At 40.6% G+C, this 144,179-nt stretch overlaps 1 protein-coding gene and 2 long non-coding RNA genes across 6 annotated transcripts; 2 read left to right on the top strand and 1 right to left on the bottom strand.

Annotated features, from left to right (window-relative positions):
* Positions 1-14,409: 14,409 nt before the first annotated feature.
* LOC113193859 (uncharacterized) lies at positions 14,410-18,798 on the bottom strand. 2 transcript variants are annotated; one of them, XR_003302194.2, is made up of 5 exons: positions 17,942-18,798; positions 17,428-17,470; positions 17,041-17,190; positions 15,478-15,595; positions 14,410-14,695 (listed from the first exon to the last, which is right to left on the bottom strand). It is a non-coding gene; the product is annotated as an uncharacterized LOC113193859 (long non-coding RNA). The 2 variants fall into 2 exon arrangements; XR_003302195.2 differs by having other exon boundaries at positions 14,410-14,692.
* Positions 18,799-82,058: 63,260 nt separating this feature from the next.
* Zcchc2 (zinc finger CCHC-type containing 2) lies at positions 82,059-135,311 on the top strand. Of its 3 annotated transcripts, XR_003302192.1 has the most exons (15): positions 82,059-83,003; positions 96,611-96,722; positions 99,325-99,401; positions 101,498-101,569; positions 106,235-106,347; positions 112,789-112,883; positions 115,215-115,298; positions 117,316-117,373; positions 119,698-119,833; positions 121,339-121,403; positions 122,028-122,122; positions 126,483-126,611; positions 130,831-132,324; positions 133,253-133,393; positions 134,121-135,311. XR_003302192.1 is itself a non-coding variant. In XM_026404634.1 (14 exons), exons 1-14 carry the CDS (start codon positions 82,059-82,061, stop codon positions 133,318-133,320), a joined length of 3,540 nt encoding a protein of 1,179 aa, XP_026260419.1. In that variant the 3' UTR covers positions 133,321-135,311. The 3 variants fall into 3 exon arrangements, 2 of the variants coding, with proteins under 2 accessions (XP_026260419.1, XP_026260418.1); XM_026404634.1 differs by having other exon boundaries at positions 119,701-119,833; positions 133,253-135,311; XM_026404633.1 differs by having other exon boundaries at positions 133,253-135,311.
* Positions 135,312-136,607: 1,296 nt separating this feature from the next.
* Positions 136,608-139,370, top strand: LOC113193861 (uncharacterized). The gene is made up of 3 exons (XR_003302197.1): positions 136,608-136,719; positions 137,718-137,954; positions 138,609-139,370. It is a non-coding gene; the product is annotated as an uncharacterized LOC113193861 (long non-coding RNA).
* The last annotated feature ends 4,809 nt before the right edge of the window (positions 139,371-144,179 follow it).

Raw genomic sequence — 144,179 nt, 5'->3', positions numbered from 1 at the left:
AACAAAAAAATAACAAGGGTTGGCGAGGAAGTGGAGAAATTGGAACCCCTGTGCAGGGCTGGTGGGAAAGTAGAACAGTGCAGTTGTTGTGGGAAACAATGTGGTGGTTCCTCAAAAAATTAACATAGAATTATCATATGATTCAGTGACTCCACTTCTGGGTGCAGACCAGAATGGAAGCAGAGACCAAAAGATGCATTTGTACACCCATGCCCAATGCAGCATCAGACCCAGTAGCCAAGAGGTAGAAGCAACCCAAGGGTCCATTGATGGATGAATGGACTAAGTGTGGCATATACAAGCAACATAATATTACTCAGCCTTAAAAAGAAGTGAAATTCTGATGCAGAAATAACCCAACAAACAACAAATATTGGTTGATTCCATTTACATGAGGTACCTAGAGTAGTTAACTTCATGGAGACACTACATAGTTGGGAATAGACACAGATTTGCCAAGATAACAGCAGTGGTTATTGCCAGGGACTGGGGCGAGTGGAGAATGGGAAGCTATTGTTTAATGGGTACAGAATTTCAGTTTGGGCAGGTTAGACAGTTCTGGAAATGAATGGGGGTAATGGTTATATATAAAAATGTGAATAGACTTTATGTCACTAAACTGTAGGCTTAAAAATTATCTAAAAAGTAAAATACGTATATTTTGTCACAATTTTGTTTTAATTACATGAAAATCAACTGGTGAACACTGGAAATTGTTCATGTAGGACACACAATCCTGAAGCCCATCGAGGGGCCACCTGTAGCCAAGCTGGACGTTAGATCTGTGGCCCTTCCCCAAGATTCCCACACATCCTCGAGGGCAAGAGCTCTCCGGGTGCTGCTTCAAGGTGCACCTCCTGCTGACCTAGCTCCTCTCAGCTGGGCCCACCTCTCAGTGCTGCGCTCCTGTCTACCCAGACATGGAGCCCAGGTGGCTTCTGCTCCCCTTCAGCCCCCAAACCCAGCTCCCTGCAGAGAATAGAGTGTCGCCTGCCTTGCTTCAGGTTGTGGCAGTTTCGTAGTCAAGAGAGTGGACTGCTGGCTCAGACTGTGTGTTGAGTCCCCCGGGGGGAAAGGCTTTGTGATCCTTGGCAAGTTACTTAAACTTCCTCTGTGCTTCCGTTTCTCACCCTCAAAATGAGGACGTGAATAGAACTTCTTTCCTAAAGGCCATTGTGAGGGATCCGTGAGGGAAATGACCACTGTGGAAGAGAAATTCCAGACCACTACTGTGATCCCTTAGGAACACAAGTCATGAATACCACCAGGGCCCCCCTGCCGGGCCGTCTCATGGGACAGATTTCTCCACAGCCTCTGTTACCTTGCTGCATCGGTGTCCATTCCGTACCCAGGCAATTCTTTCCAAGGCCAGGCTTTTTCATTTTCTGGACTTTTGACAGTTCTGTTGCCTTTCAGAGCAATGGCACGGTGGCTCTCTGGCTCCAGACTCTGCCCCCCAGCCTGCCTCTGCATAAGGCCATTCCCTTCAGTGGCCACGACATTTCAGTCTCTGCTCTCCTCCCCCCCCCCGCCCCCAGACTCTCTAAGTGGACCTGAGCAGCATAGAGGTTATATCCCCCATGGAAATGGGTGATGCCACTGTCACCATGAGCAAAGGTGCGACTTATGCAGTCCAGGGGGAGAAATAAAGAGTGTCCATGCGCTTCTTGCCTTTTCAATGCTTTATTCACTCAAGTGACTCAATACAATTTCACTCTATAGGTTCTTAATCAAGAAAATGACAATTCTTAATGCTAGGCACTGCAATAGACATCATCAATCCACAGTGAACAATGCTGATTAATTCTACACCCTGCAAATACTCTTAATCATGACAGGCTCATGACAGACAGTCCCTCTGCATGCTAAGCTCAAGTGTCAGATCAGAAGTCTCAAGCCTTAGGCTCCAAGTCCAGCAGATGCACACTCACTCAGACCGTGGTGATCAGATCAGGAACCAAGGCAGGCTTCTCCTGGGGTGGAGCTGATGGCTGGCTGAGGAGGCAGTCCTAGGGAGAAGTCCTTTTCTCACCAGAGTCAAGAGGCTGCTGTAGAGTTTGAGAGCGGTGAGAACAACGCAGAAGATCAGGCAGAGGAGAAGAGTTGGGCTCTCAGTCCAGGTCCTCATCAGGCTCTCAGGCTTGTGTGCATCAGTGTCGGCTGGCTGGATGTCCGTTCATTTGCTCCATCATTTATACTAGGGGCTTCTGACCATCCCTTCAATCTCTGTCAGCTGCTACTGGATCTCTCGTGACGTCTTCCATTCTGAGGTCCAGCCATCTGGTCTGGCGATCTCCACTCTGAACTCTCACCTTTTGTGTTTATCAGGGTGACAGAGACTTCGCTCTGAGTTTCATCGGGGTTGTGGAAAGTGACTTGCTCTATCAGGCTGTGCCTGATGACCATATTGGAGGGCTCCGTGGGTGTGCCTGGTGGGGACTGCAGTTTTATTTCAAAATAGAGTTACTTAGGCTAATGCCCTTCTTAGGTTAGGGCCATCCTTACGGCCACCACCCTTCCAATGGAGTAGTCAGGTCAATAATCAAATGTCCACTCTGTCTTACAAACGAGCCTGGCCTGTTCCCTGTTTGATCTGCTCTGTGTCACCTCAGATTTTCTGCTCACCCAGGGATGCCCACCAACCCGCCCCTCCCAGCTTTTTCCCCTGTCAGTCACTGGCTGAAGGCCATCTGTAGAGTTCAAGGGTGAAAACTGGATATCCTGGCAGCCCTCACGAGCAAAGCCACGTGCCTCATTCTGAGGAGGGAAACTCAAGTTGGGGGAGGATGAAACATGACAGGAGCCCGGGGCTCTCTCAGATGGCCCCCTGGACACTGACTGAAATTAGAGGGGCCAAACCACCGGAGGCTAGTCTTTGTGGTTTTCCCCTAAACTGGAAAAGAGAGAGACATAGGGGCTTTGAAGAGGAAAACACGTGTTTTTCTATAAAGTATGAAATCATGATGGGCAAGTGGAGACATCATGGTATTTTCTGCAGACTGACCACATCTCATTTCCAAAAAGGTATGAATTTGTTCTTCATATTCAAGAGAAGAATGTGTCCTGTTACTACATTTTTTTTTCTAATTCAAACATAGTTCTGAAACTCTGCTTGACAAGGGTACTGAGAAACTCACTATCAGTCGGTTCTTTGGGTGCCCCTCTGCTTCCCTCAGGTACTCTAAGAATCTAGTTAGAGGGGCTGGGGTTGTAGCTCAGTGGCAGAGCTCTTGACTAGCAGGTGTGAGACACTGGGTTTGATCCTTAGCACCACATAAAATAAAAATAAATAAATAAAATAGATCTACTGTTTGGAGGGGGAAAAAGGCTATTTAGAAAATTTGGAGGAAGGTCTGTGGCTTTCTGCCCTCCTGGGTGATGCTGCAGATCCTCATATACTTGCTGACTTCTTAACAGATAGGATATAGGACTTAGGTTCATCAAAGGTGGACAGACATTCTTTCTGAGCCAAGCTTGGATGGAGCTATAGCCCTAAGGCTTGGGGATTGGCCTTCTGATTATCCTGTGAGAAGCCCTGTTACCTACAGGGTACTCCCTGGCATGGGATGGGAGGGGAAGTCCACCCGACTTGGGCTTGGGACGTCTATCCACTCTACCCACTGCTCACTTCCAAGCCCCTAGACCTCTGAGTAATGGCCCCCAATAATGCCCACACCCTAATCCCCGGAAGCTAGGAATGCACCTTGTGACAACGGGAGTTTGTAGATGTGATTCAATTAAGAAACTCAAAGCGGTTGCCCTGGATTGTCCGGGTGGTTTGGACCTCAGAGAAGATGGCCATGGAATGATAGAAGCAGGGAGCAGAGCGAGGAGGGTGGGAGGGGTTCCAGCCAAGGGAGGTCAGTGGCCTCTAGGAACAGGGAAAAGTGAGGACACATTCTCCCCAGGGGCTCCAGAGGGAACCAGCCCTGCCAATTTCAGACTTTTGACCTCCGGGACTATAAGGTAATAAGCTTGTTTTTAGTGTCAAGTTTGTGGTGATTTGTTATAGTTACAAGAAACTCGTATGGCTCCTTTCCCCCATAAGTCACTGAGCTCTTTGGGTTGGGGCCATCCTTACGGCCACCACCCTTCCAATGGAGAGGCTTTTCTTCTTCTTCTTTTTGCACTCAGGATTTAACCCAGAGATGCTTTACCACTGAACGACATACCCAGCCCTTTTTTATTTTTTATTTTGCAACAGGGTCTCACTAAGTTGCTGAGGGCCTCACTAAATTGCTGAGGCTGGCCTCGAACTTGCAATTCTCCTGCCTCAGTCTCCCGAGCCACTGACCTAAACTTTTGAAAAAAAATCAGTCAAAAAAAGATGAGAGAAACCCAGCCCTGCAAAGACCCCAAGTGTGCTTTGAGGACAGGAGAACAAATAGCTTTATTACTTTCAGGATGTGTTTGCAGCAGGAAGTAAGACAGAGATGATGTCTCAGTTATGGTATTCTGCCTCTCTGGGACACTTGTAGTCCTAGTCATTAGGGGCTCCTGGAAACCTCCTGGCACTGGAAAGATACAACACTGCCCCATGAAGCATGGGGTCACACAGGTCTGTCACCAATGCTTGAACGGCCCTCCATAGCTGGGTTACCTGGGCTAGCATATAACCTGCTGCCCAATGAGTCAGGATGAGGAGATCTGTTGACCCTCTAAGAAGGATTTCTTGCACAGTGGCAGGACTTAGTGGAGACTCACCCAGCACAGGAGGACTAGTTCAAGGGTGCTGGGCAGAAAAGGAGAGAACACTGTCCAGAGGCAGACTGAGCCTCAGTGCTCACAGGGGATGAGGTATGCATGGATCCCATCCACAGGGCTACTGGTTGTTGCACAGACAAATACAAGGTTCTCCCTCACGTTCTTATGCTGCAAAAAGTAGGATGTTAGCAGGTAAGAATTTACTTATTTGGAGGCAAACCTAAGTCCTATATCCTATCTGTTAATTGTGCTTTGTTTTGTCTTCCCAAAGAAACATTTTGTAATTCTAAGGGATATGAAAACAGTCCATCTTCTTTACAGGTAATCTTCTGGTTAAAGGTGGGTCTAGCAGGTTCATATGGCTATTGTAACAGATGACCACAAACTTAGTGGCCTAAGACACACATTGATGACCTTACGGTTCTGGAGGTCAGAAGTCAGCCACACTCTATCTGTAGGCTCGGGGTGGAGGAGGGGAGGAGTCTGTTCTCTTGCTCTTTTCAGCTTCTAGAGGCTGCCCACATTCCTTAGCTCATGGCCCCTTCATCTAGCTCCAAAGCCAGTGTCACTTTATTCCAACCTCTGCCTCTGTCACATGTCCTGCTCTGGCTCTGACTCTCCTGCTTCCCTCTTCTACTTCTAAGGACATGTTTTAATACATTGAGGTAACCCAGATAATCCAGGATAATATTCCCTGTGGGAGGCCATCCTGGCACGTGATTTGAGTTACCTCCCAGGTTGGGGGAGAGGCGCTTAGACGCAACTGTGTCAGAGCCTTCCCCACCCTGTCCCAGGTACGAGGGCTTGTCCGTGTAGAGGTGTGCCTGGCCGCTGACCCCAAGACCCAATAGCTGGCCCTGACCTTGGGATGCTGCCCCCCTCAACCTTCATTGGATGGGATTTTCCCTTGAATTTTTTGTTCCCCAATAAAAGCTCACTCTCTGGCGTGCTCTCCCTTTCTGGCTAGCCTCTTTTGTAAACCTCGCCACCGCATCAGGTGCCTGGAGGCGGGAGCTAGGAGAAGCCGTCTCCGGAGCTGGGAATTAAAGGTAATGACAGTATGTCTCTTTAATTTTAAAACTCACTAGTAAATTTCTATGCATCGAACCTTCTTTTATGAAGCTCACGCTGGTCGCGCGGCAGAATTCCCATCCTAAGACATTTAATTACATTTGTAAAGTCCCTTTGCCAGGTGGGATTATGTATTAATAGGTTCCAGGAATTGGGTAATTGCTATAGTTGGGATGTGTTAAAGGCTTGATCCCCAGAATGGGGCATTAGAAAGTGGAACCCCTAAGAAGTAGGTCTAAGGGGATGTTCTTAGGTCACTTGGGACATCCCCTCAAAGGGATTAAGAGACCTGATCCTATTCTCTTTCTCTCTTTTGCTTTCTGGCCACCAGGGGAATAGTTTGCTATACTATAAGCTTCCTGCTTTTGCTACCTGGCACACCCACCTGAAGCCCAAAGTAATGTGTCCATCCAGTCTAAAACTAGAACCTCCAAAACTGCTAGCCAAAATAAAACCTTTCTTGAATTAATTATCTCAGGTATTCTGCTATAGTAACACAAAACCCACTGACACAGCCAAGGACATCTGTAGGGAGCCATTATTTTGCCTACCACAGCAAGCAAATTTATTAAGATGTTTTAAAACCTAGCTCTAAAAAATTGGCTGTGGAAACTTCTTGAGGGGTTGGCATGTAGTGATGAGAGAAGGTTTTGCTTCTTTCTCTCATCAGGTTCCAAGATTCTACTCTCTGTGTCCATTTGATCACTCAAGAGTCTCTCCTTTTCAATAGATGGTCAGTCCTTAGACTCAGCTGCTGGAGTTCACCCTGTTGCAAGGTCTCTAAGACTCCCTACCAAGGGCCTCTAGGGCCCTGGATGAACAAGTCCTTGACTGTCTTTCCACTCTAACTCCCAAGAATCTGAGGATCGGTTGACTGGCCCCATACCAAAAATAAAACGCTTTTATTTTTAGCCAATCAGAAACATACATGGTTTCCAGAAAGTGGGGCCAAGAATTTCCTTTCTTTTTCTCCAGCATGCTCTCATACAGAGATCTCCATAGTCTCCTGATCTCTCTGCACTCTCTCCTGCTCATCTTTATTTTTTTCACCCTTTCCTCAGAATCCTGGCTCCTTCCTGGCAGCAGCCCTCAGGGTGACGAGGACCATTCTTCCTGCATTGCAATCCAGGAAGTCCAAGCTAGGTCCCTGTTGCTGTACTTAGCACAAGTCACAAGACTTCCAGGTTCCTCAAAGCAGGATGTGCACAGGACAAGCAGGTCTTTCTTGCTAATATTGGCCATTAATATGGATGATATTTAAACTGTCTGTTGTCCTTCCAAGGCTTTGTCTTCACTGGGAAAGGGGAAGAAAGGAAGGCGGTAAGAGGGATAGGAAAACCCCATCCTCCCATAAGAGGTCAAGTGGATAAGAATAGTTGAGAGAATGAATGCATGCACAGAGGATGGAGCCAATGTCTCTACGCTCCTGCTATCTCCTATCTCACAAAAGACTATGGCTTGAAGAATTGACCTGCACTGCTAGGATCGACCAGCATCCCTGTCTGCATGCCTCTCTTTCCTGTGTCCAGTTCACATTTTTGCCCTGATTTTTGATTCTTAATCTCCTGAGAGATAAGTTTAACAACTGGAACAATCTGTCTTTTCTTTTGGAATACTGGAAAATGTGAAATTCCCAAAACATCAAGCTGGAAGGCTATTTCATAATTGATGTCCCAGCCATCTCGGCATAATTTCTCAACTGTAGTTGTCAAGGACTCTACAGCTGCTTCTGCCAAAATCTTTGCATTATCTTACCAGTCACATTTCTGAATATTAATTTAAATTCATATGGCATATTGGCATCTTCCTGGGTAAGATGATGTGTAATAACTATAAGTTATTGAAGCTGGCAGGCACTATAATGTCAAATTCATGCCAGGAATACCCTGTGATCTTTCGGAGAAATTCTAGGTCCTTGAGCAAAACTTCTTTAAAAAGTCTCTTCTTAAAAAAGAAAATACTCCCCAAAATACCATCAATGGAGCTCCTTTAGGAATTGCCTGGGCTATAACTATACCTCTATTGTTTAAGGAAAATATATTTCAAGGAGGATTTAATCAAGTAGTCACAAGTAGAGAACAAGGTTGGTTCCCCCATAAAACTACTTGGAGAAGATAATTTCTATATACTGAGATGCTTTGATAGAGAACACCAGCCTAGGTTGAAACAGGGGGAAAAAAACCCATTGAGATCATTTCCTACTAGGACTAAGAATTTTCCACTCTGGACTGAAAACAGTCTGGGTGAGGCTTCCTCACCCACCATTTATTTGAATATCAAGCTATGAAGACATTGAAATCAATGATGTTGAGTATGGTGATGAAGGTGTGTCAAGTCAACTTTGGCATATGACTACCTGTAATCCTTGATGTTACGACATCCTTATCATAAATGACAGCCTCATTAATAACCAAGCTCTTATCCATGTCTGCCTAATGACCAGCCAGCAGCAATCAGCCCCGTCTGCACCACATACCACGAGCAAAATGCCTCCTTCACAGCTCTCTTTAGTTTTGTAAAATTTTCTTCTCACTTTGACAGTTTTTCATTCATTACTATGACTGAGAAAAGGAAATATGATGTATAAAATATGAAATCTACAAAAATGTCAGGAAAGTCTCCATTTATGAAATGAAGCATGATATTTCATTGTGTTGGAAAATGATATCAATAGGCTCAAATGCCTGATAAGACCAGACACAGAGGCAGCTCATGTGGCATCAGGAGGACTTAATCTCTAATGATAAAGGAGGGAGTCAACTCAGCTAGGTATGTGTGGACAACTGGAGATATTACCAAGGATGGTGTGCACACTTCTCCATCTGAGATGGTGGAAATGCTCTGAGTCTGTGCTGTCCACATGGTAGCCAATGGCCACCCTATGGCTATTTAGCGCTGGAAATGTGGCGAATGCCACCAAGCAGATGAATTTTAAATTTTGTTTTAACTTAAATAGGTACAACCCAGATCAAGATCACAATGTCCTCATAGGAGAGAGGTATCCACATTTAGGATGATAAGGTCTGTCATGGTTTGGAAAGGTATCCCCCTAAAATCCATGTGGTAAAGACTTGTCCCCAAGCCCAGCGTGCTGTTGGGTTATGGTGGAACCTCTAAGGGGTGGGGCTTATGGGAGGTCTTCATGTCCCTGGGGTGTCCCCTTGAAGGGGATTGTGGTGACACTAGCCTCCTCCTCATTCTTACCTGGCCATGAGGCAAGTGGCTTTATTCCATCATTCACTCCTGCCACCAGAAGCCCAAAGCCACAGGTACTTGATCTTGGATTGGAACCTCTAGAATTGTGAGCCAAAATAAATTCTGTCTCTATCAGTTGATTATCCCAGGCTGTGGAGATGGAAAGCTGACTAACAAGGTCTGGGAAAACTGGGGGTCACATTACACTTCAGGAAACTTAAATATCTGTATAAGGCTGAAGCAGGCTTGCACAGTCTGGTCTGCATATAGGCCACAGGTCACCTTACCTGTGCACCCTATCCATCTCAGAGTGATCCCGGGCACAGTACACAGTGCGCTCAGTTATGCAGGCTGACTCTGCATTCTCAGACTCCAGCCTAGCACGGCCTGGGCCATGAACTTCTCTGAACTCAGGTTGAGGAACTAGAGTAAGGTTCAGCTCAGACATCTTTTATTTTAAAAAAAAGTATTTGTTCTTTTTAATTATAAATGCATGGTAGTAGAATGTATTTTGACATATACATACAGGGGGTATAACTTTCCATTTATGCAGTTATATATGTTGGGGAGTTACACTGGTTGTGTATTCACATGTAAACCTGAGAAAGTTACGTCCGATTCATTCTACTGTCTTTCCCATTTCCATCCCCCTCCCTTCCCTTTATTCCCCTTTGTGAACTTCTATTCTCCCCTCAAACCTCCACCCATGCTTATAGTGAGTTGGCATCCGCATACCAGAGAGAACATTTGATTTTGGATTTGGGGGATTGGCTTAATTCATTTAGCATATAGTCTCCATTTCCTTCCACTTACTGGCAAATGCCATAATTTCGTTCTTCTTTGTGGCTGAGTAATCTTCTGCTGTGTATATGTCCCCCATTTTCTTTATCCATTCATCTGTTGAAGTGTACCTAGGGTGGTTCCATAGCTTAGCTACTGTGAAATTAGCTGCTGTAAACACTGATGTGGCTGTGTCACTGTAGTATGCTGATTTTAAGTCCTTTGGATATGTACTGAAGAGTGGGATAACTGGGTCAAATGGTGGTTCCATTCTTAGTTTTCTGAGGACTCCCCATATTGCTTTCCAGAGTGGTTGTACCAATTGGCAGTCCCACCAGCAATTGTACCTTTCCCCCCACATTCTCATCAACATTTATGGTTACTTGTATTCTTGATAATTGTCATTCTGGAGTGAGATGGAATCTCAGTGTAGTTTTAATTTGCATTTCTCTCATTGCTAGAGATTTTGAACATTTTTTCATATATTTGTTGATCAATTGTATTCCTTCTGTGAAGGGCCTGTTCAGTTCCTTAGCCCATTTATTGTTTGGGTTATTTGTTTTATATATATATAAATCCTGGAGATTATATATATATCCTGGAGATTAATGCTCTGAGGTGCAAGTGGCAAAGATTCTCTCCCATTCTGTAGGCTCTCTCTTTACACTGTTGTTTCCTTTTCCTTTGCTGTGAAGACAGCTCAGACATCTTTAGAAGTTAGCTGGGAAGTCTCTGAAGTAGCAAAAAAGGCTTATTTCTCCACCTGGTGATGGGAGTCAGGAATGGGTATACAGGAAGGAGGCTCCCAGTTCAAATTGTTCCTTTAAGCAGTGAGCACAATTTTTAAAAATATTTTTATTTTTTAGTTATAGGTGGATACAGTGTCTTTATTTTGCTTTACGTGGTGCTGAGAATCGAACCCAGTGCCTCACGCATGCTAGGCGTGTGCTCTACCTCTGAGCCACGACCCCAGCCCCAATTTTTTAACATAAAGAAAATAGTTGGTGGAAGCCCACTGCTATCACAAATTATTTTGCCTCTGAATTAGTAAAAGAAACACTATTTTCTTTCAATGCATGTAAAAGAGTTTAGAAGAAGTGGCAAAAAAAAAAGATGGTTTGATTGTTGCCTGATTTAATGAAACAGTTTTTAATACTTAACAGTGTTATTAATGAAAAGCCTTGTATATATGCATTTCTTGTTTTTGAGAGCACATCTTTGGAAAAGATTCCTAGAAGTGAAACTGCTAGGTATAAAGGTAATGTTTGTAATTTTACTAGTTATTTCCAGTTATCCTCTACAAGGATTGGACCATTTAGCATTTCCACCAGCAACAAGTATGTCATTCCACTTTTGGATTTTGCCTCTCTGAGAAGTGAGAAATAGCATCTCAGTGAAGTTTCAGTTTTCATTCTTTTCCTACAATCCATATGCTAAGAATTTAATTCCAAAGAAACAAGACTCCTTTGGACAGTAACACCTTTAGGATTGTAAAAGAAGAAAACTTACTCCTTGGCTACACTCTATATTGAATAAAGAAATTTATCTTACAGATGGACATGAATTGTTAAGTTCTCATTCAGTAGCTCAGTCATGGAGAGGTTATGGAAACAGAAGAGCCACGATTCACAGAACAAGGAGCCTCAGAGAGCTCTTTCAAGCAGCATATGCCATTGCACATCTGCAAAGGCATTCACCTCCAACAAACAGGCAATGGGTGCTGTTTTAGTTAGCTTTGCGTCACTGTGTCCAAAATGCCTGACAAGAACAACTTAAAGGAGGCAAAGTTTATTTGGGGCCCACCGTTTCAGAGGTCTCAGTCCAACTCCATTGCTCTGGGCCCAGGATGAGGCAGAACATCATGAGGGAAGGGCCCTGTGCAAGAAAGCTGCTCAGCTCACCAGTGGGGTCAGGAAGTGGGCAGAGAAGGGCTGCAGCAAAGATGCGAAGAAAGATGCGTCCCTCCAGGACACGTCCCCAGTGACCCAATTGCTCCAGCCATGCATACAGTTACCTCCCAGTCATTCCATTCAAACTAGGATGGACTGATTAGGTTACAGCTCTCACAGTTAATCATTTCTGAATATTCCTGCATTAACACAAAGCGCTTTTGGGGGGATACCTCCTATCCAAACCATGACAGAAGTTTTTTGAGAAGATTGAAGATTACTTTGGAATTGGAGGATTTTGGTGCAATAATGAAAAATCAAACTTGATAGTGAAAGATTAACTAGATGAAGGACGCCACACTTTCAGTCAAAACATTGTGGAACTCTTTTTCTTAGTAAAGAAGTTCATCTCCTGCTGCCAGGGTGTTTGCATGTCATTTGAATTACCTGTCTGAATTTTAACACTGACTAAATGCTTGCAAAAGCATAGGCTTGTCATTTATTTTTTATTTTTTTTATCAATTTTGGCATTTTAATGCTAGAAAGTGGATATTTGAAATGAGGAATTACGGAAATATTCAGTGCATACGTTTACAGAGGAGGCATTATTGAGGCTAGGTTGCTCTAGTTTTTAATCGACTGCTGGCTAGCATGCTACCAACTTATCAAGCATTCAACTACATCTAGTGATGGTCCTCTGTGGGCTAAGAACCTGCTAAAAGCTGGGGATACAAAGATGATTAATCCAGGGTTCCTTCCTTAGAGGAATGTACCATGCAGTGGAGCAGACTGGCAAGTAAATGTGTAAATTAATAGAACCTCTGATATGGAACCAACCAGAACGCTCTATAATTACTTGCATGTATCTTCATTAGTAGTTCAACTTTTAAAAAAATAACAGATTTATTGAGAAAAAATTCACATGCCATATAATCCACCCATTGAAAGCACACGATTCAATGATTTTTGTACATTCATATAGCTGAACAGCTATCACCACTTTCAGTTTTAGAACTTTTCATCATCCCCAAAAGAAGGTCTAAGTCTATTAACAGTCCCCCTGTTTGCCTTGAACCCACTTAGGCAACCATGAATCTTTTTTTTTCCTCCGCATTTTTTATTGGTGCATTATAGTTGTACATAATGGTGGGACTTGTTGTTATGTATTTGCATGTGCACACAACAGAACACTGTAATTTAGTCCATACCCTCCTCATCACTTACCCCCTCCCTCCCTCCTCCCATACCTGGTCACTTTTCTCTGTTCCACTCTCCCTTTGCTTTTCATGTGATCACCCCCAACTTTACTTTTGCTTTTTTCTCTCTAGCCTCCATATGTGAGAGAAAACATATGACCCTTGACCTTCTGGGTTTGGCTTATTTCCCTTAACATAAAGGTCTCAACTTCCATCTATTATTCCTTCAAATGGCACTATTTCTTCTTTCTTGATAGCTGAATAAAACTCCACTGTATGTATTTACCACATTTTCTTTATGCATTCATCTATAACCACTCATCTTTCTGGGCTCTGTAACTTTATCTGTTCAAAGCCTTTCATATAAAGAAATGAAAACGAAATCACACAATGTGTAGTCTTTTGTGACTGTCTCCTCCCAGTTAGCATAATGTTATAAAGGTTCATAATGTTGTAGGGTGTATCATCATTTAATTCCCTTTTATGCCAAATCATATTCCATTGTGTGGATATGCCACATTCTGTGTTTTTGTTCTTTCATTAGGTGATATTTATATTTGGAGAAATGCACAGATCTTAAAGGTAGCCATACACATTTTATTTATCTCTTCAGTTATAGATATTTGAGTTATTTCCCTTTTTGACTGTTAAGAATAATGCTGCTGTGAATATTCATGTACAAGATTTTGAGAGACCTTTTGGTGGAATTGCGGGGGTTCACCTCTGAGGAACAGGTTCACTTGGGGAAACAACACATCTTTGCATGCCCAGAGCCAAGTACACCAATAGAAATTCAGTCAGTTAACAGCTTCTTGCTCAAAACTGCCATCAACTCAGTGTTCCTGGAACTAGGAGGGGCCTTTGTTGTCAGCTGGCCTGTACCCCAGGTCAGGGGTCATCCAGCCCATGGCTGTAATGTGGTCCTATCAAATTCATGTTTTCCATCTTATTTACATGGAACCGTGAGCATCTTGGCCAACATCCATGTGCATGATCTCTGTGAACTCCCCCCGATCTGTGAATCCAGTGACAGTCCCTCAAAAGGAGAAAGTGTGGTTACTTTGGCATGGCCTATTCTCACAGCTCATGCCTATGGCTGAGAAGTTGACTGCTTCATGACAGATTCTAATCTTCAGCCAGGAATAAACACTAACTTGTCTATGCTTCCCGGATGCCACCTTTCCCTCGTTTTCTTAAAAAATTACATCAGAGCCTTTTGGGATCTTTTGTTTCTCTCTTTGCCCACGTTCCCATCCCTGGAGTCTGGCTCATCTGAGCTTGCAGGCCTGTCTGCTTTACTATCTCAGCGTTTATCAGGAGGTTAAAGCTGCAGGGCTCCTGGCCCTCTGGGTTTCACGCTCTCTAAGCTTCTTTTTCTTATACACTTCCCAGTAGGAAGATCATTCCCCAGATAGAGAAACAAAGGAGTTACTGAGCAGTTCTGAGCAGGTCTGTGTTCTTTCCCACAGGTGTTTACACTATCCTCTCCCTGGAGCCCGGAGTCTTCTTCCTTGTTTCCTGGCTGATGGATCAGTAGAACCCTCTGGGTTGGCCCCAGCATTTTTCACAAGCCCTGATCATTGTTGTCTCTAGAGCTTCCTCTGGTGGTTCTTAAAGGCCCTCTTGTGTGGCTGTGTGCAGAGACGTGTAGCTGGCTGTGGGATCATTTAATTTACCTATGGCTACTATCTGGGTATCATTTCTTCTTAGTGAAGGACTCCCCCTTGTTTCTCTTTTTCGGGTGGCCTCAGGGGTTTTCTGCTGCCCTCCTTCTTGGCTGCCACCACCTACTTTTCTTTTTTCTTCTCCCACTCGGGCTCTGCAGGAAGGAACCCAGCTGCACATATCTTTCTTGCTCTGCTAAATAAGGTAAGATATTCTGTTGAAGTCATTTGAGGCAATTTGTCCCCCGTAAAGGCAGGAAAATCGGGGGTTAAAAAATAATGGGGACAACGATAAGAAATCTTTAACACTCATCATAATCATCCCTGAAACCTGGTTCACATTAGTTCTGGATCTTGTCTTTCTCAGTCACCCCACTAGTGGGGTCCACAAGTCGTTCTTCCTGATCTCCCTTCTCTGTATGCATTGATGGGGACACTCAGGTATTTTCCCATCCTCCCTCTTCCTATTCTTATCGGTACCTTCCTGCATTGTATGCAGATGACAATATGAGGACATCTGGACCACAAATCAGAAATCCTCTCCAAATCCATAACTTTCTTTGTTCCCACTGTAGTTACTTTAATCCATGTGTCCCTCCTCCCATCCTGTGTGCATGTATCTCATTTGAGAGCTGGGCCAGCAGCCACACTGATATCTCAATGCCAGCCCTCTTCAGGGCCATTCAGAGTTCCATTCATACTCCAAAAAGCACACAGCCAACTATTGCTATTCACAGTAGTTATAGTCTATAAAGTCTCCATGGACACTGAGTTGATGGATACTGAGCCATTTCTCCTGGGGGAAATACAGGGCTATGCTCCTATGAGCTGTTGGTTACATTTTCTTTCATCCACTGGTTGTTTCATTTATGTTTTCTGTTCAGACTCCTTAATATATGGTGCTGATTCATTAGTGTTGAACTCATGGCCCATGGCAGTAAAACTCATGTCTCAACCAAGTTTACCTGGCATACGTACCTTCTTCAAAGACCCAACACAGCCTTCTTGCACTTAGAAATAGAGGCAGCACTTCAGGTCAAGTATGGAGGTGATCTTAAGTAGCAAAATCACCCACAGAAAGCACCAAAATGTAATACTAAAAGAGAAGCCAGAGCATCGTCTCATTTGACTTAGCTGGAAACATGTATAATATTGGGTAATTCAAATTTTTGTCACTCTGGGCACATTTCAAGTGACACCAAACAGCCACACATATTGATTTTGAGATTGCAAATATATTTTCTCAAATAGGAGAATTTGCAAATATGGAATTTGCAAGTAATGAGGATCTGCCAGACACACACACACACACACACACACACAAATACACACACACACAAAAAAACCCGAGGGCACAGGCCACAATGTGAGCCAAAGGCTGTGATATTTGGTTCACCAGTGTATACACCATACTTAGCAAAGGGCCTGACATTGGAGGCCCTCAATAAATATTTGTTAGATAAGTAAATGAATCACTGAAAGTCCAATAAGGTCAATTATACATTCACAGAGCAAGTATCTCCATCTACTCTAGTTACATAGTCCATACAGATTAAATATAATCTTATAAAAGCTACAAAGGCCATTTTTAAGATACCCATCACATCTTCATGTTCATGAAATAATTTTTATTACGATTATTAGATTTGTGTGGTTCTTCATGGGTCAAAAACCACATTCATGTAGTTCCAAACCTATAGCATTTATTGTAGGTAAGCAGATTGTTGATTCAATCATCTAAAATCACGGTAAATTTTTTTAAAACCTTTAATAAAGCCTAGAGAACACTATGATAAATAGGTTAGTTCATATCCCAGTTCTATATGTTTTTCTCACTGCTAATATGATTCTGGTTCTATAGTCATATGGACCTTGGGGGTCCCAAAGAGGGGAGATAGGTCATTGTCTTTTGGAGAGAAAATAGGCATATCTCCACCTAGTGGTCAAAGGTAAAATAAGGGAGTGTTGGAATGGGTTTGGACCATTAGGTTCTGGTCTATGCAAAGGTGTATGAGGGGAAAAAAGAACTAGATTGATCAAGAAAAATCCACTAGGTTTCCAAGGAAAACAATAAGTGTAGGCAGGCAAACATGATCTCTGGGATCATAAACTTAACTTTTGAATTTCAGCTCCACCACTAATGAGCTATGTGATTTGGGGTAAGATGCCAAGTATCAGCTTATTCATAAGTAAAATATGAATAATAATACACCATATGTTCATTTTAAGAATTATATGGGCTGGAGATGTGGCTCAGCGGTAGCGCGCTCGCCTGGCATGCGTGCGGCCCGGGTTCGATCCTCAGCACCACATACCAACAAAGATGTTGTGTCTGCTGAGAACTAAAAAATAAATATTAAAAATTCTCTCTCTCTCTCTCTCTCTCTCTCTCTCTCTCTCTCTCTCTCCCCCCTCTCTCACTCTCTCTAAAAAAAAAAAAAAGAATTATAAAAGAATACATATAAACCAATTAGCATAGTCACTGGCACTTAGAAGGCAGCTGGTAAATGAGAAGTGAGGATCTAACCCAGGGGTGCTTACCACTGAGCTGTGCCTCCAGTTCTCTTCAATTGGTTTTGAGCCAGGGTCTCACTAAGTTGTTGAGGCTGACCTTGAACTTGTGATCCTTCTGCCTCAGCTGGCTGAATCACTGCATCACAGACCTCGCTGACATGCATTCTGTGTGTGTGCCTGTTTGAAAGGGGGTAAAGTATTTCCTCAAGGACAGCAGTTAAGTTTTGCATACATGCCCATGTTTTCAGTAACAAAACAACACGGTTTGCAAAAACGCACAAGGAATCACAATGTTATAGGCTTTAGTACAACAGGACCTATTAAATCATCTATTGAATAAAAAGTGTATTAAATAAAGAGAAGCCCTGAATAAAATGACTCAGAGGAAAGGTCACACATCTCACGTTGACTCACCATTTCAGTGGTAAGCAGGTCCGGGTTGTTTCCTCCATGCCCACTAAAAAATAAAAGGCAATGAGCTAGTGCACAAACTGGAAGGTGTTCTAGATAACCGGTTCTCCTTGCCTCCCTAAGGAAAAGCCTTATCTTTTCTTAAAAAGATATTTCTCATCCTGTCAAAATAATATTCGGTATAAGGCATCCTGGTCTCGTCTGAGGTCTGTATGAATGGAAATGTGAAAATTCCACATCATAACTGGTGTTGAACTTTCTACCCACTGTTGTCCCTTCCTACTTCTTAGGGTTGAGTGTGTCCCCCAAAAGATATGTAAGTCTTGACCTCCGGTTCCTGGGAATGTGCCCTTCTTTGGGAAGAGAATCTTTCCTGATGTATCAAGATGTTGGTTAAGATGAGGTCTGGCTGGAGTAGGGTGACCCCTAATCCAACGTGACTGGTGTCCTATGAGAAGGGTAGAAGACACACACACACACACACAGGGAAGTCAACGTCATGTGAAGACAGACATACCTGTGCCATGCGGAGAGCGTCACGTGACCACAGAGATGGGAGGGAGGTGATAAAGCGCGGAGCACCAGTGATCGCGAGTAGCACGGAATGGAAGAGCGAGGCGTGAAAGGGGTTCTCTCCAGGAAGAACACAGCCCTGCTGACCCCCTGATTTCAGACTCTGGCCTCCAGAGCGCGAGACGGTGAATTTCTGCTGCGTCAAGCTCCCAGCTTGCGGCACTTCGCTGCGCTGCGCCAGCCCCAGGAAATGAACAGCCTTCCACGCGCCTGGCTGGGGGTGGATGTTGATCTGAGCAGGGTTTAATTCCCTGAAATTCTAACCTTTTAAAATTATAGCAAGCTACCTCTAAACACGAGGGGATTCCAATCATTCGTGTTCAGACTACACTGAGCCATAGTTGCTGCGGAAGACGTGCACAAGGTCAGGATCTCTGCAGCGCTGGCCCCACCTGGGCTGGGCAGAGTGGGGATTTTCCTCTGGTGGCTCCTGAAGCCTGGAACTGCCAGGTCATCTGCCGGCTTCTGTTTCCGTGTGGAGAACGTTCATTTAATCTGCAGATGCCTGAGCTTACACAGAAACTTCCAGACACCTGACACCTCTCTTCCCTCCTCCTCTGCCTTTTGCCAGCTGCCAGAAACTCTGCTTCTCTGTCCCCTCCCCTCTCTCCAGTGAAGAGTACGCGAAAGGCAGAGTATTGGGCTTTGAAATATTCTTGCTCCATTTGCATAAGCCCTGTTTAAATCCATGGCATGTCAACTCCGAATACTTGGGCTTAGGAAATGCTCAATCATCCTCTTGACTGAGTGCCTACAATCCATGGCAGATGCCAGCCCCTTCCGCAAAGGGCTTCCCTGGGCATCAAAATGCTTGTATTTAACGACAAAGCCACTAGGTGGAGCTCCGTTTAAAGTTGGACCCAAGGTCCTGATACTTCCCTTTGAGTATCAGGTAATCACAATCCCAGAACGAGGTGAGAAGCTCCAGGACAGATTGAGAAAATGGGTCCTTATCCTTAATGTCTGTCTTAATCTTCAGATTAGACAGAGCCTCCAGCCGCTTCCGTCATTAATAGTCTCATCTGTGATCAAGTACCCTCTACTCCCTCTTCAAGCTCACCCTATCCTAGGCATCATAATGATGGTGGAATGTGATGGACATTATTATCCAAAGTACATGTATGAAGACATCAATGGGTGTGACTCTGCTTTGTGTACAACCAGAGATATGAAAAATTGTACTGTATATGCATATATGAATTGTAATGCATTCCGCTGTCATCTATAAATGAAAAAATTAATAAAACATGTTTAAAAAAATGGGCAACCAGCAAAAGAAATGGTTCTCTGGAGGCTCTCAGGCTTAATGAAAGAGGTGATTTCCATCAGGGTGGGCCAGGCGCCTGATGAAGGCACCCTAGACACCTCACTGTGGCTGCCACCTGGCACTGGCTACACTGAGAGAACACTCTGTGCCCTTGAACAGCCTTCCGGAACACTCAGGGGACAGCCAGCTGAGAAGGACAGGAAGTGTTGACACCAAGACAGGACAAAGTGCATTTCCAGTTGAACCTGAAATGCTCAAGTCAGAGGAAAGGACCTAAGCCAGCTTCTCCTGTCAGAATCACTGTCAGTGACGAGCCAGGGAGTGCCAGGCCCAAACCAAAGGAGACTGAACAGTCAGGAATCTAAGGAGCTCTCTCAGGCTGCCCTGTTCCTTAAAAGAGACTTCCCCTTCATCTTGTCTACGGAAAAGTTGGCTTTTTCTCAGTGACAGCATTGCTATTGAAGACCAGCATCAAGAGCTTCCTCAGCTCCACCCCAGGTGCTATGATGAGCCTTGAAAACCACACAAACCTGGCAAAGGGCATGGCACATGGCAGGTCCTCAATTAATAGCCCTCTTTCCTCTTGCTGCTACTCTAAGATTGGAGGACTTCCACTAAGATGTTGCAAAATTTTCACACGTGTCACTGAAGCAAAGCTGCCAGATACCTTGGTATGGTTTTGTGCTGTATGTACAGTGGAACAAATCCTCTCATCTCCACCTCCACCATCTTCAAAGCAGAGTGTTGTTGTATGAATGATGGAGAAGGGAGCATGGGGGTCCCTGCTGCTCCAAATTTCCTGCTGAATGGCTCTAGGAAAAGAGCCCCCAAAGACAAAGTCAGATGTGCTGCATTTCCAGACCCACCTTGGCCATCAGCCCTTCAAAGGTGGGCTGCATTTTCGGAGCCATTCAAAGAGCCCTGGAAACAGATGAATCTGATGTCAAGCACTTTCAGTTTCCTTTTCTGTATCCCTTTCTTTCCTCTCTCATCAACACTGCAGCCCATTTTCCCTCTGTTTTTCTGTCCCAACTCCATCTCAGGCTAGGTGTGATGACGCCCACTGGTAGTCCAGGTGACTCCAGAGGCTGTGGCCGGAGGATCACAGGTACCAGACCAGCCTGGAAAATTTAGTGAGATTCTGTCTTAAAATAAAAACTAAAAAGGGCTGAGGATGTGACTCAATGGTAGAGTGTTCCTGGGTTCAATCCTCGGTACCAAAAAGGAAAAGAAAAGAAAATCTTGATCTCAGGGGAAAAATTTATCAGCAAATTGAAGGCCAGGAACACAGCCTCATTTTCTGTCTACCCAGCTTATTCCTCATTTATTCATCACCAAGAAGATGGTGGAAGTGTTTTAGAATCTTTGGGTACCCCTGAAACTTAGACCATATAACAGGGAATTCTTTTTTAAGGTTTGCAGTATTGGCAGCCTGAGAGTTCTTCTCCGAGTTTCAACACTATTCAGTCCTGTTTGTCTGCTGCACAGGGATCCTCAGGTACCCCCTTAAGTTGCCCTGAAACATGACTCTACTCTTCATTCCATCAACCCTAAAAGCTAATAGTATTGATATTCAGAATCATGGCTCACCCAGGAAATGCTACCCCCTTGGACATCCACCTTAAAAGTGATCCATTTAATTCTCAAAGACATCTGTGATGAAGAGAAAATAACCAGTGAGGCTTCTAAAATTGTGTGGTCAGGAGAGAGAGGTACATTGGTAGGAAGGTTGGGACCACTGTTAACTGCTTTGTACCTTCTGGAAGTCCAGAGTTTCAAGACAAAGACATTCTGTTTGGTCTTTCAACATCATGAAAGATGTTGAGTTTTGTTCCAGAGAGTAACTGACCAGAAACATAGTGTGATAGAAGTTCAGATACAAAGTTATATACACAGCATCCCCAAAAGTAAAGACAACTTGAAAAATCCTAAAATAATTCCCTCATATTCTCATGGTTGCTCCTGTATCAGAGGCCCTGGTGATGAGTTTTGCTAGTTGCAGAGACGGTCACCTTGCACATGGTAACAACTGTGTTTTGCCTTATTTCATGCACCATGCTTTTTCTTTTAAGCCCTAGGGCTGAATGTTCTCTCAGACGTGTGAATGCTAATGTACAGTAAAGAGGGGGGAATAGATGTTCATTGAATGAGACAAAGGGGAATAAAAGGAAGGGAGAGGGGATGGGAATAGGAAAGACAGTAGAATGAATCAGACATAACATTCCTATGCTCATATGTGAATACATGACCAGTGAAACTCCACATCATGTACAACCCCAAGGATGGGAAGTTATGCTCCAAGTATGTATGTCAAACTACATTCCACTGTCATGTATATATAAAAAGATTAAAAAAATTTAAGTATAGAAAAAGGTGACCCATACAACGAGGCAAAAAAAATTTTTTTAAGATTCCTCTTCTGTTTACAAATGAAAATATTGAGGTGCAGAGAGTAAATTGCCTAAGATTATTCAATTAGTAAGCAACAGAACTAGGATTAACAAAATTAGACCCATTTTACCTCCAGACCCATGCCTACTCCAGTATATCATGCAGCATTCAGGATAAGGAGCCAGGGCAAGAGAGCATGGAAGGCAAAGGGGAAGAAACTTAAATTCCTGGGAGAAAAGCTGGAAGAGACCGGGAAGAAGGTTGCAAAGATGAATCACCTGTCTTAGCAGAGCTAGTCTTGGGTTGAAATAAATCTAGAAGTGGAAGTTCACCTTTCTACCCGAAGGTAACTATAGTTATCAAGGTAACTCTACCCAATGAGATTCAGCAAACTCCTTTTGTTAGCCAAGAAAAGAATCGGATAGTAAATATCTGCCCTTTGATAAAGGTAACCATGGAAATATGAGTATCAATGTTGGTGTGAAATTATATATCGTTATTATTCTTTTGATAGAAGCCAATGTCCCCTTCAGTTGGCAGAACTCCCCAGAATGCTGTGTTTGCTCTAGCATTGAACCTCGTGTAATTAACACCTAGACTGAAATGTTTTTAATGACTCCCTGCCCTGAGCAAAATTACTTTTGGTAAATAATCACAAAATTAAACAAATGATAATAATGGCAGGGAAGGAAATGCAGACTGTGAAATTTTTCTTGTGTTAAACTTCGTGTGTGTAATCCTGGCAGATAAAGAAGGAAATGGTATGTTACCCAAATGAACAAAAAAAGTAAATAGTTTAAAACCACACTCATATGTTTTCTGAGAAAAGGAGGAAAATTTCTACCTATGTGTTGGTGATAAATAGAAAGTTTTAGCTTTTGGCTTTGAGACTTCTGCAGATTTTCTTAATGATTTTATAAATGTTGCTTTTATATGCGTATTCATATTCTGGCAGTACAGCCATATTTACCAAACTATTTTCACTTATCACTGATGGAAGAATATTTTTCATTAATTTTAACTTCTGAAGTTTTCTTTCCCCTGTAGCAAGACACATACAAAGAGTTAAGAAAAATCTTAAGCATGAAGATAAATGTGGCAGAGAGCCATTACAGTTCATGTCACAACAAATTCCGGAAACAGCAATACAATTCATGCCTTTGTTTCTCCGGGATCTATCCTAGCAGCTTTCAAATATCTTCACATTGGAAGGCTTTCCCTCCCTCCCCCTAAAAACCCCATCACCAGGAAACTTATGGTAGATTTTTCTTTTGTAAAAAAATCAGAGAAAGCAGCTGAATGACAGCAAAACAGAACTTGAATCATTGCATTCTTGTTCTGTTCCTGGTAAAATCGATTGAGGTTTCAAATGCTGTTCCTCAGATTTCTTCTATGAAAGACTGGCCCCTTGGTCATTTCTCCTAACATTTCCTCTTCGTTTGTTGGTTCTCTTTTTAATGTAACTTGCTATTTCCCCACTTTTCCCCATCTTCAGCAGAAGTCACAGCTCCCTCTACAATTTCTTTGAGCTAATCTTCAACAAACAATTCTATTTCATTTTATCTTTTTATTGGTGTGTACGTGTGTGTGTGTGTGTGTGAGAGAGAGAGAGAGAGAGAGCGAGAGAGAGAGAGAGAGAGAATGAATATGTTGCTGGGAATTGAACCCAGGGCCTCACACATGCTCTACCACTGAGCTACACCCCCAACCCAAAGGAACAATTTTAAACTTTGGTGTACCTGTTTGGATTAGACAGCTTTCCTTTACTATAACAAAATACCCAAGGAAAGCAACTCACAAGGAGGAAAGGTTTATTTTGGCTCATGTTTTCAGAGGTTTTAGTCTTTAGTCAGTTGGCTCCCTTGCCTTTAGACCAATGAAGGCACACCAAATCACAGAAGGAGCACTAATTAGAACACAGCTGCTCTCATGGCAGCCAGGAAGTGAAAGAGAGGTGAATGCTCTGGTCAAGAGCACACCCCCAGTGTCCTCCTGCTAGGCCCCACCTCTGAAAGGTGGAGGTTTCCTCCCAATAGCACCACAGGCTGGTGACCACGCCTTTTTACATGGGCTTTGGGGGAACATTTGTCCAAACCATAATACAGTTCAGGACATATTCTGGCAGTCGGAGGTATTTTTGTATGACTACATAGAACGTGGAAATTGAAGTCACCCAAGTTCCATTCCTCCGTCTCTACAGTTGCTTCTGCCGTTTACTTCCCGTCCACTGTTTGGAACAAGTGCACGTAGCTGAGTCCTTGTGCGCTGACAGCACAGTTAACTTCCAGGTGGAACACAATGTTCATTAAAGAATAAACAAAAATGTGCTAATTTAGGCATCTATATATACTAGGAAACTCAACAGTAGCCACAGTTGTTTAGAACTTAGACCCACAAAGATCTCTTCAGGGAGAAGCATTGTGTCACTACCATTATCCAGAATTGCCAGAGCAGCCAGGTGTGGTGACCCACGCCTGTAATCCCAGCGCCTCAGGAAGCTGAGGCAGGAGGATCGCAAATTCAAAACCAGCCTCTGCAGCTTAGTGAGGCTCTAAGCAACTTAGTGAGACCCTGTCTCAAAATTAAAAAAAAAGGGTTGGGGATGTGGCTCTGTGATTAAGTAGCCCTGGGATCCATCCTTGGTACCCCTTCCTCTCCCCCGCAAAAATAGAATAGCCAGTGCTTGGTAAGACTGAGAAGCAGACCGATGTCTAGATGGTCTTACTAATGTGAAATCCGCCGCAGACGTTGTCCCGTTGTCCTGCACCAGGGCGGGTGGCTCCCAAGGCCCACCCTTGCGGTACCATTGACCCACTCACTTTTAACCCATTACAGACTTGGACTCCCTGGCCCCATGCCATGACTGAGATCTCAGCAACACCCCTCTGCTCCCACAACCCCGAAAGTTCTTGTCGTCTTGCTGATTTCATTATGTGGATTCGGTAGGTTTAGAAATCCCACAGGTTTGCTTCCTCCTGCTCCAGGTGTAGCCTCTTGGCTGAGGAGGGACCAGCGGTGTCCTGCTCCCTCAGCCTTCTGGCCTCTCTCCTGCTTCCTTCTGGGGCTTCCCTGGGCCCCACGTAGACTGTCTTCTCTGTCATCTGAAAAGTCAGAGTTCTTGTCTCTGTTCTGTCCCAGTTTCGGATTAGGATCCTGGCCAAAAAAAAAAAAAAAAAAAAAAAAAATGACCTTCTTTCTAAAGAAATGAGCAAAAGTTGAGCCGAGTCATTTCTGAGGCCCCTTTTACTGTCCTCAGGGGCAGCCTGGGTGCTGGAATGACCGTGGCCGTGCCGCCTGGGTTCCAGCAGATGGTGCCAGGGAAGTGCAAGGTTGGCTCCCTCCCTGGGACTCCCCGGGGACACTGCTGACTTTTCAGATGGTCCTGTTTCCTTGTTTGGCCTCTTGGGACTGGCAGGCCCTGGAGACTTCCAGATGTCTCTCTTACTGTAGAGCCGGAGTTTCCTGCAATGTCCTCCTCAGGCCAACCATTCCTACTCCTGGCACCGCCCTCAGAATGGGCAGGAATCACTTCTCAGAGATAACCCAAGCTCTTCCCGGGCCACACTTGCTCCAACAGAGCCTCACTCTGGTCTGTGATGGAAGAGAGGGACAGAATCCATATTCCCATCTTGGAGGTGGAGAAACTGAGGTGGTGAAGGGTTGGAAGAAGCTACCCATGGTGGTACAGCTGTTCTCTGGGGCAGAGTCAAGACTAGAACCCCCTCTCTCCCAACTCCCTGTTGATTCATGCACCCCAACTCCAACTTGCTGAGCTCAGGCCTGGCCCGGCCCCAGGAATCCTGGTTACACAACTGATATCAAGTACGTACTCAGCTAGAGAGTATAAATAGATCCAGTGCCTTGCCTCTAAGAATTTATGATTCAAAAATCACAAGATTTGTACATTGAGCAACCAGATGTCTTTAGAAATATGGAGAAGGAGTAATAGCCTAGAAATAGTTCATTTCTCTGACTTTTTTTGTTTGTATATTTTTATACCAGGACATGAAAATCTGTTACCTGTGTCTGGCAACAGCATATTTAGGAAATGGTCCTTAAAAAGCTATATACCAGGGATGACAAATTTGAGGCACGTGTCCCTGTAGATGTTTGTGGCACCTTGTGACTCTGTGCTGGCTCTCTGCCCACTTAGCCCAGATGCAGCCTCAGAACCTTTCCTAACACAGCACTCTGCTCAGTCCCATTGAACCAAACTCAATTCGCCATCTGACTATACGTTTTAGACGTATTATTCCAGGAAATGTGAAATGAGGAACTCTGGGTTGTTTGCCCGTTCGGCCAGCTGCCACTCTCTGGGGAACTTTCTCTTTTTACCACCTGTGCCCCACCCCATTCCCAAACAAGGGTGAGGAGGAACAAACTATAAGAAAGAGGCGAAATGTGCTTTGAAACGTAAGTCACACACCTGAGACCAGTAAGACACGTGCAGAAGCCGCAGCAGTTTACTAGGGAAATAATTGAACTTGCAAGGTACCCCTTCCTGCACCCCCTTGCAGAGTTCCTGGGACCGACTTTCTTTGTAAAAGCCTCGCCCCCAGCTAGCTGAGTCTCCATGCCCCATCCCCATACTGATTGCAGCTTGAGAAATCACCTCATCACTTCCCTGGAGACATCTGCCCTTTCTCAGAGGACTGAGTCTGGAAGATCAAGTCAAATCACTTAAAAAATGATTCCTGGGGAACTTTCAGCCAAGCACTGTGTAGGGAGAGAGAGATCTGGAGCCCCAGTCCCACTCTACCCTTTTCTGGGACATCCACCCTTCATACCGTTTCAGGTTAGTCCCACTGTCGACCTCACATCATCCTAAAATGAGGGACCCAAAAGGAGCTTTGAGCGCTGTACTTGCTTGAATAATGTCTCCCCAAAACTTCATGTTCCTCTGGAACCTCAGAATCTGAGCTTAGTTGGAAATCGTGTCCTTACATGAGTTTCAAGTTAAGGATGGACCTGAGATCAATTTGCTTAGGGTAGGTCCTCAATCCCATGAGGATGCCCCTATGAGACAGAAGGACATAAAGACAGAGCAGAAGCTCGTGTGACAATGGAGACAGAGATTGGAGTGATGTAGTTACAAACCAAGAATGTGAGCCCCCCTCCCCCCCCAGCACCAGGAAGACACAAGGAAGGACGTTCCCCTAGGCTCCAGAGGGAGCATGACATGCCACATCTCTGGCCTCCGGATCTGTGAGAGATACATTTCTGTCATTTCAGGTCACCCAGTTTGTGCTCATTTGTTACAATTTCCAAATAATATATCTGGTCCCAAAGCTTTACTCAGGCTCTGCTCTTGGAAAAGAGAGAATCCACACCAAGACAGTGTGTATATGAGGCAGCAGTGGGATCTAAGCACCTAACCCCTCTGTTGTAGCTCACATGAGGCTGAGTCAATTCCCCAGGAAGTCTGCCTTTGAGCATCCATGGTTCTGCTCTGTGAGCTCAAGCAACCTAACAAAAACATAGGTTTGCTGGACTACTAGGTGCTGCAAATTGCTCTCTTTTATAAGCAATGGCTGCCATGAGAAGAGGGGTGGGGAGAATGGTAGAATAACCAATCTCCTTTTTACTCCCGGGAGAAGCAGATCTTTTAGAGGTTTATTCACCAGGTACTTTCACACCTATGGCTATTGGTGGTGAGGATTCTGTTAATCAGGGTACTTTGTCTCAGAAAGTTTCTTTAATCATAAATAGCTCAGAAGAAAATATAAAGGTATTTTCTTTCTTCCTGATGTTTGATATATTTTTCAAGGTAATATCTGTTACTATTTTTTGAGAGCTGCTGAATGCAACCCATATTTTGTCTTCAGGGAGAAGAATCTTCCTTCCTTGTCCTTAATTTACAGTCATTACTGAAAATAACAGAAAGGCATCAGCAGCTTGTGCTGTGTGTTTTCATAAATTGAAATAACCCACTGGTAAATGTGCCTTTATCCCCTTTGGAAAAGAAGAACACCTCTTCTAAGAAAGAAGTATCCTTGTTAATGATGATTTAAATTTCCATGTCATTGCTTATTGACATTTGGTGGCCAGGGGAGAAGGCACTTTCTGAGGACTGATAGATTTTAGAATAATCACCTGGTGTTTTGCACATCCCAGCTGGCAGGCACTAGTGTCTGCAGAGATAAGGAATGGCGCGATCACCAGAAGCTAACCAGAAAGATGGACGACAGCCCAAGTGTCTGGCACCAGCATCCTCAGGGGGGCTGTTTCCTCCCCCATCTTCCCAGGACCAAGCCCACGTGCACTTCATGCATTTGCTTCTGGGTTCTTAGTACCTCTCTAGGAGTGACTCAGAGCCACGACTGAGCCAGGGAATGTGAGCAGGCTCTCAAGGTAGCCTTGTAGATCCTTGTAGAATAACATGCAGATGGGGGAAGGCAGGGCCAGAGTCGGAAAGGAAGGCAGCGGGGCCTCTGGCTACAGGCTGCCAAGAACAGCATTACTGCAGCTCAGGGTGCCACACAAGGGGTCCACTGGCCCACACAGACTGAGGCCTTACTTCTGCTCCCATCTCCCTCCTGGAAGGTTCCACTACCCATCCCATCAGCAGAAGTAGCTAAACGGAAGCCCAGCATGTGGCTGAGTTGCTGCTTCCTGCTAACACGGGTTTGAAGAAGGGCCATATTGTATTCTCATGATACACGTCAACTTGTGCCTTATTTCCATGACTCTGGGACCATGTTTTGATCAACGGGAGTGATTTATGAATACATTCCAAATCGAGGTTAGCGTGCCCCAGGCCATTACATTTCCCAGGATACTCTGGAAATTCAGTCATTCCAGAAGGCTGATAGATTCCTAAGTCAGAAGAGACCCAGGGGGCTGTCTGGGAAAGAGCCACAATGAGAAATGGGGACAGTGCGCGCAGGAGCTCCAGAGGGAGGGGTCAGTGACCCAGACAGGGTCTAGATCCAGCTCCTCCCCTAACAACTCTCAGCTGGGGACACATCCGTGCCCCGTGATCACCCAGGTCTTGTCTATTCTCAACATTTCCTAGTTGGGTTGTCCTCAGACCACCTGACAGATGCCTGTAAGAGGGAAGTGACAGATGGAAGCCTCCTCTCCCCAAATAGAAAGCTCAAAACACAGCCCCTTTTCCTGTGTTAGGAGAAAATGAACCAATCAGGAATAAGGGATGACAGTCCGGGTCAGGAGAGGACCTAGAAGGAGCACCTTCAGGATGGCTTTAAGGAAGATGTGACCTTGCGGATTTCCTCTCCATACGTTGTCATGGAACTTACAGAAACAAACTAATATTCACGTTGTCTGCTCTATGACTGCGTCAACTGCAGCTGGGAAGGGGCGGGCGAGAAAAATACTACCCTCGGCTTCCAATTATGCTGTGATAACAGCTTAAATTTTATTGAGTAAATAATTATCTCTGTGGGTTTAATAAAAAACAAAACACAGCATAACACCCATTAGTCATCTGTCTGAGGTAAGACTCGAATATATAGTTAACACATGCGTTTTTTTGTTCGGGCGCCCTGATTCAGAGCAAGGCATGAGTTATTCATACCTCCAGGGGGTAAATGACTAGTTCTTTTGGTAAATTGGGTTTTTGTTTTATTTCCTCTTAGAATCTTTGGCTTGGGTTTTTAATTTACTTTGAACCAAAGGCAAGAATGGAATAGGGTATGCAGGTTTCTCATTGTGACCTAAGTGAGAATCGGGGTGTTGAAGACGGGATTGCACATTCAGCTGCCTGGCACGAGAAGACAGACAGACAGCAGAGCTCTGCACACACCGAGGAATCTTTAGAAGATCAGTTGGGAAGCCCTCCTGTGACATCTGGACTGGTTCAAAGCTCTGTAGACAGTGTTAGATGAAACCTTGGGATGGAATTGAGAGGTATGTGATATTTTCCCTTTTGATTATAAGAAGTCCAATCAAAGTCTTGTGTGAGGGCCATTTATCAATTCAGCTGTCTCCCGCCCAGTGATACCAATTCTAATTAGAAAAGGAAAGGCTGGGATACCTCCATGATTGGGGTACAAGATGTCCTTTTGGATCAAGTCCCTGTGGATCAAGATGGGACAACTTCCAGGTGCAGCCCCTGTTCCAGAGCCCCCATGAGACACCTGAATTCAGTCGCCAATGCAGACATATTTGTTAACTTTCTTCCCTGGCCCTGTCCTCTTCCCTCACCCCACAAATGATGCTAACACAAACTGCCCCCCAACCCGATCCCCAGCTCTGCTTCCAGAAAGCTGACCTCAGGGTGCTTGTCAGAAGACAGGATTCCTCGGGTCCACCCACCAGAGGAATTCAGTAGGCCTGAGGGAGGCTTTGGAAGCTGCATTGTCATCAAACACCAAAAGTGATTCTGATCCAGAGGAGCCAAGCCATGCCCTTGGGGAAGAACCTGATCCATGAATCAGGGGTCAGTCTACTAAGGAGCAGAGTCTGCACCAGCCTTCACAGGGGGCTGCAGGTGTGTGGGGTGGATGCTGACTTCAACTCTTGGTTTCCTTGTCATGCCCTTGAATCTTGAAGACAGTGGAATTTTCTTGAGTGACCTTCAGTCCCAATAGTGCCTTGAAGTGCTTTGTGCAAGAGGTCGTGATGGTCTGGGCAAAGTGTTGCAGCCTCTGGCTAGAATCCTGCACTTTGGGATGGAGGCCAGATTCTCTCATTGGTTAGAGAGGTGCTCTGCCAGGAGGGTGGTATCCAACTAACCCCAACCTGCAGCCTCATGTGAGCACTGGTGGAGGCAGAGGAATCCACGAGAACAGGGTGGTAGCCAAGAGAAGCTTGGTTATCAAAGCCAAAGCTGTGATTCATGACAGGGACTATTTGTACATAATTACTAAAATATTGACTGCACATTCAGCAGTGTGCTAAATTAAAGACAAACCAAATCTGGTGACAACTCCAAAAGATTGCAAATATTCGCCATTCAGCCCTTTTCTGAAATAATTTGGTGAAGCGTTATAGAATGTGGTCCAACTTATTGAGCACTGCATGCAACGACTGTGGCTCAGCCGTTGTCCTTCTGGAGCTCCTGATGGAAGGAATGAGACAGTGACCGTAATACAATGTCAGGTATGATGTCCAGATAGCAGCAGGGATGGAGGTAAAGCTAAACCTGATGGAAGGACTCAGGGAAATCCTCAAAGATGAGGAACTGGAGGGAGGAGAGGTCCAGACGCAAAGGAGCCCCAGGAAAGCCTGGATAAGAGAAGCATTAGGAATCACACACACGCTACATTTTACAGTTAAATTCAAAGTTAAGTTCATAAGCATGCCTTTGTGTGACTGCAGCCCAGTGTCATCAAACAAATATTTCCTTTTAGGGATGGAGGCCTGATTCTCCCGTTGATAAGAGAATAAATAAAGGGATAAATCAAATGATCTTTTCAGTTGCTTTCAATTTGCTGTTTTACCCACCCACTGAGTTGGGATCTTAAAAAGTTTTCTACAATTCTATTTTTCATTTTCAAATTTATATTTTTTCCTTTTTTTTTTTTTTTTTTTTGGTACTGAGGACTGAACTCAGGGGCACTCAGTCATTGAGCCACATCCCCAGCTTTATTTTCTATTTTATCTAGAGACAGGGTCTCACTGAGCTGCTAAACAACTTGCCATTGCTGAGGTTGGCTTTGAACTCTCGATTCTCCTGTCTCAGCCTCCCAAACTGCTGGGATTATACATGGCGTCACCGTGCCTGGCTTATTTTTTCCTTTTTTTGAAATCATTCTGGTTATTTTTAATAGTCCTAATTACTTTTACGATTCCTTTTTCAAGCTCTTTTTTCCCCTTTTTTATTTATTTTTTTTAATACTGGGAATTGAACCCAGGGGTGCTTAACCACTGAGCCACATCCCCAACCCTTTTTATTTTTTATTTTTGAGACCAGAGTCTTGCTAAGTTGCTTAGGGTCTTATTAAGTTTCTAAGGCTGGCTTTGAACTTGCAATCCTCCTGCCTCAGCCTCCCAAATCGCTGGGATTACAGGTCTGCACCACTTGCTGGCCCTTTTTCAAGCTTGAAACATTCTATCCATTGCTGCTTTATATTTCCAGTCTGACAGTTTACCTGCCGGGAGGAAGGGGGTTTAACTCTGTTGTTCATTGTTTCTGCTGATTCTCACTCATGGTGGCCTCTTTGCCTGTGTTGCTCCTGATCTTTGGGAAGGAACCTTTTTTGTGCACTTTTCACTTATCTTACTTTATGGGAATCCTGAAGGCCTAAGTGAGGCTGCTTTTATGTGGAGAGGATTTGCATTTGTTCTGCTGAGGACAGCAGGCACCATCCCAGCCTAAAGCAGGGGTCTCCATTTTTGCCCCTCCCCTTTTGTGGCCTTCCCTGGCTTAGGCTAATCAACCAAGGCTGAGCTGGCATCCGGCTCAAGGCAGCTCCGTCTTTCTATTTGCTTATTTCTCAATGTTCCCATTGGGGTTTCATCTCACTTTGTTTTCTTTGTGCTTAATGTGAACCCAACAACTCTGGGGGAGAAAGCATTTTCTGTAAGAGTCCATAGACTGCTAGACTTCCTTCTTCTTCCACTGACTTCCACCTAACTGTTTGCTCTCTGTTGGGGTTAGGCAGGGTGCTGAACCCTCTTTGTTATCTCTCAAACACAGTGCTTTGTAAATAGGAAGTATCCATTATATAACTACTGGTTTGCTGGTTAATATTTAAACATTACAGCAGGCAGTCCAGCGCCCCTCGTAGCAATGCCCTTGCACATCAATGTTCTAGTCCCGTGTGGTGTGGCCTTTCCTAATTATTTGAGCTCATATTATTCTGAGAGCTTCCTCCCTTCACTCACAAGTGATTAATGCAATGTTGTTGGTACAGCTTCGCCCACCACCACCTCCAAGCCTGTTGCCAACTGTGGTTTGCAGAGGCTGGGCCCGCATCCCGGAGGCCTGTTTGTTTGTCCTGGTATTCATTACTATTTGGCTCCCCTCCCATCTGCTGCCAGTGCAGAGTTATTTATATCAACTCAGAGAAGGCTTGGGGAGCTTCGCTGTGATAACTCACATCCTGGGATGCCTTTCAGCCCAGAGGACTTCTCACGTGGCATCCTTTCAGGAAACCCTTCCCGTGGACCCCGGGGGAACTCCTGGCTTCCCCGGGAAGTGGCAGCTGCAGGTCCATCTGCTCGGCTGATAAGGTCTTTGCATTCACATTAAGAGCCCTGGCCCACAAAACATGCCGTGGAAGTCGCTCAAAGAGGCCGCGCCACAGCTGAGTCACAGTGAAGAGCATCGAATCTGTGATCCTGGGGAATGGCAAGTACCTAGCAGGAGCTGAGCGGGGCACTGAGTCACGCTACTCAGCCCCAGGGGGTGACTTGCTGTCTGTTAACCTTCTAGAAAAAGGGACACTCTGAACATTATACAATGTATCCACATATGAAGACATCACAAGGGACCCATAAATAGATAACAATTTTATGTGCTAATTTTTGAAAACAAAATAAACTAATAAAAAGACCAGCATTTCCTACCCAAACTTATTTAATCTGGGCATTTTCTTTTAGGCAAAAAGAAGTCGGGGGGGGGGGGGGGGGGAGGCTACTGCTTAGAAGTCAGCCATCTTCCCTCCGCCAGGCCCAGTCCATGAGTTCCGCAGTCCTAAGGGCAGTGTGGCATCCCACTCCAGATAATTTGCTGTCATCGATGTCACATTGGGGCTATGATAATTCTCAGTTCTCATTTTTTCAACCAATAGAATTCCTTACAGCCAGCGTTTTGCTCTTGGACATAGGGTAGAGCTCAAATGAAGACTTTCCGAAGTTCTGGCAGCAATCTAACCCAATTAACAAATTAACACGAGGCCACGGGCACAGCTCCCTAAAGAAATTAGTCCAGCCCCAGAAGTCAGGCTGGGGGGAGGGGAGTGTCAATAACCATTTTCAGTGAAATTGAACAAATTACCAAGAATCTCATTCTCTTGTTGGTGCTTACAGTAAGTGACATCCAACATATGACTTTGGGAAAAGGGCCAAAGAGAAAATTTGTGACCTGGCGAAATTTTGTGCTGAACATAAAATTTCAAGTCTGATTTATCTGCATGTCAGTCACCCTAGGGAAGCCACTACAAGGAGTGCTCCCCCCACCCCCCCTTCTCTGGCCTCTGGACAGGCGTTTCTGCCAGGGGAATATCAACATTGCACCACTAAAGCCGTGTTGAAATTGAGCTGGTGGAGGGAGGTAGCAAGTGTGGGCGGTAAGTTTCAAAACTCTAGTTTTGAAACACCCACAGTGCCTGGGCCTAGGTTCTCTGGCTGGTGAAATAATGGGTGCTGTTTGTACACCCATGAAGGTTGTTTACTCCTCCTGCCGCAAGAGCATTTCAAGTCCCAGAAGAGCAAAACTCAGGCTGCTTTTGGCATTGCCGCTTTTTCTTCTAAATGTGGCACTTGCCATAGTGCATCGTCATGGGTTCCTTTCCCTTCACTCTGAAAGATCCCCCCCCCTCTCTGAAGGTCAGTCTGAATCAATATGACAATTTGGACTTTCAGCTTAGGACAAGCAGATGTTAGCTGTCTCATCCCTTTCTTTCTGAAGAAAAGTAAATAGAGGGTGGGTTGCAGGCATTCCCAGGGGTTTGATGCAGCTCTGTTTTTGTTTTCAGTTGTAGGTGGACACAATCGCTTTATTTTACTCATTTCTATGTGATGCTGAGGATCTAACCCAGTGCCTCACATGAGCTGGGCAAGTGCTCTACCGCTGAGCCCCAGCCCTTGATGTAGTTCTTTGATAGAGAAACTGTTCTTATGGACTAGCTTCCCCTGGGATAGAATGTATAATTTTTATCCTGCTTTTATTCATTTAATGGAAATTTTTATTTGAATTTTATCACATGATATTAAAATAACAGGAATAAAAATTACATAAACCTTTGAAATTAGATCATTATTCCTGTTATTCTCTTGTTCTCAGGCCTCTGTGCCCATTCTCCTTCTTCTTCTTCTCTCTTTTTTTTTTTTTCTTGGTAGCAGGGATTGAACCCAGGACACTTAACCACTGAGCCACATCCCTAGCTCCGCCCTTTTTATTTTTTATTTTGAGACAGGGTCTCACTAAGGGTTTTTGTTTTTTGTATTTTTTTGGTTGTCAATGGACCTTTATTTTATTTATTTTTATGTGGTGCTAGGTCTCAAACTCAGTGCCCCTCATGTGCTAGGCAAGTGCTCAACCACTGAGCTACAACCCCAGGCCCTCTCCAAGGTTTTCAGGGCTTCACTAAGTTGCTGAGGCTGGCTTTGAACTTGAGATCGTCTTCTCAGCCTCCTGATCCACTGCTTCTTCTTAATGATCAACATTGGAAGATAGAAGGAATCAGAACTATGTTCCACTGCCCCACACGACTGGCCTCCTGTGTCTGTGTCCATGTACGGCAGCTTCCCTCTGTCACTGGGGAGAGTTGTGCTTCCCTGTGCAAACATCCCACCCCACTCAGACACTGCGATCCCAAGGCTGCCTGCTCTTCTGAACCATTATTCCCATGAGCAGGCATCATGCTGGCACAGTCTCCATCTCGACAGACCCTCCCGACTGCACCTTGCCTTTGACCTGCCGGCTCGTTCTGTTTCTGAGTCTCTGTACCAGGCTTTTTGCACCTACCTCCTTGCCTCCCATTCTGTCCTGAACCTACTCACCCCTTTTGTCCTCACTGCAACAGTGAAAGTACTCTTGTCACAGTCATCATTAAGGTCCCCAATGCCAAAATCATGGTGGTGTCCTGTGCATGAGTGGACAGTGGCCACAGCATCTGTGGCCAGTGGTGTCTCCACCAGACCCATCCTAGGAACGGGCATCTTCCCGTTCAGGAGCTTTTGTTGACGCCTGGTTCTTCAACCCTCACAAGGTTGTTGGCACCCTCTCAATAATCCCATTTTGCCTTAAAGTAGATAGAGTTGGTTTCTGATGCTTGTAGTAACAACTGTTGAGCTGATGATTGATTCGCTGGAGAAGCTAGACTGACTTGATTGTGATGACTCATTTCTAAAACACAGATGGGGAGATTTCCCTGGGCCCCTCACCACCAGGAGATACGTGTGTGGGGACAGGGGGGCTGGTGTTGTGCTTCTCTCAGCAGATGCTTAAATAATTGCATATTGTCATCATCTGGACCAAGCAGCCTCTCCTCCCAGTGCTGCTGCCCCTTTGAGATGGCTTTCTCCCTTTACGGTTGACCAGGATTCTCATTCTGTCCAGATTTTTCCATTTTAAAATGGAGTAAAAAAGCCAAAACGGGCAAATGATATGAACCTGAAGGAGTTTACAGGAGAGGAAATGCTAACGGCCAAAAAGCACATGCAAGCTGCGAAAACTCACCGTCTTCAGGGGCAGGCTCATGAAAACCCAGATTTGCAAATCCTTAAATCTGAGTTGATGAGGCAGCGAGGAAAGCAGCATTCTTGGAAAGTATGGGCAGAATCTCGAGAGGATAATGATGTGTGGACCTTTGGGCACAACTAAGCAGATATCCGGAAAAACTTGCACAAGATGGCATACAAGAATGTGGGCAGCATGGGCTCTTTTTTCATAAGGAAAATCTAGAAATTCTGCATCATCAGGAGAATGGATAAATGAATGGCATGTACCTACAAAGGAATATCAGAGGACAGCAAAGATGAACAAATGTCAGCTATGTGTTCCACAAGAGTAAGTTTCACAGCCACCATGGGAGACAAAAAAGGCAGGTTGCTGAGGATGCACACATTACCTTACATGGGTTTAAAAATCTCAGGACACAATGCTGTATCATGGAATGGTAATGGAAATATATATATTTAGGGATGGACTATATATAGGGATGGAAATATATACACACACGAAGTTAAGTATACAGGAATGAATGGAAATAACAAACACTAAATTATGAGTAATTGTCTCTCCTGGGCACAGCCCGTGAAGGTGAAAGAGGAGAATACCATGATGAGTGAACAGAGGCTCACTATTCACATGTCTCATTGTTTCATTGAATAAGCTGGGTCACGAATACACCTTCTCTCATACCCAAACTATTCTGTAGCTAAAAAAAAAAAAAAAAAAAATGAAACAATGGAAAGATAAATCAGCCAGAGAGGTTTATCCAGGTCACAGAGGAGTGGTGTGGGTTCTGTGACTGGTTTTCCTAGAAGTGGCCTTGAGCTCCATCTAAGAGTTGGCCAACACTTCTACCAATAAATATTGCCCAGTTTCCTGGTTCAGAAATAATGAGTCTATTGATACTGCATGTTTTATACTCCATGATTTGTTGGAAGGCAATGTGAGCAGCTAACAATCATCTTGGCTTATTTCATTTCTTCCCTTCCCGACGCCTTCCTGTTATAGATGGGGTTTATTTAGGGGAAAAAACAGGTAACTGCTTTCTGGCAGTGATTCCTTGTCTCTAAGTCCTTGGTCTTGCTTTTGCCAGCAGTGGTAGAAAAAGTCCCAAACATGGGAATAAAAGGGGGATGTGGCTATTGTGGGCTTAGTGACGTGAATTATGGGGAAATTAGTTCCATATTCACCCCTTACCAGGACAATTAAATAACTGACCTCCCTTTCCATGGAGAATTTTCTTCCATATACAGGGAGGCTCTAATACCAGCCCATGACACCAGGAGGATATGGAAGGGACCTGGGTAATAAACCAGCAGTCTTATCAAGAGCCTTCCAAATGCCCATGCCCTTCAACCCAGCAATTCTACTTTCAGGACACTAATTCAAAAATAATCACTAAATATTATCAAATATTTGTGTCCCTCCCAAATTGCAAAACAAAGTTCTCAAAAAAGGGGTCAAAAAGTATTTAAAAAAAACCCAACCAATGTATTATAATATCATTGAATATGTTGCATATAGTGGTTCTAAATGGCATGGGGAAATATGCATAGTAGCCCTTAAATTATAAGAAACAAGATATGGCACTGTAATCTAAAATTCGCAACCCTATTCTAGAAATGTCTCTATCACCTATCAGTCTACATAGAAGAAAAACAGGAATGAAATATACAGAAACATTAACAGTATCCATCTCTGGATAAAGAAATTATGGCAATGAAAATACAAATTTTTAAATATTTTTCCAAAGTTTTATACAATGAGTATGTTTTACTTTTAAAAACTGTGTGTGTGTGGGGGGGAAATCACTAAAAGAAAAGTTCTCTGAGCTCCCCAGGGCAGGGCCTCAAGGGTGACCCACTCTAACACACCTGAGGGACAGAACACACTTAGTGTGGCCATGACCTTCTCAAGAGAAGAGTGTTTCTGAATCTGTGGGTGTCAGCACTCAGGTGTTCTGGATTCTCACCTGCTCAAGGAGGGGGCGCCCCATATGCCCACCCTTCCACTCTTCAGAACCTCAGTCTCCACGGTAGGTGAAAAGGCAGGTGCACCACCCAGGGCAGGAGAACTGGCCTCGTGGTTGTGACTTCAGAACTCTCAGGATTGACCCTTGCTTCATTCCCCACCCCCCTCAGATTTACTCACCTGAACACCAGGGCCCAGAATTCCATCACAGACGTCCATTCATTGAACGTAAAGTTTTGGTACCTGTGAAGTGTCTAGGACATTGGAGGGAGAAATGTAGAGCAGGTGACCTCTGAGATCTGAGGCTAAGGCTCCACAGTGGTTCCATGCTGTTTTGTTCCTTTAGTTGAATATATTCTGGGTCACTTCCTGAAAGGAGAGAGGACGGGGGGTAAATTAGAGCATCCACAATCTGGGGAAGGGGGAATGGAAGCAGGTAAAGCGCAAGGAGGACACCTGGTCTTCCCTACAAGCGGGTCCTTCTCTCCGAGGGGTGAAGGCAGGGGAGAGACTCAGTCTCATGAAAGGCAGGGGAGAGACTCAGTCTCATGCTAAGAGCTGAAGAGCCTGATAGACCTGGCAACTCACCTGCAGCCTCTCAATGAGAACCTGAATGTGCCAGACTCACCTGGGTGAGTGGCTGGGGTTCCACCATCCCCATTCCCAGTTTCAGTGGTGAAGTCCTCATCCCCCAGAATCTCCAAATGCGACCTTATTTGGAGTTACCTTGCAGGTGTAATTAGTTAAGATGATGTCACTCTGGAGTAGGATGGCCCCTAATCTAATGATCGGAGTCCTTATACAAAGAGGAAATTTGGACACAGACATGCCCACAGGGAGAGTGCTGTGTGAAGACTGGGAAGGGCCAGGGGACAGGCCTGGGACAGACCCTTCCCTGCAGCCTTTGAAGGAAGCAGGGTCCTGCCCACACCATAATGCAGACTTCTGACCTCCAGAACCTCGAGAGAGCACCTTTCTGAGGTCCTATGCTATCCAGGTTGGAGTCGCTCATTATGTCAGCCCTGGGACACAATGAGCCTGAGCTGGTGAGAGGGGGCTTCTGAAGTCCCCACCCCAAAAAGTGAAGAACTGGCTCCCAGTGGCCAGCAGCCCCATAGAACTGGCCTCTGCTTCTTCTGGAGCACTGGAGGCCCATTTCAAAAGGGAGCCACCCACCCCCACCCCCAGAGAAGAGGAAGGGTTAATTCAGAGTGCTCCATCACGCCAGGAACCTTCTGCTTGGACACAGTTTATTTAAATTGTCTGATCCATTTTTATTACTCATGACACACCATTATACAAGTGACTCCTAAAATTGGATATAAAAAGAAGGTAGCATCATTTTTAATCCCTTGAATATAATATAATGGAGAAATGAATCACTTGTTATAGCAGATGATTGAAAACCACTCAAAGAGGGGCTGGGGTTGTAGGTCAGTGGTAGAGTGCTTGCTTTGCATGCATGAGGCACTGGGTTTGATCCTTGGCACCACATAAAAATAAATAAAGGCATGCTGTCCATCTACAACTACAAAATTTTTTTTAAAAAAAAAAAAGAAAAAGAAAACCACTCAAAGAGCTCTCTTCATCCTGAAACTTGGCAGTAGAAGGTATTTCCTACAGGTTTGTGAAATTTTTGCATCTTATAAAGCTCTAGCAAAGGAAGCATCAGAAAAATTAAATGATAATGTTTTTGTGTTTGGGTGGGTCTCTCTCCTCCTCCTCCTCCTCCTTCTCCTCCTCCTCCTCCTCCTCCTTAAAAATAAAAGCTTCTTCATTGAAGAAGGCCTCAGAAGCTACTGAACACAGGGAATGCGGGCAAGGTTGCCTCCTGCAGATGTCAGCATTCTTGCAGTGTAAAAAGAGAAGAAACTAATTACCCAGAAGAGATGGCTCAAGTTCTAATTCAGTACTTATATCTAACAATTATACTCTCGTTTCCACTGAGGGCCTCAAAGTATTTTGCAAAAGGAATTAAAACTTCACAATGACCCGAGAGACAGATATATTTTTGCTAAATTTGTGATAAATAAATAAAGAGGGGGACAAAGAAGAGAGAGAAACAGGCCACCTAGATCAGTCAGTCTCCTGATCCACCGGCCCAGCCTAAGCATTGCTGTTGCTCAGTGCAAGTGCCTGTGTCTAAGAGTCAAGTAGTGTCACTCTGAGACTGTGCTAATCATTTTAAGACTTGTTCTTGTCTTTGTTTCAACCAAAACTTCCTGGTACTGGTAAATCCACTCTGGCCTCTTCACTGCTCAGGCACAGCTCAGAGAAGCAGTTGAAACGGATGCTACTGTCACCAGCCACCACACTGTCAGCAGGACCACAGCCAAGCTGACACTGTGGCATGTGGCCACTGGTTGCTGAAATTGATGCCATCCATATTCTTTAGAAGGCTCCTGCTGCCATGCTGTATCACCAGGCTTCCTAAGAGCAAACTGGCATCTGCTCCCAGCAAACCCAGAACCCAAGAAAGCCAACAACAGGAAGGGGTTGGTTAAATCTCCCAAAATAAAAAAAGAGTCTGTGGCCTTGGTGGTGAATTATGGATTCAAATGGCCAAGCCCAGGAATGTTTCCAAAGAGTTTTTGATTCAAGGACAGATATTGATTCTCAGAGCCTGTCCCTTCAGTGTTGGAGCCTGAGAGAGGTTCCAATAGAGAAGGTCCTATCCTGACATCCAATGCCCTTCAGCAGGCAGCTCCTTGGTGGTTTTCAGCTGCAGTTAACAAGGGCGTGAAAACTGGATTGAAGACCCCAGAACAATCCACCAAGGCTGGGGTTGTTTTTGCCTGTGATCCCTTAAAGGTCTCTGTGGAGACGGGACAGTGGCGAGATTTGCTCTCCAGAGGCTCCTGACCTCATTCATCCATTGTCCTCCTTGCCTCCCACGCTGGGATTTCTATGACTTGGAGGACACTGACCTCCTCCGCTCCTTTTCATTCTGTCAACAAATTATTGGGTGTCTGCTGTGGGTCTCATCCCAAGCACAGTGAGAGACGGGGTTGTAGTCAGTTCTGAAAAATGTCTTCTGTCTCCAAATCCACAGATTTTGTATGGGAGCGTGCCTCAGTCTTCAAACCTATTCATTTCCTGAGTTTTACAGAATGATAGCAAGAGATACCAACAGATACACTTTTCCACCAAACAACTCTATTCTTTAAAAAAAAAAATTTATCAAAATGATTCAGTTTGTGAGTAATGAGGAATAGGACACCTCAGACAAAGGAGGAATGGATGTTTCCAGAAGCACTAACAACTAACAACCTGATCCAGTATTATGTATCTACCTAAGTCCTGACTTTCAACTTTCTAAAACATTTATTGGACACACAGCCCTATCTGGGAATGGGTATTCTTGTATTTTTTAGTGTTTTATTGTTTTGAATATTTATGACAACAGAAATAATAATAAATCTTTAAAAATAATAAAAACTCCCATCCCCTAACAAACCAACCATTTCCTTTGTCATGTTTCCTACCAGCCTTGCCTTAAATATATGCACATTTTATACATGATTGCACAACAGAGATGCAATTTGATTTTGTTTTACCTGAAATCGTAAAACATTTGTGTTTCTGCACAAATTTCCACACTTATCGGTGTTTACTGACTCATTATATTCAATCTAGTAAATATATTACAATTCGCCTACCATTATTTGCTATTACAAATATTTACACTAAGGATTTTCATGTGTGTGTGTTGGTTTTTCCTTTTTTGGAATATTTCCTTAGGAACATTCCTGGGATCAGGGATCCTGGCCTAAAGGGTATTCGCGTTTTATTTGTTTTTAGTGAATTGAAGTAAGTTTTGTTTTAAAAAATTTCACAATGGTGTTGGAGGTCATGGTTTTGTGTGTGTTACAAAACCAAGGCTGGCAGCCCACTGCCTGGCCTTGAGCGCTCAAGCCACACGGCTGTTCTTTACGCACAGAGAAGCAGCCGGAAAGAGAGAGTTCCATTTGAAACAATACAGACATGGCATACAAATGACTAGACTTGAAAAACGATCTTTTGCCTTTCATTGATTTTTTTTTCTGCTGCTATAGAGCATGTTATGAAAATGGAGTTTGCAGTTTTCATTTATCTGTGACTCATCAGAAAATCTTTTCAGCTACCTTCAGGGCTAGTGGTGAGCCTTATAATCACAGGAACTCAATAAATGTTTGTTGAATTGAATTGAAGGGAGATGAATTTTTATGGCTCCATTCCGTTTTTCCATTTTTCTGATGGATATATAGCATGAGCAAGAAATAAACCGTGGTTGTCATAAACACAGAGGTTTGGGGATTGTTTATTACAACAGCTGACCTAGACTTCCTAGACTGATGTACCTACCACCTGTCAAGGATTTTCTTTGAAAAATGGCTAAATGCACATAGGTATTTATAGTAGCATTATTTACAATTGCAAAGAAAAAGCAAATGCACTAGGAATCAAGAGAATAATGCTATTCTCAATTTATTATAAAATCATTAAAATTAGTGTTGACTAAGACTTTGGAATTACACGGAATATTCTTATAATTTTAAAAGGAGGACAAAATCGCATATATGTACATCTTCACTTTGCATTTAAAAAGCTATGCTTACAAGGAAAAAAAGCAATGCAACAAAACAACAAGGCTGATAGCTTAAATTCGAGAGAATAGAGGTGAATGTTCTCCTTTTTAAAATTTCCTTTATGTGTGTTTTATGATACTGGGGATTTAACCCAGGGATGCTTTACTACTGAGGCCACATCCCTTGTCTTTTTCATTTTTTATTTTGAGACCGGATCTCACTAAATTGTCCAGGTTGACCTTGAACTTGTGCTCCTCTGCCTCATCCTCCCAAATTGATGGGATTAGAGGCATAAGCTCCCACACCTGGCTAAATTTCCTGTGTTTTTAAGAGTGCACATTGTCCTTACAATTAACAAAAATGTATTGTAAAAGACTATTTTCCTTGGTAACCTGTTTTTCCTATCTATTTATTTTCCCAGGAGCCAGTAGTGACTCATTCAATAAGTATTTATGGAGCTCCTACTATGTGCTTCTTATGGTTGGTTGTACATGTGTGGTCATAGCCATGAATAATGCAGATGAATGAATCTCTATTCTCATAAAGCTTACATTCTAATGGAATAGTTTAAGTATAAAAATTTCCATAATAATCATTTGCTTAAATTATTTGAGAATTTGAGGGAGGAAAGAAAAGAGAAAAGGCATCTAAATTTCTTTTACCAGATGTTTAAAAATTTGGGTTATTCATTTTCTGTTTTAGTCATTTGCTAATTAAAAAAAAATCTACAATCACTGTTAGAGTTGTGTCTATCTTATAGCTCGACTTATTAATAAGTGTTATTAAAATCTGGAAAATCAATGCCAATCAGAACACTGCTGGATATTAACCATTGTTCTCACAAAGCGGTGAACATAGACAAGTACAGTATGAGGCAGGTACACATTTACCGGAATCTATATTTCATAGAAACATTCTGCTTGGTTCTTTGAACCCAGAATTAAAAGCCAGATGCCAAATAGCAGAAAGGTATGGTCCCACTAGGGCAGGAAATGCGGGTAGCAGAGTTTTCCTTTGTTGACTTAAAGTTGTCTAACTCCTTTCTCCAAAGTCAGCCAGGTACATAGATCTGAAGAACCTTGTTTGTTTGTTTGTTTTCCCTTAAAAAAAGTATGAGACACTTAGAAATTAAAAAAAGGAAAAAGAATGAGTAGGACACTCAATCTGGTTTTTAATAACCTTTATTATTTTACTGATTATAAAAATAATGTATGTTCTTTGTAGAAAATATGAGTAATGTAGACAATTAAGAAGAATATAAAGCTCATCTGTAATCCTGCACACAAAGCTAATGCCTGCTATTGTGGTGGTGAGAGTCTCTGCAGTCTTTCCTCTGGAGTGGGGGTTGGCACACTCTGAGTACAGGGCAGATGGTACAGACATTAGGCTTTGCAGGCCCTCTCCCTCTCTCTCCATTGCAGTGACTCCACATGGGCAAGCAGTGTGAGAATAGCCAGAAACAATACCCAGGTGGAATGTGACTCTGTTGCAATAAAACTGCATTTACAGAAACAGCCTGATTTGGGCCCACCCATAGTTTGCTGACCCCTGTTCTAGAATGCTGTTTAGAGAAAGACAGCATAGACTTGCTCATTTGTATTTCCCCATCCCCTCCTAGTCGTTTCCTTTGCCATGAGCGTAGCCACAGGATTCTATTACTGTCCACCATGTCCATCAATCAACGAGCATTCATTGACAGTCAAGTACTTAGAAGCCAGAGAGGGGCATATGAGCCCACAGAATCCCTGCCCTCATAGGGTTATAGGCAGTCAGCAAAGGATTACAAATGTGTGAGTAGTGGTAAGTTTGCCCAGGAGAACGTTAGGACGCCCTGGAATGGGGAACAGGAAGACCTCATTCAATTAGTGGGAAAGGTTTCCTAGGCAGGGTCAAATGAGGGGAAATCTGAATGATGAGCAGGGTTCAACAGGGCCCAGCGGAGGGAGGAGAACATGCCAAGGACAGGGGACAGAAATCATGAAGGCCAAGCTGTGGCACAGTTCAGACAGTCTGAGTTGCTGAAGGAGGCGCACGTGACCAGATCACAGGGATGCCAGGCAGGAGGAGCAGGAAGGAGCCAGACGTGCCCTTTAGACTACCCAAAGCATTTTGGACTTGATCCTCTGTGCAGTGAAGAGTTTTCAGCAGGAAAGTAACTAAACCAACATTATTTTAATGTCTCTGGACTCAGTGCCCCACCCTTCCCAGGTTCTAGGAAACCTTCTTTCACTCTGTTCTATGCATTCCTTGCTGAAGAAGTTTTGACAATCCTCATCTTCTCATGGCTCTGCTAAGACACCTTTAATAGCACCAGATGGAGGCAAAGTGGAGTCCAGACTCCTAGTCCTGGTATTTAGAGCCACCTGCGTCTCCAGACCCTCCTCCTTACCTTCTTCCCCTTCACACTTGGTCATTAGCTACTCCCTCTTTTCCCATCTTCAGCCTGAGAGCTGTTTTCTCTATTTAGAATGTCTTTACTGCCTCAGTCAATTTGGGGTGCTATAACCCAAAGGCTGGTGGCTTATGAATGACAGAAATGTATTTCTCAGGCCTAGAGTATGAGAAGTCTAGGATCAAGTCACCTGCAGATTCAATGCCTGCAGGCCATCTTTTTACTGTGACCCTACGTTGCAGAAAGGGCACAAGAATCCTCTTTTATAAGGGCTATCTCAAAGTCCTCTCCTAATCACCAAAGGCCTCACGTCTAAATTCCATCACACGGGGGTTTACATTTTCACATATGAATATATGAATGAGAAGGACATAGTCTACCGTATTACCCTGAATTCCATGATCTAGGCCCACAACATACATTGTACATGGGTCAGGTTCGGCTACTAAGTGTGGAGTGAAAAACCTTATCACAAGAAGCAACTTAAACTTCTGTAATGTGCCACTTTCCCTCCTTCCACCCACATCATTGTATGTCTTGTACTATTGTCATTTGTGCTTTTATTTCATATGCTTCCCTTGATGGCATGAAGGAAAGGGACCACGTCCCTTTACTAACAATAACAAGCAAGCACTGCTATTTGTTGAGAAGTTTAATTGAGGGCAGCTGCAATGTTAGGATTTTACAGATACGACCTTATTTGATGCTCTCGGCAATGCAGACAGCTTGTGATAACAGTGTCGCTGTCTTACAGGTGAAGATTGAGTTACTTGCCCAGTGCCATACAGCTCGTAAAGGATGATGCTAGGATTTGAACCCAGAGGTGCTTGACACTGAAGCCTGTGCTCTTCTCCTTCTTTGCTTAGAATGGACAGTAAGTCCTGGTTGGTAAACAGAACAAGAAGAGAAGTACTCATCAGATGTGCCCACAGAAGGATTTGGCCAAAAGCTTGACCTTCTCTCATATTTCCTGCTTAGCAGTTTCCTACCTGGCAGGGACTAATGAGTTTCTTTGTGAAGAAAACAGAGACTCACAGAACAAGATCTATCAACGTTAAGGTCGCCACTGGGTTTAGCAAATGATTTCAGATAACAATATTTTTTTAGGGTATGTTCCAATTTCATTACTTATCTGAGCTTCAGAATTAATTGGCAACTTTAACAACTAAGGAGAAGGTAAACAGAACCTCATCATTACATTCCCTGACACCGGAGAAGAAAAATAGAACTGGTTAAAATTTGTATTTTTTTTTCTAAAACTTTAATTAAAAAAAAAAGCCTAAAAGTATGAGCTCAGTTTTCATAACAAAATACCATAGACTTGGTGGTTTAAATACCAGACATTCATTTCTCACGTTCCAGAATCTGGGAAGACCAAGATCAAGGTGCCTGAAAATTGGGTTCCTGGTGAGGGTCCCTCTTCCTGGCTGCAGACAGCCATCTTTTTATTATGCCCTCACATGGAGAGAAACATCTGATCTTTCTCCTCTTTCAATGATATTGATCCTTTGGGGCTGGGGTTGTAGCTCAGTGGTAGAGCGCTTGCCTAGCATGTGTGAGGCACTGGGTTTGATTCCCATCACCACACATAAATAAACAAAGGTCCATCAACAACTAAAAAATTTTTGAAAGAAATAAAAAAGAATATTAATCCCTTGATGAGGCCCCTACTCTCATGACCCCATGTAACCCAAATTATCTAAGTCCCCACTTCCAAACACCGTCATCTTGGGGGTTAGAATTCCAACATGAATTTGGAGGGGAGGATACTAACATTCAGCCCATAATGTGTGGCAATTGGTTACAAATACTTTTATAAGTAATATTTGCAAAGCATGTTGAATTTATTTTTTTCAAGAAAAAGGAAAAAGAAGTTTTATTGCTTTGCTGGCAAAGGAGAAACCCAGGGGAATCCTGTCCCAGAGGCTGATTCTCAGATGTTGAGATTTTAAATATAGAAAGATAGAAAATACAAGTTCCTGTATCTTGGCACCCCCCACCACCACCACCACCACACAGAGGGTCAGGGTGTTAATGTATGCAGTGTCTTCCTAAGATATTTATTTTGGCAGCATTCAACTTGGAAAGTGAGAATGGGAACAAACCTGAAGTCAATAATGCTTCTTAGGAGAAATGCTTTTAAACAGAAAATGAAAGAACGTAAAATGTTATGCAGTGACAGCAGCGCACTCCCTCCCCTGCCCCTGCACACACTTATTTCATGAAGAGAGAATGAGGAAAAATGAAGAAAGAGAAGCAAGACCAGGGAACAAGGAGGGATGCAGAGAGAGGGCAAAGGGAGTAGAAAGTAGGTATAAACAAAAGAGCCAGAAGTAGAGGGGGGAGAGAAGGAGAAATGGAAATAAATCAAGAGGTTGGGGAGGAGGAGAGAAAGAGGGAGACACACAGGGAAAGAGAGCTTCCACACATTCTGAAGGGAGGGCCACATGATTTGCCCATAGACTGCCTTGGCCGAAGGGAAACTCAAGTGGAACCGATTCAGAGGGCTTTGGGTGAGATGACCACTAATTTGCCAAATTCAGGTCCTGGACACCAGTGTACAGACTTAGGTGATGTTTGTTCTTTAAGTAGATAGATAGATAGATAGATAGATAGATAGATAGATAGATAGATAGATAGATGCGTAACATATGGAAAAGTACCCAAATCATAAATACACAACTAAATGGATACAAGATGGAACCACTACCCAGAACAGGGAATAGAACATTCTAATGCCCCAAGTCTTGCAATTCATTCTCTCCTTTTTCTCCTCCCATTTAGGACCTCTCTGAAGGGAACCACTATCCTGGCTTCTGCCCTACAGAGTAGTGTTACTTGTTTTTGAATACTTTATATTTAGCTTATATATAAATTTAATGCAATGGTACGGTAGATACTCTTTGGCATCTGGGTTCTTATGCTCAATATTACGCTTGTGAGATAGTCAGTGTTACTGTGAGTGGCAATAGTTTGTCTTTAGTGATATCACAAGTTTCTTTTGAATGAATAAACACATTTATCCCTTTCACTGTTGATGGATACTTGGGGTGGTTTCTAATTTATGGCGATTATGAATAACGCTGCCTTGGCCTTTCTGAAACATGTATTTTTAGTATACACATGTATGCAATTATGTTGAATATGGGCCTGGAAATGAAAAGGCTGTCATGGGAATCTGTTTATTTTTAACTGTAGCAGAAACTGTCCATTTTCCAAAGTGGTTGTACTGACGTGGAGTCCTTCTTATGGTATGTGAGCATTTCAGTTGTTGGATACCGTCACCAACTTGTGGTATTGTCAGTGGTTTGGTTTTGTTTCTATTTAGCCGTTCTTATAGGTATGATATGGTATCACTGATGGTTTTAGTTAGCATTTCCATGACAGACTTAGGAGGTTAGTCATCCATTCATATGCTTATTAGTCATTTGCCCATTTTAAAATTGAGTTTTCTGTATTGTCTATTGATTTGTAGTTCTTTATGTAGTCTGGAAATGAGAATATGCTTTGTAAAAAAAAAAAAAAGGCAAGCTTGCTATGTAGCTTGCCTTTTCTTCTTCTGGGATGAATTGAAGTACTTGGCTTTAGAATACAGTCTTACCTTGATGGTTAATGTTTTGTTTTCTATTTGTGAAATCTCTGCCTACTCTACAGTCATAAGGGTTCCTACTATATTCTCTGGAAGTCTTACTGTTTTATCCTTTATATTCATATTTTAAATCTACCTGGAATTGATTATTGTGTGTCGTGTAAATTAGGAATCGAGATTCATTTTTTCCCCTGTGGATATCCAATTTATCTACCATCCTTTATTAAAAATGATAGCATTTTCCCACTATCTTACTGAGTCACCTTTGTCATGAATCATAAATATACCATGAGTCCATTTCTAGACTCTACATTCCACATCTCTAATCTGTCTTTGCACCCATAGTGTTAATTGGTCTAGATTTAAAATAGGCCTGGATATTTTATAGTTAAAGTCCCCAAACAATTGTTTTATTCAAGATGGTCTTGGCAACTCTTGACCCTTTGATTTTCTTTTTTCTTTAAATATTTTTAGTTGTAGATGGACACACTACCTTTATCTTATTTATTTTTTAAAATTTTTTTTAGTTGTCAGTGGACTTTATTTATTTATATGTAGTACTGAGAATGGAACCCAGTGCCTCACATGTGGTAGGCAAGTGCGCTACCATTGAGCTATATAGCCCTAGCCCCAAACCTTTGATTTATTTTATAAATTCCAAAAGCAGCATGTCAATCCAATAGGATTTTCCATGAGATTGCATTGACATCTTTATAATATTGTTTTCTACTTCATAAACATGATTTATACTTCTGTGTATTTAAGTCTTTTAAAAAAATTCTCCCATACATGTTTTTTATTCTCTTATGTATTTTTGTACCTTGCATATAACTCCTTAGATTTATTCTTAGTTTTTTTAATATTTATTTTTTAGTTGTAGTTGAACACAATACTTTTTTTTTTTTATGCGGTGCTGAGGACCGAACCCAGGGCCTTGCATGTGCCAGGCGAGTGCTCTACCACTGAGCCACAATCCCAGCCCCTATCCTTAGCTTTTTGATGAAAGTAAATGATACAATTATCTGTAAATGGTAAAGAATATTTTAAAAATATTCTAATTGTTGTTGGTCTATTCATATATAATTGATTTTTGTATATTTTACCTAGATATTTTGCTAAATTTACTTGCCATTTCTCTTTTTTTTTTTTTTAACTGGTAGATGGACACAATATCTTTATTTATTTATTTTTTATGTGGTGCTTAGGATCGAACCCAGTGCTTCCCTCGTGCAAGTTAAGTACTCTACCACTGAGCTACAGCCCCAGCCCTTTGCTTACCATTTCTAATAATTTATCTATAGATTCTTTTGGATTTCTTTTTCTTTTCTTCTTTTCTTTTTTTAGAGAGAGAGAGAGAGGGAAAGAAGAGAGAGAGAGAGAGAGAGAGAGAGAGAATTTTTTTCTCCATCTATTGGTCATAGTGATTTTTCTTCTTTATTTTGTTGATGTGGTGAGTTATAGTACTTGGTTTGCAAATGTCAAACCAATCTTGCAGTCCTGGGATAAGATCAAATTGGTTTATGGTGTATTATCCTTTTTATGTATTGTTGCATTTATTTCCTTAATTTGGGGGGTTGTATTATATTTTGGGGGAAGATTGCACTATAGTATTTCTTTCTTACAAAATTGTTCTTGTTTGATTTTTAATGTCAAAATTATGCCAGTTTTGTTAAGATTAGGTGGGAAACCCTTCCTCTTTGCTCTATTCTTGGGAATATTGATATTATTTATTACTTAATTATATGGAAGATCTCACCAATGGGACCATCACCATTGGTGAAATCCTGGAGTTTTCTTTTTTGTTTTGTTTTAATATTTATTTTTCATTTTTTCGGGGGCACAACATCTTTATTTTATTTTTATGTGGTGCTGAGGATCGAACCCAGTGCCCTGCACATGCCAGGCGAGTGTGTTTACCACTTGAGCCACAACCCCAGCCCCTCTTTTGGATTTCTTGATGTACATAATCATATTATCTGAAAACAACAACAGTTTTATTTTTTTCTTTGCATCATTTAACTTTTATTTATTTTTCTTGCCATAACGCACTGGCTAGAACCTTCCCTTTGGTGTTGAAGAGAACTGATGATAGTTGTCATCCCTGTTTCCTTCCCAGTTTCAGGACGAAGGAATTCTATATTTCTCTACTGAGTATGATTTTTGAAATAGGTTATTTGTAGTTATTCTTTGTATTGATTTCTTAAGCCTACTACAACACATTACCACAGCTTAGTGGTTTTATACAATGGAAATTTGTTCTTTCACGGTTTTGGAGGACAGAAGTTCAAAATCAAAGTAGCAACAAAGTCTATTCCTCCTGGGGACTCTGATGGAGAAAAAAACTCATCATCAGATGCAACACTAATTTATTTTAAAACTCTTAGCAAACTAGGAATGGAAGGCAGTTTTCTTTGTCTTTTTTTTTTTTTTTTTAATTTGAGGCAGAGCCTTATGGAGTTTCTTGGGGTCTCCAAGTTGCTGAGGCTGACCTCAAACTTGTGATCCTCCTACCTCAGCCTCTTGCATCACTGGGATTACAGGAATGCACCACCATGCCTGCCTTGGAAGGCTCCCCAAATTCTCTTAAGAGAATTTTGTGGGTTGAATTGTGAATACCAAAAGAATATATCCAAGTCATATTTTCCAGAACTTACAAATGTAATCTTATTTGGAAAAGGGGTCTTTGCAAATGTAATTAAGTTAAGGTCCATAAGATGAGATCATCTTAGATTTATGAAGCACCCTAAATCCAGTGGAGAGGAAAAGTCATAAATACTCAAAGGGGAAGATGGAGGCAGAGATTGGGGTTATGCCTCTAAAAGCCAAGGCTTGCTCACAGTCAACCCCCAAGGTATATGAATGAATATACAATAGAGAGGACCACAGTGGGGCTAAGGCTTTAACCCACAGACCTTGAAGGACATTCAACGTGCAAACAATAGTGTTCCTCTCCTCATTCCCAAAGGTTCGAATCTATCTCACAATGCAACATACATTCATCGCATCTTCAAGAGTCCCCAAATTCCTAACTGTTCCAGCATTGCTCAAAAGTCCAAGTCCAAAGTCTTCTGTGAGACTTGAAAAGCAAACTCAACCATAAGCTCCTGAGACAAAGAAAAGCTATGTGCTTCCAAGATGCAATGGTGGGACAAATTCCTATTCCAAAAGAGAGGAAAAGGAAAATAGTAAGGAGAGCTCAGCTCAGTGCAAGACTAACAAGCAGCAGAGGAAACCTTAAGTCCTAAAGCTCCATGTCTGACATCCTGGGCATGCTGTGGTTGGGATGCAGGCTCCCACAGACTTGGGCAGCCCTGCCCTGTGGCTTTACTGGTTGCAGCCACATGTCCTCTCTATCTGGCTGGCTTTGCAGTCTGCCTCTAGCTGTCCCTGAACTGTGTCACACAGTCAATATTGTACATCTTCTTGATGGGATTGCTTATTCCGATTTCAGCCCACAGTACCCTGCCTGGCCTCTCAGGCCTTCCTCAGAAATCTCAGTGGAAGCTGCCATCACTCCATAACTCTTGCATTCTGCATGCCTGCAAAACCAGCAACACATGGATGACGCTAAGGCCTGTCACCAGCATGAGCTGTACCTGGAACTGCTTGAACGACAGCTGCTTTCCAACCTGTTCAACTTCAGTTAACAATCCTGACTGTTAGGGCTGGGATTGTGGCTCAGCGGTAGAGTGCACCCCTAGCATGGGCGGGACCCAGGTTCGATTCTCAGCACCACATAAAAATAAAGACATTGTGTTGTGTCCGTCTACACATAAAAATAAAGATTAAAAAAAACAACAATCCTGACTGTGAAATATTTATAAGCCCTAATATAGTATGTACACTGCTGTCGAGATATGTTGATAGCGTTGAAACCAGCTCAGAGCAACGCTGCATCATAAGAACTGTGAGACGTAAAATGTGTAAGGCTTTTCTCATCTCATCCTCAACTGTTGATTTCAATGTTTTAATTAGATATTCCTCCTGTGGCATCCTTTATACTCTTCTTCCTTTTATTCCATGGCTTTTATACTTGGTGTATCTTCCCTTCCACCGGCTCAAGATCATCCCAATGTATCCAATGAGATCTCAGACTTTTAGAAAAGCAATTCTTGGGATGCCATCTGGCTAACCATTAGATGTGTCCAGACAGACACTTTGCAGATTATCTCCAGGAAGGAAGAAAAATAGAAGAGAATCGCAGAACTATTTATACAATTATCCTGCAGGCTTTGGCCTGGAAAATAAGAAACTAGGACTTTCAGGTTTCTGATTGCATTTCTTCTTTCCTGTATTTCATGAAGTTTAAATCACAACCATCTGTTTCAGAAGATATAAAAATCCTGAATTCCATCTTCTTCCACGTTAGCAGAATACTAACCCTTTGGGGATCCCTACTTTGATGGAGGTGCTCGAAGACACCTATGATAGAATCACAGTGTAAAACAAGCACCCAGGTCCAGCTTAGTGTGTGTCTGCCTCATCAGCCTCCTGAATCTAGTGGTGAAAGGGGCATCTGTCTCTGAAATGCAGCTCACAGCGTGGATGTGTCCCTGTGTAGCTGTAGTGACACTGGTATGCTTTCTGCCTGTTTGCTGGTGGTGTTGCAGAGGAGACAGATGGTAATGATAGGGAAAGCTCTCTTTCTGCCAGTTCTTATTAGTGACTTTATTAAATTACCTCTTCAGATTTAAAACCATTAAATCACCCATTTGAGTTTATTCTTTTGCACATCCTTAATTCACAAAATATCCCCTAATCATTCCTGGTAAATGCAAAGGCTTTTCACACTTGATGATTCATTGAGCTTGCTTGCGGTTTTGCAACCTATGGGCTGGTGCGAGTGTGAAAAACACTGTTCTAAAATTGACCATCCACAATGAGTTTGCCCATTCCCTACCCGGGGGCCCTCCCCTCCTAATTCAGTGTATCATCCTCAGTATCTTTCCCAAAGGCAGACCTGATGGCTGCAGAAAACACTCTTCTCTTATAGCCCAGGAAGTCACTGTGGTTGATCCATCAGATTCTAATTTGCTCTCTCAATAATCTCTCTCTTCTCCGTGCACCTTTATGGAGCACCAACTGTTTTCTAATCATTGTGCTGAGTACCAGAGACGCAGAGATAAACAAAGCTTGATTTTTATACCAGAGTAACTGAAATTTAATGGAGGACAAGCATGTAAAGAAATATCTACAACACAATAAGACAAGAATAGAGCTGAGTGGTGTGGAGGAGGAATGACTCATAAAGTAGAAGGTTGTATTTTTTTTTCTTCTACCATGTACTTTCTAGTACTGGGTGGTGAATTCCTTCTTATTTTATTTCATATTCTTTTTAAATCTCTATGCTTTCAAGGCATATCCTTTTCATCTTCTAATACTCTACCTTTGTGAGGGGTGTAACTCTTCATTGTGCCATTTGGACTTACTGAGGATATAGAAATCAGGGAAAGAAGGCTTTGGAGTGAGTGGTACTGTGGCATCTGGCTGGTCTTAAGATTCCTGCAGGCATAGCAGAGGGATGAGACAAAATATGCAGATGTGTCACAGGTTTGTGGCAACTGTGCCTCAGGCCCTTAGGAGAAAGGAACAACAAAATGAGTCAGAATGAATGAGAACAGGAAAACCTCCTGCTCCAGCCACAGAGAGAAGAGAAAGAGCCTGCAGAGCCAGAGAGTCTCATTAATGCATCTCTCAGGAGATGCCCACTCGCTCTAGAACCCTCCACCCTCTGCTCCCCTGTCAAGATGAAGCTAAAACAAGTGAGATCCCCACCCTACTAGGACCCAAGCCCATGAGAAGGTTGTACAAATGTCTTAGAACTAAAAGTAGAGTGGCTTTAAAGTGGTTTCCCGAGGAGTGAGGAATGCAGAGAAGCAAGCGAAGTGTTATTACCCAGGAAAAATCAGAGAACATACCCCTCCCTCCCACCCACACACACTTACAGGATTGAACCCGGGGCTGCTCTACCACTGAGCCATATCCCCAGCCATTTTTACTTTTAATTTTGAGACAGTGGCTTCCTAAGTTGCCCAGGCTGGCCTTGAACTTGCATCCTCCTACCTCGGCCTTCCGAGTCACTGGGATTGTCGGTATGTGCCACCATACCTGACTCATAAGATCTCTTTATCTTGAAAGGATAATCATGTTTTTTGCATAGAAATGATTAACAGCTTATTAAGAACTAAATGAAAAGGATACTAGAAAGAATGTTTTGAAAAGTGTTTGAGGCTTTGGCTGAACTGACAAAGATGATTCACCGTTGGTTTGGAGTCCTAGCCACCCCCCTATACCTGAGGGGAGTTCATCTTGGGAAGGAACCCTTGCACTGAGTGGGTGCCCATGTCACATTATTTGGGAGTAGCTATAGTGGAAACCCCAAAGAGGTGTGTTTCACTATAGACTGGGGCATAAGCGGCCCGGGGGGTGCTCCCTGCAGACAGGAAGGGCAGAATGCTCCGTCTCTGCTGCGCAGTGCCTCCTGACTTTGGCAGCAGGAGGGCTCTGGGCCTCAGCTGTGGTGGGGGCAGAAGTTCATGCACTCACTTCATATCTACTCACTGAGTGCCGCAGTGAGGAGGTGGAGAAGAAAATGAATTGGTCTACAAATCCAAAGGCCTCATAAGGAAGCCAAGCAGCAGATTTGTGGGTGGACAAAATGCCTGGTCTCAAGCTGCTGAAAATGTGGACTGAGGGCGATTCCAACCCCAAGGAAGGTTGTCTGAAGGAGGGGGGCACAAGCATTGGAGCTGATCTGCCAGAGACACGGGATGACTTTCAAGGTACTCTGGGGGCAGAAGCCATCTGACGCAGAGGATTGGCATGAGAAAGTTATTCATTTACCAGGGATGCCAAAACAACACAGTATGACTGCGTGGCTTATGTAATAGGCACTCACTTTCTCCCAGGGATGGAGGCCACAGTCTAAGATCCAGGTGCAGGCAGGGTTGCTTCCTCTGAGGCCCCTGTCCACTTACTCCAGGTGGCCGCTGTCATTTTTTTCCCCATATATTTTAGTTGTTGATAGACCTTTATTTATTTTTACTTATTTATATGCTGTGCTGAGAATCGAACCCAGTGCCTCACACATGCCAGGCAAGTGCCCTACCACTGAACCCCAACCCCAGCCCCTGTGGCTGCCGTCTTGCTGTGTCTTCACGAGGTCCTTCTTCAGTGCACCTGTGCCCCTTGTGTCCGGGTGTCCTGATCGCCTCTTCTAAGGACACCAGTCAGATTGGATTAGGGACAGACCTAAGGGCCTCGTTTCAACTTAATTACCTCTTTAAAGACCCTGTCTCCAAAATGGTCACATTCAGAGGCAAAGATGTTTCAGACGGGATCAGTGGTGATATGGATGAATGTGGTTTTTGATTTTGTGTAATGAAATGGGTCAACACTTAGATCGACACAATTCAGTAAACCAGTATTGTCCAAATGTTCAATGCATGCTGTTATAAAACCATGCCTAGATGTGGACAAAAGATCCATTCAAATTGCAAGACGGACCCATGGATTAATGTCACTGATTGGGGAAATTTTAGGCTTTACAGTTCCAGATTCCACATTGCAACTAATCTTAAGAAATTGCTACTTGTCTATTTCTGGTAAGGTTTCAAAGAATAGCTACATTTATATGAAAACTCAGATCTGTACAAGGCCAGATTTTTTCTTTTGCTTATTTTAAACTAAAACAACGTATTACAACAGATTGAATGTGGAAAATCCAGCTCCTAAAGAGATATTAAGCCCAATACTAAAGATATATGCAAAAATGTAAAAAATATATTGTTATATTGTTAGGACAATTTTCTCAGTAAATTTTTTTGTTTGGAAAAATATAGCTATTTTCATAAAAATATGCCATTGATGTTAACATGATGAATTTATTATTGCTCTTAAATGATTTAATAGATATTTTTAAATGTATAACAAAGAACTACAGAGCTATAATCACATGAATCAATAATAAACTTTAAGAGTATAAAGAAATCCTGAGGCCAAAAAGTTTCAGAATCACTTCTGTAAACGTACAACTTCTACCAAGAAGGTATACCATGGAATGTAGCAGAGGATTAACTGAAATTACAAGAAATTTTAACTGAGCAAAAAGCATCAAAAAAATTTTAACTGAGCCAAAGGACTGCCAGCAGGACACAATTGGCCACTAAGATGGCCCTCATGACAGTGTACCTTAGCTCATGGGCCTGTTCATGCATTTGCAGTGTTAAAACACCAGCAGCGCCACAGATAGACTCTACAGGCTGTATTCAATAACCCGGGAACACTCTGCAGTCATTCCTTACTATCCAGAGGAATAGTAGGACCCCCAAGGACAATGAAATCTGCGAATGCTGAAATCCCTGCATAAAATGGTATACACAGTTTACACACATCCTCCCACATTTTGTAAGTCATCTCCAAATTACTTCTAATGTCTGATACAATGTAAGTGCTATTGAATGGTTGTTCTGATATATTGTTAAGGAATAATGACTAGAGAAAAAAAGACTACACCTGTTCAATATTTTCACATCTGTGGATGTGGAGCCTACAGATCTGAAGGGAAAACTGTACATTACTGGTATCCAAAAGATGGGCATTCAGTGACTCTGGACATGGGCTACAGGAGGGCAGGAGACCAGATGTGTCTTGTTCACTGATGTTCCCTCATGTCTAGGACTCATATTTGGTTCTCAATAGACATTTATTACATTTAAAAAGAATGAATACCATGGTTACTTTTCTACACTGTGATTAACAATCAGCAATCAAGTATTTATTGTGTGGCGCTTAGTTATCTGAACCAGCCTAGAAACTATAAAACATGTTCAAATCATGAAATATGGTTTGTATTATCAAGATGTTTATGATGAGGGTGGGAGGGGAAGGGAGGGGGCATGGGGTTAGAAATGATGGTGGAATGTGATGGACATTATTATCCAAAGTTCATGTATGAAGACATGAATTGGTATAAATATACTTTGTATACAACCAGAAATATGAAAAATTGTGCTCTACATGTGTAATAAGCGTTGTAATGTATTCTGCTGTCACATATAAATAATTAAAAAATAATAATTTAAAAAAGATGTTTTTGATGATATACAAAGTCTCTGAGTGTTAATGTTATATATGATGGGTGTGATTACAGAGCTGGGATTTGAGCTAGGATGAAAACAAAATAAAGGGCTGGGATTGTGGCTCAGTGGTAGATTGCTTGCCTAGCACATGTGAGGTTCTGGGTTCGATCCTTAGCATCACACTAAAAATAAATAAAGATATTGTGTCCGACTACAGCTAAAATTTTTTTTAAAAAAAAGAAAACAAAATAAAGAAAATTCCAAAATCTACATATTCAGGAGAAATGGGAAATACTTTTTGATTAGGGAGAATAAGATGAAACTATGAAAGACTTAAAAGTTGGATGGTTGAATAAAAAATAAGTTAAAAATTTTTTTTTGAGCTGGAGGAAAACTTAAATATCATCCAATCTCATCTCACAATTTTAGAGATGAGAAAACTCAAGGCTGGAGATCAGGTAGCTTGCTAAGGACACATGTCAATCTATGGTAGACAAGACTATTGGATTCCCAGGAAAGGCAAACTGTCATTCATTCTTATATCATGCTGCCAAGATCAAATTGTGACCTGATGCAATTAGCAATGGAAACAATGATGGTCCCTGAGTCGGAAGAGTGGCATTTACTCAACCTCTATTTATTGTCAGTAAATGAGCAAAGCATTCGTTTCAGGAACATTCTCCCACAGGAGGAATGCAGGAAGATCTTGAAGTCAGGGAAGTCAGGTAGAAAATCTATAAATAAAGATAATCCAAGGTTGAAGTCCTCAACTATGGTGGGATTGGAGAAGCCCTAATGAAATCTGAAATACAGGAATTCGTGACAGTTTGGAAACTGAAGTGAAGGACTCAGAGCACTCAGAGATGACCTCCCAGGCTTCCAGACTCCCAGAAGGAAGACCTAACAGCATAGGTTTGGAGGTAGTAATAAGAAACAGCTAAGTCATTTTCTGATTGTATGCTTTTAACAACTGGTTATCATTTTTAATAAATCTAAAAATATTTTTTTCTATTTAACTTCACAAAAATACATTTAACTGCAAAAATCTGCTTTCTGTTCTTTGATCTGCAGAGATGGCTAAATCACCAAGAACAACCATAGTAATTAAGAGAAAAAATTTCAAGCACATAATAAGGAATAATTTCAAGAACAGTACCTTGAACAGTACCTTGAAGGTGGAAGACCTTTGGGTAGCTCTTTTTTTTTTTTGGCACCAAGATTGAACCCGGGGGGGGGGGGGGGGGGCACTTAACAACTGAGCCAAATCCATAGCCATTTTTGTAAGTTGTTTAGGGCCTCACTAAGTTGCTGAGGCTAGTGGTGAACTTGCAATCCTCCTGCTGGGATTATAGGCATGCACCACCATGCTTCAGCAAGGGGTAGCTCTTCTTGAAGCATTGCCTTAGATCTACATTCAATTAATTTGCTTATCTGCTTTAGAGAGAACATCAAGGGATCTTTAAGCAAAAACAAAGGAGCAAAAGCCTTTATTGTTAATGAGCATCACCAAAATAGTATTACACAGTAGTTGACAAATAGAAAGGTTGCTCTAGAACAATAGCAATTCATTCCTCGCAAATTCAATGCACTGCACAGATCATTGCTTTGAGTTTTATGGCTTTTTACAAAACATATGTTGGACACAAATAAGTCAGTGGAATGTCCAGAGTGTAACAATATTATTGGATATTAGTAAAGCTGTGTGGTAGAGGAAATTTTTTAAATCTATGAAAATCAACTGAGCATGGTAGCACATACCTGTAGTCCTAGCACTTGGGGAGCCAAAGGTAAGAGGATCCCCTGAGTCCAGGAGTTTGAGAACAACCTGGGCAACATAGCGAAATTCTGTCTCAAAACCAAAACAAAACACCTCCGAATGCTGTTAAGCATATTGAAACATATATTTCATAGGTTTATTTCTATCTCCTTCTCTCAATACAAGATCTGATCTAGGGTCTGGAAATGTGTCTCAGTGGTAGAGTGTTTGCCTAGCATGCATGAGGCCCTGGGTTTGATCCCCAGCACTACCAAAAAAATAAAAAAATACATAAAATAAAGAAAAATAAAAAGCTCTGATCTAGATTACAGTAATAATTTCATGATTATGTACACTATCTTGGTAAATGCACAGTATTTACCTTGTCACATACACTAAGGTAAGAAGTTTGAGTTGGGAGTGGTGCTACATGCCTATAATCCCCATAACTTGGGAGGCTGAGGCAGGAGGATCACAAGTTCAAGGCCAGCATGGGCAGCTTAGCAAGACCCTGTTTCCAATTTTTTTTTTAAAAAAAAAGGATTGGGGATGTAGTTCTGTCCTTAGTGGTAGAGTGCCCCTGAGTTCAATCCCCTGTACTAAACAAACAAACAAATAAATGTATGTTTGATCTAAGACTACACAGTCCAATACAGCAGCCCCAGCCATATATGGCTATTCAAACATAAGTGGGTTTTTTTTTTGTTGTTGTTGTTGTTTTTTGTGTGTGTGTGTGTGTGATGCTGGGGATTGAACCCATGGCCTGGTGCATGTGAGGCAAGCACTCTACCAACTGAGCTATATCCCTAACACACTCAAACATGATTTTTAATTAAAATTGAATTTAATTTAAAACTCAGCCTCATTCTTATTAGCCACAATTCAAGGACTCAATAGTTCCATGTGGCTAGCAGCCAGCCACCATGTTGGACAGTGCAGATCCAGAATCGTTGCACAAAGTTCAATTGAACAATAGTGATCTAGAACATAATTGGTAGTTCTCATTTTTAAAATATTTGGTGGTATTAAGATCATACCTGATTTCTAAGCAATGTTAATACCTTAAAAACTTAATTCATGAAAAAAATGAGTTCTTTGTTTTGAAATTCTGTTCACAAAGGCATGTTTTTAAAGTAATTAACATGAATACAGCAAAAGAATTTATTTGCGTAGTAGCTTTCTTCCAAGTTGCTCTTCATTTATTAATATTCTAAAATATATATTGAGTTCCTGCTCTGTGGCAGGAAATTTTCTGGGCTCGGTAACAAAATGAATAAAACTTCCTGGCCTCATAGGGTGTATACTATACCCAATGGGGTGAGAGGCAAATGTTATTTATTTTCAGTACAGATACAAAGGTATCATGTGCCTAATCAGGGCACACAGATGTAATAATATTCCAATTCTCATTTCAACAAAATGAGACTATTCTAATTCTTAAATTATTGCTCAATAAGAGGTCATAAAAAGGTGCAAATATTAAGAATATTAATTTCTGATTTTAAAAGCATTTTCATCATTATCAACAACAAAGCATTGCCAAGAATTCAAAAATATAATTTCTGGATAATTAAATCAATGTCTGAAATCCTATTTACCTAAAGAGTAAGAAAGGACTGTCTGTTTTCCAGTGTCACCATGTCCCTTTGTGAAATCATGCTGTCACACACTAGTGATGGTCACCTCTACTGCTACAGGTTTCCTCCACAAACTATAGCCAAGTAAATTTGTACCTGGCTGAGTACTTTGGGTGGCAGAAAGTGTACCACTTTAATAAATAGTAGGGCACATTTCCATCAGTCCTAACTTTATTAGTATTAATAATTCACCTGTCCACAGCTGGAAATTTAGAAAAAAAAACTAAACATTTGAAGGCAGTTGTATTCCCTCTACCCAGAGAGATAACCACCAATAGCAATTTGACATATCTCCTTTGAGAATTTATTTTTTCATATATATATGTATACACACACTTGCAAACATGTATATATATATGGGTAATATGTTCATCTATGTAACATTACATGTGTAATCAAAGTTTTACCATTAATATCCTGCTGTTTTCTACTTTTTCATATAGTAAAAACATATTTCCATTCAAATAGAATAGCTCTAAATCATCATTTCAATATCTGTGTGATGTTCCATTCAGCAAATATATCGTGATTTATTTAAACCTTTATCCTGTCAAAGGGTTATGTTCTAAATTCTTCACTATTTCAATTTGAGGCTGGGTTAAATATCCTTGTACATATTTCTTTGTGAACCTGATTAAACGTCTGACCAAAATCTAGAAGTGGAATTCTTGGGTTAAAGTTCCTGTACTTCTTGAAAATTTTCTGTACACATTGCCAAATTCCATTTCAGAAAAATCATACATTTACCCTTATTCCAGCAGTAATAAGCGGGCCCTTCCTCCCAAGCCCTTACTCATGCTACTATTCTTGGGAGAACTTTGCCTTTTCTCTGTTTTTCACTCATTGGTTCTTAGCTTGCTCCTGGCATGAGCTTTCTAGTGTTCGAAAAAACTGTCATGTCTCTTCAAAGTCTTCTTTTTTAGACTTAACATCCCTCCAGTATGAATTAGTAAACTATTGTCAACCTGGCACCTGGAGGATCAATAGTTCCGTCCTTGATCTTTTATTGCCCCACATTCTAAAAGATGACTTGGAGGAAGCTATAAAAAGCATGCTTGAAAATTCTGCTCAACATTTATTCAGTGCCTACCAGATGCGGGCCTTAATGCATTGCTCAAAGGACATAGTGTAAATACCGAGCTCTCTCCCCTGCCCTCTGGAAGCTCCAGAGTGATGGGAGTGAGACGTGTAGGTGGGACTAGATCTGGTGATTTCCAGTACGGCACATAGAGCAACTGGAGATAATTGCAAATAAAACAGAAACCAAAAACCTAGCACCCTGCCAGGGGACACCAGCCACCTCTACTTTTTACAGGGTTGGGGCACACTGTTGGGAGGCTGCTCTACTCAACAAATACGCATCGAGTACCTTTTTTGTGTGTGCTGGGCCTTGTTCTCCAGAAAAATCCCCTGGGAATTATTTTTGAGGTGCTCAGTGAGCGGGAGCTCCCAGCTCAGCCGCCAGCAGAAGCACCTGAGGCCAGAGCCCCTCAACTATCTCCTGCCTCACTGCAATTTTTTTTCCTGAGTTCCCAAGAGAAATTTTGGCTGGTTAAAATAACACTAATGCACTTTGAAGAGTTTTAGGGCCCAAATACAGTAACCTTAAAGGGAGACGCCATGGCAAATCCCTCTGGGAGGGAACCAGGCAGTGCCTAACAAATGCCTAAGATGGCAACTCCAGAAGTTCTCTGTGGGACAAATTAGACTACTGGACTTGGAAAAAAAATGCTCAAAACTCTAAAACATTCCGCACTTGGAAATTGTGAGATGATCCTGTTACTAATATTAAACATCTAGAAAAGTCTTCTAAGTGGTGCTCTGAGACCAGCCAACCCCTCTGTCCTATGCCCCCTGTACCTTCAGAGCCCAGGTCTCGGGGCCACTTTTCCCCAGAAAGTAGAGCTTCCGTATGCACCAGGAAGTCCCCTGTCTGACAGGGCTTGACATAGGAATCACCTCCTCTCCACTGTAGCCTGGTCACAGGTCCTGACTGGGCTAAATGGACTCAGAAAATGTTACTGGACTTTGAACCCCTGGGTGTTGGAGATGCCAAAATCAATGGCCCTTCTTTCCAAAGACAGACAAAGAGCCTGTGGTTGAAAAGTGAAGGAATGGAGCAGACCGTGCTGTATGTCAGATTCGTACGTTTTAATCTTTGGACTGGTGCCTGACATTTTGATGTCACAGTGGCATGTGGTTGATTGGACCAGAGCAGTTGGTCTTTGCTTCCTGCGTATTTTATTGTCCCTGTCCCATTCACTAGAGCTCAGGGAGTGTATTTGGGCTACCTCCACTTTCCTCTGGCTCCCATTTCTGTAATTTTATGACTAAAAGGAAAAGATATGATGTGCCTGCCCTCCATGGACTTTGGGTCACTGCCCTGCAGGGCCACTAACATCCTAGGTCCTCACGTTCCTAATCAAGCTCTGTTCACACGCCCCACAGACAGAGTCTATGCCTCCAGGCCCAGTGTGGCTATCAGTGCAGCAAGCCCCTGTTGGAAGGATGGACACCAAGGCAAGGCCTGACAGGCCCTGGAAGTGCCGGAAGCCATCTCAGCAGGGATTCCAGATTCTGGAAAGAGCAAGTACCAAGCAAGACCCCTGGGCCTACAGCTCCTTGTCCTGAGCTGTGTTTGTACATGACTTGTCCCCACAAAAACCCACGTTGAGGCTCGGTGTCCAATGGCACAGTGTTGAGAGGCTTGGGCCTCTAAGAGGGATTCATGCTCTTCTCAAGGGGGTGAGTCCCTGTTCTCACAGGACTGGACTAATCACCACGAGAGCAGGCTGTTATGAAGCAAAGCCCACTCCACAGGTTTGGCCTCTTTCTCACTTGCTGCTCACACTCCCAGATGCTCTCCCGGCATATAATTCACCCACCATTTTAGGACATAGCATGAGGCTGCTCAGACCAGATAAAGCCATTGGAACTTGGACTTTTTGAAACCTTCAAAACATGAGCTAAAATAAACCTTTTTTCTTATAATTATCTAGTCTCAGGTATTGTGGTATAGCTACACAAAATGAACTAAGATACCCTGTGAGGAGGGACCAGGCAGGGATGAAGTAGAGCAGGTCTCCAAGGCAGAGATTCCAGCATTAGAGTATTAGAGTACCTTTGCTTTGAGTCTTTAGGTCACATTGCAGAGGTATACACACACACACACACACACACACACACACAATGTCTTTCTCCTCTTTTCTTTGTTCTGTTTTTAATTTAAATTTTCATTGAGATAATAGTTGATTAACATGCAGTTGTAGGAAAAAATACAGACCTTGGCCTTGCTGAGTATCCACACACATGTGAAAGGGCCCTCACTAGGGGAAGACAAGAGCGTGTGGATAGGCCCCTGGCAGGGGTGGGGAATTCCAGGTTGGTACCTGCTCTCCATGTCACTATATAGTGATGTCTATCAAGGAAGGATGCTAGAACGTGTTATTTAATGGTTTGTGAGGTTGATTGAGACATATGGTTTCTGGGTCTCTCTTTGTAATTCTGTCCCACACCCCTGCAAAGGTTAGGGGTGGGCTTGGGACTGGAGGTGGGCTTCTTCATAAGTGAATTCATAAGGTTCTGAAACGGGACAAAGGAGTGTGCTGCAAATACTGGGAAGGTGTATGGGAAACCGAGTGTAGGGGAAAGATCTTCTTGGAAAGATGAAAGTGAAGAACTCTTATTCCCCTGGGATGTGATTCATGTTTAGTAAACCTGTCTATTCCTCTGCTTTGCTGTTTTCTTCTTTGTTCTTGTTCTCTGGGATTTCACTTAGCATCCTGGTAAAATTCCATAAGAAAAGCCCCTATATGTCTTGGATAAGTGGAGAGGCTAAGGAAGATGTGGGCCTGACTAGCTGGGGAGCTGAGTACTGGGCCTCAGGACAGAGCCAGTGGAACCATGCAGTGGAGCAATGGAAATACCTCGTGACCTCTGCCACCTTGCCCTACACAGGACTGACCCAGGACCTGGCAGCTTCAAGAAGGCAGAGACTAAGTATGCCCCACCATAGTGCCCAGATGTGTGTTTAACCCACAGGAGTGCTCATACAGTGCTTGTTAAATGAATGAACCATGTCAACATCTAGCAAGGAACACAAATAAACACTCAATAATAATTGTTGGATAATTATTTTTAAGTGTTTAATTAATTAGTTAATGTAAATATAAACAATGTGTCATAATTATTTAAATACAAACACATATATTAGTAAAACATAAATGTGAATGATTAAAATAATTGATTCAATTAAAATATTAAATAATTTTATTGAATGTACTTAAATTTACTCCTAGAAAGTTTGCCTTGATCTAAAGTAAAAGAAAAGCCAATTGTTATGTAACAAAAACTGAAAACAGAGGGATAATTTAAAATAGTTTCAAGCAAATACATCCTGATTTCTTCCTGGCTTTGGCAGACCGAGGGCCATGTTCTGAGTTGTTTGCCATGGACTTGACAGAGCTACCCTTTCCCAAGGTGTTTACCTTGGACTGTGGAAGTTCTTCCACCAACCTAATAAAAATCATCACTTCTAGGACAGGTTTGCCAGGTAAGGTGGCATAAGTGGACTCTGTTTATATAGTTATTTCAAGTTCTGGGGGGAAATCCCTAGACCATTGTCTCAGCACATGCATTTGCAGTTATTGTGCTTAAATAAACCTATACATCTATGGCTAAGTGACAGGGATGCCAAGTGATAAGGTAGAAAAAGAGCAGTCCTGCAGCAAATCGAGCAAACTGAATACCCACATGGAAAGGAATGAAGTTTGGCCCCAATTTTATAACATATACAAAAATTAACTTGAAATGGATCAAAGATGGATTGATTATTTATTTATTTACTTATTTATTTATTTATTTATTGGTACTGGGGATTTAACCCAGGGGCACTTTACCACTGAGCTACATTCCCAGTCCTTTTTATTTTTTATTTTGAGACAGAGTCTCACGAAGTTGCTGAGGCTGGTCTCAAACTTGTGATCCTCCTGCCTCAGCATCCCGAATTGCTGGGATTACAGGTGAGCACCAATGGATTTCTAAGTGAGCACCAATGTGCCCTCAAAGATCTAATTCAGAAGCTAAAACCATAAAACTCTTAGAAGGAAACATATGGGTAAGTCTTCATGGTACTGGATCTGGCAATTAATTTTAAAAAATGACACAAAAGGACAAAAAAAGAAAAATAAATGAGCTACCTTATAGTTAAAAACTTTTTGTGCATAAAATAACATTAACAAGAGAGTGAAAAGATGACCTTGCACACTGGGAGAAAATACTTGCAAACCTTCTATTTATAGTGGAGTTATGACTGGTATTTAGAAATACTCTTATAATCCAACAATAGAAAGACATACAACCAAATTTAAAAATGAGCAAAGAGCTTGAAAGGACATTTCTTCATATAAATGATCAACGAGGACATGAAAAGCACCTGACATCCTTTGTCATGAGGGAAATGAACATCAAGGCCACAAGAAGAGAGACCTCACACCTAGGTGGATGGGCTGAATTAGAAAAAATGGAAAATAACAAGAATGGAGGAAGTGGACAAACTGGAACCTCATACGTGGCTAAAGAGAAAGTGAAATGATCCAGCCACCATGGGAAACAGGCTGGTGGTTCGTCCAGGTGGCCCAGCAGCCTGGGCACACACACCAAAGAATTGGGACAGGTGCTCAAATACTTATACCCAACTCTTCAAGCCAAAGGGTGAAAACAACCCACGTGTCCGGCAACAGATAACTGGATATAAACGAGGTATGTATTCACAGTCCCTGACTTAGGATGGTTTGACTTAAGATTTTTTTTTTAACTTTACGCAGGTGCAAAACCATACATATCCAGTTGAAACCATACTGTGAATTTTGAATTTTGATCTTTTCACAGGCTGGATTATACATTAAGATCCTCTCTCGAGATGCTGGGTAGTAGCTGTGACTGACAGCTCCCGGCAGCCCCACTGTCAAGTGGAAGGAGCCCAAACTTACTGTGGTGGTGAGCCATGCTACTTGATACAACTAAGTCTATAAATGCACTTCTTACAAAGATTTTCAACTCACGATGATTTGTTGGGATGTGACCCAGTCATAAGTCAAGGGGCATCTGTACCTACAATGGCATGTAATTGAGCCATAAATTACAATGCTACATGCTTCATTCTATCATGTGGGTGAACCTCAAAAACATTAGGCTAGGTAAGAGAAGCCAGACATAAAATGCCACATATTGTATGATTCTATTTATACAATATCCAGAATAGATAAATCCATAGAAACGGAAAACTCATTTGTGGTTGCCAGGAGCTGAGGTGAGGGCTAGTGGGGAACAGCTGTGAGTGGGTGCAGGGTTTCCTTTCCAGGTGATGAGAATGTTCCAGAACTAGACAGAGCTGACGGTCACATGACATGGGGTAGGAAACACTTCCGGATTCCATACTTTAACCTGGCTAACCTTATGAGAGTTTCACCTCCATAAAACAAAACAAAACCCAGGCAGCGGCAACCACCCCCAGCCCCTTCTCCCTCTTCCAGATGTCACCCTTGGGCTGGGTCACTTGTGGAGCTGCCTCTGTAGCAACGAGCTGCAGTCCCCACCAACTCCCAGATGAGTCCCTCAGGGCCACACCTGTCCCAAGTAGGCAGCAAGTCTGGCCTTGTCCTCCACTCGTGGGGCTTGGGGAAAAGACCTAGGTCTTAGGGCAGTTCCCAGTCTCCCTCTGTATCCCTTCTTATCTTCCCCCAGCCTTCTGTTAAGCAGGTCTTGGATGGCATATCCAGGACTAATAACATATTTTTTGGAGTCCAGTGCAAAATGAGATCGCAGGACCCTCTGTTAAAAAATCATTAAGAAGCCTTTCAACAGATGAATGGATGAAGAAAGTGTGGTATATATACACAGTGGAATATTACTCAGCCTTAAAGAAGAATGAAATTATGGCATTTGTAGGTAAATAAATGGCTGGAACTAGAGAATATCATGATAAATGAAATAAGCCAATCCCAAAAAACCAAATGCCAAATGTTTTCTCTAATAAGCGGATGCTGATCTATAGGGTGTGTGTGTGTGTGTGTGTGTGTGTGTGTGTGTGCGTGCATATGTGCAGGGGGCATGTAGGGAAGAATGAAGGAACTTTAGGTTGTGCAGAGGGGATTAAGGGGAGGGGTGGGGCCGTGGGGATGGGAAGGATGGCAGAATGAAACAGACATTACCACCCTATATATATGTGTGTGTGTATAATCATACAAGTGGAGTGACTCAGCACCATGTAGAGCCAGAGGAATGAGAAGCTATGCTCCATTTGTGTACAATGTGTCAAAATGTGTTCTACTGCTATGTGTAACTAATTAGAACAATTAAAAAAAAAGAAAAAAAAGAAGTCATCCTTTTCTTGTGAAAAGGAAATTTTAAAAATCATTAAGAACTTCAAGAAGGCAATGAGAGAGTCTTTAGGATAAATGGATAACGTGGGGTACACACAGTTGGAGCATGGGGTCTTGTCACCTGCACTGGTGGTATCCCAGCCCTGTCTCATGCTCTTGGCTCTACCACTGCTTCCTACATGACACACTTGCTTCTGCAGAGCTGCCTGGCCTCACAGGGCCATCTTCTGCAGCCCCATCAGCTGGATGTCCTCCCAGCCTTTCCCTCTTGCAGCCTCCCTTTGGTGCTTGGGACTCAGTTTGCCTGAGCTTGTAGTGGGCCCTAAAGAAAATCTGACTGCCACAGAGCTCTCCAGCACCAACAGGAGTAGGTGTGACAGGACCGAGACCCTGCACAGTGGAGGGGGCTGGTCCTATCATCTCCAAGGCTCACTGGAGGCCTGAGGTCCTAAATTTCAGCCAGGCTGACCCAGCACTGTGAGGTTCTATTTTCACAGATGAGTAACCTGAGACTCAGAGAGGTTGACCGACTTCAGCAAGGTCACAAAGTTGTTTGAGTTTCTTTTCCAGCACAAATGTCACTTAGAGAAACATGACTTTTGTTTTACTTTTGCCAATACATATGTAGTTACCTAGTTACCTGCTGGGACTTTAAAGGTCACAGCTTTTTTTGTTCTGTTTTGTTTTGTTTAAATTGTGTTGGTAAGTTTCAGTTTCGTTTCATTTTCTTCCTATTACTTAAGTTTCAGTTCTGTTTCTCAGGATATTCTCTTTCTCCCTTTCGGCGGGATTATCTGATCCTGTTTCTCATCATTGTTCTTTTCTACCCTTTAACTTGGTTAAAATAAACTGGTTATTCTAAGGCAGATGTTCCCAAACAGGAATTTTAAACAGACTTAAAAGTTTGGAACCAGGCCAATTTATCCTGGCATTGAACAAAATGCATCTACTTTATTAGGTCAGAAATGTGCCCAGGAGGGGCCTCAGAACCTGTGTGCATGCAACCCGACTTACCTACCCTCTCTGAAATTCCCTGGTGTGAAAAGGCCACTGAGAATCTCTAACATCCAGATCAGCCTAACCTGCAGAGCCCACGGCCAGGCTTTCTGCCTGACCCAGTGAGTGTTCTGTTCATGAGAGGGAGGAAAGCAACCTACAATCCTGCTTCCTTCTCTCCTTCATGGCTCGTCCTCGGCTCTGTAGAAATACAGTCTACCCCAGGGCTGCATGGGATGACAGGCACCAGAACGCATCAGGAACAGACTCTAATCAGTGACCAAGTAGTTAAACCATTCTTCACCAGTGCAGGAAAAGACTATGTTGACAAACACACATGCTTCAGCCACTAACTCATTAAGATACTTGAAAAGAATTTTGCTTGACACTTAAATCTTTGATGTCCCCCTATTTGAAATGATTTTGTTTTCCATTCCAAAATTAATATATGATTAATTGTGGTAAATTAGAAAACAAAAAAAAAAAGGGAAAATAGAAAAAAATCCAAAGGACAATCCTGCCATTAAAAGTTAGCTCAAGGGCTGGGGCCATAACTCAGTGGTAGAGCACTTGCCTAGCAGACGTGAGGCACTGGGTTCAATCATCAGCACTGCATAAAAACAAATGAATAAAATAAAGGCATTGTGTCCTTCTACAACTAAAAAAAAAAGTCAACTCATGTTTTGGTGTATTACTTTCCATTTCTTTTTTTCTACTCTTATATTTGCATATTGTTTTTTGACCATGTTATATATACAATTCCGTATCCTTATTTTTTTCCCTATGTTTTATCACAGCGTTTCCCTGTGATGATCCAAATTTTGCCAACTACATTAATAGTTACACAAAATTCTCTCATACATATGACATAGTTGTTCATTCGTTATTTTTAAACATCAATATTAAAAATGATCTATTATAAATATGTTTGCATATAAAGTATTTTTCTTTTTATCTCCTTAGGATATATTCCTAGAAGTAAGTGTCCTAAAAGGTACAAAAAGTTTTAAGATTCTTGAGAACATTGTTGTTACTTTACAAAATGGTTGCAGGAGTCTACAGTCTAAAAGTAGCCCGTATTCTTGGTAAAATAAGCTACTTTAAGCTATCTAAAGTAAATATCCTGTTAAAAGCAGTTTGTGGGCTGGGGATATAGCTCAGTGATACAGCACTTGCCTAGTATGTGTGAGGCTCTGGGTTTGATCCCCAGAACCACCACTCCTCCAAAACAGTTTTCACTTTTATAATTTGTGCAAAAATCCTTTATTTGACCAATGCTACTGAAAGATTTTTAGCATTCTCCTAACATGACCATCTTTGAATTTTAAAATCAAGCTTGAATCAGTATATTTATTTGATAGAGAAGCACACAGAGAAGTATCAAGTGTGGCCCATGTTCCAAAGGATACACAAGAATCATACACAGAAACAAGGGGGAAACCTGGTTGCATGGTTGCTGAACTGGGTGACGAGTGTTGCAACAGCTCAGAGAGAGGAGCTCCCAGTGGACTGGATGGGTGGGAGAGGCGGGTTGTTCTTTTCTGGGAGTGGTGGAACCTGACACTGAAAAATGACAGGACTTAGATCAATCAAGTAGAGGTGGGAAGGGCCTTCTAGACTGGGAGAATAACATTCATAAAGATGGCTCATCATCACGTTGCAAAATGAAACAGAGGCTAAAATGTGCAAATGGTATAGACCACATGTGTACAACAAAGTCTGATGTTCTATTTTCTGGTAGTCTACATAAACTCATGAAACTTTAAAACTATGAGACCTTAGCAGTCACTCAACTACCTCCCATATGCTTCATTCTGTGAAGGAGGATGGATATTGGTGAAGGATTTAAAGTTTTATGTCCAGTGTTCTCTACTGGTTCCTTAGTACTAACCCTGTGCACTCAAGTACACCACATGGGAATCTACGGAGAGCAAGACTGTTTAATGCTTTATATGGTGTTATGTTTATTTGGTGAGAGAGAGAAAGAGAGAGAATATTCTTACACAGCCAGGGAAAATAACTGGGTGGGGTGGAAGGATGCCAGGTAGGAGTGATTATGGAGATGTGAGGAGCCGCCTGGTTTTGAATAGCTTTAAAGTTTATTTCCATGCCTCTGTCGGGTTATTTTGGGTGGAATGATTAAAGAGTACAACAATTGGAACTATTTGTGTCTGCATATACTTATTTAAGGAAAGTTTACAAAGTATCTTATAAATTAAACCTTTTCTTGAACCTTTACTACATATAATTACCCTGTAAATTGTATAAGAAACTCAATGAATAATGAGGAGGAGGATATACCCCCAAGTAACTCATGATTTAAGGGAGGAAATAAGATAAAGAAATACATATCTACAAGTGCAAAATTATTTGGTACAGAGAACTTTTACATAACTTCTATTACTTACGTGGCGTCTTACAAGGAGTGGGCATTCAATACAAATTTGCTGAATGAAGCTGGGAAGGAAAGAGGAAAAGACCATTTCCAGGTGGAATAGCTAGGGGAGAGACCCTGGAAGAGTGGCAATTTGGGTTGTGTCCTCGAGGATGGCTACGATAGAATTGGGAGGAGATGAGAAACGTTTCAGAGGATGAATAAAACAGGAACCCAAGTGTCTATTCTTGGCAAGTTAGATAAACATGTTCCCTACTTGCTAAAAATTAACTTTCCAGAATAGATAAATGTGGTAGAACCAGGCACAGAGCATAAAATAGCATACACATAGCATAATATTAACACACCCATATATATATAGTATAAAATTAACAGTAATCTCACCAAGAGATAATTTTAGGGCAGAGAAAACAATGTAATCTAAAAGCATGGAAAAGTAGATAAATTATTTATCCTCCAAGAAATAAAAACTACAAGAACCACAACCTAACAACTTTTCACCAAATATAATGCTATAGGCTAGAATAGTCAGAAATGGCAAAATTTCCATTTCTGAGGCTTCTAAGAGATATTAGTGACTAGCACTAATGTAGTTGTAAAATACTGGTGGACACCAGTTCTCTCCCCATGTGAAAAGTATACAAATTCAGTTTTGTGTGCTTGCCCAGGGCAAAGGTATTGCAAGCACACATGGATCACTCAATTGACACATAATACCTTTGTCCTGAATAACCCTCTGCACATTTTAGACAGTCAGATAAGTAGAGCCATTATTCTAAGCACTAGTCTCTCAAACATAAAGGCTTTCTTGTTTCAAGAATTTTAAACTACAAGAAAAGATATGTGCTATTCACAGATGCAAAACACATGTAAAGAACTTTTGTTGTAATTTTCTTTCTCCCCAAAGAGTTTCTGGGTTTTTTTTTTTAATGAAAACAGGCTTAATCATTATTTAATACAAATCCTGAAATTTTTTTTTGTAGAATGTATGTGGATATATGGTAACTAAGGCATAAAAACTAGAGGTGGAGATGTTTACTATGAGCATTTCCCACAAAGTTTTCCATTTTGTATGAAGTGGAAACAGCATTAACTAGACTATGAAAAGTATACTGTAGCCCTATAAAAACTAATTTAAAAAGAAAAGGCAAACCGGCAAGGCAGTGCATGCCTGTAATCCTAGCTGTTCAGGAGGCAGAGGCAGGAGGATCACAAGTTCAAGTCTAGCTTCAGCAAATTAGCAAGACCCTGTCTCAAAATTTAAAAAAAGAAAAAAATATCTAAGGATGTAGCTCAGTAGTAGAGCACTGGGTTTCTCTCTCGCTCTCTCTCTCTCACACACACACAAAAAAAAAAAAGAAAGAAAGAAAGAAAAGAAAAAGGGAAAAAAAGAAAAAGAAGAAATAAAAAAAGATAAGAATAGCAAATCCTTTCCCCCCAAAGCAATAATAAACTGGATAAAATTATTAGGAACAACCATTTCAGGACTCTGTAAATTGACCAATCATAAAAAGTTGAGAAGAATTTCTTCAATAAACACTATTGAACTTCAGTAAGATCAGATGCCGCAGTCCGGCTGGGCAAAATAATCGGGAGGTGACAAGCAACTTGAAGGTTGAAATGGGAACTACTTTATTGTGAGTGAACTCAGCGGGAACTGAGCCAGAACTCAAAGTAGTGGGCTCCTAAGGTAGCGGAACCGCTTCTCTGCGGGACAGCAGAGGTATATATACCTAACTAATTACACACAGCTTGACTCAATTAACATCATCTAGATGCAGCAGTCAGCCAATAAGGAATCCTCATCTTAATGGCTCGCTGGCGGTGCTTCACAAACCACTCCTCCTGGCAAACTGCCAGGTGCCATCTTGACTTGATTTGCGGTCCCCAACAATCAGAGGGCATCTGTGGTGCTTTATCCTGGAGCTGCTCCCACCTACCCCTTTCCTCCGGCTCTACAGTTCCACCAGTGTGGAGTAGGTGAGGGAGGTTGTTTCCACAGGGGGAGGATTTCACCTGGAGCAGACCTTGAAAAAAAAGAACTGTAGTCCAGGGGCCTTGTCAAAAACAATAGGGATCACAGTAGCTAACAACTAGGGAAGTCCAGCATTGAAGCTAGCTGCAACATTGGTTGGGATAAGTAACACACCAGCTTTCACAGTGTCATCTGGGGACTGAGTCAGCCATGGTAGTCCCTGATAAGCTCCCAAATGTCAGTAGGAATCTGGAAGACTGCCTGCATGTGCATGGTTGTGCACATGCTCAGGAAAGATGATGAGCCTTTAAGATTCTGTGGCACAGACAGTAAGGGCAGAGGTGCAAACTGCCTGCACGGGGCATATGATCTTCAACTTAAACACAAATCCATTCATCAAGGGTAGGAGCTTTATCAGAGGTAGTGCTTAAGCACAAGTTTCTATTCAGTAATTGGCTGACCACTAAGATGCCCTGACCCAGAGCTAACCCCTAGGAAGTCAGGCTTAAAGCAACAACAATAAAAACAAGAATAACAATCATAACTGAGCAGAAAGGGCAGCTGATGCATGTTGTAAGGAAGCCAGACTCCACAGTTAATCCAGGCAAGTCGTAAAACAAATGAGCAAAATAATAAAAATCACCACCCACAATTGAATGGTATTAGAATCTAAAGTTGCTACAATATATTACATAAAATATTCAGGTTTCAATAAAAAGTTATGAGACACAGAAACAGTATGACCCATACACAGGGAGGATAAAGTAGTCAATAGAGACCATCTCTGAGGGGGCCCAGGTGTTGGAGGTAGTGAACAAAGACTATATTCAAAGAATGAAAGGACAAAATGCCTGAAGAGTTAAAGGAAAAGATTACAACAGCATGTCATCAAATAGAGAACACGCTGATAGGAATTATTCAGAAGAACCAAACAGAAATTCTATTGGAAAGTACAATAACTGAAATGAAAAATTCCTTAGTGGGGATAGCAGATCTCATGTGGCAGAAGAAGAGTCAATGCATTTGAGGATAAGTCAAAAGAGATTATTCAGCCTGAAGAATGTTTCAAGGGAAATACTTTCTATGTAATAGAGAATAGCATCAAAAGGCATGGGATGCAGCCAAAATAATATGTAGAAGAAAAATTATAGCTTTAAACACACCTTTAATTGAAAAGAATAATAATCTCAGATCATAATCTAAACCTCCATCATTAATAAACTAGAAAAAAAATAAAACTGAACCCAAACCAATCAGTAAGAAGGAAATAATAATGACGAGACAGGAAATCAATGAAATGAGAAACAGAAAAGCAATAGAGAAAACTCAATTAAATTAAAAGTTGATTCTTTGAAAAACTATTGGCAAAACTTTAGGTAGACTGATGATGAAAAAATCTGAGAAGACTCAAATTACCAAAAACAAGAATGAAAAAAAGCAATGTTACTATTGACCTTATAGAAAATAAAACTGAATTTTAAGGGAATACTATGAAGAACTTTACACTAACAAACTAGAAAATGTAGATGAAATGGACAGATTCTAGAAAGATAAAAATCACCAAGCTGAGCCAGGCACAGTGGCACATGCCTGTAATCCTAGCAACTTGGGAACCTGAGGCAGAAGGACCACAAGTTCAAAGCCAGCCTTGGCAACTCAGCAAGGCCCTAAACAATTTAGCAAGACCCTGTCTCAAAATAAAACATTTTAAAAAGGGGTGTGGATGTGGTTCGGGAGTTAAGCACCCTTGATTTCAATCCCTGGTATTAAAAAAAAAATTACCAAGCTAATTCAACAAAAGAGAGTAAATCTGAATAGACCTATACCAAGTAAAAATCTTGAATTTGTAATTTAAAATATTCCCACAATGAAAATCCCAGGCCCAGTTCTATTCCCAGGAAAGAATCTCTAAATCATGTAAATAATAACACCTTAAACTCTCCCAGAAAATAGAAGTGGGAGGAACATTTCCTAAGTCATTCCAGTAGACCAGTATTAACCTGATACCAAAACCAAAGACATCAAAATAAAAATGCAGAGCAATGTTCCTCATGAGGATAGATGCAAAGAAGAATCTTCAGAAAAAATAATAGCAAGGGAAACCCAGCAACAAATAAAAAGTATTCTACATCATTACCAAATAGAATTTGTCCCAGGAATGCAAGGTTGGTTTAATATCTGAATATTATATAATGTAATACACCATATAATAAAGTACAAAAAACACATGATCATCTCAACAGACCCAGAAAAAGCATTGGAAAAAATCCAACATCTGTTCATGATATAAAACAAAACAAAACAAAAAACCTCTTGGAAACTAGAAATACAGCCTGATGTAAGATTGAGCATAAAAGGGCTGGGGTTGTGGCGCAGTGGTAGGGCACTTGCCTAGCATGTGTGAGGCACTGGGTTGGAGCCTCAGCACCACATAAAAATAAAATAAAGGTATTGTGTTCAACTACAGTTAAAAATTTTAAATAAAAAGATTGTGCATAAAGCAAGGCTGTCATGTCTTACCACTTCTATCTGCTTTGAAATAGAAATTCTAGCCAGTGCAATCAGGGAAAAGAAATAAAAGACATACTAATGGGAATGAAAAAGAAAACTGTGTTCATTTACAGATTTATAATCCTGCATGTTGAAAACCTTAAAGAATGTATGTATATATGTATTTAGACACATGAACATACGTGTACACACATGCTTGCTAAAGAGGTAGATGTGCGGCAGCCATCAACAGAGCTGTCCCCAGCAGGGAGCAGAGGCTGGGAGGATGCCACTGGCTGATTTCCCTCACTTTAAATGCCCCCAAGGACTTGCAGCCAGAGGACTAGGTCGGGGAGGATGAAAGGGTGCTGGGAGGGCTTTTTGAGAACAGAATTTCGCACCAGGCAGTCCTCTCAACCTGCCTGCCTGCAGGTGACTGCCTGCCTGAGTCATTAACAGAAGTCCCAGACTCCTCAGAGGTTAGAGGCTAAAGAATGATGATTTAGTCAAATTTCTTTTTTAAAAAAATCTTTTATTTCTTTTTAATTTTTTAATGTTTATTTTTTAATTGCAGTTGGACACAATATATTTATTTATCTTTGTGTGGATTGAACCCAGGGCCTCACACGTGCTAGGCAAGCACTCTACCAAAGGCCACAAACTCAGCCCTTTATATCTTTTATTGATTTTTTAAAAATATTTAGTCAAATTTCTTTGATCACTTCTAATCCTTCTGGCACCGTCACCCAAATCCTCTAAAATAGTTCTGCAGGTCACCAAAGTCCAATGGCAGCAATGGTATACATCACAAACTCACTGCTTTTACACAAGCACAGTAAAAATCTGAAAATAGGTATCCCTATGATACTGGGAATTGAACTCAAGGCCTTACAAATGCTAGGCAAACACTTTACCACTGAGTTACATCTCCAGCCCTTTTTACTTTTTTGAGTAACCTATGCATGACTATATTTTATTTTTATTCAACCTCTGGATGTATACTTTGAAAAAAAATTGTACCTAGAAAAAGGTAAAACAGAATAATAATGTGTGCCCATGTACCCTTCACCTGGATTTACCTATTGTTAATATTTTATCACATTTGCTTTACTTCTCTGTTAATTTTTTTGAGCTATGTGAAATAAGTTGCAGATACCATGACATTCCAATCTTCAAGGCTTCAGCATGTACTTTCTGAAAACAAGGCTTTTTTCCTATATAATTATAATGCCATTACGTTGCCTAAGAAAGTAAGCTTTGATTTATTGACTAATAAGGAATACATATTCAAATTTACCTAATTATACCCAAAATGTCTTTTAAGAGTTTTTTTTTTAGATCATGAATTGCATTTAGTTGTCATGTCTCTTTAGTTTTATTTAATCCACAACAGTACCTTTCCTATATCTGTTCTGATAACACTAATATTTTTGAAGATTCAGGTTAGTTAATCTCTTATAATATTCCGTAGTCTAAATTTGTCTTATTTCCTCATCATTAGATTCACTTTAAATATTTTAGCAAAAAAAATTTTAAATAATGTGTATTTCCAATAATATCCATGATCCAAGGAAGAATACTAGACTGTCCTATTATTGGGAATGTTCACATGGTTAAAGTGGCAGCCATTAGATGTAGGAATGTAAAAAATACCTTTTTTAATTAATTGAGGTGATGCTCTGAGAACATGTAAATGGCTCCTTTCCCAACAACTCTGCCCAGGATAGTGGAAATACCTGAACCAATTACTGTATTTGGTAATTGCACAAAGATCTGTTCCTTCTATATTTTTTGGAATTCTTCTATAGAGTTTTCTGAGCACCATCCCTCATTCCTTTAATCCCTCCTGACTTTTTTAAACATCAATGATGCCATCTTACTCTTTTTGATACTCAAATTTTGCCAGATTTGGCCAGTAAGAGCCTCTTCATATGGGCCTGTGGGTCCTTTTTAGAAGTGGCCATAATAAGAAGTACAGGATTTTGTATTGGTTTCCTGGTCAAGGTATAGGAGAGGACTTGAATTACTAGGAAAGGACTTCCCCAAGCCAGACAGGTTTTGGGGGAAAAGGCTAGATACTTGGAACAAATTCAGGACTCTTTCATGAAGGCAAAATTGTAAGAGATGGTGAGTTGAAGTGGCTTGACCATCAACAACTCAACAATAATTTGCTGTAACCATGTATTTTGAGAAGTACATGGATTCAGTAAAGTTCATAATATATAATTTACCTGTGTTGGTTTTTAAGACCTTTAGATCAACTTTTTGGGTGTACTCTTTAAAAAGAATTTAATATTTAACTGCTTTAAATGATGTACGTGATCTAACCAAATAAAAACTAATGTGTATAAGATATCTTATAATCAGAAAAATTTAAATGATCAAAACAATAAAGTGTGATGATATTGGACACATGTTGGTTGCTTCTCCAGCTTCCACATTTTCCTTCTTCCTTTCCAATAGCCTTGAATTTCTTTTGTGGGAATTCTAATAGTTCTAGAAAAGCTGACTCCACTTCTCTGGACCCAGAGATTGATCAGGCATAGGCGTATAACTTCACCCAAATCAGCTGGAGTGACTCAGCACAAGTCTGACAATGCTGGGACACATGTCTATTTCTTCACTGTCAGACATGAATGCCCCAGGAGCTTCTGGCCTTTATTTCTGGTTTCATTGTTCACTCGTCTGCTTATTCAACAAACATTTATTGACATCTTCTATGTGCCAAATGGGAGAATTCAAAGTTGAAAAAGACATGGTCATTGCCATTGACACATTTATATTATCATGGAGGAAACAGGAAGTGTGATGATAAAGGCATTAAACAGGCAAACACAAATACTAATAGAAAAAATTTTAGGGATGGATCAGATTGGCTGTTTCAGGATATTATATGAGGTAGAAACGGATGATTTGAGCACCTTTTATAGAGTTGATATTATTAAGTTTATCAGTCTTGCCTTGAGCCACCAAATTATCTGGGGTTTTGGTGAAATTCTTGCAGTAACCTAACTGTAAAAGGGAGGGCTGTAAGTCTCCTCAATTACTGGCTACTGTCTTAATCCAAAGTACAATCTTAGCTTGATAAGTTTTCTAGGTACATAGAAATACATGGACAGTAATAATAATATTTCATTATTAAAGAGGCACATAAAATAGTACACTGTGCATTAAATACCATCTAGGGACAAAAGACAACAGCAGTTTTTTGCTTAAAGATGCTTTTTATGGGATATATCCCTTTATGCAAGATTAGGATAAAAAATACACTCCCACCATGACTATCTAGCCCATCTAATCAGATTATACAGGGAACATATAAAATATCAGAGAATCTAGAGCAGGTATTCTCAACAGGGTAGGCCAAGTGGGAGGAATACCTTGGTAGGGAGTCATGAGAATCACCAGGGTAGTTTTTCCCAACTAAACACACTCCCATCTCACTCTAGGATTCCCATATAGGCTTCTCCCTTAAAAGCACTGCAGTGGTACTTGAATCTTAGTGAATGTGTTCTACCTGTCATTTATGATGGGGCAGAGACAGCACTGAGGGCTGGTCTGGTTGCAGTGTGGAGAAAGAAAGGGTCCTAAAACAACTCACTGAGGGGATAAAAAGCAAACTGCGGAGCTTATGGATGATGACTCAAGTCATTAAGTTACAGTCTATGCCATTTATGCTTAGGAGCTTTTATCACTGCTTTTTTATATATTTATTTTTTAGAAGTAGTTGGACACAATATCTTTGTTTTGTTTATTTATTTTTATGTGGTGCTGAGGATCGAACCCAGGGCTCTACCGCAGAGCCACAATCCCAGCCCCTATCATTGCATTTTCTAATGTTGGCCAAACCTAGAAAGACAAAAGAATTCACAAATAGGAATTCTGATGTAAAATTCATACATCAAATGTTGTGGAGCATTCATACCAAATGGATTCTTGTTAAGAAAATGTAAAGACCCTTTGCTTAGGTCCCATGTAAAAATCAACCTGGAAGTGAAGCATTTGCTCACTATATAAGCATGCAGATCTAGAAAGGATATGTGCATATCTAGCAAGGTTAGTACTATTATTGATTGCTTAAAGTAGTCAATTCTAAGCTTTAGAAATGTAGGAGTGGGAGAAAAGGCAGGAGCAGTTCAGGTTGACAGCAAAATGGGACAAGGATGGTTTAATAACAGTCCTTATAAGTTTGTCTGATTGTAAATTACACTCAAAGAATTTAAGAAAATAGCAGGTTACATGAAAGAATGGTTTTCATGTATTCGCCAACCTGAAATATGTTGAAAATAATTTTCCATCTCTCACGAAGATGATTTAAGGTTCAATTCAAATTTATACTGAGTTATAAAGCATAAAGTTGTGAGATAAAGAGGGTTCAACATATGTTCTCCCAACAGATGTCCCAACATCTTGGAGTTACAATGTGATTCTTATTTTTGTCCATACTCCTATTATATAGTTGTAGTAGAAATTCTTAAAGCATTGTTGTTGTTTTTAAACCATCTTTAAAAAAAATTAACCCTCAAATGATCCCTCTGTGTTTTAAAAATTTGGACTGTATCACTAAAAAAAGCAACAGTGTGAAAGACATTTTGGAGGCCTTTAAACCTTAAAAAAAATTTAAATCCTGTGGTACCTTATTACATTCCTTGAGTCATAGGAAATTCATACAGGCACAAGGATTCAAAGTGTTAGTGTTGGGCACCAAAACGTTATTTGGCAAATTAATGATTTCCAAAAGAAATAATCTTTTAAGAGCTTTACAGACCAGAAGCAACCGTTGGGCCAGTGGCGGGTCAGGTCTCCAGTCCCCACCTCCGCACAGAGCAGCCAGTCTGAGCCTGGCGGCTAGCTCGCGGTCCAAATGTCCGGGACCCCAAGTCACGGCCACAACCTTGCATCCCAGCCCAATTCTCTGATCTGCGACTCGGAGAATCAACACAAATGATCCCTGTAAAGTTTTACAAGGTGGGAATAATCCCATTGCTGACTTTGATAAAGCCCACCAGGCGGTGGAGGACTTGAACCGGTTCGTCTTGGAGTCTGCGCGGTCCTAGGGTGAAACGCCGGCTCCCGGGACTTGCTCAGGGCGCCGGGACGGTGCTGGCAGAGGTGAGCAGGCAGCTGAAGCGAGGAGCACAGCAGTGGGGTGTCAGTCGTCAAAACGGGGTCTGGGTCCTCGGGAAAAGTGAAGTCGCCCACTTTCCTTCTCTAACTTGAGCCTCTCACGCTTCTCCCCGTGCCCTGGTGAGACCACCTAGCACCACCGTCTCACCCGGTCTCCTCCAGCCACAGGAAACGACAGACATTAGGACCTCGCGGAAGTCGCAAGAGAAGCCAGCCAGGCAGCAGTTGGGCGTGGCTTCTCCGAGAAAGGCGGTCCCTGGGGCGGAGAGATCGACGTAACCGTCAGCTCAGATCTCTGATTGGCTGAATTGCAGTGCGCGGAGCCCGCTGGCGTCTCCGCCCGGCCCAGCCGCTCCTCCTCCTCTCCCAGCCGCTGGGTCCTTGCCGGCTCGCGAGGGAACCGCTGAGGCGCCGCCGCCCCAGCCCAGTGCGGACGACAGAGAGGGGAGGCGGAAGGAGGACACGCTTGCTCGCTCCCACCCGCACCAGGGCTCCCATTGCCGGCGCGGAGCCCAGGGGGAGGAGCCGCTGCGGGCACGCCCCGCCTCCGGCCCGGGAAGAGGACGCCAGCGACCCCGCCGGCCGGCCGCCGCCCCCCTCGCCGGTCGAGACCCACCCCCGGCCCTCCCCCGGCGGCATGGAGGGGCCCCGCTCCTGACGGCCGCGCCGCCGCCTCGGCCCCCGCCCCGCGGCCCCTCCCGCCCGCCCCCGCTCGCATGTCCGCGCCGCCCTAGCCGAGGATGCTGAGGATGAAGCTGCCGCTGAAGCCGACGCACCCTGCTGAGCCGCCGCCCGAGGTGGAGGAGCCCGAGGCGGACGCGCGGCCGGGCGCGAAGGCGCCGCCGCGTCGTCGCCGCGACTGCCGCCCCCCGCCGCCACCGCCGCCGCCCGCGGGCCCGCCGCGGGGCCCCCAGCCTCCGCAGCCGCCGCTGCCCCGGGGGCTCGGGCCGCCTGTTGCTGGCGGGGCGGCGGCGGGGGCGGGCATGCCGGGCGGCGGCGGCGGCGGGGGACCCGCGGCGGCGCTGCGCGAGCAGGAACGAGTGTACGAGTGGTTCGGGTTGGTGCTGGGTTCGGCGCAGCGCCTGGAGTTCATGTGCGGGCTGCTGGACCTGTGCAACCCGCTGGAGCTGCGCTTCCTCGGCTCGTGCCTGGAGGACCTGGCGCGCAAGGACTACCACTACCTGCGCGATTCCGAGGCCAAGGCCAACGGCCTCTTGGACCCAGGGCCTCTGGCTGACTTCCGAGAGCCCGCCGTGCGCTCGCGCCTCATCGTCTACCTGGCATTGCTGGGCTCGGAAAACCGGGAGGCTGCCGGCCGCCTTCACCGCCTCCTGCCCCAGGTGGACTCGGTGCTCAAGAGCCTGCGCGCGGCCCGCGGCGAGGGTTCGCGGGGTGCCGCGGAGGACGAGACGGGTGGCGAGGACGGCAACGGCGAGCAGGATGCCGAGAAGGACGGCTCCGGCCCGGAAGGCGGCGGCGCCGAGCCCGGGGCAGGAGGCGGGCTCGGCTTCAGGGCCCAGGAGGAACTGCTGCTGCTCTTCACCATGGCTTCGCTGCACCCGGCTTTCTCCTTCCATCAGCGGGTCACCCTCAGGGAGCACCTGGAAAGGCTCCGCACCGCGCTCCGCGGGGGCCCCGAAGAAACGGAGGTGGAGTCGTGCAACTTTGCCGGCTCCAGGGCCCAGGTAAGGCGCGCGGAGCCTCCCAGGATTCGCGGTTCAGTCAGTGCCGCGACGGCCTCTCGGGCCTCGCCCTGGAACGCCCCTTGACCTAGCCCCACTCTGGTGCAGGTGGCTCGGGATTCCCACCCCGAGGCTCACAGCCTGGGAGTCCTGGTCTTCATTTTGATGGGCCGTTCAGTTCCACTCCCTCCTCCCTCCCCCCACCCCATGCACACAGAGCCACCCGCCATAACAGAATGCTCTAGAAGTCTGCTCCGTGCCGGAGTTGCCACGGAAGACGTGTAGCTCCCAGCCCGGGGCCCTTTTCGGACGGAGGGTCTTGGGACATTTTTGGCCTTGAGCATCTCTGCGCACTAGGTGCAGGGGAAAAGTGGAGCGCTAGAAGAGCCTGGTAACGGCAATCTAGCCCCGGGCAGTGCCTACCTCCCCTTTCTGGCTTACTGTTCTTAAAGCTCTACCTTACTCCCAGGGGGAGGTGACCGAAAGGTGTTGCCCTTATCTTTGGCATAAAGGGACTGTTTTTTTTTTTGTTGTTGTTGTTATTTTTAATGCCAGTGTATGTATTCAGTGGAGTCGTGTAGGTCATTTGGAATAGGAATTCAGAGAACTTGGTACTCCCAGAAGAAACCCGATGTGGAGATCTGTGAATTGACAGAACTAAGTGGTAAGGCAGGTGGTCTGGATAAAGAAACCTTTCGGAGGGTCGTCCGGTTATGCCCTTTATAACCAACTTTCTAACACTGGAATATCTGGTGGCCTTTATTATAGCCATTAATATTGTCCAAAAGAGTTATTTAAACGCCAAAGTAGATGAGAATCTAGATGAGCCACTTGTCACAAACATTGAAAAATGAATTTTTATAGAGCTATGAAAATTTATTTAGGCCTAATAAAGGCCTTGAAAGTGACAATTTAAGGGAGAAAGGGGGGTAGGTTTCAGAGTAAAAACCATGTACATTAAGAGCTTATTTTTGTGGATCAGACTTTTCAAAATATTGATTTGGATGTCATGCATTTTAACTTAAGTGATCTCTAGGATGCTGTAGTGGAAAAGGGGATTTCCCACCTCACTTCAAAGTTAATTCAACTTATGTATTTGCTGTCATTCACTATCCTAGTGCTAAAATTGGGGATTATGTTTCATTAACGGTTGTGTGAACTCAGTACCCATGGACTCAAGTCATTTGGGGGCTGAAAAGGACTTAACAGAATTTAGGCTGAGCGCCTCCTTTAAACTACCAGCATTCTGTGAAGTGACTAATTTACGGTGTAGAATTCCCAAACTCAGGTATAGTAATGCTAGTACCTAGCATTTTCTTGTTGAGTGTGAATTTTTACTATTCTCCAGTGTCTGTGTTCTACTAGCATATAAGTGTGTGTTATGATGTAAAGCTCATTCCACTCTTAATCCTACTCACCAATATATCTGAAAAGAGGCAGCATAGCCATTAAAAAAGAAAGCATGAATGCAGTCAGGCACAATGCTTAGTTAGATATCCTAACATTCTTTCTTGTAATAGTGTATATTGTAAAGATAACCTGGAATTCTAGATCTGATGAACTGTCTCACAACCGGAACCGCTTGTATCATTCCATTCATACCATCCAATAAGGATAACAGAGTACACCGCTGATTTTGGATTTTCAAATTCTAGATTTTTTTAACCTTTTTTTTTCTTTAAATTTTTGCTCTTAATGTGAATATTGTAAAGCAAGTAGACCAACGGAAGCCATGTGTGCTAACCAGAGTAATGAGATTTTTATCTTGACCGCAGTGCATGGCCTTTTCTGGCAACCAGTGAGTGCTGGGAGGAGTGGACAAAGCAGGTTGGGCATCCTGCCATTAATTTCAGAACATTAGTTCTCAGGAAGTGCGGTGCTGTGGCCATCAATTGGAGTGGGGGAATAAATCATAGGGGGTACATTGTACTACAGGTGACACTGAAGGCTATTTCTAGACGCTTAGTATGATGAACTTTTTTCTCTGGGAGTTTGGGGTGGTGCCATCATTTCTGTCTTATTAGTTACGACTCCGCATTTTCTGCTTATTAGAGTGGCCTCCGAGTCCTCCAGGTGTGGCTCCTTTGGGCCTTGAAGTCGTTTTGGCGGATCTTGTGGCCTTGGGCTGTCACTCCGAGGCTGCTGGTGCTGATTTAAATCCTCCTTCGCTGCAGTCCACCCCAGCTGTTGCTTTGCCTGGCTCCACCATGCGTCCCCAGGGAGGGAGGGCCTACCTCGAAGTTTGCTGGGAGGAGCCCGAGGCTCGCGCGTTCAGCGCGTGGAGGCGCCGTAGCCCGCGGGAGGACTTGGCGGTCACGCGCCGGCGTGGGCCCGCAGACGGCGGTGTGGGCCTGTCCCGCAGGCTCCTCCCTCCCCACCCCCGCAAGATGGCGGCCGCGCGCCCCCACGTGACCGTGTCGGGTCCCCGGGAGGGCAGGCCGCGCCCGCCGCGCCCACTGTGCCCCTGCCCCGAATGCTCTGGGACCGCTTGGCCATGACGGTACCATAGGAAACGGGCAATTCGTAGGGCATCCCTTTCCTGCCCCGGAAGTAACCTTGTGGTCACAAGCAACTTCTGATTGCTTAGGAATCCTGTTTTTTTCTTATTGCTGCTCAGGCGAAGCTCTTTGGTCTTCCAAACGGCGTGTTTTCACCCCCACTGATGGATAAAATAAGAGTTTTCTCCTAATTTTCTATTTAAGAAAAATTATAATAGACCAAAATAGTGTTCCTGGCTCCCTCAAAGATTTGTTTCATGTAATGTGAAGCAGTTTCTCTTAAAAAAAAAAAAAAAAAAAAAAAACACGACATTTACAAGTAGAACATGCTTTTTCCCTTATTTTTTTTTAATTATGGTATATTATAGTTATAATAGTGGTGTACATTATGCCATATTCTGACATACAGCTAATTTGACCAATCTCATTCCCTGTATCTCCTCTTTCCCTTTGCTTCCTATTTACTTGCTTTACTAATCTCTCCTATTGTTTTAAATAGTGCTTTATAATATTTGTATTATTGGGATTCATTGTGGTATAATCACACATGGACCAAGAGCATAATTTGGTAGATTTCATAGAAAGTGCATTTCGATATTAGTTACAAGCCTTAGAATTGCCCCCTTTCAGCACATAAGTGTCATGGTTACAATGTTAGTAGTTGAGATGACAAGTCCACAGATTATCACTAGAATATACTCACTGGGTCATATTAGAAAACAAAAAGATTGAACTAGTATGTTTTTCATTTTGTCATTTCCAAAGGATTTTAATTTTCAATGTGATTTGGATGATGTCTTGGTAAATGTTATATCCAATAACTTATAGATTTCAGTAAGTTTATGAATAGTAGTGAAAATACTCATTAATAATGTCCTACAAAATATGTGTGATTGGTGTAGTTAGACCACATGTATAGTGTAGTATAGTATAGTATAGTATAGTTGAAAACACCTGACTGGTTTCAAAAATAGGTCTCTTTATATTACTAGGAAGCTACATTATTAAGTATGTGTTAGGAACAGGAAACTGCCTAAGTATTTTAAAGGTTACTAGCATTGTTGCTGCTTCATTGAGGAGATACCAAACAAGACAAGCTTCCTATGTTTGCATGCTTAAGACACTGAGGTATTCATGAGCATGGATATTCTAATATTGGAGCTTTATCCCCCCAAATAGCAATAAAAATATGTAAGAAACATAAAATAAATAGACATTGTAGTGGTGTCAGGATTATGAGTTTAGCCATTCTCTGGTGGTTGTGTTTTCAGGATCCTTAAATTTTAGTTGCCTGACTTAGCAAATAGTACTAAAGTTTGAATGAAGGATAAAAACCTTTAACACTAAGACATACAATGCTATATTTTAATGTCATTTAAGCCCATAAATCATGTTTGAACTCAGTATCATTTGAACTTTCAAGAATTCATTGGCTGCGGCTTATTAAAATTAGTAAAGTTGGGCTGGAGATGTGGCTCAGCGGTAGCGCGCTCGCCTGGCATGCGTGCGACCCGGGTTCGATCCTCAGCACCACATACCAACAAAGATGTTGTGTCCGCCGAGAACTAAAAAATAAATGTTAAAAATTCTCTCTCTTTAAAAAAAAAAAAAAAAATTAGTAAAGTTACTAAAAAAAGTTCAAAATTGTTACTTTTTCTTAGTATAAATTATCTTTATCATACTTGGTAGACCAAATACTTTCACAAATTTTGCAATACAGATAATGCTGGGGTCTGAAAAAGAAAATTGAAAGATTTGAACACACATGCTGTTACTTCTAGAAAGCTTGATTGCCAACTAGAATAGAGGGAACATCTACGTAAAATGAGGACAGTTTAAGATTTCTGTTGTATTAGACTAAAAAGATGCTTTTAAAAAATGATTTCAAAAGAATGTTTTAATGCTTACTGGCATTAGATACCTTTATTTCATTCATTGACCACTGCTAGAATATTTGATATTTTAAAGTGTGTCATTGGAGCACTGGGCCTGTGTAAGGATTCCTCACTTAAACCATTGGGTATGATAACAGTACTACAGAATTGTAGAATTGTACAATTCTACAGAATTGTAGAATTCAGTGACCAAGTACTCTAGTGTCTGCTACATGGTCTTCAGTAAACATGAGCAATTTTAGGTAGAAGATTAGCTTTGCATGGAAGTCAGTAGCAGGTAGTTGTGGATATAGAATCTCAAGAGTGTGGAGCAAGAATAACCTGCAACTGCAGCAAAGAATAAAGGAATAAAAGCAGTTTAGTTATAAGAGCCTTTGGAAGAGGTTTTTTAAAATATCCTAATTAAGTAGTGATTATTTTAATAGCAAGTAATCACTAAAATTTTGTGTATCTTTCCCCAGGTATATTTTTTCTGTACAATGGTTTTCTCAGATAAAAACCCTGAGGGCAAGTGTCATACTAAGGGTGTTGGGGGCGGGGGAGAGGGTGGAAAGGAAGCAAATTCTTTTCAAGTTAACTAAGATATGTTTATATCTATGTATCTACATAGAAATTTTTCTTTACTACTTTTTTTTTTTTTTTTTGCAGGGGTGGGGGGGATTGAAAGGATGTTGTAGAGGCAATCAAAAAGCCTTGAGCTATAGCCATGTTTAATAGAGCCCTTGTTAGAGGTTTAAATTCAAGGTCTTCTACTAGTTCTGTAATATTAACCAGGCCACTAAAACCCCCAGGCCTCATTCTTGTCTGTAAAGTGGGGATGGTAACTACCTTTTGAGGTTGTAGTGATTGAATTAATAAGTTGCATAATAATTCACACTGTATCATGAACACCATTCACAGTTGAAAATAATGTTTAGTGCAGTTTTCTTTTCCACTAAGGTACAGCCTCCCATTTTCAGGAATGTGAGTTTTTTTCTCTTTGCTTTTCCACTTAATGAAAGTCTCTGTGGTGGAGTATTTCGTATATATTTCTTTATTGCTATTGGACAGATTGATGTTCAGAAGGATGGACTATTAAAAAGGCAGTATTTGAGACACATTTATTTGGGACTATTATTTTACACCAGGAATCTGTTAAAACCTGAAAGGAAGCAATTCTCTGGATTACAGATCATTAAAATATGTTCTTCCTATATTGTATTAGGAATGGGGAAAATACATATTTTGAATTTGGAATATCATGAATTACCGTGCAATTATAATCTACTTAAATCTTTAACCAGTTTTCATATTTAACTAGGAAACTATACTGTAAATTAAAACTGTTTTGAAGTTTTGTTAAATTACATAAAGAAAATTTTTATATTTTTTCTTTATAGATGTTATCAAACTGGCTAATTTTTGAGGCTTATTTAAATTTTTTTTTTGAGAAATGTTAAGTTTTTTGTTTTGAAAACAAGCAAAAAGGCTTGTAATTACTCTCAGTATACAGGGTTTTAATGTTAGTGGCTATATTGTTCATTAAGGAAGATTGTATGTAGTAGTAGTACTTAACCAGAATTCTTTGTGACAGAAACCTCCTTCATTCGGGAACTATTTTTGGTTCCCATTTTTGTAAATTGTCATTGTTGAAGGGAAGTGCCTGGTCAGGTGTTTATGTTACAGGTGGTAGAGACTTGGGCCCTTGGTAGTCCATTTGCTTCTGTTCCTATGCTCCAGGGAATAAGTGACCTTTTATTCTTTTCCACTTGTCTTGGTTCATTAGAACTGTCTGATGCTCATTCAGGTGGTTTATTTGAGGTGAGATATCGGTTTTGAAAGGTCATTTTCCAAGCTTGAGTGCCTAGTAGAAGATAGGGATAGCATACTCATCTAATTTATATAACTACTGTGAAGAAAATGTGGCAATAATATACATGAAAATGCTGGGTAAACAGAGTGAGGTACATACATTGTTCAAAGAATGATTAGCACAATTTGGCTGAAATGGATAAATAAAACTATAGATGTTTAAATAGATAATTGTGGTTGGGCTACAGAGGGTCTTGAAGGGCCCATTAAAGGACTAGGTTGTCAACGGGTCTAATGTGAGCCAATGAAAATATTTGTGTGTGCACATGCCTATGTAATCTCCCTGAAGGTCAGCTGTCACTTTAAACTTAATCTGTCTTAAAAGAACACATCATTGATAAAAAGAGATCTTCCAAACTCATTCAGTGCTGTCATTATATTTCAGTCACCCAGGTTTGCTTGATCACCTTAATCCTCTTCTCCCCTCATGTCCTGGCTGCCCTTTCCTTATTCTTGCTGACACTGTTCTATTTTGGGACTTTGGGCCTAGATATTTACAGTAGTCCCCTGATTCCCTGTCTTTAGCCCTTCCACCTGTTTTGGATACTATTACTAGATACATCTTCCTAAATCAGTATTTCATCATTCTACATTTTCTTTCAGTGATTATGGACCCTGGCCTCTAATAGGTCTTTGACTTACCGTCCCATTTATCCACTCTTTCTTCACGTCTTGCCTTTCATTTGGGCTGGGTTCGTGCCATCACCTCTTGCATGATGTTCTTTCTAATTATCCTTTTGGCAGTCTTATAAGATTCTTTGCCAATTTCAAATTCTAGTATCATGTGTATTCTGTTAGAGTTTTGGTACTTCTATAATTCTTTGTGTTATTGTTATTTTTTTAAAGAGAAAGAATTTTTTAATATTTATTTCTTAGTTTTCGGTGGATACAACATCTTTATTTTATTTTTATGTGGTGCTAAGGATCGAACCCAGCACCCCGTGCATGCCAGGTGAGTGCGCTACCGCTTGAGCCACATCCCCAGCCCCTATATATTTTTTTTTTTTTTGGTTCTTTTTAAGTTATGTATACATGACAGTAGAATTCATTTTGATACAATTGTACAAGCATGGAATATATATTCTAGTTAGAACCCCATTCATATGGATGTACATGATAGAGGATTCACTATGGTATATTCGTATAAGTACATAGGAAAATTATTTTGGATTCATTTCACTGGCTTTCCTTTTACTATCTCCCTCCTTTACCTTCATTCCCTTTCATTTAACTTGAATATCTGTTTTCCTCTCTCCCCCTTATTGTGTTAGCTTCCACATATCAGCAAAAACAGTTGACCTTTGGTTTTTTGGGGGCTGGCTTATTTCACTTACCACATAGTCCATCCATTTATTTGCAAATGTTATTTTGGCTGAGTAATACTCCATTGTGTATATATACCACCACTTCTTTATACATTCATCTGTTAAAGGCATTTAGGTTGGTTTCATAGCTTAGCAATTGTGTATTGAGCTGCTATAAATATAAATGTGGCTACGTCACTATAGTATGCTGATTTTAAATTTTTTGACTGTAAACCGAGGAGTGGGATAGTTGGGTCAACGGAAATGGTGGTTCCGTTCCTAATTTTTTGAGGAATCTCCATACTGCTTTCCAGAGTGGTTGCACCAATTTGCAGTCCCACCAGCAATGTGTGAGTGCTCCTTTTTTATATTTTTTGTTATTTTTATTTATTTATTATTTTTGTAGTACTGACGATGGAACCCAGTACCTCAGTTGTGCTAAGGCAAGTGCTCTACCACTAAGCTAAAACTGCAGTGCAGCCCCATGAGTGTACCTCCCTTCAACATCCTCAATAAGATTTATTGTTACTTGTATTCTTGATAATTGCCATTTTGATTAGAGTGAGATGAAATCTCAGTGTAATTTTAATTTTCATTTCTCTCATTGCTAGGGATGTTGAACATTTTTTTGTATATTGACCATTTGTGTTTCTTCTTCTGAGAAGTATCTATTCAGTTCCTTTGCCCATTTATTGATTGGGTTATTTGGGTTATTTGATGCTAAGTTTTGTGAGTTCTTTGTATATACTGGAAATTAACGCTCTTGAGGGGCAGGTGGCAAGGATTCTCTCCCATTCTGTATGCTTTTTTTTTTCACGTTCTTGATTGTTTCCTTTGTGAAGAAGCCTTTTAGTTTGATGCCATCCCATTTATTGATTATTGAGTACATCCTGTGCTTTAGGATGTACTCAATAATCAATAATAATCCTTATTAAGGAAGTCAGTTCCTGAGCCAATATGTTAAGAGTGTTGGGGCGTCATTTGAGTTGAGTGTTGTGCAGGGTGAGTGAGGGGTTAAATTTCATTCAACTACAAGCTGGGCAAGGTGGCACCCACCTGTAATCTCACCAGGTCTGGAGGCTGAGGCAGGAGGATTGTAAGTTAAAAGCCAGCCTCTCAGCAAAAGCAAGGCACTAAGCAACTCAGTGAGACCCTGTCTCTAAACAAACTACAAAAAACAGGGCTGGAGATGTGGCTTACTGGTCAAGTGCCCCTGAATTTAATCTCTTTACCCCCCCCCACAGATATTTCATTCTACTGCATATGGATTTCCAGTTCCCAGCAACATTTGTTTTATTTTGTACCATGTATATAATATTTGCATTATTTTAACATATAAACTGATCTTTCTTACTAGATATTTTAAGTTTTCCTGAAGATTATGCATTATATCTCATTTTTATCAGCATTACATATATTATAAGTGCTCAGTCATAATGTCATATACTTAAACTTTTCAAATATTGTTCCAAAAATACCAGTATGATAAACTGCTTTAAGACTAAGTGCATCAGGCAGTGGTGTGTGTGTGTGTGTGTGTGTGTGTGTTGGGCGGGGGGTGTGGGGGACTTATTTTTAATTGTACTTACCCAGGTACTTTATAAAATATTTGCTGCCATATAGTATAGTCATTCTTGCTTTGGAAATAATAAAAGTAATTCTTTCTTTAGATAAAGAGTGTGTTATGGTACAGATTTGAAACAAACCTTCAGTGTTGAATAGGGGTGTTTATTAAATATTATTTCAAAATTTGACCATTTGTACTCCCTCAATAAACTTTTGTGTGTGGGATGCATAAATTGGTACAAACCTGATAGTAGTGTTTGGACAGAATGGAAAAGTCCTAAGTTACAATTTCCTTATTCTTTGGGTAGTTGAGTGTGTGGCCTCCAATGTTTGATTTTCAATTTGTGATTTGCTTGAGAGGTGATGTGAGTCACTTGTGGAGTTGGGATAGTACCTTGCTTGCGGTTAGAAAGTTAAATGCTTTGGTCACTGGAGTGAGCACTGTATAAAAATATGTGTTGTGAAATTTTTATGTTTCTTGTTAAGACTGTCTAAATTGGGATAGTTTCCCACAGTATAACTGATTTTTGTTTTAGTGGTTCTCGAGGGGACAGTATAATCACAAATAGACCAAATACTATAAGGTTTGGGAGCACTTTCTTGAGAAAGAGCCCATCCCATATTCAGAGGGGCTGCCCAGTGATATGAGTAATTTTGTTGGATTGGGGAAGTGGTTTGGTTATCTTAGGTTAAGTGCCTGTCCTCACAGGTGCAGGTAATGCCAAATCCTAATATAGCATTTCCCAGCACTGGAATACTGATAGCCACTCTCTGTTGGGGCTAGTAAATACCAAAATTTTGATCTCTCACTCCTGTGTGAGTTTTATAAATAGCTTTTAAATTTAGTCCCAGTGGTTTGGTACATGCTGAGGCTTGGAGACAAAAAGAAACAATTAGTAGGTATTTCATGGGTTGATGCATTTAGGTCCTTGGATAGAAGCTCAGACTCTATTTTATCCCTAGTTTATTGAACAGGAGGCTTTTGTTTGATTGTTATTTATTTATTTTTATTTTTTATTTATTTTTGGTGGTTTGGGGGATCAAACCCAGGGCCTCACATGTGCTGGTCAGGTGTTCTACCACTAAGGTATATCATATCCCCAGCCCTGTAAATTGTGTTCCTTTTTGTTTTTATATAATTTTTTATATTTATTTTTTAGTTATAGGTGGACACATATCTTTATTTTATTTTTATGTGGTGCTGATGATTTAGTACCTCACACATGCTAGGCAAACACTCTACCACTGAGCCACAACCCCAGCCCTTAAATCATGTTCTTAAAGTTAACTTCAGTTTTTAAAATTGTGATTTTTTATTATGAAGCAAACTACTTTCTCATGATTGCTTCAGTTGTTTTTGGAGGCAGTATGCTCGTTTTAATTTTTATTACGTGAAAATATACATATGATTTGCCACATTACCCCTTGTTGAGTGTATAATTCAGTGGCATTAAATCTGTTTACATTGTTGTGCAGCTATCAGCATCTCCATCCCCAGAACTTTTCTCTCATCCTAAATTGTGACTTTGTACATGTTAAAAAGTTCCTTATACCCTCTCCCCCTAGCCCATGGTAACCATTATTATTGTCTTTTCTTTTTGGTATGGGGTGCTTTACCATTAGCCACCCCTCTAGCCCTTTTTATTTTTTGAGACAGAGTCATCAAGTTGCTTAGGGCCTTGATAAGTTGCTGAGACTGGCCTTGAATTTGTGATCCTCCTGCTTCAGCCTCCTAAGTTGCTGGGATTACAGTCATGTACTGTCATACCTGGCCCATTATTATAATTTCTTTATGAGTTTAATAACATAACTTAAGTGGAATAATATTTGTTCTTTTGTGTCTTACTTATTTCACTTGAGTACTGTCCTCAAGATTCACCCATATCATAGTATCAGAATTCCATTCCTTTTAACACTGAGTAATATACAGTCATGTATATACCACATTTTATCTGTTCATTCATCAGTGGACATTTGAATTGTTTCCACCTTGTGGCTGTTGTGAATAATGCAGCTGTGAATAGTTGTGTGCAAATTATATTTGAGGGAAAGCAGTTCTTTTGAGCATATATCTAGAAATAGAATTGCTGGATCATATGGTGATTCTTTGTTTAATTGTTTTTAAGAACTGCCATATTGTCTTTCGTAGTGACTGTACCATTTCATATTCTCACCATCAGTGCATCAGGGTTTGTGCATCAGTCACACTAGCACTTGTTTTCTGTGTTTAGATAATAACCATCCTAATTGGTATAAAGTGATATCTCATTGTGGTTTTGATTTGCCTGTCCCTTATGAAGAGTGTTGTTTTGCATATTTTTGCATTTATTTGTATTTGAAAGAGTGTTTTTTGGAGGGAGTACTGGGGATTGAACTCAGTGGCACTCAACCACTGAGCCACAGCCTATTGTATATTTTATTTAGAGACAGGGTCTCACTGAGTTGCTTAGCACCTTGCTTTTGCTGAGGCTGGCTTTGAACTAGCTATCCTTTTGCCTCAGCCTCCCACCTCAGCCTCCAGAGCTACTGGAATTACACCACGGCCGGCAAGACTGTTCTTTTTAAGTTTGTACCACCTGTGAGCAATGTAAGAAATGGTTGACCCTAGGCAAGAAGCTTCTCTCAGTTAACACAACAATTTGAGAGAGGATTATGACACTTTATTTCTGTTTCCTCCCCTCCCCTCCAGGACTTTGTGCACACTAAGCAGACATTCTGCCACTGGTCTATACCCCTAGCTCCACATTTCTGTCGATTTTTGATATACTTCAAGCAGTGTTGAGTTTTTCAGAAACAAAGTCCCTCTTAGGCAAATGTGATCCTACAACTTTGTAATGAAAGATAATATGTCCTGGGTTAGGGTATAATAATTTGGTTATTATTAAAGGAATTCATACGTACATTTAAAAAAATATTGAAAATTGATAAATGCCATTAAGCTAAACATTTCCAAGGTTGGATGTTGAAATAAGAGGTCTGTGTTCTTCTCATTAGATGGTTCTTTATTGTGGGTTCCAGAAGACACTGTTAGGCTGAAGCTTAGTTCCCAAGAGTATAATGTGGTGCTTTATTCCCACAAAAACAGCTGTCAACTGGCAGCTCATACTCTTCATCAGACCAGAGAGTGTGATTATATAGGAGAGCAAAGTACCTTAAATGGAGATTCTTGGGAATTTTAAAGTTTTTGGATCACTTCATTTCTTTACACAACTAAAAAATCAATGCAGATATATAGAAATGTGATTGGTTCTTGAAACTGTGAGTCAATTTTGATGAGTGGTGTTTTCGATTCTGAAGGGATAAGGTCTATTTTATTTTTTGGTTTAATATGTCATAGTAACAATATGTACATAATAGTGCTTTAATTATGGAAAGCTGTAAGATTAGCATGCTCTTTATTACTACAAGCAGCAGATCTCCTAGGCATAAACTAGTTCATTATTGATTGGTGGAGCCAACTCAATTAGGTTTGCTGTTAGAAGATGTGTTAGTCAGCTTTTTGTTGCTGTGATCAAATACCTGACCAGAACAGCTTAGAGGAAGAAAATTTTATTTTGTGCTCACAGTTTCAAAGGTCTTAGTCCAAGTTGGCTGATTCCATTGCTCTGAGCATGAGGTGAGGATGAACATCATGGTGGAAAAGTATGGTGGAGGAAAGCTGCTCAGCTCCTGGCAGCTGGGAAGCAGAGAGGAGGGGCCAGGGACAGATACAGGCCAAGGCCATGCCAACAGTGACCTGTTTCCTCCAGCCATGCCTTCCCTTCCTACAGTTACCACGAAGTAGTCCATTCAAATTATTAACCCATCAAATGGATTAATTCATTGGTGAGGTTACATCTCTCATAATCTAATCATTTCATCTCTAAACATTGCTACATTGAGCATCATGTTGCCAACACATGAGCTTTTGGGAGGCCCTTCATATCCAAACTGTAACAGATGACTTGATCTTACTAGTAAATTCACTATCCATATACATTCTTCACATTCTTGTTTTAAAAAAAATTTCACATGTATTAATAATAACTTTTGTAAAACTTTTTCCTAACAGAGCATCATTAGTCTGTTACTAAAACCAAGCAATGAGTGAAAATTCTGTAATGATTACTATTAAAGTAAAAATGCCCTTACCTTTGGATGATTAACATGAAGGGTACCTTTTCCTATGTATCTTCCTTTGATTCTGGTTCAGTGTGGTATAGAATTGACATCACTAGCAACTCTGAATAGCAATATGCAATTTTTATGTTACATAACAGCTGGGAAAGTAAGTAATTGATAGGGTATTTCTGTTAAATGAAGATAAACATTGATAATTCTTTTACTGGTGGCTTTGACACTTTGTGCCCTTTGCCCTTAGTGTGTGATCACTTACTTGATCTCTAAAATTTGCTACTAAAGTGATTATTAAAACTTAAAGAATTTACTCCGCTTTATTTTTATGGGATGAATTATTCTGTGGTGTAGATTAATATGTCCTTCCTTTTCTTCTCTAGAATGACACTGCTCATGGTGATTACTTGCAAAGTAATGAGACTAGTTTGATAGAACAAGCCCCAATACCTCAGGATGGACTTACCGTGGCACCTCATAGAGCTCAGCGAGAAGGTATGCTTCCTCTGTTGAAAACTTAAAATATGGAGTACTGTTTACACTGATGATTAATTCTTCACTTCCTTTTTAGAGTAGTGAAATCCTGCTTGTCCTAGGTTTCATTTAAAAGCCAGTCCTCCCAGTTCTGCCCTCTACATTCTGGGCTCCTTCCTGTTCTTCAGCCATGGCTTGTTGGAGCATGCTCTTATTTGTTCTGTCTCATAGTTGTCTTTTTGGCTGTATCGCAAACCTAGTCATGTGCTTCCAGAGGGCAAAGACTATTCTAGTCCCAAAATATTTAGTATAGCACTTTACAAAAATCTATAGAATGTACTTAGTGTCTACTGAGAAAACAAGTTTTACAGAGTTCCGTGTAAGAGTGAATAAATTGTTTACAAATCCATTTTCACTGCAATATGACATTTTTAAGTAGAATGGGATAGGAGATGAAAAGACATTGCCATATAAAAAGAAATGAGCTTGGATATTCTCTTTGCATTTTTAGAGTCTGTTAGCCTGTATTGGGAGAAAAGTTCAAGTGTAGGCTGCCAGCTAGGCTCTAGAAGAAATAAGAATACAATAAGCACTATATTTGGTTATAACAACTTTTGAGTTTATGTCAGTATGTCTTCTTTTAGTCCCAGTAATAATCCTTTCTGTGTAATTCATTTTTCCTTATAGAAGAGAAAGGATTGGATGTTTAATGATTTAAAAAGTTTCCGTAATTATCACTTCTGTTTGTACTATCACAGTACTCCTGTCTCTCCAACTAAACTACTTTAATCATAAGACTTCTTCAGTTGAGCTCATTGAACATATATGAATGACCAGTGAATACTTTGTTTTAATAAAGTATTTTAGAAAAACAAAGACTATATCCAAATGACAGCAATTAACTGTAAGGTGGTATAGATGATTTTTCTTATATTCCCAACTTTTAAAAAAGTGAATATAATACATGCTGTTTAATTTTAATTTATGAGGGTTAAGGCATTCTCAGCCATCCCTTGCCACATACTCTCCTGTCTTGTCTTGATTCTGGTAGATAACAGCAAGTATAACTTGAAATTCAAGCTGAAACTATATCATGTTCCCATGTCTTATAGTACCATCATGTCTTTTTCTGCTAAACTAAATTGAAATCTGCCTCTCCCCCCCAAAGAGTTTCTTTGACCCTTAAATCCAAAGATTTGCAGAGGTAGGGCTGTTTTATTTCTGAACATGAATTAGTTCCCAAGGATTTTATTTAATAGCATCATTCTTTAAGTAATTTTATAGTTTTGGGAGACAGCAGACTCTCCCATCCCCACCTTGGTCTTTATAATACTGCACAGGTCTTAGGAGTTACAGGCTTCTCATCTGGATTTTAAGATTTCTTTGATCTCCATCCTTAAAATACCTGGCCCAGAAGCAGGCTCCCAAACACTGTGTTTGGAAGCTGGCACCAAGCCCTGATCATGGCTCCCTGTGTTTACCACTAGCGCCTTTCCGTGCATATTTCTGTATTTTATGTTTTGTGCCACCTTTCTCAATGCCCACCTTCCATAGTCTGTGGCAGTCTTATCTCCTCCTCTCTTCTATTGTCACTGTGTATGTTCTATCTATTTCATCTATTTTAACTTTTTCTAGAGCAAATAAATCCTCCTCTTCCCTTCTCTAATGCCTGCTCCCCTAAATCCAACAGTGACCCACCATATTCTGTTGTTTTCTTTCCTGACATCTTCCTTGTAACCTGTATATATTCGTTATTGTCAGCCTCTGGTGTTACCTCCCTACTGATTAAGGGCTTCTTCTGTTTATACACTGAATAATAATCTGATTTTCTTACTTTATACTCAGTAGGTTGGCCCTTTGCCAGTAGGCTTTTTTTAATTTGATTTATTTCTTAAGGTGATGATTTTACCAAAGCAGGTTTAAAATGAGTAGTTGGAGGTTTGTACATTTGCTTTCTTCATGAGTAAACTGATTATTAGTTGAATTCAGAGTAATTATTTTTAAGTTTAATGTCACTGATGTCTCCTAGTTTATTATAAATTGTGGAAAGTTTTTCTGTAACAAACCTTCGTAGTTCACATTAAGTTCAATTTGTATAATAATTTATAGTGTATAATATTAAGGGTCACATTTGAGAAAAATGACTAATTAGAATTTTTTGTCAGTTTGTTATCTGTTAAGTATTTTTTTTACTAAAAATTAAAATGTTTTCTAAAGTTTTTACCTAGTGTGTATAAATAATTGAAACCAAATTTAGTTGATCCTAAAAGGCTCTGTTTGTGGTAATCTTAATAACAGTTTTAAAGATTATCATTTAGAAAGATATTTTCAGTACAAGCATCTTTTATTATTACTATTATTATTTTTTGAATCTTTGGTGTTAGCAGAGTGCTTGACACTGGGTAGGTACTTAGCATGTTGAAGGCATGTAGAAAAAAATTACTTCATAGATGAGCGTCATATTGCTGTGGCTCTGTTTTACTTCATGACTTACGGCCAGGAGTAAAGATAAAGTAAATAGTTTGATTACTAAAGAGTTGTTAAATTATAGGGTTACTTTGGGTAACTGAAGTGTATGTCTCATCCCTATAGCACAAGTCAGTGTGTGTGTTTTTTCTTTCAGCTGTACACATCGAGAAGATAATGTTGAAAGGAGTCCAGAGAAAAAGGGCTGACAAATTTTGGGAGTACACTTTCAAAGTAAGCTATTCTCACCCACAAAAGATATTTCATATACCTTGCTAAGTGAGTTTTGGAAGAACTTATGGCAGTTTTGCTAATTTAAGGGAAATATCTTTTTTTACACACAAGTATATGTATACATCTGCTTTTTAAGTAAGGAATGTGCTGTTTTCAGTATATACTGCATGGTTTGCCAATTTTTTTGTTAAGATGTATCACATTAAAAGTACAGTGGCAATTTTATTAAATAGAAATTAAAGCCTTAGATTTAAGGAGACAGTTAATATGTAAGAGATACTGTTAAAAAAGCAAACATTTTCACCAGTATTTTTGAAATCAAGACCACAGGCTTTGTCTCTCCTGACATTGGTTTTCCATTCTGCTGGTGATGTTTCTTCCTCTCCTTTCTCTGATGTCAGTAGTCCTTGTGTGTTGTGGCTGCTCTCAGTCCTCTGTCCTTGAGTCAGCTCTCTGAATAACCATGGAACCCAGCTCTGCTACTGCCAGGATACAACTTCTAGGTCTCCTTTTTGCCTGTTGACTGACATAGATTCCTTGTCCACATCTTCCCATCTTCTCCTGCTGGGGCTTCACTGTCCTTCCTTTTCTCTAAGCTTGGACCACACAGGTGCTGAAGCCAGGTGGAATGTGGTCATGTTTCTGTGCTGCTTTGCTTCAGTCCTCCTCCCTGGCATGGCATTGTTTGCCAAATTTCAGCTGTACCTCTCTCAGAGTCCCTTCTGACCCTCTGCCAGAAAGTTTCCTCTTTTATCCAGGGTTTTCTGCAGTCATACCTCTTCCAGTAAATTATCATCTTGTGAAGAGAAGGTGTCTTTATCATCTGTCTTGCTCAGTATAGTTGTTGAATGAATTTCAGGACTCTGGCTTCTACTCTGAAGGAGAAATAGCCTTGATTTTCAGGTTTCCAGTCTTCAGATGTCTCACTGTGGCAGTGTTCCACTCTTTGCCCTGGATGCTCGGCATCCTGGCTCTCCTTTGGTTGCCAGAGCTTCACTGTAACCTTGCTCTGAACCAAGGCCTGAGTTACATACAGCTCAATGCTCCTTCTCAGAGGGCATCCTTGACATCATAGCTACCCTTGTTAATGCCCTGTTCCTCTTCTCAGTAGCACTGACTACTGAGGGAAATACTTATGCATTCATTTGATTTTATCTGCCTCTGGCATAAGACTATGAATTCCAGCTTATGGAAGCATCCACTTTCTTGTTCATTTCTATGTCCCCTGACACAAGAGTCAGACAGTGCTAAGAAGCTTCTTAATAAACAAACACTTGAATATTAATATAGATTGTTTTGAAAGTTGCTGGATAAAATTTCACTTGTAAGTACCAGATTAATTATGACATGATTAATTGGTAAGGCTTAGATAAAAGCATAGCTCAGGGTAGAAATTATTAATGGGCCACAATGGAGTCTACTAATGTAAAATAATCCAAAGGTCAAGCAGTGCATAGGTTCCAGTTCTAGCTCTTGTGCTTCCTTAGATTGTACCTCAATAAATTTACCTTTTTGAGCTTTAATTTCTCCATCTGAAAATGGAGGTGTTCATAGCTGCATCTTACTGGGATTTTAAAGATATGAGATAATGATGAAGTCACCTCATAAACCATATTTCTCCTAAAAATATGAAATCGTACTAACAAAAAGGGGCAGTATACTCCAGTTATTTTTCTTAATGATGTATATGTAGTAAGTTTCAGTTGATAGAACTTTTGTCTTTAAAAGCATAGACATATACTGTAAGAATGTTATTTTAGAGTCCTATAATGTTACCAAAAAATGAAGACATTTCCTTTGTGAAAAAATTACTAAAGCAGTCACATTTTAAGGCTGCTTTAAACACACACACACACACACACACACACACACACACACATATCATGCAAATTGAAAAAGTTATTGAAAAACTTTTGAACAAAATTTCAATGTACAATTAATTTAAAAACTTGGAAGAAATATGACAACAGTAGATGAACTTTATATTTCTAATTGTTAATAAAATTTAAGTAAGGCCCTTTGTTTTACATGCAGCTTTTTTCTAGCCAGTTCCTGCCTAAGCAATAACCATACAATATGTGTTTTTTTTAAATCAGGTAAATTGGTCTGATCTTTCAGTCACAACAGTAACAAAAACCCACCAGGAACTACAGGAATTCCTACTGAAGGTAAAAATTACAGATTTTGTTGCTAAAATGATTTTTACATAATATACCAGAATCAAAAAATTTCAATGTCAAAAGAAGCACCAAAAAAAATTAAAATACCTAGCTAAAGGTTGGCTCCGAACTCTGAACATAGCTATAGAAAATACCATGTTATCTGAATGTAAGTTTTCTTATCTTACATAACTAACATAAGGAAATGATAAAGATATTTCCATGCTTAAAAAAATGCAGCCAGGCACCAAGCACACACTTGTAATCCCAGGGACTCAGGAGGCTGAGATAGGAAGATGGCAAGTTTGAGGTCAGCCCTGGCAATTTAGCAAAACCCTGTCTCAAAAATTATAAAAAGGGTTGGGGATATAGCTCAGTGGTAAAGCACTTCTGGGTTTAATGCCCAATAACCCCTTCCCACCCAAAGGAAATCTTATTCCTAGTTCCTTACAGAGATGTACATTGTTGGGTCCTGCTTGCAAGGATACTGTCCTTGATAGGTGGGTATGCAAAACAAGATGGAGTTTGTTTTCTTGTAGTACCTAACAACTATTCAGCCTTCTTTGTGGGCTTCCTTAACTCTTTGTCCATTTCCTCTTTTAGTTCTAGCTCCTCCTAACTACCCTTATCATGTAATCTTCAAACTGTAGGGAATTAAGAAGATAATAGTAACGTGTTATGTAGATTTGTATAGGTGAAAGGTATCTGGAGTTGTTTTGTTCAAACACCTGTTTCTTTTATATTAACTTGATTTTATTTAAAAAAAAGTATGGGTAAAGATAAATACTAAAAGGAGAGAATAAGTTTAAATGATCAGTAAGCAAACATTTTTAAGTTTATTAATAGGAAGATAAAGCAGAAAGTTCAGAAATAAGAAACATTGCCAATTCAGTTACTAAGTTTTAGATAAACTGTAGTTATGTAACCTAGGCCATCTGAAATTTTCAGGCCAAGGCTGTTTTTCAAGTTGTTTGTTTGAAAGCATGTTCTCTTCAGATCATTTGTCCATTCATTCTTAAATCTGTAAGAGACTGGTTTTCATCAGTGTGCAGGACTTTGAACAGCAGATAAGAGGCTGTTTCTCTGAGGATCCCATAGTTAGTATGCTGTTAGTTCACCTGGATTTCTTGTTAGTCCCTTGAATGAAGTAGCTTTCAGGGATGATTTGAGTAGTTCCATTGTCCTGTGGTTTATTTTAAACCAGACTCTTTCAATTAAGGCTAAGTATTCCTTCACCCATTCAAGTTAGTGACTTTCCTGCACATAAAAGATGGGGGCAAGTTTTATTTATTTCCACTCACCAGAGGTCTTGTCCCTCTTATGACTGAAGTTCCAAAAAGCTTAATGAGGGAGAAGAGAGTTGTTGAAGGAATGGGCCTGTGAACGCTGGCATTCAACTGCTGAACTTAGTGTTCATCATAGCCAATAGAAAGCAAGGGTAAAGAGTGGCCATGATTCAACCAATCCTAGTCAATAAGGCAACACAAAAATGAGCTCCTGGATGGCATTCAGATTATTGAAGAGATAGGTAGAGCTTCCCCCATTCCACCTCCACATATACTTTTAAAATTTCTTCTACTTACACATCATTACCCTAGGTACATGTATGATTGCACAAATGGTGTAACTCTACTTCATGTATAACCAGAGAAGTGGAAAATGCTGCTCCATTTGTGTATAATGAGTTGAAGAGCTTTTTACTCTTATGTATAACTGATTAGAACTAATGAAAAAAAAATAGTAGGTGAAAAAATTTTTTTCTTATTTCTAACTCTCCTGACTCTTGATTAGATAAATTTATCAAACTTTAAGAGCAAGTAATTATGAGCAGCTGTATATTTGGGCTGGGAAACAACATTCTCTCATTTCCCTTATCCTGTTGTCCTTTCCATGACACAATTCCAATGCTGCAGTGTGAGTTGCAGGCCATACAGAGCTAAGGCCGAGAAGTCTTGGAATAGGGGCCCAGCACTGTCATCTGTCAAGGCTTTATTACCTGATACCAGTTTGTGTGTGGAGTTACCACCTACTTGTCCATCTCTCTGGGAGAAGTCAGTGAGGGAGCACATAGCCCACCCCAGCCTGTGGCCTGGCCGCTTTCTCTTATTGGGTTTCCTTCCCTAAGCTTCGTCTATTTTGTGTCTTGACAGGTTAAATTTTTTCAGTCAATCACACACTTTTTGTGAAAGCCATATGCTTTACAAAAAAAAAAATAAATAAAACAGCCCCAAGTATGTAATTCATTCTTCAGAATCATGAACAGTGATCCTCCTGCTTAGCTAACACTTGAGATACTAATCTTCCAAAATAGCATATACGCCTCTCAGTTACATGAAATAATCTGCAGCATTGTTATTTGTAGAAATAAATTGCCTGTTGTAAGAGAAGTATTCTAGGTATACCTTTCCCTTTTTCCTTTTTACCTTTCTTTTAACATCTTGCAAAACTTCCAGAGCAGAACCTGCCCTTTTGATGACCTGCACAAACCAACACCTTTTTAGCTTGTGTGGATGCTGTTGAGGTCAGGGCTGTTGATTCCTTTTCCCCGTGGAAATAGCCTCGTCTGTCCTCTACATCCTGGCGCCTTCTCTGGTTTTGTTTTTATTACCAGAATGTCAGCTCTGTGAGGGCAGGGATTTTTTTATCTTCCTTTACCTCTGTATCCAAGGTTGCTGAAACAGTAGCTGAGCACTGAGTAGGAATTTAAATGTCACTGACTGACTGAAAGGTGTTAGAGAATTTGAATTGTAACGAAAATTTTTTAATTTTTTTTTTTATTGTGGATGGACACAATACCTTTATTTTTTTATTTGCTTATGTGGTCCAAGGATCAAGTCAGTGCCTCACACATGCTAGGCAAGCACTCTACCACTGAGCTACAACCCCAGCCCCTGTAATGAGGTTTTATAAATGGTTGTATGTTAAGCCACAGTGTTTTTAAACATAAACTTGTATATCGAGGTACAAAAACCTTTTATTAGTCAGAGCTTGTGCTGAAGCTAACCCCGCCTCCAGAGTTGGGAGGCTGGGTAGACTAGAGCTGAGGTTGAGAAGGAAGAAAATTCAAAATAAGGTACTAAAATATAAAAGACATGATTTACAGCTGTATTTTTAGCCAGTATGCTTCCTTTAGGACTGGAAATAGGCCCTGGAAGTTGAAGATAAAAACCACTTGAACAAGCATTAGTTTGCAAAGATTGATGACTACATATCCACCACTCGGCCCAGTGAACACAGTGTCGTTGTCTTAGGGGAAATTTATGTACTGTTGCCCTCGATATTTAGAGCAGCTATCAGTGATCCAGTAATTGAAGTGGACTCTCTGGTAAAGCTGGTTTTCTTTGGCTGTGTCCATGAGTAGAAATTATATTTAAAATTAGTGATATGATGAATGCCTAGTGTCAGAAATATTTTTTAAAATGCTAATATCAAGTATAAATATTGAAATGAATAGTAAATTATTTGAAAAATGTGTCCATCCAGAATTTGTTTCTTCCATTAGTGTTCAGAGAATATGGTTTCAGTGGGGGGTGTGAATACCATTTTTCCAGGTTAATTAACCAGAGGAGCTTCATTCTGAGGGACCATCTTGATTCCAGGTTTGCTGTGCCTAAAAATTAGTAGTGCTTTATGATGCCTTTATTAAAGATCCTTTTCTCGGTTGTTAACCAGAATAATGTGTTAATGGTTCTACTCTTAATTTTAATGAAAGTGCCACTAAAATGTAAAACATTGAATTCTTCAAAGAATTGGAAAGTTAGTTTTACAAAGAACTGGTTTACTGGGGGATTTTAAAGTGTAAACCAGTTAAATAAAATGACAGAATTTGAATTTGGTTTTTAATTTTTAAAATTTGTTCTAATTAGTTATCCATGACAGGTGATGGATTTTAACACATTATATTGGATTTTAATTTAAAAATTTTCTTGGCCAAGTGATGGGGGGTGGTTCTAGCAGACTGCTGAAAGGGCATCTCCATGATATTGAGTAAAACCTCTCTAGTGCTTTTGATGAAAATAATGTTGACTTTCATCCAGCTGTCATAATTTGGTTATTTATTTGGGGCACAGTGTTGGTATTCTGATGTTGCTGAAATTAATATGTAAAACAAGCAACCCAAAAGTGGTAACTATAAAGGCAGTGATAACAACTTTTGAGAATAGTCTTCCAGGACAAAAATAATATCAGTTATGCTATGCAAAATGCTGAGTGTAACTCAGACCTCGGTGTGGGTGTTACTGCAGTGGGACATGTGTTGAGGTACATGTGGTGTATACCAGAGGCACGTTGAACATTTCCAGGTTCCTTTGCATCTCAGCAAGCCCTAAGATGTGACCAGAAAGAGTCATTCAGTGTCTTTTTCTTTCTTTTTTTTTAGTCGTTGATGGACCTTTATTTTCTTTATTTTTATGTGGTGCTGAGGATTGAATCCAGTGCCTCACACATGCTAGGCAAGCGTCTACCACTGGGCTACAACCCCAGCCCATTATTGAGTGTCTTAAGGGAAAGACCCATGCTGCTTCAGTGTTGGGTCCTGAGTCATGAAGGTTTGGAAAAAGAACTGCTTTTGGATGATTAATGAGCAGGAGTTTTTATCTCTGTTTTATACTTCTGATTTGTAACATATTGCCAGTAAATGAGAAACTTACCTTGAACATTGCTTTTTTTTCCTAGCTTCCAAAGGAATTGTCTTCAGAGACTTTTGACAAGACCATTTTAAGAGCCCTGAATCAGGGTTCCTTGAAAAGAGAGGAGAGGCGACACCCTGACCTGGAGCCCATCCTAAGGTATCAGATTACCTGACTTGATGCCTCCACTCAGCTCAGGGGGGTGCTGAGAGTCAGCTTTTAAGGGAGGTTACAGAGATTTCTCTGGAGTACTTTGTAAATCGGACATTTTAATCCTTGGGCTATTTAGGTGTAGGCTCACAGTAAAAATACCAAACTTGCTTTGCAATTGTACCCTTCATTTCTCTAATATCATAAAATGTTGCTTCTTCTAAAATTTGAAAATATTAAATAAAGCCTCTTATTTTCTCTAAATTTATTAGAAGGTGGAACTTGGGAGATGCTTTAAGTTGTCCAGTAAGAAGATTGGGCTGATAGATGAGAAGTGAAAGGAATCAAACCTTTGCTGCTGGCTGCCATTTGCTTTTCTGGAGCCCAGTACTGGTTGACGTCAGGTTTTTGCTTTCATGTGGTTGTTTGGCCATTGGAAAAGGTGGGTGTAGGTGAGGTGAGAATTAAATATGATGCCAGGAACATATAAAGCCTCTCTTAGATATACTCCCATAGCCTTCCATGTGCCATTAGAGGAAGAACTTGAAGATACAGGTGAAGGAGGTATTTGGTAGCACATAAGCACACCCATATGGCTTAGGATCAGGGTCCCTGCAAAGGTATGGGCATTTCATGGTGGAATATTGAGGGATTTTTTGCCTAATGTTTTCTGTTTTCTCTAAAGGGTTGCATAAGAAAGGATAAACTGAGGTTAAGAGATCAAATGCTCAAGAATAGAGGGGGCTTAAAACCATTTATAGGGATCTGGAGGACAACCTGATGAAAGAAAGCTAGTAAGCTGAACAAGGCATGGCATCACGGTGAATGTCAGTACTTATGTAATGGTATCAATCTACCTCTTTTGCATATTTTTAAAATCTTTCCAGCAGTTCTGGCCCAGGTATATATGGAAAGCATATGGTTGGATTTGTTCTAGATGGGTGCTTTCTTGGATGTAACAATAGAATAATAAGTCAAGGGAATTGAGGGAGAATGTTCATTTTCTAACAAATGAGAAACAGTCAGATCTCCGTTGTGCTGGGAAGCATGAGATAGGTGGGTCTGATAGAGTGGAGTACTGTGCTTGGAGAATAAGTGTCTTGGGAGTAATTGGGTAATCAAGCAGAGTCCAGTTGGGGTTAGAGAATGAGATGTCTGAGGACTGGATCTTGAGGTGGGACAGTTGTCTGTGGTGTTGGAGGATGGAGTATGCTTTGGGCAGTCATCCCCCTCATCCCTCACTGAAGACTTCTCTTTAAAAGAGAAATTCAGAAATAATGGCCAAGGAGGCAAATGCTATTTTATTGGAAACTGATAGTTATTAATAAGTAAATTAAGTCGAAGTGATGCTGGAGCCCATATGGCTTAGGGGCAGGGCTTAATTGAGACTTCTTTTGTCTGCTCTCTGAACCTAAAGCTGCCTGAGTTAGGAAGCAGACTTCCCAGGGTCGGGAGAGAACCAGGTATGTGTATCACTTAGTGTAATGGCCCTTCCCTCATGAGAAGGGGGCTGGCCCCAGAGAGTATTCTCAGGATAGGTGGGCCTGAGAAGAAAGGAACGTTTTGTCTTCCATGGAAACAGCAAAAAAAAAAAAAAAAAAAAAAAACTGGGAGGGGGAGAATATGTTCATTGTTTGACAAACTTCAGAGTGGGAGTAAACAACCAGAAAGGGGGAAATAGGAATGAACAAATAGAACAGAAAACCTAAAATTTTAAGTGGCATTTAAGCTTGAAAGGGTGCTCAAATCAGAAATGTAACAGAAAGCATGAAGTTTTTATTTAACCTGTTGAATATGCAAAGATCAGAAAGCTTGGCAGATACTCTTTGGTAATGATGAGCATAAATTGGTAAAAATTCAGGAAAGCATTGGACAATACAAAATTTAAATCTGATAACCTCTAAATAGTTATACTCCTGGTTATTTATCTCACAGCTCTATTTCCACTAATGATGAATGTTCAGAGATGGTTACTATGGTATATTTTGACTTGAAAAAACCAACAAACAAATGTTGATACAGACTTGGTTACAATAAAATAATAAAAGATGAGGGAAAGTAAAATAGTAAAGGGCATGTTTCTAGGGAAAAAGAAGAGAGTAGAAATAAGTAGAAGCATTGACTCCTGGGTCACTGTTGAGAGGGGCCTGGCAGAACAGGTGAAGCTCTCAAGGGTGCTGGAGCCCAAATGGGAGCACAAGGGCTCTCCATAGGGATTGCAAGGGAGTAGTGATGACAGCAAGAGGTAGTTTGGTGCAGAGGATTTAAATAAATATATTGAAGATAATGAGAACCAGCTTGCCTCCCCCACCCTTGGCAAAAGGAATTATATAGAAATGTAGAAAACCAGAATGAACTAAAACAAGCAAACAACAACAACAAAACAGAATGAACCCTGGAAAGTGGTTGAAATTGAAGTTACTAAATTCATGATATTTAGTATCTGTAGATACAGAAGTACAGTTGTGTGTGTATATGTGTGTGTGTGTATACCCACGTTTTCCCCAGCCTTGCCCATTGAAATTGTCTGGAAATCGCAACACTCAGTAATGATAGGCATGCTGGTGCTCCAGTCTCCACTTCTCCATACTCATTCTCCATTAAAAGAAATTTGGGTTTCTTGGAGGACAAGATGATTATAAGGGATTAGGAAAAAAAAAAATACGAGATGAGCCTGTTGTACAAAAAGCAAAGAAGTGCTCAAAGAATGATATGGATTTGTCAAAAGAACGCAGAACCAGCTTGAAAGACTTAACAGTGGTCAGGGCAAAGAGAACATCACAACAAATAACAATAGTAACATTGAATAAAATAGGAAACTGAATTTCTGTTGAAATAAATAATAAATGAATCAGTTGAACATTTCACAAGTAAGATATTGACATTATCAAAGTCCTCTCATACTGCTTTCCCACAAAATAATGCTCATTAATTATAAAGAGAGAAAGAATAACTTTATATAGAGTGAAGTAGCCTGACAGACTACTTCAATCAAATAAATTTAATCAGTTGTGTGTCAATCAAAATTGTCTGCCATATGATCAGCTGCAGCAAAAGAGCAGCCTCACTTCCATGATCGTCATGCATGAATCTGACCAGATACACCTATATTAAGAATGCTCCACAGAACACCCGGCCTGTTCCTCCCAGCCAGAAGAGCCTCAGGAAAGACTGAGGACAGGAGAGGGGCGTGACAGCTGGATGTAGCACAGGAATCTGAACTTAGTCTTTGAGATAAAAAGGACACTTAGGAGTCAGTTTGCAAGACTTTCATCAGGATTTGAGGATTAGAAGGTAATAATTGATTAGTGTTAATTTCCCAGTATTGATTATGGAAGAACGTAGGAAATGCTAAATGCTTGCTGATACCATCCCAGGAGTTGAGGCAACAGATAAACTATTTATGGTCCAGTTTTAAAAAATATATATTATCTTTGCACTGTGTTTCTAACTTTTCTGTAAGTTTGAGATTTTCAGAAGAAAAAAAGTAATTATTTCCACACAGAACCACTTGTAGAAATTCGACTTTCTACCAGGACTACATTTAAAGGAGTCATCTCAGCAGTAATTCTATTTCGTCTGTTTTCATTAATTCTCTTGGGACATGGTAACACATCATGAGTACATGTAAAAGATCTCATCTTTAATTCTGCGTAATCTGCTTTTAACTGAACCTTATTTAAATCAGTGTATTATGGTCATTTTAGTTGTTTCATAAATCTTTAAATTACTAGAAATAATATTTCAATATCTAGGGATATGTTTAACATGTTTGGATACATTTATCTGTAAGAAAAATTTGCAGAATTATAATTGTCCAAAAGTTATACATATTTTAATATGTAGTATTTCTGTTACTTCTAAAGAGGTAATAGTATTTTGTACCCTCAGAAGGAAGCCTTGTATCTGTTTCCTACTTCAACAAACAAAACATTCACAATTTCTTCTCTTTGACAGTCTCAAAAAAAAAAAAAGACATTCTGATTTTAATCTGTATTTTAGTGACCAATCACATTCTCCTGTCAATAGCTTTTACAGTCCTTTTCACTTTTTTATTAGCCTTATAAGTGTTCCCTTTTAAAGGCAGAAGCTCTGTTCTTATTTCTTTTTGTGTGTTTTTTGGTATTGGCAGTTGAACCCAGGGCCTTGTTCATCATAGGCTTGCAGTCTGCCATTGAGCTACTTCCAGCCCTATCTTTATTTTTAACCATTCAGATATTTTAAAAGTTTATAAAGACATTTATCAGTCTTTGATGTTTCAAAATTTTGTTTCGTAAGAAAAACTTTTCAAAGATTACATTTTAAAAAATTTTTTAGTTGTAGATGGACACAATATCTTTATTTTTATTCATTTTATTTTTATGTGGTGCTGGGGACTGAACCCAGGGCCTCATGCTTGCAAAGCAAGCACTCTACCACTGAGCCATAACCCTAGCCCCTCAAAGATTACATTTTTAATGTGTGGTTTCTTCTGATAATTTCACCTTTTAAAAAAAAAAAAATCTTAGATTCACTTATAGTTAATTTTGGTGTAAGATGCATGGAAGGGGCTGGGAGCAGTGGCACATACCTGTAATCCTAGCAGCTCAGGAGGCTGAGACAGGAGGATCGCAAGTTCAAAGCCAGCCTCAGCAACTTAGTGAGGCCTTAAGGAACTCAGTGAGACCCTGTCTCTAAATAAAATACAAAAAAGGGTTGGGATATAGCTTAATGGTTAAGTGTCCTGAGTCTAATGCCAATTCCAAAAAAAAAAAAAAAATGCATGGAAGGGATATATATCTTCTCCTAAATGGATAGTCTGAGGTCTTCACAGCTAAGATGTTAAGAAGCTTCATTCTCAGTTTGTGAATTTTATATTAGTATATCATCATTCATCCCTTAACAATTCATGTAGCAGTTATGGGCTGGGGACGTAGCTCAGTTGGTAGAATATTTGCCTCATATGTACAAGGCCCTGGGTTCAATCCCCAGCACCACAAAAAAGAAAAAGAAAAGTAACAGTTATAATGGAGGTGAGGAGAAAATAAATAAAAATGATAAATAGGAAATGAATTTATAAGTATAATAGAGATTGATTTGGTTGGTATAGGACATACTGTGTTTAAGTCTCAGCTAAGCTGTGAATTAGATGAATGGAAATATGGCATTAAAATGTACATTTGGGGTTGAATGGTTTCTGTCATGTCAACAAGTAATCTTATTTTTCTTATTCATGTCATTTTGAGTTGTTTCTGGCTACTTTGATTTTAAATTCAGGTGTAATTGCCACCTGTAGCTATGCATTAATGAGCGCTGGCTTTAGTCTGCAATAATTTCAGCTCCAGGGCTTTACCCATGTGATTTAAATACATATACCTCAGTGTTCCTTTGGTGAATATGTACTCAGTATTTGGAGACACACCTGGGTTGTCCCTTGGGCTCAGGCCTTGAATTAAGATGTGTCTGTGCGTTTTGACCAGTTGTAGCTAGGTGTGGTTCCACCACTGCTTCTGTGTGTGGATCCCAGGCTTAGGCAGTACATTCAGAACTAGAAAGTAGAACTAGAGTTCAGATAACTCCTTACTTCAGATCTTGGTTATTTTCCCCTTTCTTCATTTCCCTTTGTGTCTTCCCATTGAATGTTTATTTCCACATTGGAGTTACCAAAAAGCATTTTTGCCTAAATATTCAAGGCAACTTTGACTTATAAAGGTCATCTGTTGTGGTGGTATTTAATGATTTAATGACTAAAGTAAATGATAGGTCAGAAATCTTGGGAGAAATTAAGAATTAAAATTTTTAATAAGCATTAAAAGTATACAGCAGTAACTGAGGGGTATTTGTATTTTGAGTACCTATGCAGTTGATAGTGTTACTTATAACCCTAAGGAATTTGAAGCTGAATAGCTAATTCAGTTTATTTATACAGCATTGAAATAGGATTCAGATCCAGTTGAACTCTCCATGAGACTATGAAGAAATGTAATGATAAAGACATTTCAGTTCTGGGCTGTGGTTGTGGTTCAGAGGTAGAGCATTCGCCTAGCATGCATGAGGCACTGGTTCGATCCTCAGCACCACATAAAAATAAAATGAAGATATTGTGTCCACCTAAAACTAAAGTAAATAAATAAATATTTTTTTAAAAAAAAGACATTGCAGTTCTTTTTCTGGGCAAAAAGGCAGGCTATTGGACCATTTGGGCAAAAGGCTAAAGTGGCACTTTTTTTTCCCCCCCAGAATTGAAACTTTACCGTTAAAAGTGAACCTGTTTAGTAGATCCTTGCAAATTAGTTCTGTTCAATTTTATTTACTCTTTTCCATAGTAAATATATTAGAAAATATTACTTCATGGGGGGAAAAACGCTTTCTGTTCCTTAATGAAACAGCCACTTAAGTCTTCTTTATAGGAAACAGACTCTTTTATGTACATACCTGAAATTAACAAATCTCTTTTCTCTTTATATGCAGGCAGCTATTTTCAACTTCATCACAAGCTTTTCTACAGAATCAAAAAGTACACAGCTTTTTTCGGTCCATATCGTCAGACTCTCTGCACAGTCTCAGTAAGCATCGTCCATTCCTCTGGAAATTTGAAGGGTTTTATTGGTTTGGTTTTCATGCTTTACCATGTCATTTTATAGTTAAATTTGAGGAATGGTAACATACAAATAAGAAATGTTTGTCATTTCTAATGAATTTTACACTGCACTTTTAAAGAGCGTAGTATAAAAAACTAATACAACAAAACAGACTGGTTACCAGGCATAGTCTAATAATCTCTAAGACTATGGCACATGCCCAGTCTTCAGGTCTTTGCCAGACCTGGCTTACACCTTGGAGAGATGTGGAGGTGCACTGTAGGGTGTGTTGGCTCTCCAGATGCTGTGACCTTCAGAGCCTCGTAGCTTCTTTGTCTCACTTCCTCTTCATGTTCAGCCGTTTAAAGGCCAGCCATTCCATTATTTTCAGCTAGGTCTTGTTTCATGCAGTCTTTTTATCTGTAAAGCCCAGCTCTTGACCCACATTCATCTTCTCACTCTCCTCTATGCTAGGGCTATCACAGGGGTAAAGTCGATTGTTAATCCCCTCTTAAAAACGTTAAACATGGGATGTGAAATGCAAGCCCCATCTGAACTTCTTGAGCCTGCCTTGGGTCTGTCAGGCTCTAGCTCCATGAAGTCTCAGCACTGTCCAGCATGCCTGCCACTCTTGCCGGGTTCTCTGCTCATTTGTACTCTTGTTTGCATCCATCACCGTCTATTAAAATCACACCTGTGTTGGGCCCAGCTGCACTTCTTCCAGAAAGCTTTTCTGTTTTTTTCTTGTGTTTCTCTGTTTGGTTTTGCCCTCATGTTTCAGCATTCATCACAGTCTACTTTGTGTTCTTTGTATACATCTTCCTCAGCCTTCCTTTTAAATGAATATTTTGCCGAGAACACTGATATGTACTTTAAAGAATTTCTGCTAAATCTAGGCAGCCACTATATCAAGGAACATTTTTTCTTTAAATCTTTCCTTCTCCTCTCAACAATTATATTTTCCAGTACCTCTAAAGGTGAAAGAAAATTCACATTTCCTCAGTTTGAGGTGGGTGAAAAATATGATTGGATGTTATAACATCTGGATAAATTTTAAAATTTCATTTATTATTTTGAGTGTGTGTGTTTACGCATGCATGTGCTTTAAATACTTTGAGCATAATTAGCAGTTAGATTTAAAATATGACCCTTTTTTGACCAGTTGCCTCAGACAAGATGCACAACTCCATGTTGAATTTATGTGTGAATAGTGGCAATGGCTTTTGTTAAAGTTCTGGTCATTCTAGAGCTAAGTAGATTTAACAATCAGTGTTTTCTCCCTGAGCCAGGTATAAGTATTTTTTTAATAAATATCCATCAGTAGCATCTGTTTAGTCCTAAAAAGGCATTAGAACACACAGTTAAACTTTTATAGTTCAGATTAACAGGATGCTCAGGGGAGCTTACCCAAGTGAGCAGGGAGGAAGATGGGTGTAAATAAGGAAAAGCTTATCTTGAGGGCCTCGCAGTGTTTGAATTACATAAACAATGCAGATGAGGTTGGCAGATTTTGTTTTAAGGTTATATTAAAATACTGTTGAAAGTACACAATTTGAGATTGTAGGAATCCTTGTCATAGTGTTTGTACATGTCTGTGTTGTTTCATGTCACACTGCTGAACATGTTGTTGTCAACATTCACTTGCACAGTTTTAATTGATAGCTCTACCATTTTGCCTCCCACCCTGCCTCGTACCAAAGAGTAACACTCTATAATCCTGACAACTAACTCTGAGAAAGCTAGATGACTTAAAATGTTGAACTCTGGTTTGGTTTTCATGCTTTACCATGTCATTTTATAGTTAAATTTTTATAGTTAGCAGTTCAAATGTGTTCTTTGGGTCAGTGCTCATCTACCATTGTTTGTCACTGCTCTGTGATAGAACAGAAGTTCAGAGTAGACATTGAGTTTTATAGCAGTTCTTTAGTGCCATGGCATTATCATTGTTTTATAAAATTAACTGTACAACAGTGGATATTTTAAAAAATAAAAACACAAATATTTGAGAGGCGCCCCTTTGGTCCAGTTGCTCATTTTGCACAGGAGCACACAGTAGCTAATACATATGGTGTGTTTTACTCAGATCCTGTGGTGCTTGAGGAGACAGCTAGTTTCACAACTCCTCTCATAGGTCTGGTGCTTTGTGTTGTGTCCACTTGATTTCTTAGGAGTTCTAACTAGTAGAAATGTTCTCTTCATTGCTAATACTCCACTCACCTCCTCCTTGGGGCAGGGGAAATAATCATTCTATTTGTCATCTTTATCTGGCTATTACAATTTCGTGAAGAGTTAATAGTATTGAATTACTTCCTGCAGATAATTTACAATCCTCTCTGAAGACCTCTAAGATACTAGAACATTTAAAAGAAGACAGCTCAGAAGCTTCAAGTCAAGAAGAAGGTAAATGTAGATTCACTAGAATAAGTGATTCTGCCTGGTGTTGAATCAGGGTAGACCCAATTAAGAATCCTACATCCAGACATTCTGGGAATTGGGATGTGACAGAGGTGATGTTACAAATAAGTAGGTAAAGAATAGAGTGTTCACTGAAATGATGTACACACAATTGACTTCCAACAAGTCATATGACATACATATATATACATACATACATACAAATATATGTAATGAGATCCCTACTTACATCATGTGTATTCGGGTGAGTTACAACTTGATTTTCTAAAACTTAAACTTTTTAATGTTAATCTAAATAGACAGGCTTTCTTGAACAAGGTAGAACATGACCATGCATTTGACCAATTAAATAAAAGCTTACAAATGACCAGAGAAACCATACAATTAGAAAATAATCCACAGATGACGAGATACTATTAGTAGGATATTTAAAGATAAAAGACTGTGCAGATTATACAATGATCCTTCTAAAAAATTTTGAGAAAATTATCCCAACAGATATATGAGCAAAAGATATAAATAGGCAATTCATAGGAGACTTGAACAGCCATTAAACAGTGTGCAGCCTCACTAGTGGTAGAGAAAATGCAAATGAAAACAGTGATATATCATCTCACACTCACCAAATTGTCAAAACACTTTCAAATCTGACACTATTAAGCATATTAAGCAGTGGGAACCTTGTACTACTGATGGGGATGTAAATGGGTACAGGTGTTCTGGACAGAAATTTGGCACAATGTAGTGAAGTTGGAGCTAATTTTATGCTGTTGTCCTATGATTGTAAAATTTGTTGTACAAGTGTTCAAGGAGATGTAGACAGTGATATTCGTGGCACCTTTGTAAGAGCAAATATCAGGAAATTGCCTTAATGTTTCAAATATTAATGAACTTATAAATTGTGATAGGTCTATTCTGGGTTGCAGTTAAAAGGATATTTCTAGTATATTCAAACATGCAGCACCACTTTCACTAGAGTATTCCAACAAATTAGGTACTAGTTAACTTCTATAGAGGGAGGGAGGTGAATGGTCATATCCTGTCTGATTTTTTTTTTTAATTTTAAAAAAAAATTGGGATGTGACAGATGTGATGTTACAAATAAGTAGGTAAAGAATAGAGGCAGAAGTCTCGGATGTGGTTGTACACAGGTATTTATTATATTAATAGATTTTTTTTTAAAGAGAGAGAGAATTTTTAATATTTATTTTTTAGTTTTTTTCGGCGGACACAACATCTTTGTTTGTATGTGGTGCTGAGGATCAAACCTGGACCGCACGCATGCCAGGCGGGTGTGCTACCGCTTGAGCCACATCCCCAGCCCCATGTTAATAGATTTAAAAATATATATATATATGAAACACAGCTAGGTGCATTAGCACACACATGTAAACCCAGTTACTTGGGAGGCTGAGGCAGGAGGATCACAAGTTCAAGGACACCTTGTCGAGATGTGTGTGTGTGTGGACATACTTTTTGAAACAATTCATTTTTTATTGGTTAAACAAGAGTTTTATGTGAAATTGTTGTAGTTAAAGTAGCATGTCCGTATTAGACATGTAGTTTTGGATAAGATTGATGTACTGTTAGGTAAAACACATTTGAGAGAATATTTAAGATAATTCAGTAACTTATTATGTCTTTTGTGTTGGGGGGTAAAGGATATTGAGGAGTGAACCCAGGGGTACATTACCATTGAGCAAACTTTTTTTTTAAAGTTTGAGACAGGTTCTCACTAAGTTGGCAAGCATGACCTCGAACTTGGGATCTTCCTGCCTCAGCCTCCCAAGTCACTGGGATTACAGGCATGCCCCACCAAGCCTGGCTCACTTATTATGTTTTTGAAAAATTGCTTCTTTAAGATATTTTCTTTATTGGGAAATGCTTAGAAGTGCTGTATCCCATCTGTCAACAGTGTTTCGATAGCATAAATTAATAGCATTATCCTTTTGGATATTTGCTGCAGCATTAGTATAATAAATTAATTTTTCTTCTACTCTAGATGTGTTGCAGCACACCATAATCCACAAGAAACATACCGGGAAAAGTCCCATTGTGAAGTAGGTATCTAATTTCTAAATACATATACTTTTGTATACTTTTAAATTGGTGTAACAATTAATAAGATTATGGATGTATTTGGCTATAATTCTGCCATGTTGCTGTTTGCTTTTTATTTGGCCCACCTATTCTGTGTTTCCTTTTGTCTCCTTTCTTGCCATCTTTTTTTTTTTTTTTACAGGATTCATAATTTTTTTATACGTTTATTTTCTTCATTGATTTTTATGTGGTGCTGAGGATTCAACCAAGGGCCTCGCACGGGCTAGACGAGCACTGTACCACTGAGTCACAACCCCAGCCCCTGTTTTTGTTTTCATTTAAATTGTTTTTCTCTTTAATTAGTCTTTATAGGTATATGTTGTGTCTGTATTCTAGTTATGCTAGAGAATTTATTATACATCTTGACTTATTAATGTCTGGTGTAAATTGTGCTGGTATCATTTCCCCAACAATTTGAGGACCTTAGATCACTCTAACCCCTTTTCTTTTCCTGAGTTGTAAATCATAGTTGTCATGCATTTTAATTATCTTTATTGTTTGAAGCCCCATGAAATCTTTTTCCAGTATTCATTTAGATTTTACCATTCCTTTTCTCTTTATTCCTTCCTTTGTTTCTGAGCACCCACCTGTGACCATTTTCCTTCCAACTGAAGAACATTGAGTATTTCCTACAATTACATCTGCTAGTGATGCGTGCAGTTAGTTTTTATCAGGGGATGGGGTATAATTTGCCTTCATTTTTAAAAGATATTTTTGTTGTCTATGAATTTCTGGGTTGGCAGTTATTTTCTGTTTGCTTTTTGAAACTATTATTTCATTGTCTTCTGGGCAGATACCTTTGGTCTCTCTGTTATCTTCTCTTCCCATCTCTGATTTCTCTTGCAGATCACATAAAATCACTTAAGAGATTTCCAACTTATATTCCGTTAGTTAAGTACTCTTTCCTTCAGCCATGTTCCACAGACTTTATACTTCTCACTCAGGGCCTTTGCTGATTCTATACTCTTGCTTCCTATTTTTTTTTTTTAATTGTAGTTGGACACAAAACTTTTATTTTATTTATTTATTTTTATGTGGTGCTGAGGTACAGTGCCTTGTACATGCTAGATAAGCACTCTACCACCAAACCACAACCTCAGCCCCTTGCTTTCTGTTCTTTAGTAGGTAATTTTAGAAGTTCCCAGTAGCATTGAGCCCCTTTTGCTTATAGTGGCAACCTCATTGGGGTCTTTTGCTATTTCCCTCTTCCTGCTCCCTTGCCTCCTGCTCTCTGGGACCACCTCTCAAATAAATTATGTCATTCTAGACTTTGTTTTTGAGGGGAATTCAAATTCATGTGGCCTTCAGTGATCAGTTAATCTTATTGTTGCTCTTTTGAAGGTAATATGCTTTTTCCGCTGGTTGCTTTGCTTTTAAGTTTTTCTCATTGTCTGGTTTTTATCAATTTTCCTATGATATGTAGCTTTCTTTGTATTAATCCTTCTTGAATCAGTTGCTATAGATCTTGATTTTTGAGAACTCCTAGCTCTTACCTCTTAAAATTGGTTTTGTGCTGTTCTTTTGCTCCATCTTTTAAGACGTATCCCAAGTCCTTATATATTAGACTTTCTACTATGTCCCACGTCGTCTTTTTAACTTATACTTGTTGTGCATATTGTTTCCCTCTCTGTACTTCAATATATTAACTGCAGACAATTTATTCTTAACTGATTTTCTTCATCTGATGGCCATCCATTGAGTTCATTATATCAGTTTATTTTATGGTTCTAGAATTTAAATTTGGTTCTTTATATTTTCTGGTACTCTTCCAAATCCTCAACCTTGTTCTATTCATTGACCATGTGATACAGACTGAAAGTTCATATCCAGTAATTGCATCTTTTGGATTCTCTTTGAGCCCAATTCTATTGTATATTTCTTTGGTTTTCAGTCATTTTTTTCCTGTCCCTTCTTATGTTGGTTATACACAATACTTAGATCAGTGATTTTCTCCAGATACAGAATTTTGTATTCTCTCTGTTCTCAGCCTTCAGGAGTGCAAGATAACCTCTTTGTAGGATTTCTCAAGGCAGAGCACACATTTATTACTATTATTTTTAGAGACAGACATTAGTAATAAATTAGATATGTACCTATTTATTTCTTATAGTATACTTTTTTCCCTTGAACTTATCACTGTGTATTCAAAAAAATTAAAACTAATAGGCTAAAGAAAGAGTTACTATAGCTTCTTCATTGAAACGGTATAGCAGGTTAAATTATTGAGGATAAATTTCATAAACTTTTCACAAGGTTATGCTTTCATAAACTTTTCTTTTGATAGCAGTATTGGTACAAGCTGTTCTCCGTTGGATGGACTTACCATGCAATATTCTGAACAGAATGGAATTGTGGATTGGAGGAAGCAAAGCTGCACCACCATTCAGCACCCAGAGCACTGTGTAACCTTAGCTGAGCAGGTACGTAGGGGTTTTGTTTTGGTGCCATATAAAGTATTATTACTCTTTTTCTGTTTTGTAAGCATTTAGGCAGAAAGTATTCTGGTAGGAAGAAATTAAGGAGGATTTCATTGTTATAGACTTAATGTTTTTATATATGATCTAAGTTCTTAGACTTGAGAAAGTATATTTTAGATAACTTTTATTACATAAAATTAATGCACTTTAATATGACAACCAAAGTGTTTATTCTAACTAGAGGTGCATTAACTTGTTATATCAAATTTTTTTTGCTCTTTTAAGTAATTATTCACATTTCAGTTACTCTCTTGCTATGGGTGATGTGAATTTTCAAACTGAACTTTCTCATGAGTAGTTGGGCCAGTTTACTGGCACTCAAGAGTGTAATTAGGGAACATTTGCTTTCTTAAATGGTTGTGATCAGAGAGCAGAGTGCCCTCAAGTATGTTCAGACCACCACAGATTTGGAGGGAAGTATACATGTGTAAATATGGAACAATCCTGTTCTATCTATAAAATTGATTCATTAGCCTGATTCTATTTTCTGGCCATACTCAGATCCAGATATTAACTCTTCATGGAATGTGTTCTTATGAACTAAGGCACATTTTGAGAAGTTATAAGTTATATCAGTTATGCTTATAAAATAACCTCTTTTCAAAGCCCATCTTATTGTACTTTCCCATCCCCTCTGTCCCAATGTCTCTGTGTTCTCTTGGAGTTGACCAAATTGTGGTTATTAGTTTTATTAAACTAAACTTCAGGAGAATGCTAATAAATCTATAGCAAATACCAATCACTTGATTATATTTTATTTTGTACAGTAGTCCCTCCTTATTCACAGGGGATACACTCCAAGACCTCCAGTGAATGTCTAAAATTGTGAATAGTATCAGACACTATATAGGCTGTTTTTCTCATATACAGTACATAGCCATGATAAAGTTTAATTTATAAGTTGAGCACATTAACAACAGTAATAATAAAATAATTACAACACCATGTCATAACAGATGTTATATTAATGTGGTCAGTCTCTCAACTGCTATGGACTGAGTAGTGAATACAGCAAAGATAGGCTGAACAAAGGGATGATCATTTGTGTCCTGGAAGGGATGGAGTGGGACAGCATGAGATTTCACCATGCTTCTCAAAATATTAACTTAGGAAATGTTTGTTTCTAGAATTTTCCATTAATATTTTTGGACCATGATTGATCACAGAAAATGTAACTACAGATGAGGAGGGACTATTATAATCAGAAGAAAAGAATAGAGATCCATTATAAAAGAAAAAAATAGATATTTTCTCATGATTAATATGAAGTATTTATAACAATATGTCAATCTTAGTAGTTCTGATAGGTAACTTCAAAAATAGGTTGGAAATCAAAATTTGTTAGCGTGTACAACTATGCAGACATACCATTTTAATGAATGATATCCCAGTAAAAGGAAGTCTACATCAGTATTGTTTAGCTTTGTCTGCCTTTTTTTTTCTACTAGCATTCTGCTGAAAAACGGAGTTTATCTTCAATAAATAAGAAGAAAGGAAAGCCACAAATAGAAAAGTAGGTTCAATTTAATGTTCCCATGAATAGAATTGATATGAAAAGGTAGTAGCGTTTGATTATGAGCATATTTAGTTTATATGGTCTACATAGTATTTTTTTTCTGTTAGGTTTCTATTCATATTTTAAGTTCTGGGCTCAATTTTTTTTGGTTGAAAATATCAGCATATGTAGGTGATAGAAGTAAATCTGTTGTCAAATATAGAAGTAAATCTGTTGTCAAATACTATGTCGATTTGTACTCATGGTGGCCAGCTACTTGGGAGGCTGAAGCAGGAAGATCATAAGTTCCAGACCTGCCTGGGCAACTTAGCAAGATCCTGTCTCAAAGTTAAAAAAAAAAAAATTAAAAGGTCTGGGAGTACATCTCAGAGGTAGAGCCCTTGCTTAACCATGTGTCAGACCCTGGGTTTGATCCCTAGTATCGGGGAAAAAAATACTATGTAGAGTTTAGAGGGGCAGAACTCTCAGAACTAATGATGCATTTTTACTTGTAGTTGGATTTTTTTTTCTTTCTAAAATTTCTTTCAATTACAAGTCTTGGGAAATTTCAGGAATATTGTACTTAATATATTTAGTAGAGAACCTTATAAAAAATGGTAGTAATTTGTACATTTGGCTTAGGGAGAAAATTAAGAAAACGGACAACAGACTGAATTCTAGAATAAATGGTATTAGACTCTCCACTCCTCAGCATACCCATGGTGGTACTGTGAAAGGTAAGAAAAGTTTTTTCTTTCAAATACTCATCTAAATATTTTCAACTTGATACTTACAATATTAGTTGGTCTTAAGCTGCTGTGTCAGATCCTAATATTATAATTTACCATGCATTGATGTGTATAGCAATTTCCAAATTAAAGTGTTCTGAAATTATTGGGATTAATTTAGGGACTATAAACCAGCTATGGAGGTAAACATTTCTTGCCATCCTTATTAGGACTTACCATTTACTCTTCTTCTGATGGTAGCAGTCACCCAGCCTGTTTCTTCCTCAGGCCAGTTCTACACCAGAGCAGACAGAGGGCCCACCATCATGGAGGATCTTTTCTACAGCTTTGCAAGCCATCCTCAACAAAGTCTGGGCATGTTCCTATCTAAGTCTATTTTTAGAATATTTTTGACCTTTTTTTCCATGATTTAGTAACTGCCTTTATGGGACTTTTGAGGAATTCTCAACCTCAGATTTTTTTTTTAAGCTAGATTTGTTGTGGTTTTCACTTATTTTATAGTCTTTCTATGTTTAGATTCGAGGTTCATTTTACTGAGAAGTCCCCTTCTGTTAATTCATTGATTAGTTTTATGTGTTTTCCTTATCCTTACTGTTAATGATAATAGTAAAGATTAAAAAAGAGTAAAAGCCCACAGATCACTAGAAGAATGTATTGTCCATGTGTGCACTTAACATATTTACTGACTGAACCTACAAATAAGAATTTTTGTTTTAAAATTTATTTTAATTATAACACAATTCAGATGTGATGCAGCATAAATAACAAGAGTGTATTCCTAAGTGAGGCATATAGATATTTGTATAGAGAGAATGAATAGTGATGAAAGAAAAATAGGGAGTTCTGCCCCTCTAAACTCTACCTTTTAGAGTCTACAACCATCTGCCAACTCATTGAATTGGCCAAACTGGGAAAAAAGTGGTATGGGAAAAACCCATACTTTATGAGGATCCAGTTCCAGGAACGCACTGCAGCTCTTTATTCTCTGAGAGTCCCTACAGTGATGCAGCTAAGGGCAGGAGGAAAAAGCTAAATAAGGAAAGCAGTAGATGATCTGGAATAAGATATTTCAGTAGATGACTGGAAATCTACCAGGCCTCCCTGTCACTGTTCCCTCCTAGCTTGTTTTCTGCACTGCTACCACATAGACTTTGGGTCATTCTCCTGATGAAATTTCTGTCAGATACACGCCCCTCCAAACCATCATGCTGCCTCAGCTCCCATGGTTTGAGAACTCTTGCTCACCGGAGGAGAGCTGCTGCTTCTTGCCTTTGTAGCCTCCTATTTCCAGAGAAAAAGTTCATAGACATTGACCAGAAGCAGCTGTGGTTGTGGATCTTGTATCCCTTGTTTCTTAGATGTGCTACTTTTCTCAAGCGGAAGTTTTTGCTTTTGTAAATAGGGAATAATGCTGCCACGCTAGGTTATAAGATTAATAATCTATTAACGCATTTTACTGGTACTGAGTACCTAGCTGTTCAGTAATTTAGTTTCTTTTTCCTCTGCTAATAAGTTAGAGGAAAATATACATTTTATAGGTTATTAAGAACTTTGTAACAACATCCAAATTTCAGTTCTTTTTCCCTTTACCAACCATAGAATTTTTGAATAAGCCAAACCTTATTTCATTTTGTCTTGTATATATGTCACTGACTCATATATATTTACATTTACAGTGTTATTATGAATAATGTACACTTTGGACAGCTTGCCTTATTGGTGTCAGTTGTATGTCAATTCAGACTTAAAAAAAAACAACTCTTTATTAATTTCCCTTTGAAATATTAGGGTTCCAAAAAGGAATTATCTTGAGGCATTTGGTAAACTGAAGATATATTTGAAATTTTTTCCCATTATGGAACAAGAACTAATAAAATGTAGATGCTGTACTGGGTCCTTCTGATTAGTAGATTGCTAATATCTTTAAATAAGCAGTATCACTTAAAATATATATTTTTTAAAATTTAGTTTTAAAATTTTGATCCTATTTTGAGTAATAAACCATCCACATCACTAATTCCAAAATAAGAACAGTATAAAGATTCCTCACTGCATTCTTCCATGTTATCTGCTCCCAGGAAGTAATCCATGCTATATAGCTATCTGTGTTTATTTATAGTGTTTCTTTTTTTAAAACTTTGTTTCACTTAAGAGATACATGCATTACTCAGACCATTAAGAACTCTTACTGTTCATCATCATCCCAGTGTTTCTCCTACCCCACTCTGTTGCTGATTATAGCACTAAGAAGTTGGGGATAAATAAAATGTTTGGCCTCTCAGTTTCTTTTACAAGCTTTAGAATGATCTAAAGGTCTTCAACTTCTTAAATAATCCAGAAGATAGATGTGGGTCAAACACCTATGGTTTATATAAATGGTTCTTAACTCTAACAAACCAGTTGTTCAGAATTACCAATAACCAGAATTTTTGTTAGAGTAATAATGTAAAGTATTGTGGTGTTGTTGTTCTGACTTCTTGATCATGTGTAAGACCTTTTTTATCATTTGAAACATGATGGCAAATTTAAAAGTTTGTATCTATTTAAAAGGGCAATTTGTGGCATATTCTTTGACATAATTGTTTCATTCTTCTGTACCTTCTGAATCATGAGAGGATCACATAATTTCTGATCATAAAAGTTCCCAAGGTTCTGCACAAGTCTGAGCACTTTCTGAATCATCAGAAAGAAAAAATGCTTTTATTGCAATGAATTCCTATATTTAGTTCTTTGAAAACTGCAGTTTAATTTATGGCAATTTGATAATTAGAATATTCACTAGCAAGTACAATGTAAAGGAAATTATGTTATAAATCTCATTTAGAGACAGTGAACTATTCATTTTGTTACCTGCTGACTTTGAAGTATTTATATGCAGATTTTCCATATATATTCCATCATTTATAGGTTTCGTTTTCATGAGTCCAATTTAATGCAAAGTTGTTTAGCCACTATGGCACATTCGATTGTCTTTCAATCTTTGGTGTTGGCTTGACTTGAATCCATTTTTTTTAGACAAGTTATAACTAATAATTCAGAGAGCCTGTTATTATGTATAAACATGTCAGATTGCTTTTTTTTGTAAAATTATTACCTGCCCATATAATCATCTGCCACTTTTCTTGTAGCCCAATGAAGTTTTGTAAATTTTTTCCTTGGCAATTTGCTGTTTAAGTTATCATCCAGAAGGAATTAGCTGCATGTACATTCATAATGCCCTTATTTTTCTTCAAAATTCATCCAACATTTGAGTGGCTGGGCTAGGCTAGATCATCTGGGAACAGTCTTAACACTGTTATAAATGGATCTACTTAAAAAGATGCAAGGTAGTCAACTAAATTGCCCTTTACACAAATAGTGTCTTTTTTCTGACACAACGTTTTGCCAAGTAATTAATAACCATTATCTTTGGTTCCACCAGGTTGCCACAGAAATGATTTGCTCATCTGTAGTTCTTAAGAATACTCTGGAGTTGCTCATATGGGGATTTATACACTAAACATGTATTTTGTATTTGCTGTAAGGTAGAAACTATGCAGGCCATTAGGTTTATAGAAATGAATAGGACAGTTCCCTAAGCCTGGCTAGTATATGAATGTCTAATACCAGCTACACCAGTTATCTTTCCTTATGTGTCTCAAACGGATATAGCTAGTTGATTATGGAGAATCTATACCCACTCCTATCCCTGATATAGCCCTGGCCTTTGGGTGAAATTTAGGGGCTACCTAGTCTACTAGATGGGAAGTTTTTTTTATTTTTTTAAGTAATGGGGCCTTGTAATTTTTACTGAATAGGCTTTCTGGAAGTCTACTCTGTTCTTAAAAGGACTTTCTGACAAGCTATGAGAAATTATCATATCTATACTTAGAACGTGGCTCAAAGTGGTATTATTGGGCTGAGGTTGTGGCTCAGTGGTAGAGCACTTGCCTAGCACATGTGAGGCAATGGGTTCAATCCTCAGCAACACATACATACATACATTCATACATATATACATACATACATAAATGAAGTTATTGTGTCCTTCTATAACTTAAAAAAAAAATTTAAGTGGTATTATTGGATAGACCCTACAAAAATCTACAGAGAACCTTAAATTCTGATTTTTTTGTGTGTGTCCATAGATTGACTTGTTCTTTTATGCCTTTTTAAGAGTATGTTTATTAGTTATTTTCAGTTAAAACAGTCACTTAAGATAAATTTTTACCTAGGTCAAAGATCAACTTTTTAAGTAGGAAAACTGAAAAACATACATTTATAGCTACATATAATTTCTAATGATTTAATTTGAAATTTAATGTAACTACTTAACATGATTTTTTTAAAGTAGAATTATTATTTTTAGATGTGAATTTGGACATTGGATCTGGACATGACACATGTGGAGAAACATCTTCAGAGAGTTACAGTTCTCCGTCTAGTCCACGACATGATGGAAGAGAAAGTTTTGAAAGTGAAGAAGAAAAAGACAGAGGTTTGCTTTTAGGATGGGATAATAGAGAGAGGTGGGGTGGAGGGAAATTTTTATTTTCTCTTACAAAGAATTTTTTGTCCCTATAAACCCCATTATCAAGTTTAAATTTGTTATGAAGGAGATGTTAAAAACCATTGCCTTAGACTTTCCTAGCAATGTTGATTTTATAGATTTATTTCACTGCACATGAAATTGAATAGAAGACAGGATCATAACAATATGTAGTGTTTAAAAATTAAAATTGTGTGTTAGATGCACATGTATTTATACTTCTAATGTTTTTATGTTTGATTCTTTTACCATAAGATGTCCTTCTTAGTCTCTAGTAACAATTTTTGTCACAGTCTCTTTTGTCTGATAATGATATGGCCACTCCAGGTCTTTTGGAAGTACTACTTGCACAGTACCTATTTTTAATTCTTTTAATTTAAACCTATGTGTGAGTTTATTTATTTATTAATTTATTCATACATACATACATACATACCAGGAATTGAACCCGGGGTGCTTAACCACTGAGCCACATACCGAGCCCTTTATATATTATATTTGGAGACAGAGTCTCACTAAGTTGCTTAGGTCCTTGCTGAGTTGTTAAGGCTGGTTTTGAACTCCTGATTGTCCTACCTCAGCCTCCCAAGACACTGGGATTACAGGTGTGCACCACCCTATTTTTCTTTAAATCTGAAATGTGTTTCTTGCATACAATGTAGCACTTAATTAATGGTTTTTATCCATTTTGTTGATCTTTATCATTTGATCTGAGTTTTTAGTCCACTTATGTTTAATATAAATACTGATAAGATAGTTAACAATTGCCATTTTACTATTTGTTTTCTCTGTGTATTACATTTTCATTTCCTCCTTGCACAGATACTCAGCCAGCCAACAGTGAGAACTTGAAGACTTCTTGGGTCTTTTCTGGGAATCTACATAGCCCATAGGCATGAGCATAGCTTTCTACCATTCCCAGTAATATGTGAAAGCTTTTCAAAGCCTCCTGTGGACATTTCATTCCCCAGTTTTTCAGTTTTAATGACTTTTTGGTTAGTTTCCTGTTAGCCCCAACTGGTAACTGCCTCAGGCAGCCACATTGTTAAGTAGTTACCACTAATAAATTATGACACATGTCCTGTAGATAAGAGACCATTTAACACCGAGTGAGTACTAGTTGCACAGACAAGTCACACATTGACAGTTTTTTAGTGATGGGGCTTTGGAGGAACACCAAACATAGGTTCTTTCTAGAGATGGCTATGCTACTAGTTTTTCTACCAACCATAATTGAGGGCCTATTAATCTACAGGGCTATTTCAGAGCTGGAGAAAGAGATGGGATTAGGGTAGGGCAAAGTAAAAGGCCATAAATCTTTCTGTTATGAGATTCAGCTATTTTTTCCCCCCTTGGGTAAATGTTCCTCAGATTGCCGCAAGCCTTTTAGTTAATTTCCATGGTTCTAAAAAGGTTCAATAGTTTTTACAGTGGTTCTTATTGCTTTTATATAGTGGGTCATTGGAATTTCTTAGTCTACCATTCTGGTTTGAAAGTAAGATCTTAAAAAAACACATTAAATAGAGGATGTCATTCTTTGTAAAGGGGTGGCTGCTGGGGTTGAACCTAGGGTTGCTTTACCACTGAGCTGCATTGCCCCATCCCTTTTTATTTCTTATTTTGAGATGAGGTCTCGTGAAGTTGCCCAGGTGGCCTTGAACTTGGTCTCCTGAGCAGCTAGGATTATAAGTGCACCTCCACACCTGGCTGAGGATGTTGTTATTTTTATACATGCTGGCAACCTCTAATTATTAACATCTTGGTCCTAGGGTGTAACCCCTACTGGGGTGGGGGAGCAAATTCAAGTGATTTCTCTGTGGTTATCCTTAGATCCACTGTTTTAAAAAGCTAAGTCCTTTCTTGTTTGAGCAGTGTGTAGTTCTCTGGGACCTTAGCTTCTATATTGCTGGTCCAGTCATGTCTTAGGAGCTATGCTGTGGTGTTGTGATTCTACCACTGGTTCTATTAATCTGAGTCAATATTGTACTTCTGTTCTGCAGCTTCCTCACAAAAGAACAAAATGAAAATAATTTCACAGAGCTATAAGAGAAATTTTTATGTCTTCCCCAAAATAGACAAACTTTTATTATGTTTCATTGCATACTGTGTTTGGTTCTGTTGATTGTACAAATAATTTTGTGATTCTTTAGCCCACTCATCAGATTTGACTTGGTTGTCAGATACTTGGGTAACTTTGTAGCATTCCTTTCCTGTCAACAGATAGTGTAAATCAGTTGGCCTGTGTGAAGGAACATGGCCTTTTTCTTATAGGCTCAGTTGTTAACAAATAAAAATATGAGCCTTTCTTAAATGAAAGAATCACTTAGGGCTCTCTGTACCCAGGGGAAATATACATTGTGATAGAGAGTTTTGATCATTTTTAGAAGCTTTAAGTACATGCAAAGGTTGCTTTAAAAATTATGTGCCTTTGTTCTTTCTGTTGGTCATAGTGGAGTTTTGCTTGAAACTATGTTTTCCAAAGTCAGTATAAAAGAGGAATAAGGCCTAATCTAAATATCTAGATGAGTCTTTACAATGCTCAGAAAACTACTTGGGACCATTTAAAATCATGGGACCATTTGCTATGACTTAAGAAAATTTAAACAAAGCTTAGTTCATACAGAAATTTCACTGACCGGTCCAGCTTCTTTTGAACTTCATTTTTGCCCTTAAATCTGCTGATGGGATAATGTTGATATAATGCCTCAAATAGGTTCTTGATTTGGGGAAACTCTTTGCTTTGCAAAGCTTGGTAAGAAATACCCCAATTATTAACTAGTTAGGGGATATTTTTGCTAGGACCATTCATTCACTAATTGAATGTTTTCTCTAATATAAATTAAAGTATTAAAGTTAATAACACTTTTGACATTCTCTGTCATTAAGTACCAAGTGCAATTCAGCTTATGTTTATGAACAGAAAGTTTTTTAAATGGGCACTACATGTAATTGAATGGTCCGTGTATGCATCAATGCAATATCTGGGCTCATGATGTTTAAGCATTGTGAATTCAATATCATCTTTTGCTCCCCTTATACCAAAAGCCTGGAAATCTAGGAATCTAGACTAAATATTTCTGTATGTAAGCATAAAAGTGATGCTATACAGTATAGTTTTGTATCTGCCAGTTTTCTGTTTTGATTTTGGGGAAATGGCAGTACATCCATATTTGCCTTGTTTCTTGTGTTGTAGAATATTCATTTTATGACTAATAATGGCTTTAAATTTTCTTTTCTCCATTGAAATAGTAGCCTGGCACGGTGGCACATGCCTGTAATCCCAGCAACTTGGAAGCTAGAGCCAGGAGGATTGCAATTTCAAAGGCCAGCCTGTGCAACTTAGCAAGACCGTGTCTCAAAAATTAAAAGGGCTTGGGATGGAGCTCAGTGTTAAAGCACGCTTGGGTTCAATCCCTAGTGAAACACACACACACACACACACAAAGAAATATACAGTAGCAAGAGTATTCTTTAAAAACTCTTTAATTCTCTACCTTTAGATGTTTGAGTTAAATATTTTCTTGATTGAGGTCATTTAAAAAATAATCATTTAGGGCTGGGGATATAGCTTAGTTGGTAGAGTGTTTGCCTAGCATGTACAAAGCCCTGGGTTCAAAAAAAAAAAAAATTTTATCTGAGACAAACTGAAGATCTTGGGTTTGACAGTGCAGAATGTGAAAAAAGTAGATTGCCTAAAACTGATTTAAGGTTAAAAATAGCTAATACTTTTCTTAGTAATAAGGTGGTAGTAAATAAATGTCTGCATTTTATACTGGGCTTCATTCAGTCTCCAAATAACCTTTTGTTTTATTATTTTGCTTATATCTCCATATTTTAAAAATAAATCCATAGAAAGACAAAATGTTTTTAAAAGGTCATTTTGGATAGTCAGAACAGGTGATAGAGGGACATATTTTATACTTCAGAGCTAACATTAGATATACTTAATTTTTATTTCTATCAAGAAAGATTTAATGGGCTGGGGTTGTAGCTCAGTGGTAGAGCACTTGCCTAGCACATGTGAGGCACTGGGTTCGAACCTCAGTACTACATAAAAAAATAAATAAACAAAATAAGGGTGTTGTGTCCATGTACAACTAAAAATATATTTTTTTAAAAGATTCCAGTTATGCTTGGGTTAATATATATTTGTATTTGTTTTCTTTAGACTCAGACAGCAATTCTGAGGATTCTGGGAATCCGTCAACAACCAGGTTTGCAGGTTATAGTTCTGTCAACCAGACTGTCACTGCCAAGCCACCTGTTCAGATCGCTTCACTAGGAAATGAGAATGGAAACCTTTTAGAAGATCCCTTGAACTCGCCCAAGTATCCACATATTCCTTTTATGCCAACTTTACACTGTGTCATGCACAACGGTGCCCAGAAGTCTGAAGTTGTCATTCCTCCACCCAAATCTGCAGATGGCAAAACAATAGGGATGCTTGTTCCTAGTCCTGTTGCTATTTCTGCAATAAGGGAATCCACAAATTCAACCCCTGTTGGACTCCTAGGGCCAACAGCTTCTACTGGAGAATCAGAGAAACACCTTGAATTGCTGGCTTCCCCTTTACCTATTCCATCAACCTTCCTTCCACACAGTAGTACTCCTGCTTTGCACCTAACATTTCAGAGGCTAAAATTGCCACCACCACAGGGATCTTCTGAGAGTTGCACAGTTAATATCCCACAACAACCAACTGGAAGTCTGAACATCGGATCACCAAACACTGCCTTTATTCCTGTTCATAACCCAGGTAGTTTTCCAGGATCTCCTGTGGCTACTACAGACCCCATCACAAAATCTGCATCCCAAGTGGTAGGACTAAATCAAATGGTGCCTCAAATTGAGGGAAACACAGGGACAGTCCCTCAGCCTACCAATGTGAAGGTAGTTCTTCCAGCAGCTGGTCTCTCAGCTGCACAGCCACCAGCTTCCTACACCTTGCCAGGCTCTCCCCTTGCTGCCAGTGTGTTACCCACCCCGAATTCCAATGTGCTCAACACAACAGCCACTTCTGCCCAGCCAGCAAGTGCAGGCATCAGCCAGGCCCAGTCCACTGTTCCTCCTGCAGTTCCTACCCACACCCCAGGCCCTGCCCCAAGCCCAAGCCCAGCTTTGACACACAGTACTGCGCAGAGTGAGAGCACATCCTACATCAGTGCTGTGGGGAACACGAACTCTAATGGCACAATAGTGCCACCACAGCAGATGGGCTCGGGTCCTTGTGGTTCTTGTGGGCGAAGGTGCAGCTGTGGGACCAACGGAAACCTTCAGCTAAATAGTTACTATTATCCCAATCCAATGCCTGGACCAATGTACCGAGTCCCGTCGTTCTTCACTCTGCCATCCATTTGCAATGGCAGCTACCTCAACCAAGCACATCAGAGCAATGGAAACCAACTTCCTTTTTTTCTGCCTCAGACTCCATATGCAAATGGACTGGTGCATGACCCAGTCATGGGGAGCCAAGCCAACTATGGCATGCAACAAATGGCAGGATTTGGGAGATTCTATCCCGTATATCCAGCACCCAATGTAGTTGCCAACACCAGTGGTTCGGGGCCCAAGAAGAATGGGAATGTCTCATGTTACAATTGTGGTGTAAGCGGACACTATGCACAGGACTGTAAGCAGTCATCCATGGAGGCCAATCAACAAGGTAATCACAATAACACCCAGAGGACTTGTTTTTGAATTCACCTGTTTCTCCTTCCTTCCTTTTCTTGATCATGTGATTCTGTTGTAGCAGAAAGATCTGTTTGTGTGTTCATTTACAGATGTGTTTTCAGTGACAAATTATAAATTGCAACCAGAAAAACCTAGTATAGACCCAGGTCACACAGAACCCAAGGAAGGTCAAAGGAATTTATTTCCCAATTAAGGAATAAACTCTAAAGGCACTTTTCAAGGAATATAGCAGGAATTTGAATTATATAATGTTAAATCTCTTACCTATGGCACTTTTTTAAAAAAACTACAATCCTATTTCAAAGAGTAAGCAAAAATGTTTAATACTGAAAAACTAGAAAATAAGCTAGTCATCTGACATGTAAGGTTTTTAGTAACTGTTCAATAGCTGCGTAACCAGCTGACCTCGTGTGTATACCCAACAAATGTCTAAGAAAAAGAAATTCAGATTCTTCTGCATTTTAGAGCAACAAAATAAACTTTAGTTTGGGAATAAGGGAAGTAGATCTAAGTTTAATGTTACTACCACCTAAATGAAGGAAATGTGCTTATGCAAGTAATGAGTAAGATACAAAATTCGGTGTTGACCTCCAACCATTCTCTTTTACTTGCATTTGGCCTTTATCATTTTACCATATCTTACTCAGAACAAAAGTCTTGATTTGGGAGTATATCTATTTGGTATTCTTAAAGCAAGATCAAGTTTGATGGCTTTAGGTTGAACTTAAAGCACAAGCTTCATATTATTATTTTTTTATAAATAATTTATTTGCCATTTTGGAGTGGTATTAATGCTTAGAAAAGTGCCTTCTGAAGAGCATGCCCATTTGATATCTTGTAGTGGTTTGTGATGCGTGTCGTTAAAAGCGGTGACTTAGCAGTTCTCTTTCCCGTTTTAGGCACTTACAGACTGAGATACGCACCTCCCCTCCCCCCTTCTAATGATACGTTGGATTCTGCAGACTGAAACAAGTAAAGCTTGCCTACTTAATACACTCAAGTGTGGGGAGTCATGGGGTTTGGAGGGGAGGAAAGGAAAGGTATTTTGTTTGTTTCTTTGTCTATACATTTCCTAGATTTCTATGCAGTTGGGAGTTTTTATTTCTCTTGTACCAATGTCCAAAATAAGAAAGAATGCAATGCTTCTGAGCCTCTGGTCTCCTGGTTCAACAACAGGCTTATATGTATGATACATGTAACTTAAACTTCAGACAAACTATCAAAAGGAAAATGTTGATGCGTGCTTTTTTTTACACTGAATACTTGCTGTGTGCAATGTTTACTGAATCTTTAAAACTGTGTATTTGACCTTTTTTTACAACACTGGTGACAGTCATATGGTTTTGAAAAAAAAAAAGAAACTGCTTCTTCCCCAGCTTTTCTCACTCTCACCCTAAACTACACTGCTCTGGCCAGCCACCCTTGCCCTTTCCCTGGCCTGCGGCACGAGTGCCTGGCAGTGTACTTGTCCACATTTCTGTAAACTGCTCTGCATATAAAGGAAGGGTAAAACTTTTCACCTTAATCCTACATGAGAAGTTAAATTCCCAAGATAGTATGTATATATGTAATAAACAGCATCACACAAATACATATATGCAGTGCTTGTTGTCCAAATAAACATGAAAATAAGTGGGAGCAAGAGGAAGAAGTCAAACCATATGAAGCTGAAAGATATGACCTATGGACAGAAAGCTTTTTCTTAAAAAAAAAAAAAAAGAGAAAAGAAAAAGAAAACATCTCTCTCCTTTCATCATACTTTTCTAGCCTGTTGCTTCAGAGAGACACAAAGTGAACACACTGGTGTGAATGTCATTCTCTGTGTGCTTGTGTTTGTGATGAAAGTCGACAGCCAGTTCTACTCGTCGTCTACCACCATGTCCTGCTCAAAGACACTACTTGAGTAAAGATTTCTTCTTTTGCTATACCAACTGTTACAGTGTTACGTTGTGTTTAAAATGTGTGTGGTTTATTGCAATCCGAACAGAAGCTATGGGTTTCTACAAAAAAAGTCAGGTATTTGTTCCCTAACCTGTCTCTCGTAGCAAAGTCACTTTTATAAACGTTTACCACTATGCTTGATTATAATGTGAAAGACTGAATTCTGAGTGTGTTAAGATGGTATTAATCATGTCAGTGTCATGTCACTAAGTTTAATGCTGCTGTTTAAAAAAAAATTTTTTTAAAGCCAATCTATGTACTAAATTGCTTCCAGGTAATTTTTGATTTCCTAAAGTGCACTGAGGTTATCTGGAAGATTGGGTGTATTTTTTGGTGACTGCTGCATTCAACAGCAATGAACAACTACCACTGTATAGTCATAGGTTTAAGGGTGGGGGGTTTTGTTTTCCCATTCCTCAGTACAGAGCAGAAATGATAGATTTTTGTGTGTGGAATAACGTTGGTATGCAGCAGAGGAACTTAAATATTTGGTCTTGGTTCAGAAGCCTAACAGATTGCTAGACAAAAGAAAAAACTTGAAGAAAAAGAAGCTTAATTTAATGCTTCATAAGTAGCATTTATATTTATAGCACCAATGTACATTTTGAAACTTTCAGGGGTGGGAGTTATGGGGAAGGGGTTATAAAGGGGTAGATGAAAGCTTTAATTTAGAAAGAAAAAAGTTCGAGTAAAGGAAATTATTTTGATTAAATATATTTTATTTGATCTGGGTATTTTTGGACCACATTATTAAATTAATTGTTAAGCTGCAGTTGGGTTGTTCAGGTGAGGGTGTTGATACGCCACGTGTGAGCACGTTGGGAATCACTTGCCAGTTGTACTTTATGGAGCTTATTTTATGATTTAAAATACTGTACTGTACATAGGAGGTGTGTTACCTTCTCCTTATTTGTATGTTTACCATATACTTTGATATTTGAAATGTTATGTACTGGAAAGGCCACTTATATTTCTAGAACAGATTGGATTTTATGCAACCTTTTTTCCTTGAATTAACAGCAATAAAAAAATGAAAAACAGCTTAAGAATTGTGCCTTATTGCCAATTTTGTAAAAATTAAAGGTAGGATATTATACATGGTGATTTTTTTTCTTTTCTTTTTTTTTTTTTTTCCGGATCAACTAACCCATTTCCCTGTATCATGGACAGTGAATCCCAAGGTCATTTATCACTTATCATCTGGATGTTCTTCACTCTTCCCCCAAGTGACCTTAGGTCATCTGTGTGATTACTGAAAAAAGGGAGACTTCTTTCTGTCTCTGCTGAGCACACACTGTGTGCCAGGGCTACAGTGGCAGACAGCAAAGTCCTGTCAGCCTCGAGCTTGGCTTCCTGGTTTAGGGCCTCCCTCACTGGAAGTATGAAGGACCTAATGTACTTCCTCAGATTTTTTTGGTTTTGTTTTTTCAACCTGGGAACTACCTTGGTTCAGTATTGAATGTCGAAACAATTGGTTCTCTCTCCTATCATCCAATCTCGAGTCAAAGTTTTAAACCATCTATAAGATCTAAGACACCAGTGGGAGCCAGTCAGTGTGCTATTGCTCTGCCTGAGCCCTCAGTATGGCCCCATGCCTCAGCGTTCAGCAAGGTGGTGGACACTCAGAAGGGCCAGGCCCCAGGACACTGGATTGTTTTCTGTAGCCACCTTGTGAGTGTTCCCTTTGTAACCAGGCAGTTGAAAGGATTTGATTGTTTACAGACAGCAACTTTTCCCTTTAGCAGATAAATGTACACCTGAATGTAATAGGTGAGTCTTGAACCCACAAAATTACAAGAATGTCTCCAATGTCCTCACTTGTGCTCCTTGCCTGTCCCCTCTCTCCCCACTACACTAAGGTAATGGCTGCTTTAAATTATATTATTCCTTTGCTTTTGTCTGTTTTCTCGCCTCTGATATTTCCCCTAAAATATACAGCTTATTTTTGCTTTCCTTGAGCTTTATAAAAAGGGTACCTTTCCATACCTCATCTTCTGAGGCTGGCTCTATTTATCTAGTTTTATGTCCCAATGTAATGTTCCTCATGTTTATTCATTTTGCTACCTTAAAATGTTCTTTTGGTGGCAGGAGGAGAATATGAAACAGTTTATCTGTCATTCTGTCAACTGACATTTGGGTGTTTTTCATTTTTTTTCTATTTATGAGCAGGGCTGCTAGGAACATTCTTATATTCTTGAAGTATGCAGGAGTTTGTTAGGGTGCACATCTAAGCAGTCACTGGACATTCAGATGCTCAGTTTTCCAAGATTTTCTGTATTGTTTTCCAAGTGATTTCATACTCATACCAGCAGTGTACCAGAGACTCCTGAATCCATATCCTGACACCCTCCCAAGATGATGTCATAGAGCTATGGAAGACCAGGACAGGGATGTGCAACCAGAAGATGTTGGCCCCACAGGGGAGGTGAGTCTGGAGGCCAGGACAGTGTGAGCAGGGTTAGTGGTCACCACATGGGAAAGGAGACATAAAACAGGCAGTTGTATGTAACACAAATGGCAGTAGTGTGTGGTTGGGGAGGTGGGGGGAGAGAGCAATACATTAATAAGGAGAATGTATTAAGAGATTTGTGGGTGCAGTTGATAAAATAAGGTTGGAATGGAGAATTTAGAATTGATAGAATAAAAAATAGGAAGTTACCAAGTTGTAAGTAATGGAAAAACATTAACTATGGTATTTGAGGAAGTCGTTGAGTGGTTGAAGAAAGAAAGCCTGGAAATTCAGAAAATGGGTAGCATGAGGCAGTGGTCCCGACTAGAGTTGGCAGTGGGAACAGGCCCTCTAAGCTTGAGCACTGGCATAGTGAAGTCAGTTTAGAAAAGGTTGGATACCAGGAGAAGGAACCTTGGGCCCCTGAGCTTCGTTTTCCCTGGATGTAAAATGAGATGGCTTATTTTAAATCATGTCTGTGACGATTAAATGCCATAATAAATAGGAAAGGCCCAACTTAATAAAATAGCACCGAGGAGGCACTCAGATGTGTGCCCAATCAAATTTTGATGAACAGAAAATTCCATCCACTTCCTGTTTTAGAAGATGGAAAGAGTGTGGCAAAGAATGTGGGCCTAAGAGTGAAGATGATGGCTTTTTGGGTGGTGAGAGGCTTCGTAAATAAAGTTCTTCATTCTGTTAGGGTCAGTTAACTCTGCTCCATTCTCTCATTAAAAATTCCTTTCTCTCGAAGATTTAATCTAGTCGGAGAGTTTGCCACTTAGTAGCAGCATGGGCTGTATATACATGGCCAAGTCATCCCATCCTGATTACTCCATGCCAAAGTAAAATCAATCCATCATAAGGCAAATCCACATTTTTTTTTTACATAAATGCTACAAATCAAATTTTTCTGAGAAGGTTCTAAAGAGATTAAAGCACAGTGTAAAATATCTTTCTTCTCTTTTTAACAGGAACCATCTAGTACTTACAAGCATCATCATTTGAGCTTGGAAGACACCTCTTTTCAATTCTGCATGCTGATGACAAAAGCATTCTAAGGTTGAGGCAGTGAAGCCACATGGAGGCAAGCTGCGACAGTAGTTCAACCCCACCACAACCCTTCTGTAATCTTTTCTGGAAAGAAGAAAATGTCAACTCCCCATCCCACAAAAAAGGGTCCATTTATTTTCAGAGAAATGAGTTTTGAGGTGTGTGCTCTGACTTGAAACAGGGTCACTGCATTCCTTCAGCTTCAAGGGGTGAGGCCCACTGTGATGAGAAGGAGGGGCTCCAGGGACTCAGCTGAGCAGCAGGTGTTTCAGCTGCAGTACTATTGACCCTTCAACATGACCCTGAACAGAGAGGGCAGGCCATGTTGTGCAACCTTGTCCTCCAGGTACCCCAGTAACATTGACTTGCACAGTTTGTATTCCTAAGGTCAATCTAGCATCAATATTTTGTTATCACTATGTACAAATCACAGCTGTTGGGTTTATACATGCAAAGTTATATAATTCCTAAGTGCTGTCTTTTTTTTTTAAAAAACACGCCCTCTCTGTTGGAATATAGGTACACGTGCATGATTTTTTTTTTTTTTTTTTTTTTTTTGGCATAAACATTTATCAGCCTTGGAACACAGGGATGTTAGACTTCTCTCCGGTTCTGGAAAATGCAGCACATCACACTCCAGGGGACCAACGACTGTTCCCTCCCACAGTCACAGCTCCATCTGCAGTGACTGCTGGACTTGGTCACCAGAAGCTCTTCATCCCAAAATTCTGTTTCTTTGAAATTGGTGGGTGGGAGGTGGGGTGAGGTGGGGCTTGGATGCTTCTACATCGTTTTTCTCTTTCCTCTTGCAGCTCCAGTTTGATCCATTGTGGAAGGTCTCAGCCAGCCTCTCACCAGAAGAAATTGCTGATTGGAAAGCAGTGCCACCTGGTGAGAGACAAGGACAGTGCAAGCAAACAGACGTTATTTCCTACTGACCTAATTTAGAGAAAATTAAGCGTTAGAGAGAAAACATTTATGATTGTTAAGTCTGTGCCAAGATCTTTAAAGAATGCAGGCAGCTGGCCATAAAATCAATTTGAATAGTCTCTCTGAGCCATTGTGATCCCAGTGGTGTAGAAAGTATATAAACATCCCAAAGGCATTGATAGTACTTTACAGTTTGCATTGCACTTTCTTCTGTGTTCATTTGGTCACCACACCTGTGAAGGGGATGGGAGCTTCCTGTCTGTCTGACAGGTTAAGGATTCAGGGTTCAGGGAGATCAAGTGGTGCAGACAACACCAGTGATGAAGGCTGGACCCCCAACTTCAATTTAATGCTCACCTGCCCCCACATCTGCTTCTTTACTGGAACGAGTGCAGTGACTTTTAAAGCTGTAGGACCCACAGAACTAACAGCCTCTGGATTCCTAAGAGAGGGCTGGGCCACATCCTAATCAAGTAGGGTGTCTCTGAAGGGTGTCTTCAAATGGTTATGGGGAAATTTCCAGAATTAGGAAACCTTAGGTCTTTCAGAACTGGACTTTAAGCATTTATCCATCTCAGGTAAATTCAAGGATTATCAGTGCTGTCTATATTGAAGATTTAAACATGCACAGATACCCTCTGTTGGGAAACAGCTTGTCTCTACATAGGTTTTTATTATCCCTGTGTGTCTTAAGCATGCAGTGATGATCCCATTAGTTGGAAGACTTCAGAAATGAAGCGGTGGTGCAAGCAGAAAGAAAAAGTACTGATACCATAAAGCTCCAACATTCACATACGTTTTTCCCAAGCACCTTTCTATCCACCCACCTCCCAAAGAAAATACTCTGAAGCAAAGAATGATGGTGGAAGTAGCCCTCATGAAGAAACAGTAACAATCACCCAAGCAGCTTGTTGAGTGCTAAGAGTGCCACCAGATGACTTAATAGTTAATGAAAAGCTCCTCTTTGCTAGCATGTCGAAGTTAGGTCATAGTCATTATATGAAATTGACTCATTCTGAGTGCCTTCATAAAAATCAGCTTTTACAAGAAGAGGCAGTATGACTTGTGATTTTGTTCCCAAACCCTACCCACTCAAATGTGACCTTTCTCAGGCTGATTTACAGAATGGGCATAATAACACGTTGTGGAGTAGTTGCAAGGATTAAATCTGCCAAGTATATAAGCACTAAATGTCTGACACATAGTAGGCTCTTAATGTGTGTGTGTGTGTGTGTACACACTGGGAATCAAACCTAGGGCCTCACACATGCTAGGCAAGGGCTCCACCACTGAGCTGTGCCTCCTTCCCCCCCACACACACACACACCCACGTCTCCTCAGTGAATTTGTAAAGGTAGGTGTCACTTGAATGTCGATGATAGGCCATTCACTGGGCTCATTTCAGCCTCATAATATCCCTGTGAGGTAGGTGCTGCACCCCATATTATAGTTAGGGATCTTTGGGCACAAAGATTAACAGCTAAGTGTCCAAGGGCACAGAGCAGTTAAGCCCAGGTGGGGTGGCTTTAGGCTGCTGCTCCACATATCCCTTGTGTCAGGTTTTATCTGTAATGGGGTACAGTCAGCCTTGCACTGGAATCCGGCAGGCCCTGCCTTGGACATCATCATCTGGAACAACTGGCTTTCCTGGGTCTTTCATCTCATCTGAAAGCTACATGGATCTCTGAAGTCCCCTAGAGTTCCAAAGTTCTGTGATTTGAAGCTTGCTTATTCACTTTAAATTATTTTTCAAGATTTGTAATTCTTTAGCTTCTTTTTGTTTTGATGGAATTGAAGTCCTCTTCTGGTGTGGTCAGGAACACAAACCCCAACTCTGTTAAGGGCTGTGAGACAGGACAGTGTGTTCAGGCCTTGAGAGAAAACTGAAATTAGCCAGTCGGTCACTAGGTGGCAGCATAAGCAAAGCGCCAGCTGCACTTGGCTGTCAGCTGCTGGAGCAGTTTCGGTTCCATCTTCATTTTGCTCTTCACTGCTGTATTGATATAGTTTTCATGGGGGCGGGCTGGGGGGTGGCCAGTTAAACAGTGCTCATAAATATGAATCATGCTGAAGGATGTGGGGCTCCGGAAATTATATGAAGTTTTGGAACACAAGTACTGCTTTTGCCCTGTAACATCCAAGTTGAATAGTTGTGACAAACAAGGTGTGGCCCTCAAAGCCTAAAATGTTTACTGCCTCTCCCTTTACAGGAAGTAAAAACTCACCAATCCCTGACATCTTCCTTAAGAGGCACTTCTCATTGTCTTTAAAGTCCTATTCTGTGATTAGGAATTTGCACTCTCCTTTTTGGTAGTGTTTTCTTAGCACAAAAACAGCGTTGCTTAAGTTACTGGTACTTGCAAACATTAGCTGGGAGCACAGCCTAGTGAGGGCCACCGCCAGCTACATCATAGTAACATGCCCGAAGTTCACCAAGATGAGAGGTTAATGCTGCCTGCGGAAAATTGCCAAGGATTTCCAAAGGACACATCGTGTGCCAAAAGAAAGAAGGGAAATTTTTCCTTAAGAGTGGGGGAAAATGGCATCATCAAAACTCATTATGGGATATATCCAGTAGGGGGATGAGAATCTAGAGAGCACTGGCAAGAACCAGGAAGAAGCAGGCCTGGGTGTGGGTGCCAGACAGGTGAGAGTGGGAAGTGGTTGCAGATCCTCCTTAACCAAAAGGAGCCAAGAGAAGTAGGGATTTGGAGGGTTTGTGTTTGTTTTGTTCTTTGGCACTAGGGATTGAACCCAGAAGTGCTGAGCTACTCCAGGTCCTTTTTTTTATTCTGAGACAGGGTCTTGCTAAGTTACGGAAACTGGCCTCAAACTTGTGATCCTGCCTCAGACTCCCAAGTCACTGAGATTATGGGTGTGAGCCATTGTGTCTAGCTAAGAAATAGGTTTGGAAGAGAAAGACACAAGTTCTGCTTAGCTGTTAGGTCAGCAGTGCTTCTGAAAGTGTTTGGGTCACCTCATCTGAAGAGCTTAAGTAAAAACAGACTCATTGCCCCTCTCTCCCAAACACATCCCACAGAATGGGGATTTCAGAGAAAGCATCAAAGAAAACTGAGAATGATAATTCAGAGACATTGGAGAAGATGGAGAGAATGTACTCTGAAGAAAAAAAAAAATGGGAAATGACTGTCATTACCATGTGCAGTATGGATGGGGAATACTCTTGTCACTGGTGTAAGACCATTGCAGAAGGGAGGTACCCAGGAAGGGGATTGAGAGCAAAGCTGGGAGGACTCCTCCAGGCCTTGGAACTTACTGCTGTTGGGGAAAGAGGAAAATGACCGGATGGCCCTTTTTTTCTTAGTTTAAATAGGAAGGGTCTGCAAAAGAGGGAGTAAGCCAGACACTGCTGCATAGAGCAAGGGCTGAGGAGCACTGAGTTAAAGGCCCAGCTGCCCTGAGGGCCGACAGAGGCCACAACCAAGTGCTAGTGTCCATTTATATCACAGATCAAATACTGAACCATCAGAGGGGGAAAGAAAAATTTTCTTTGCCGCTACATCAGCCTAGACAGCAAAGTTTAGGCTTTTCTGTTTTTGTTTTTGTTTTCCTGACAATGTGGGAAGCTGAAGAAAGAGAAGGGCTCGGCTGAAGATCTTAAGATTCCCTGTGAAGATTCTGTGTTATTTCAACCCCTCTTCTGGACTTTTCCTTCTTTCCATCACTCTCCCAAGGAGCCCATTTCTGTCTCCTCTACAAGCCCAAATGCCTTTCCAGACAGGGCCAGCTCCTGCTTGGCTCCCAAGGTCAGAAGTCAGCTGCTCCCCACAGCCACCCTGGGCCTGGTCCCAGGACCCTGCTGCCTCCCCCACCTTCATCCTTCACTTTTTTGGAGTTCAGGTTCCTGTCCCAGCTTCCATCATTCCAAATTAAGTAGAGAGGAGACTTACCCCAGGAGACCTGAGCCTTGTCCAGGGTCAGGAATAAACGTGGTCACACATCACTCAAAGAAACCTGGGGTGCAGGAGAGTCCCTGACGAGGAGCCATCTTTCTGCAGTGACAGTGTGCACGCTGATCTTGGCATGCCGGCAGCAGAGCCTGCAGGAGTGCCGCAGCTGGGCTTGGCTGGTGCACAGGCAGCAGAAGGTGAGTGTCTGAAGTCAGCCTCCTGGGGCTGGTGGGCGTGAGGGAAGAGCAGCTCGCTAAACATAGGAGCATAAATTCTATTTCTGGGGGGGTGTTTGAACCAGTGGGATGAGCGACTTCCAAGCACTTCAGGAGGATCTAGGAACTAACAAATGAGTGACCCTGCAATTCTACTCTAACCCCATCTGCTAGCTACCTTTTTTTGAGCAGCAGAATAACATGGATGTCATTGGTGTGGGAGGCTAAAATATGCCACCCCAAAATACACTTCCTCGGCACATTTCGGAGATGGCTATTCAGAGAAACTGCAGACACAGGAACAGCTCTGAGAAGGCCTTTTGTAAAAGAAACGGGTGACTCTAATGGAAATGCTTGTGAAGTAAACAGGGTGTCAACAGGCCTCTTGAGGCCCCCCTTCTGCCTTACCTCATTGTAGGGAGGAACATGTGGACATCCCTGCCCAGAGCTGGCCACAGGATGTCTTGGAGCGCTTTCTGAGGGCTCTTACTCAGGAGACTGCCAGCATAATAAAAACCTTTGTTCAAGGCATGGCCTCACCTCACATAACCCCTGCCCTCCAGGAGCCCCACTGCCCTGTCCCTGTCTGGCTGGCATAAAAACTTCAGTTCATCGGGCGCTTCTTTGAGTCTCAATATTTTTCTTGGTTCCTGTGCACTTGCTCGTAATGTATTTGGATACCTTTTCTCCTACAAATCTGTCTTGTGTCCATTTATTTCATAAACTCAAATACTGAACCATCAGAGGGGGAAAGAAAAATTTTCTTTGCCTCTACATCGGCCTAGACAGTTTGACCACTGTGGCTGGCACCCCGGCTCCCTTACCAGAAAAAAGAATGGTGTCTACCTTAGAGTTGTGTGTGGTTAATAAAATGATGCATTTAAATGTGGTACCAAGCATACAGGGAACACTAAAACATGGTTATGTTTCCTTTAAAAATGTCATCTTATTCAAAACCTGCCTTGCTATTTTAGGGCCTGTCAAAATTAGGAATGCCACTCTTCTCTGGATCAGACTGTGCTTTGTACTTTTGTTTGTTAGCTGTTTTTATTTTGCATGATTGCAATCATCCTATATATGCATTTTCTTTCTGTTGTACAGTTGATGTGCCAATATTGATACTTTATTACTCAAGTCCATAGTAACATTAAGGTATTCACTCTTTGTTGTACAGCTCTGCTGGGTTTGAGATGCATAATGACATGTGTCCACTGTAAGAATATCATGCAGAATGCTTTTGCTGTCCTAAACATCCTTTGTGTTCCACCTGTTTATCCCTCCCTTCTACCTCACCCCTGGCAACCATTTTTCCTTTTTACTGTCTCTC

This window comes from Urocitellus parryii, chromosome 13, assembly GCF_045843805.1.
Source record: "Urocitellus parryii isolate mUroPar1 chromosome 13, mUroPar1.hap1, whole genome shotgun sequence".
Taxonomy (NCBI): Eukaryota; Metazoa; Chordata; class Mammalia; order Rodentia; family Sciuridae; genus Urocitellus; species Urocitellus parryii.
Note: the sequence above shows the minus strand (reverse complement) of the source record. Positions and strands in the feature narration are given on the sequence as shown.

Coding starts and splice junctions, on each gene's coding strand:
- Zcchc2 (XM_026404633.1), top strand. CDS start 82,059: ATGCTGAGGATGAAGCTGCCGCTGAAGCCGACGCACCCTGCTGAGCCG. Junction 112,884..115,214: donor AGACTCTCTGCACAGTCTCA/GTAAGCATCGTC, acceptor TACTTCCTGCAG/ATAATTTACAATCCTCTCTG. Junction 115,299..117,315: donor AGCTTCAAGTCAAGAAGAAG/GTAAATGTAGAT, acceptor CTTCTACTCTAG/ATGTGTTGCAGCACACCATA.